This window comes from Ammodytes marinus, assembly GCF_949987685.1.
Source record: "Ammodytes marinus genome assembly, chromosome: 1".
Lineage (NCBI taxonomy): Eukaryota > Metazoa > Chordata > Actinopteri > Uranoscopiformes > Ammodytidae > Ammodytes > Ammodytes marinus.
Window position 1 is genome coordinate 24,860,179 of NC_137230.1, and position 144,179 is coordinate 25,004,357.

The 144,179-nt window shown below is 40.8% G+C and overlaps 10 protein-coding genes across 11 annotated transcripts in view; 4 read left to right on the forward strand and 6 right to left on the reverse strand.

Moving 5' to 3' along the window:
- Positions 1-4,411: 4,411 nt before the first annotated feature.
- On the forward strand, positions 4,412-19,952 carry drc8 (dynein regulatory complex subunit 8; the record flags this gene model as incomplete). Its single annotated transcript, XM_080028642.1, has 15 exons — positions 4,412-4,511; positions 5,425-5,515; positions 5,744-5,818; positions 6,910-6,983; positions 7,105-7,229; positions 7,546-7,650; positions 7,954-8,207; positions 10,455-10,656; positions 17,747-17,855; positions 18,069-18,156; positions 18,337-18,409; positions 18,822-18,898; positions 19,448-19,490; positions 19,673-19,739; positions 19,834-19,952. Exons 1-15 carry the CDS (start codon positions 4,502-4,504, stop codon positions 19,950-19,952), a joined length of 1,512 nt encoding a protein of 503 aa, XP_079884768.1. The 5' UTR covers positions 4,412-4,501.
- A 650-nt stretch (positions 19,953-20,602) lies between these two features.
- On the reverse strand, positions 20,603-28,379 carry adpgk2 (ADP-dependent glucokinase 2; the record flags this gene model as incomplete). The annotated part of the gene is made up of 7 exons (XM_080027143.1): positions 20,603-22,638; positions 23,038-23,174; positions 24,365-24,501; positions 24,594-24,690; positions 24,855-25,045; positions 26,465-26,624; positions 28,184-28,379. The coding sequence occupies 7 exons, from the start codon at positions 28,377-28,379 to the stop codon at positions 22,093-22,095; spliced, it is 1,464 nt and encodes a 487-aa protein (XP_079883269.1). The 3' UTR covers positions 20,603-22,092.
- Positions 28,380-33,705: 5,326 nt separating this feature from the next.
- On the reverse strand, positions 33,706-41,514 carry ctsba (cathepsin Ba). The gene is made up of 11 exons (XM_080032238.1): positions 41,356-41,514; positions 37,975-38,102; positions 37,789-37,874; positions 37,429-37,543; positions 36,999-37,114; positions 36,082-36,167; positions 35,849-35,995; positions 35,229-35,345; positions 34,944-35,072; positions 34,522-34,603; positions 33,706-34,311 (listed from the first exon to the last, which is right to left on the reverse strand). The coding sequence occupies exons 2-10, from the start codon at positions 38,095-38,097 to the stop codon at positions 34,530-34,532; spliced, it is 993 nt and encodes a 330-aa protein (XP_079888364.1). The 5' UTR covers positions 38,098-38,102; positions 41,356-41,514; the 3' UTR covers positions 33,706-34,311; positions 34,522-34,529.
- Positions 41,515-46,976: 5,462 nt separating this feature from the next.
- Positions 46,977-56,418, reverse strand: LOC307252611 (XK-related protein 5-like; the record flags this gene model as incomplete). The annotated part of the gene is made up of 13 exons (XM_080030323.1): positions 46,977-47,686; positions 49,322-49,532; positions 49,732-49,797; positions 50,978-51,168; positions 51,374-51,541; positions 52,116-52,227; positions 52,674-52,843; positions 53,009-53,087; positions 53,237-53,370; positions 54,274-54,440; positions 54,694-54,799; positions 54,891-54,980; positions 56,310-56,418. The coding sequence occupies 13 exons, from the start codon at positions 56,416-56,418 to the stop codon at positions 46,977-46,979; spliced, it is 2,313 nt and encodes a 770-aa protein (XP_079886449.1).
- A 4,337-nt stretch (positions 56,419-60,755) lies between these two features.
- LOC307271379 (protein eva-1 homolog A-like) lies at positions 60,756-62,766 on the reverse strand (the record flags this gene model as incomplete). The annotated part of the gene is made up of 3 exons (XM_080053809.1): positions 60,756-60,868; positions 61,537-61,899; positions 62,664-62,766. The coding sequence occupies 3 exons, from the start codon at positions 62,764-62,766 to the stop codon at positions 60,756-60,758; spliced, it is 579 nt and encodes a 192-aa protein (XP_079909935.1).
- Positions 62,767-80,150: 17,384 nt separating this feature from the next.
- itsn2b (intersectin 2b) lies at positions 80,151-114,599 on the reverse strand. The gene is made up of 40 exons (XM_080030020.1): positions 114,422-114,599; positions 105,825-105,903; positions 104,856-104,948; positions 104,512-104,575; positions 104,207-104,394; positions 103,745-103,990; positions 103,142-103,247; positions 102,889-103,025; positions 101,918-101,981; positions 100,401-100,538; positions 100,144-100,235; positions 99,660-99,922; positions 98,828-98,977; positions 98,525-98,665; positions 98,264-98,351; positions 97,604-97,743; positions 96,663-96,844; positions 94,472-95,256; positions 93,885-94,006; positions 93,412-93,678; positions 93,072-93,268; positions 90,999-91,054; positions 90,640-90,806; positions 90,516-90,546; positions 90,291-90,412; positions 90,061-90,157; positions 89,619-89,813; positions 85,932-86,053; positions 85,585-85,691; positions 85,224-85,407; positions 84,935-85,033; positions 84,579-84,662; positions 84,379-84,462; positions 84,199-84,261; positions 83,890-84,039; positions 83,621-83,739; positions 83,450-83,532; positions 83,255-83,338; positions 82,812-82,985; positions 80,151-82,216 (listed from the first exon to the last, which is right to left on the reverse strand). The coding sequence occupies exons 2-40, from the start codon at positions 105,829-105,831 to the stop codon at positions 82,068-82,070; spliced, it is 5,640 nt and encodes a 1,879-aa protein (XP_079886146.1). The 5' UTR covers positions 105,832-105,903; positions 114,422-114,599; the 3' UTR covers positions 80,151-82,067.
- A 510-nt stretch (positions 114,600-115,109) lies between these two features.
- On the forward strand, positions 115,110-125,632 carry gcfc2 (GC-rich sequence DNA-binding factor 2). The gene is made up of 18 exons (XM_080033113.1): positions 115,110-115,455; positions 115,912-116,013; positions 116,173-116,367; positions 116,655-116,915; positions 117,266-117,366; positions 117,592-117,746; positions 117,960-118,143; positions 118,635-118,758; positions 118,852-118,903; positions 121,910-122,007; positions 122,175-122,374; positions 122,472-122,616; positions 123,031-123,152; positions 123,304-123,380; positions 123,724-123,790; positions 124,212-124,358; positions 124,480-124,616; positions 125,087-125,632. The coding sequence occupies exons 1-18, from the start codon at positions 115,146-115,148 to the stop codon at positions 125,217-125,219; spliced, it is 2,610 nt and encodes an 869-aa protein (XP_079889239.1). The 5' UTR covers positions 115,110-115,145; the 3' UTR covers positions 125,220-125,632.
- Positions 125,633-128,386: 2,754 nt separating this feature from the next.
- LOC307254990 (saccharopine dehydrogenase-like oxidoreductase) lies at positions 128,387-136,176 on the reverse strand. The gene is made up of 12 exons (XM_080033581.1): positions 135,927-136,176; positions 134,538-134,650; positions 133,991-134,071; positions 133,262-133,391; positions 133,063-133,112; positions 132,709-132,839; positions 132,433-132,550; positions 131,673-131,792; positions 131,436-131,492; positions 131,194-131,305; positions 130,716-130,797; positions 128,387-129,761 (listed from the first exon to the last, which is right to left on the reverse strand). Exons 1-12 carry the CDS (start codon positions 136,123-136,125, stop codon positions 129,671-129,673), a joined length of 1,284 nt encoding a protein of 427 aa, XP_079889707.1. The 5' UTR covers positions 136,126-136,176; the 3' UTR covers positions 128,387-129,670.
- A 347-nt stretch (positions 136,177-136,523) lies between these two features.
- Positions 136,524-141,596, forward strand: tfb2m (transcription factor B2, mitochondrial). The gene is made up of 10 exons (XM_080029714.1): positions 136,524-136,654; positions 137,355-137,691; positions 138,266-138,449; positions 138,711-138,802; positions 138,979-139,132; positions 139,415-139,563; positions 139,774-139,863; positions 140,072-140,131; positions 140,234-140,382; positions 140,576-141,596. The coding sequence occupies exons 2-10, from the start codon at positions 137,416-137,418 to the stop codon at positions 140,763-140,765; spliced, it is 1,344 nt and encodes a 447-aa protein (XP_079885840.1). The 5' UTR covers positions 136,524-136,654; positions 137,355-137,415; the 3' UTR covers positions 140,766-141,596.
- Positions 141,597-142,106: 510 nt separating this feature from the next.
- cnsta (consortin, connexin sorting protein a) overlaps positions 142,107-144,179 on the forward strand; it is a 24,616-nt gene continuing 22,543 nt past the window's right edge. For both annotated transcript variants that reach the window (XM_080027079.1, XM_080027080.1), the window contains exon 1: positions 142,107-142,186. The gene's annotated coding sequence lies outside the window, so the exon portion shown is untranslated. The remainder of the gene's footprint in view (positions 142,187-144,179) is intronic.

Consider the following 144,179-nt stretch of genomic DNA (forward strand, 5'->3'; position numbering starts at 1 on the left):
TGTATAGTCTATAGCCTATGTCAGCCTTGTCTGTGGAAAAAAAGATACAGTAGCTGGATAACAGAGTTCTTCTGCTCCGTTCCTCACACTGCATTTAAATGCATTCACTATATTACAGAGAAATATGTCCCGTAAAAGAAAAAGAGCTCCAAGCCCAACCCATAATATTTTATTTTATATTAATATTTTTATGGAAAATCCATGTGTCCTTCTTCAATAGCTTCTAATTCATCTGACCCAGTGTCTCCAAATTATTTGTTCACACAAGATTTCTCAGATTTAGCCTCTTAATTTTCCTCTCAAAGTGCACCAGATTCATGCATTTCACTTTAAAAAGGTTAAAAAAATCTCCCGGGGGGGCATACCCCCGGACCCCCCTAAGAGGGTCTGAATCTCGGCTGTCTAATATTTTCGCACAGCCACACAGTGGAGGCACTAGCGGAAAACACTGGGTGTGTGAATGATATTTAACAAAGATCTATAGTTTCAGCAGCGCTAACATTGTAGAGGGGCCCCCTAATCATATTTTGCTTAGGGCCCCCTGAAGGCTTGGGCCGGCTCTGGCCCTCAGTAACAGCAGAAATTGCAGAGACCAAAAAAAGCACTGAATACTTCAAGGCCGATTAAAACTGACCATGGACTTATTGCCTTGGACAGCAAACTAGCAGTGACTGTAAGCCACATCATCTTTCTTGTTAAATATGTTAACAATGACAGAGTAATCTCCCTTCCTGTAAGTGAGTGTCAGTTGGATGTTGGTGAAACCAACCAGCTGAGAAATAATGAGCCATCACAGTGCTAGGCCACTCAGTCAGTGACACATGATGATCTTTGAGTGTGTTTGTGCGACTGTGACTATAGTACATGTGTTGTTATGGGTTATAGGTATGGGAATCACATTTTCTTGTAGAAGGTGAAATACTTCCCTCCTTAACACTCTATAAATATGTTTGCAACTGTTTTGTACGATTGTCTCTTTGTTTGCGTTCTGTTGTTTCTATCCATCCTAGTGATTGCAGTTAAACTCATTATCGACTGATTTTATGAACTGCTGTGTCTAACATGTTTCAAACGCTTAATGGTTATCAGCACATGTGAGTTTGTCAGTGCAACAATCCCCCTGCAAATCACTGCAACTAGTAGTAGTATTTCCAAAAACAAGGCAAATACTGTACCATGGGAAAACTTACAATTACGATGGATTGGAAAGCCTTTTTAAATTATTTTGTACAGCACTAGTGGTTGATCGATATGGATTTTTTTCAATGGCTGATGCCAATACATGCATTTGAAAAGTTAACAAATGAGAAACAAAATGTAACTTAAATTAAGATTTTTAAGTAAACTGAAGTGTGCTGGACTGAACTGAAACTCCACCGCTGGTATTTCCAGTTGGTATTTCAGTGTGGTTTTGCTCTTCTACATGAATCATTTCTTGTGTCCAGTATTTGAAATACAGCTTTGGAACTCAGGTGCGTTGAACTAATTACTTTGGACAATGAGGTTTCTAACGATGAAGTTTCAAAGTAATGTGAGGTGACAGGAGAACAGTTTAGTTATAAGAGATACTGTCCTTCGACCAAACAGCCTCAAAAACCTCAGAAGATGGACTTCTCCTTTGGGATCAATAAATACCCCCAAATAATGACAAGATCAGTAAATAACTCTATTACACTGGTATGCTGTTTGAACTGACCTTCTGTTGAGCTCGAATCATATTTGGACAGATTGGATGTGGAAAAGAGAGAGAGAGAGAGTGTGTGTGTGTGTGTGTGTGTGTGTGTGTGTGTGTGTGTGTGTGTGTGTGTGTGTGTGTGTGTGTGTGTGCGCATGTGCAGTGCCATGGGTAATAGTCCAATCATCCGGTTGAGTAAAACTACAACTCACACACATCTGTACAAACACACTGCGTACTGTTTACACACTGCATTTAAATTTTTATTCCAAACTATTCCTTCCGCTGTCCTGCCTCAATCTCAATTTCACCTTGCTCCCTTGTTTCCATTCCTCTCAGACTTCTTTGTTCATGCTGTTTCTCTACCCTCTCACTCACCACTGTATGTGTGTGTGTGTGTGTGTGTGTGTGTGTGTGTGTGTGTGTGTGTGTGTGTGTGTGTGTGTGTGTGTGTGTGTGTTCACCATGCTGCTGTGTTGGCATCTCAAGAGATTTAAAAAAAAATGATTTCCCTTTACACATTAAAAACTGAGTCCCCAGGTCACAGAGTTGTGCACCGCATAAAACAAGTTTTACTTTCTTTCTATAATTTAATTATCTACATTATTCCACATATAGTAAAAAGTTCCACAAATATGTTTACATTGAATTTGGCATATGTACAGTTTCTTTTATTACCCACTTGTTTCAACAGTATGGATTATTGAAATATTTCAATAATAGTGTAAAAGTTCCTGAGTTTGAAACATAAAAGAGTCAATAACTTGTCAGAAATGTTGAAATGTTGAGTTTTATGTTGAATCATGCAGCAATTCTCTATCACAGAGAGGTTTTTTTTCCAATTTTTTTTTTTTGGGAGGGGGGATGACTATTCAGTTCCTCAGCTTTTCCTCATGTCAGAGAACCAATAATGTAATCTGCCTAAAATGTCTTTGCAGGGACATTGATGATGCAAAGCACAGTGAGTAGCCTACCGTATGTGAGTGATGATGTTACAAATGTAAACTAGCTCAGATACTCATTCACTCATTGGTGTATAGTCTTTCAACATTCAATCAAGACAAACCTTCCTCCTAGGGACCGATCAAGTTTCCTGAAATGTGCCACGTCAAATAAAAATTCATCAGAATTTGAGCCAGTTGAAGATCAGCACAGTAACTACACCCCCACAGTAACGACATAATGCTGAGCAACTTACCTTGACTTGTGTGTCTGTCACTTTACTACTAATCCATCACGATAAACATTAAAAGTAAAAGCATTTTTATTTAGTTTTGAGTAGCTACTCATAACCCGCTACCAACTAAACATATATCGTAAATCACATTTTGCAGATACAGTCATGATGCAATTACATTATTAGCCTAATCTGCCCTCTTATTATCCTTGGGGTCAATTTGACCCTATTCAATGTCTCTCAGTGCTCAGTGTGTTTCTCTTCATGCTCTCCATTAGGCTAATTCAAAATGACCTCTAAGAAAAGGTTTTTCTACCAACGAGGTTTTGTCACAGATATTTGTCAGGAATGGTTTGAGATACCTGTTGTCTCTCAACCACCAGCAGACATGTTACCTTCCAAAAATGAAAAGTTACTAACTTACTATGGTCCCACTCCACTCACCACTAGCAATTGAACTTTCATTCCAGATGTTGTAAATAACATAAATTGTACCAACAAATATATAAATCTCTTTAAAGACAAGAAAGATCTCTTTTTCCAATTTTAGGTAGCCTAAATTGGTGAGATTGTAAAGTAATTTGCATATGTTTCCATCTTCGCATAATAAAAGGTATTTTAAGGTTATATTTTATTTAAAAGGATATGGTAATCAACAAAGAAACATAGCCTACTACACCAATTAACTATTTTGTTCATATTAATTTTTTGGAAGTTTAAATTGCTTAGGTCAAATTGACCCCGAAGACGTTAGTGAATTTGAGGATAACAGGGTTAAGTAAAATACTTTGCATGCGTGAGAAGAAAGTTCCAATAAAGAGTAGGCTGCGACATCTTGTGGTCAAAAACTAGGAGTGCATCCCTAGCGACACGGCTGCTAAAATCTGGAGATTCAGCCAGTGCGAGTGAGGGAAACGGTTTAGGAAATAGTAAATTTGAGAAAAAAAAATATATAACCTGTCTTCCTGTAGGCATAGGCTATGTGTGAGGCAAATATAGCTTTTATATATTTCATGTAGGCCTAAAACAGCAGACATCACACAAAAACATATCAAACTGTAGTGGTGCATTTAAAAAACCTGAATGCAAGGTAGGCCTATAATCTGTGAAAAGGGACTACAGAATATGTTTTATATGCAGAGATATAGGCCGAGTGTTTGATGTGTGCGCGGTCACTGAAGTCTTCGGCAATCTGACTGTCTGTGTGTATAAACTGCTGCTCAGGTTGGAGTTGGACTTTATTAAAGGCTACTAAATTAGTAAAATCAACTGAAACCACCTCCGGATCTGTCTAATGTTAACCGATAAAATACCAGATAAATCAGCCTGAAACGGCCGTATAGGAAATGCTCACGGTAGACGGTATAACCCTCCACAGCAGTCTGCCTGCGCTGCGGGTGTGGACGTGGCGTGGCGGAAAACCCGGAGAGAGGCGGTGAGCACAAACTCACTCACCCTCCACGTGGACCCTGTCATCGACCAAAACACTTCGGTCTCCGTGGCAGCCGGGGCGCGCGCGTGCCGCCGCCGTTGCGCAGTGCAGACCGAGAGGCGCGCGAGCAGGGCGGTGTGGGGCAGAGGTGTTCTCCGGATATGAGCATGCAAACGCAAACCGGTCGGAATTGAAAAGTCGCACTTACACATCAACTATGCAGACAGGTAGGTACATTTTCGCTCTGACAGAGATATGAACGAATCATAGGAACGAATGTATCCAGCTGTAGAGCTAGGTGAGGCGTTGAGGGTCCATAAGACACTTCACCTCACATAGGCTACATATCTTATTTAATCTATGTTAAAACATTTTAATAGCCAGTACCCAAGGCTACTGTTTTACACTGCCGCTCTAGCCGTCCTGTAATAGCCCATGTTTATTATGTACATGTTTTAATGCGGGTGTGTTCAGTCAAAGCAGTGACACAACATGAGTTAATCAGAAAATTATCAGAGCGAGTGTGTGTGTGTGTGTGTGTGTGTGTGTGTGTGTGTGTGTGTGTGTGTGTGTGTGTGTGTGTGTGTGTGTGTGTGTGTGTGTGTGTGTGTGTGTGCGTGCGTGCGTGCGTGCGTGCGTGCGTGCGTGTGTGTGTGTGTGTGTGTGCAGGCTGGAGTTGTTGGTGTCAGTCATGGGTCATGTGAACAGAGCCTTGGTGTTAGCATCTATTGAGGAAGCTGCTGTAGCTAGTTGATTAATGCACTGTGATGGTACCGTTTGAATCTTGGTTTTGCCATAATGGACCATAAAGTCCACAATTTTTGTAACTAAAGTTAGTTAGCTAACATCACAAATGACCACTAGGTTATGGAGTTGTAATGTATTCAGGATGCTCTGAAGCAGTTGTGGAATTTCCACTTTGTAGGCCTACAGCATGAGTAAACATGTGTATGCCTAGTGTTATCAACACATAGGCTAACATGGACATACATTTCTCTAATAGAAATTCTGAGCTGCAAGAGGCTTTGTGTTCCTCTTCAGTCTGCCATTCTGGCAGTAGAGTTATGACATTTGGTCGATATCTTCATTATGACATCACTGAATGAAATATGAAGTTATAACATGGATGTGTGCTTGTAGGTGTGTTCATGGAGGCTCGTCTGGGCAGGTTTGTCCCATGTGTCCTGTCCCTGCTCATACACCTGTGCCTGGCTGCACCAGGGTCAGAAAGGTAACCCTAACTCCCTTAAGTCTTAACATCAAACATGCTGCAAGGTTGGGTTTTTTTCGTCATTATAACTACGTATATTTTTTATTTTGATGATAAATCAATTTTCTCAATGAATACATTACCAAAGGGCCTCAATATGACAATGGTCTATATTTAAATCTAACACTTGGTATGTAAAGCAGTTAAAAAAAAGTAATATGTCTTTCAACTTCATTGATTTTATCTCAGGGAAGAATCAGTCGATGCCAATGCCTCTTCAGTAACGTTAGCCAATCCCTTTGGCTCCGGAGAAGAGGAGCGCAGGTGAGTAACACAAGGAAAATGTGCTGCTGTTATACACATCTAGCTGGTTTTAATTGTTTTCTTGAAAAGAGAAGGATAAATAAATTCCCTGAGTACAGAGGGTATTCTCACTTTCGCTCTGTAGGAAACTAAGTAGGACTAAACGTCTTACTTAAAATGCAGGTTTACATGATAAAACATGTACAACATAGAATAAAGATATTACTGTTACTGTCATGCATGAGGTAGTGGTCAGTACGAGAATCAGAAACACAACATGCACCCTGACCCTAGGCACAGGAACTGTTTCAGGGAACCGAGCAGCTGCTGTCTTCTCCCTCTGTGGACTTTGGCTGCTGTGTTGTGCTAATGATGTGGCCTGCACCATATACTGATAAGATTACATGAAACATAACACTACTTCATGTATGTTGCAATTATAAAATGTTCCCTTTATGGATGTGGAGAAAAAGATATTGTCCTCCTCACACTTATTGCGAATACAATGGTTCACCCTGTGTACCTCAGCTCAGATCTCTGTTACTGTACAGTGTGAACCGACCCATGATGAATTACAGGTTTCATATGTTCAGGTGACAAAAGGACACAACCACTTTATGGCCTCAGTGCCATAGAGTATGATGTTGGTGACGTGGCCACAGCTTCTTTCCTATGGCTGATAAGACAAATGGATGTGTACACTGCTTTGTCATCGTTTAAGTCTTTTGAACATTTCAAGATTCAAGATTCAAGATGGTTTATTTGTCACATGCACAACAATTACAGCAGCAGACTCCCCTCCTCTCAACAATGCAACACAACACAAAGTAGTGCAAGGACACAGTGCAGATAAAAAGTGTAGAGATAAGGTGCACCATATAAATATAAAGAAGAAAGCAAAATAAAGTTCAATTAAATGTGGACACAATACTGTAAAAGACTGGAAAAAAAATAAAAGAACATATGAATATAGGACCAGACAGATGTTTGTCAGCTGTGTAGATTGTAGAATAGATTATACTATTTAATGTAGCCCCAAATCCTGCCCTCATGAGGCTTAATTTTTTGCTCTAAGTGTTTTGCTTATCTATTCTGTGATGTGTATACCACAGGCTGCTGCAACATTTTATTCAATCCAGTCTGAAGGAAGACCAAGGAGGTTCAGAAATCAACTCATGGGAGCAAGGTAGACATCTCTGTCTACTGTTCAAACACTGACACTGTGTACATTGTGTCCAGTTTTACTTCAACAGTATATCAAAATAGTTTGGTATTAAACATGTCAGTCTTCTCCCGCTTTGTTTCAGAGGTATTCTTCCTATTTCGCCTTTATGACTTTGATCGCAGTGGGCTCCTGGATGGCTTAGAGATGATGAAACTGCTTTCAGACTACAACTCCCATCAAACACCTGAAGAACAGTCCAATGAGAAGGTGGGGATAAATGTTTGAACTGATATTATATTGTTGTCTGCACCTACATATACCCAGACAATGTTTATATTTTTTGATCAGTTTATCTGAACTGGTGTGTGTGTGTGTGTGTGTCTGTGTGTGTGTGTGTGTGTGTGTGTGTGTGTGTGTGTGTGTGTGTGTGTGTGTGTGTGTGTGTGTGTGTGTGTGTGTGTGTGTGTGTGTGTGTGTGTGTGTGTGTGTGTGTGTGTGTGTGTGTGTGTGTGTGTGTGTGTGTGTGTGTGTGTTTGTTTGTTTGTTTGTTTGTTTGTGCATGTGTGATGTTTTCTAAATCCAGGTGGTGGTGTCAATGGTGGATTTTTTACTGCAAACTCAGGACCAAAACCAGGATGGCCTATTGGCCCCATCTGAACTGCTATCACCTTCAATACCTCACACACAGGTACTATACATTTACGCACACGAGCATACAAACGTGCGCGCACACACACACACACACACACACACACACACACATAAAGACACTCTTTCTCATGTATGGTAAACATTCATTTTTATTCTTGCTCTGGAAAAAGGATGTTTGACAAAACAATACCAATTCAAGTCCCACTTGAAATGTTTTCAAATCATTAGACACATGTACAGCTTATGTTTTAATACCAAAAGTAGTTTCATCTTGATTAACTGAGCTGTACTTACTTTTAATTTCAGCTCCAGTAATATCACCTCACTTTTCCTATCACAGGACTCCAGCAGCAACAATGCACCTCACCAAGAGGTGGCAGTGGAAGAGAAACCGGTAGTAGCAGCAGAGCACCGAGGCGAGGCTTTTGAGGTGTTGCAGGCGCAAGACGACCATCAACAGCAACTAAAGCCAGAAGAACAGGAAATCCTAAAGCAAGTAGATGAACAGTATGAACAACACATCCCAGAAGCCCCAGCAGCAGAACAGGAGCAGCACCACGAAGTCCCTGTTCATCAGGGGCAGCCAGAGATGTGAAAACACACACACACGCACACACATTCTGCTCTTGAGTCAAACCAAATGAAGACTGATGATATAATAATGATACCACTCACAACTTAGAGGACTTCTGCTTCAGCCCCACATATCCAATTTTTGCCTGATTCGAATTCTGAAATTCTACCATCTGCTTTATTGTACAGTTAAACGTGCAGACGGTTGGTAAATGAAAAGATGAATCTGTTGATAATATTTCTACAATATGTACCAATTGGTTTTAATTATGAATGCAAAGAATCCTGGAGCTCTAGATCAAAATGCAATATTGTCAATATTAGTAAACAGAAGCCATTATAAATGAAGGTGAGTACTTCATACTTTTTCTTCTCACAACAAGTGAAAGAATTGATCATCTAATTTTAAATTTTTAAAATTGTGATTGAGAATTCATGTTGAATATTTTATTGGCTTTAATTGTATTTATTTACCCTTTTCTGCCATGCCTGATAAAGTTAGCATTTTGTTTTGTTTTTGTTTTTCCATGTCAATACTGTTGTTCCATGTGCACCTTATTGTGTTAAACACAATCTAGGCTTATGATTTGCACCTAGTTATTATGCTCCCGGAGTGTATCTGCATACAGAAAGCTCAGCTGAGCCAGTGTGATGTGATGCCGTAAATTAAATCTGGTCTTCCTTGAGAGTGTCTTCTTTATGAAGTATTGGCCATATTTTTTTATTTATTTAACCACTTTTCCATTTATACAGCTGAAAAAATAAAGTATACATTTCTTTCATTCTGTCTCCTGCTTCAAACCAATTCAAATTAAACACACAAAAACTGCATCTTTCATTAATAAAATAGACATTCATTTTGTGTATTGGGACGTAAAGCTCTTTAGTCATGAAAAGGTGTGGACCAACAAGTTGACAATGTAGTGTCAATTATGTTCTAAAATTGTATACAACTAAAATATTTTGTCATGGAATTGAAATACCAACCTTTAAAAGATGAGAATATAGTCAATTAATACGAGGTGACACAATGTTTAAATACAAAAATAGAACAGATCTTTAATGTTTGCAAACATGAGTCAAGACAACAATCAAGCAATGGGATTGTGTGAAATGACCACCGATAGGCAGTCATACAGAGAGTTTATAGGGAAATCTAATTACGCACGAACATTCCAGCCTACGTACAAGATTCTCCTCAGTCAGAGAATTGTTAGTTATCTTGCAGACACAGAGCTCCGGAGCCATCTCAGTCAAAACATACATTCCCGTACGCCGTTTGAGTATCTCAGAACATAATCAGAACATAACAACCTTCACCATACGGTCAGAACCTTCACCATAAGGTCAGGTCAGAACTTTTGTTGATTAACTTATGCTTATTTAGAGTCAAGATGGCATTAGTCTTATATAAACACATAATTATTATGACTGTAATAAAGAATTCCACAACATTCCCTTCTCTTTAAAATAAATAAATAACAAATATAATTATTCTAAAAAATGGTCTAATAATTAAAGGATAAACAAGTGTATATGGAAAAACGAAAGCGTATTAAAATTCTACATGATGGCCTGTGAGATTGTCTGCCAAGGCCTGAGTGGCCTTTCAGGTGTTTTATCCACTTGACCAGTGTATTCAAAATAGACGGACAGAAATCACAGGTCATCATCACCTATACACATAGAAGCAAACCCACCCCCTCACAATTGGCAAAAGGAGGTCAAAAGAATTCTATGCACTAACTATACTTACTATAACAGAACTTATCATTTGGAAAAAAACCTCATAGGTCGTTAGAGAGGAAAAAAAAAAATTTCAGACAGTTCTGTTTAACAAAAAATTAAACAGCTATGCTTAAAATATTTAAATCAAAAGTAATGTTATATGGCAGTATAATTCTAAACAAAACTAAATAAAATGCTGTAAGAAAGAATTAATGTTAACTATTAAATGTAGATTAATATACCGTAAGGGTAATGTTAAGTTGCAGGATATAATTAAAGGTTAGCATAAATCAAAGGCCTGGTGTTCAGGTGTCATTATTTCATTGTAGCCATTCTCATCGTGGGATGCAGAGGAACACCCACATGGCAGGATGTTTCTTCGGGCTCAGGAGTCAGCATGCCACCTGTGGGTATACGTTCCTGGGTCAGAGGTTCTAGAACATGACCCTTCGTAGGGGCGAACACCTTTACCGTGTGCCCTTGTTGTCATCCTTCCGGGATTTCTTTAGTCCTGTAGTCGTGGGTCTGCCTCAACCCCAGGCTTGAAGCATGCACATTCGGTAGAGTGGAGGCCTACGAGCTTCCTTCGGTCAAGAAGTGCAGCTGCTCAATGTCTGGGAGTGAGTCGGCCACATCCCAGGGATCAAAGGATTCTCGTCTGGGAGAACGGAGGAGAGCATATTGCTCCACCTTTCCTCCAACCACACTGGCTATCCATCTGTGTAGCAAGGCTCTCATGCAGGTAAGGGTACAAGTACAGAGACACAATAAGGCACCAAACATGATTAGGAATGGAAAAAGAACTTGAAGGGCAACTGCTCCCCATGGGCCTAGCCTGTCCTGCAACCATTGTTCCTGAGACAAATTAGGCACTTTAAACAAAAAACTCTGTGAGTAAGTATTGAGGCCTGTTGTGTACCAGTACCTGTTAAAATCAAAAGGGAAAACTAAAACAAAATCATCATATTTTAGATCAAAGTTTTCTAAACAAATGTGTGAACACATTTTAACCAGATAAAAGGTGAAGTGAGCTAAAGAAAAAAAAACAATACAATGGGTATTATTGTGTATCGCTATGGTGGCTTCCAGGTCGCAGGACCCCACCAAATCCAAACACTCCACCAATGTAGATCCTCCCTCCTCCGGCGGTCAGAGGCGCCAAACCCGCAGAAAGAGCGACCACCAATCTCTCCCTCCTCTCACACACATGCATGCAGTCAGTCAGTCACACACACACACACACACACACACACACACACACACACACACACACACACACACATTTTCCCGTTCCTTCTCTCACAAAAACATGCAGGCTGTCAAACGCAATCAGACACACATGCACGTTCATCCTTGCACGCTCTCTCTCGGACACACACACACACACAGGCACTCAATTTTGGTGTCCCATGGTCACTCAACCACACCAGCACACATACTCACTCATACCCACACACTCCCTTTCTCTCTCTCTGTCTCTCTCTCTGAAAGGAATCCAATGTTTAACACTGTTAGGGACACAATACATACTTTAAACAATAGTTTAAAATAGTTTTTTGAAGCCTAGTTAAAACAAATTGGTGCTATTTGTAAATAATTCATTTCTATTCTAGAAATTTAAAGCAACAGCAGAATCTGATGGGGTAACTCAAACTCTGCAGCTAGTCTCTCAATTAAAATATGCGGCTGCATCTTATTAAAGGCAGAAGAAAAGTCTGCAAATAACAGTCTAACATGAGATCCAGGCTTTTCTAAATGTTTATACATTGTATCTATAATAAAGAGCTTTGCATCATCTACACTTTTTCCAGTTTGATAAGCAAACTGTAATGGGTCAAGTTTTCCACTAACCAGAGACTTGATTTCATTCTTAATTTGTTTACCTTAAGCTATAAATGCAAACAGATACTGGCTCTCTGGATGCAAATTAAAAAGACAACACTGTTGAACCTAAACCATGACTTTGTGGTGCATTAATGGCTGGACTCAAGAACTTTCTGAAAATAATCTGAAGTGAACTTGAAAAGGTAGCTTCTTTGATATAAATATATTTTGTGGCGAAATGTGTTTACTCAGATGTAGCTCGTGTGCTTGTCTGTTTGAGAGGCTGCTATGGCTGCTCTCAAGGTCTGCCACCTTATCTATTGTTTTTACTCACTGCCGTCTGTGACTGCATGTAGAAAGAAACCTTAGAATGAGTTACTCTCTCCTGTGTGTGTGTGAGACTATTTAACTGATAAAACACACATTGTAGAATCATAAAGTAAATGTTCCTTGCTTCTTTCACTAATCATGTGCATTTAAATGTCTAATAGTCAATAAGCTAATTATCTGAGTCAAAAGGAAACGTTTATTACAACCAAGTTGAAATGAAGGAAAACAACATTGATAATATCTCAAGATCATGCAACTTACTTAGCAACGTAAATAGTTTTAGGATACTTTCCAGAAGGAGTCCAAGGGTCAATCTCCTCTCATAATTTTAGGCACTGTATTGTATGTAAATGCTTCTCTGTATCTCATAATTTGTTCCTCAGCAACAGCTCTCTCTATAGAATCTCTGTGTCTGAGCCACTGCATAGGCAGCAGGAACAAGAAAATATAATAGATCTCAACATTACAGCTAATTTGCACAACAATTTATTTCGGCAATTTACGTTTTAACTTTTGGATTTACAAAATCAAAAACTATAGTCAACATTCAACAAAGATAATCAATTCTGACTCTGGTGGTAACATCTTGCTAGTCATATCTCACAGTTGTCTTATATTATCACTGCAAATAAGAGTGTTCAATTTCAACATCAAACAGCATATACTCTTTGAAGGGGTACTATCAACCAAAATAGACACTGTGGACCCATTTATTTCTACTGGCATTAGTGGGTCTTCAATAGGGGAAGAAGAAAGTTTAATTGTAGCTGCTTGAATTAAATTTGTATGGTCTGACCATTTTTTCCGCAGAAGTTACACTGTCCTTTTCTCCAATTGTTTCTGAAGTTATTGTTTTGTGAGTAGTGTGGGGAAGTGTGTGCTTTGCTCTGCCGGCTGATGTACTTTGGTTCTATCGCACTCACTCCTCCCTTTTTGATCCCTGACCCTCCTGCTGCATGCAAGTCTATCTCCCTTAGTGCTTGAACTGCAGCTGCTATGAAAAGTAATTCATCCTCTTTATTTCTACTTACATGTTGTATTGTAGCTTCTTCTATCTTCTGAGTTACTTTTGGGTATGAGGATACAATAGGCACATCAATCATGGAAGACGGGAGCGGTAGGCCGGCCTCTATCAGAGTGGCCACCAGACTTTGTGGTGAGGGGGGGGTACTCTGCCGTTTCACCCATTTGAATATCATGGCTTTAGCATTTTGTGTGGGGTTTGATCCATGACACTGTTTTATCTTAACCATTTCCTCAGCTCTAGTTTTCAACATAGTTTCAAGCAGTGGCACATGACGTGCACTTACATAATGCAACACATCTATTAATCAATTATTTAAGTTCTTCAGGAACTCGATCATCCTTTCCTTTGCACACATTTGCACGTTCAGTACATTCATTCCCACTTCCATACAGTTCTGCGGTGTCAAACCATATTGCCACACATCTTCTTATTTTACCAAAATCCCAAGCTGGATCTCCATGTGGGCCATATATAGTTGAACTAGCAAGCGTCATCTTATCTGAGGCAAAGGACCCCTCCATGGGCCACTTTCCACCTGTCTCTCCTTGTGTTCTAAGCGTCTGAAGGACGGTTTATACACTGGCATGAGGTAAACACTGTTGTGATAAGTGGCCTCAAGGGCAGGCATGGGTATGGAACGATAAGCTCCACCTATTGAACCATAGCAGAGATCAATGGTGGTATTTTTCTGTGTTGTGCTGCAAGTTACATATTGTTCGTATGTTCTCAAAGTTTTACCCAGGTCACATTTATTGTGTAAGATAAACTAAATTTGGTCAAAACACGGGTTGCCGTGTTGTCGAGAAACAAACGTTGTTTTGGGAACATCCTCCTGAGCTCTTATCAGCTCTGCTGAGAGGGAGAAAAGACTTATCTATTGCCTTTTTCTGTCTGTAAGGAGAACGCAGTGAATTAGGAAAAGGTTGTAAAATAATTAAACAGTCAGTCTTTGTCAGTCAGTCCATGATCATGTATAAAGTTTGCTCTGCAGAGGCTTAACTAATTTTGAAAATTCTGAAGTCATTTAAAAATGATTATCCCTTTTTGGAAATCTGTGTGGCTTGGGAATAATAACATCCCGTCTTACACACTGTTATTTTTTAGAAAATTCTGCTCACAAACGATGCTATAGCGCGATATTAGAAGTACTTTTCTATCATTAAATAATTGTTTCGTAATTGTGTGTGTATAAAGAAAGCTCTCGTGGTTAAACCAACACTACTTTAGTCACTGCAGTCACTTGCTCGGCCTATAGCCGTGTTTTGGGTAAATGTTTTCACCTGCAAAGATAGGTATGTAAATATAGAGACCTTGGATACAGTACAATACTCAGTTGTCTATCAAAACAAATTAGATATGTTATACCATAATTAGCCAAAAATGTTATCACCTAGCCTAGCGTGACACTAACAATTCTGGTGTAGACAATTCAGATGGGGAAATTAAACATTTAATAATAATAATATTACTGGACAGTGAGAGTCACTGTGTGTTTGGTGCACCTCACCCTCCTGTGGACCCCTCTCTGTCTCTCCCCTCCGTCCAGTCAGTCTCCCACTCTCTCACTGCCTCTCGCCCCTGGAACTGCAACTGCCGTCCATTCTCTGGATGTTGTTCAGGACATTCCCTGCCCAGTGCAAGTTGTCCCAACACAGAATCAGCCATGCTGATGTTCCTGGTGTTTTAGCCATATCTGCTGGCTCTGCCTCTGCCCCGTCTTCCTCGTCCGCCTTTTCCATTTGTCCATAGGCCTTCAGCTGGGCCATACAGAGGTTGTCCTTGTCACAGAGTTCACATTAGTTCTGTCATAAAAGGATCTCTTCTTTAGGCCAGTCATGTTGAACTGGACCCCATTTAAAATGGAATAAGGTAGTTGGAAAATACTCATCTGGCAGATGCAGGGCTGGATTCAGGTGTAGATGTGGATACAGCTTTAGTTCGTTGAGCTGGTTTTGGTCTGCAACCGGAGGTGTGAGAGAGGAGATTCTGCTTGGCCAGAGACGAGAGACCAGGTCTGGGATAATTGTCCTGTGAGGAGCTTAGCACACTTTGGTTAAAGTTATTTTACCTTTAAGCTAATCACTGTCTCTGTTCACTTTGCAACAAAGGCCTGACAAAAATGCTTTTATTTCTCTAAAATTTAAATGATTGCTAACTTAGCTTTTCTATCTTAACGAGACTAAAGCTCACATTTCCTGGAAAGACCATATTCCTCCCATAAATTTACCAATGCATCTGTATAGTGAGTCTCCACCCTTATCACACATTCTTTGCACAACTGTCAAATTCAACTTCCAACTCCTTTTGTTTAAACGGACTGTTCCCTTTTTACAATAATATTGAATTTTAGAGAATGCAGTGGAGGACAGATCCAACAGAAGACACAGAGACCTTAAATAAACCACACACAATTAGTACTTGAAAATATTTTAACTATTTTAGAACGTTCTTAATTTTAGATTTATTTTAGCCAAATATTTTTTATGGATCCTGCGCACTGTCCCTGACAGTAAAGATATCTTTCGTGGTCCCGGACCACCTAGTGCCCGGCACTAGATAGAATAGTTTAACCCGGTTAAATCTATCCTATTCCTCGAGTTTGGTCCCTGACCCTAGTGCCCCTGGCGCTAGATAAAATAGTTTAACTTAGTTAAATCTATCCTATTTCTCGAGCCTGGCCCCTGGCCAGTATAATTTTGGTCCCTGACCCTAGTGCCCCTGGCGCTAGATAAAATAGTCTAACCTAGTTAAATCTATCTTATTTCTCGAGTTTGGTCCCTGACCCTAGTGCCCCTGGCGCTAGATAAAATAGTTTAACCTAGTTAAATCTATCCTATTTCTCGAGTTTGGCCCCTGGCCTGTATAATTTTGGTCCCTGACCCTAGTGCCCGGCACTAGATAAAATAGCTTAACCCGGTTAAATCTATTTTATTTCGTAAAAGCTCGTCAGCTAATGCGAATTAAAGACCCCTGGTCTTTAGTTTTTAGTTCAACTAATCAGCAGCTGTCCTAAACCAACTTGTAACTAAAGCTAGTCGTCCAACATACCCTAAGCTTACTTTTATAGTTTATAGTTTATTGACCCCTGGCCTTTAAAACTTTAATTAAACATTGTGTTCTCACCTTTTTAGTCTCTTTGAGTTCTTGGATGCCGTATCGGGAGATCCCCTGAAGCACATCTGATTTAGGCGCCAACCTGCATCTCCTGAGGTCAGTTACGGTCCTCCGTGGGGAGAGGTTTAGGCTCCGGGACCCAGTCTCCGGCTGTGCACAGTTAACCTGTCAGAGGGTGCTTCAGGAAATCCTCGAGTTAGACATCCCGGACGAGCCCCCAAATTGTCATGGAATTGAAATACCAACCTTTAAAAGATGAGAATATAGTCAATTAATACGAGGTGACACAATGTTTAAATACAAAAATAGAACAGATCTTTAATGTTTGCAAACATGAGTCAAGACAACAATCAAGCAATGGGATTGTGTGAAATGACCACCGATAGGCAGTCATACAGAGAGTTTATAGGGAAATCTAATTACGCACGAACATTCCAGCCTACGTACAAGATTCTCCTCAGTCAGAGAATTGTTAGTTATCTTGCAGACACAGAGCTCCGGAGCCATCTCAGTCAAAACATACATTCCCGTACGCCGTTTGAGTATCTCAGAACATAATCAGAACATAACAACCTTCACCATACGGTCAGAACCTTCACCATAAGGTCAGGTCAGAACTTTTGTTGATTAACTTATGCTTATTTAGAGTCAAGATGGCATTAGTCTTATATAAACACATAATTATTATGACTGTAATAAAGAATTCCACAACAATTTGTAGCAAGCTCTTGCCAAAAAATATGCAGGCTACATTACAGTAATAAGGTAAACTACATCACAGTCTTAGGTATTTCCTACAATGTGGGGCAACCGTGGCTCAGTTGGTAGAGCGGGTCGGCCAATGATCAGAGGGTTGGTGGTTTGACTCCCACCTTGTGTCATGGTTGTTGTGTCCTTGGGCAAGACACTTCACCCACCTTGCTTCGTGTGCACGGAATGACTGCTGTATGTTTGAGGTGGTGGTCGGAGGGGTAATAGGTGCTGAATGACAGCCACGCTTCCGTCAGTCTGCCCCAGGGCAGCTGTGGCTACTATGGTAGTTTACCACCACCGGTATGACTGAATGATACCTGGAACCCTGTAAAGCGCTTTGATTGCGAGAAAAGCGCTATATAAATCCAATCCATTATTATTATTACAATTTACTAAATAAATAGCCTACATTTACAGTACTTTGCCTCATTAGATATATTGTTTTGGTTATTCTATATTGAGGACGAAAAATGTATCAATAAATAAATAAACAGAAATACAGAAATAGGCCAAATAAATTAATAGGCCTAAGGAAATAAACAAAAAAGTAAATAAATGCTGAAATGAATACAGAAATAATAAAATACATGAAAAAAGGACTTGGTAACTAAACAGACATATGCTGCAGAAATAAATAGGCCTAAATGTAGGTGAACAAAATACTTAGGCCTAATTTATGATTTTAATTATTCTCTTTTATTTATTATGCATTAATCAATTGATTCTCAATTAATTAATGCAGACATTAGTATTTACACATTTTTTTAGGCCTTCTTGGGCCTAGGACATTTTAGGTCCTCCCCTCCCAGAGCCCTGTGTCCACCATAAAACCAGTCGGTTGCTAAGCAACGGAAGAACAACCGGAAATATGGCGGAGACCAAGCGAAGTGCAGGTTCGTACGATTTATCTATCTACTAGTTACTATCAACTTTATGTGAGACAACAAAAGAGGGACAGTTTAGCTAATCTAAAACCCCTAGCCGCCGTGATAATTTTGCCTTCAAAGTAAGCCTAGCTTAGTGGAGTTATTTGCTTCAATAACAAGCTCACGGACTCTGGGCTCTGCCCCCATACTACCATGGTGTCCCGTTCTTCTTTCTCACAGAGGCCGTCGTTTCAGATGTCCACAAGAAGATCAAAGCGGCTTTTAACGCGTTTGAGGAGGAGTGTAACAACAACACAGTGGATGTCCGGTGAGCTCATACAGTAGGCCTAGTAGTCCCTAGGGAGGTGCAGATACAATATGGTTTTAATGTTAAAACCAAGTCAAACTCATTGAGTAGTAGTTGTTATACAATAGTATTGTCTTCTAACCTTTCATATAGCTTACTATCTATGGTTCTTCTAACATGAAGTATTGTTTGTTTTCACAGGGAGATTGGCACCATCATCTATTCCTTGGGTTGCTTCCCCACGCAGGCAGACATTCGTGACTTCATAGCTGAGGTCAAAACAGTGTTTTATACTATTTTGCAAATATTTTGGATGAATGAAACAACCAGCCAAAGTTGTCATATAAGGTTTTCCTCACATGTGCAAATTTAGATATGGTTACTTTTCATACATGACATGCAAGAATGTCTATTATACCTGAAAGTGTAATGCCTCTGTATCATGTGCCATGGCCAACATGTTAAAACTAACGGCAACTTACTTTTTAAATCTTGCATTTATTGTTTATTTGCTGTAGCGCAAATGAGGGATTAAGATAAGTATAGGCTACCTGACAGATCTTAGGCACCAAGAAATAAGTTGACTTTACAGCAACTGAATGTAAGGTGATGTTATGTTATATCAGTATGGGAAGAAACTTCTAAACTTCTAGTTAAAGGCACCAACCCCTCTCTTGTTCAACCAGGTGGAAGAGGACCACACAGGATATGTCCATTTGGACAAGTTCCTCCCAGCAATGACCAGAGTGCTGCTGGAGAACAAGTAAGGCAGTTCTGTTATCCCCAGTGCACAGTACTCATGACTGATTCCAGATGAGTTGTTTAGTGTATCTAACTGGATCAATAAAAAAGGAGGCAGCCATGTCATGATGTAAATAGTTTTTCTTAAAGAGGAAAATGATTCGATGATCATACAGCATGTCTTTATAATAGCTGTTAGATGAGGGAGCACATGAATGACCTGTCAGTGGTACGAGCTTTGAGATTGCTTTCATATTAGATGTAATACATATGTAGAATTTCAAAAATAATTCACACCAATGAGGTAGTTTTTGCAGTATTTCACAGAATATATGTGTGGTGTACAGGGCTATTTATGCAAGCACTGTGCACTTCTTTTTCTCATCATTAATCTTTCAGGTTAGGTTTTTTCCAAACCAGAAATGCCAAATGTCAGACTTTGAATAATCCAACTTTCTTTTAAACGTATGCTTTTCTGTGCTTTAACCTGCTAAATGGGTCCTTCATTATACCCAGGACTGTTCTAATGTTGTCCGTGTGTGTGTGTGTGTGTGTGTGTGCACGGTGTCAGGTTCCCTCCCATCCCTGAGGACCGTTTACTTCAGGCCTTTGAGGTGAGACCAGCTGCTGTTTCCTCCCTATTTTCCATTGTTGTAGTGTTAACAGGTGAGCTGGAAACATTTTCTACACCAGCGATTGCACAGGAGCTAAATGAAGTCGGAGTTTGAGCCTCTGACATCACTGTGTTAGTAACTGATATGTTTGCTGACTAAATGTATCCACACTGTGTTTCTAGGTTCTGGATAAAGAACAGAAAGGATACCTGGAGCCTGAGGAGCTGACTAGGTACATGACACATGAAGGTAAATTCAAGGCCTAGTAGTCCGGTGAAGAAAGATTTGACACTATGATATGTAATGGGGACTGGTTTACTAACCATGGCTGTCTTTCAACCAGGTGATCCCTTCACTCAAGAAGAGATGGATGAGATGCTGACAGGCCTCGCTGACCCTGAGAAGAACCTCATCTTTTACAAAGACCTAATCAACAAGCTGACTATTGACCCTGACCTGTAGACTGTGTCACAGTGTGTGTCTGTGTGTGTGTGTCTGTCTGTTTATTTCTTCATGTTGCATGTTTTTAATGTGGGCTGTTGGCTTTTATACTGTTTGTTATAAATAAATATACATTTAGCTCAATCCTGACAGTGTTTTCACAGTTGTCTTTTAAGGTTTAAATACTATTCCATTGAAAACATGGTGGATTTGGGAAATGTATCACTGCAGGAGCAACATGTCTGACATCATTTAAAATTCCATTATTCATGGACTTAATAAATACAATTTAAGTTTTAATCCTGTTTAGGCAATATGAGAATACTGAGCTAAGGGGCTGTAGGTTACATTATAATCACCCTATTACTTTGTGATTACTTTTTGTTATTCCTTCAATTAAGTCTAGTTTGATTTCTAAACAATATGAAAACATCAAACAGCTGCAGATTACTATCAAGCAAGTGAACTAGACTTCCTAAAGAATAATTTATTGTAGAGATTGATTGTTTCTGGGCCCAGCGGTGACATTCCTTTGACAGAGTAGTATGTGCAGCCAATAGATACATAGAACCAAATAAAATAAAGCAGCCATGATGGGCATGAACAGCATCAATAAATGACCAGAAGTATGAGAAGATAAATAAAGCAATGATTGCTCAATTGGCTTTTAATCTTCGGTGATTCTGCATTGAATAGTTAACATGCATGAAACAGTCAAAACACAGCTTTGGAACATGGGTGAGCTTGCCTTAACTGATAAAGAAATTAAACTGTAGGGAAGATTAAAAAGTTGAGGTGGAGTTGTCGGAACATACTTCATTCTGAATGGAGGAAATAACTGAAGCTGGGTCTGAGATGGAATGTTTGATTTGAACATATAGTGAGGAGGAGGAAGTTAAAAGTCCAGCCACTTGGCTAAATACACTTTCAAGTAAGAGAGGCAATTTAGAGGCAGTGCCCCATATTCATTTAGACATGATCTCATAGTTAATATTAAAATTATAAAAAAAAGTAGAAAGAAAGTAGTGGCTTTGACTTGACATCATTGAAAGACATCTGGCTTCTATTCCCACTTCAAGTAAAAACAAAGCCTAAAATATGACGTTTTCTGCATGGTCCAATAATCCACATATTAAGTGGATTGGTTCGGAGTCAGCTTTGAGTCAGTTACAATATCACATTGGTCTTTCTCAGACAAATGTAAAACTAGAGATGAGTTTGTGTTCCAATGTATGAAGCTTTGTTGTGTGAGAACCTGCTGCCAATAACAACTTCTTTGAGGCAATATTATCAGCAGCAGTCTACGCGTAATTTGGTCCTTAAAGCGCAATAAATAGACAGAAGAGAAGGGGGAACAAAAAAAAGCATGGAGGTAGAAAGGAACATTTTGACATCAAATCCAGCTACCAACAGTGGTCTCCTGACGCTTTTGCATTGCACTGCAACTGACATAGATAATGGAAATCTGAACATGATCAAACACACACACACACACACACACACACACACACACACACACACACACACAAACACACCAGTATATGCACATTTTTCACATACGTGAGGAAGAACAGGAGTTGATCACCTCACTAGCGTTCTACTTTAAATCTTCCTTTGCCTTTCAGGATGAGATAAGAGCGGGAAGAAGCAAAATAGTTTCCCTTAAATTAAATTAGCCGTTTCAGCCATTACACAACTTCTCTCTTTATCCCATCCTGGCTTGATGTCATGTCTTGTAAGGCAGAATCAGAGGAAGACAGGAGTCAAACGATGGGCTACGATGACTTGGCCAACATGTCAGGTGTGTTGAACCAAAGTGGGATAGAGCAGTGGTTGCTTCAAAGTGTTGGTTCTAAAACTGGAATGAACTGGATGGGGGAATGGCTTTTGTAAAAACATTACATATTATATGTACTCAATGTTAATTTAGGACAAGGGATGAAGTATCCCATCGTCTGACTCCTTACAAATGATAATCAGTTTTTCCTTATGGTCCATTGGCACCACCAGCTACAAAAGGTGATGGCAATAGCCCCGATACATTTCACAATCAGTATCTGCGTTTGACACAACGGCCACTTTGCATCACAAGATTTCAGAGTCACATTGGTAGCACTAGTACACACAGATAGACCATTCAGTCAGTCAAGTGTTTCCTTCTCTAGATCTGCAGCACCAGACCAGCGGCTGAGATGTTGTCTCCTCCGCCTGCGGTCTGGTAAACCTCGGTGCACACCAGCACAGGAGCCACACAGATCTCGTAGTCCTCCTCGTGCCAACAGCTGACGGGTTTGCTCTCCTGCAGGGGGATGCGCTGGCTGCCCTCCTGCCGGCTGATGGAGAAGGACTCGTCCATGATGAGCCTGGCCTTGCTGGGGTCGATGTTGTTGGAGCCGCAGACATGGCGGTTTGCCGTGAGCGAGGCCTTGGCGACGGCTGACATGGTGTTCTTCCACTGGGAGCCGTGCGTCACTATCATGGCCTGGAACGCCAGCGTGTGGACGTGCAGCCGAGTCAGAGGCTTGTGCTCACGGCCCTCCTCCGCAGCGTCCTCGTAGCGCTGGTTCAAAATGCGATAGACCTCCCTCATCTGGTCCAGGATGGTTGCAACGCGAGGGTTTGGGTCCGACAACACCGTGATGTTGGAGCCTTTGAGTAGACTGAGCAGGTTGGGAAGTTCCTGTTCGTTCATCCCTAAAGAGTCCGCCTAGGGGAAACGCATAAGCAGAAGGTGGTGGTTAGACTCAGGACAGCTGATCTCTAAAAGGAGGCTCTGTGTGTGTATAAATGACGATGTCATAGTGTCATTTGTATTGATAAGCACTCATTAAAGACAGGCCAGAATTAATACATTTACTAATAAATAATTATTTTGTTTAAAATAGTTTTTGGAGTGAATGTATTATATCCATCAAATAGTGTACAGTACATGTAAAAATCCATGTTGTAGTAGCTGATAGAACATAAAGTATTCACATACAAACAGTTTAACTCGTGTTTTCTTGCTTTTTTTTGTTTACAGTTTACTAATATTCTTACATACATAAAGACCCTAGCGAGAAAAATGCCAATGGGTTGGTGGGTTGAAATGTTGCGTCATACATACATGGGGAATGACATAATGTAGTAGGTCTTCCATTATACTCTCTTCTACAAAACTGGCCATCTCAAAATGAACCCCAATCTGTGGAGACGAGGAGGACAGGACGTCGGCCAGTCGGGACAGGAGAGCGGCTCGCTCACCTGTGGTGATGAAAGGAAAAGGTGGAGGGAGAAGAGAGGACAGTCAGACAAAAGGTATCCAGGCAATACAAAGAGGACTAGGTGGAGTAATGTGGACATGATGAACATAAAGGCCAGGACACACCAGTCCGACTCGTTCCGACTACCCAAAAAATGGAGTCGCCGTTTCAAGAAGCTCCAGTCTTCCCGTCGCGGCCAAAAAACACACCGAGACGACTGCTTATTTTCCGTACGCTCTGCGCTTGCGCGGGACGTAATGTCTCCACAACAGCAGGCGGCGCTAATCTGTATTTTGGCCCAAAAAAATACGAAAGCCGGAAATGATGGGACAGCTCTCTAGAGCATAAACATAGATAGAAATACGTATTTATATTTATGGACCATAAGAGCACAATTTTTAGCAGAGAGTGTCGAGCATGGTGTCGAGCAGTCAACAAGGGTTGATGCATGCGAGTACTCTCAAAACGAAACGAACAAACACATTAAAACGATGGCTAGCTGTTGCTACCCACCTCACTTCCGGGCTTCACTGATTCGCTAGCCCTCCACCAATCAAATTACTCCAAATGAAAGACAGTCGGCCGCCGATTGAACACACCAAACAGATTCGTGTCCCGACCCCCTACCGACACTACGACGGCGATTATCTGGCCGGTGTGTCCTGGCCTTAACTCAGAATAGACTGCTTCATTTAACGTAAAGTTAGATTATCACTAATAATTGTCTAACTTGTATAAATTATCAAAAGTTTAGCGGTAACACTTTACAATAAGGGTGCATTAATTTCCGGTTTGAAATACATGCTGAATGCTAAATTAACATTTACTAAGCATTGACTAACTGTTAATAACTAAGCCTGAAGGGTTTGTTCCTGCTTAGCTACTGCCTAATAAGCATTTACTAACCAATATGCTTAGTTAATGCTTAACTAATATTAGTTAAGTAAGCATATGTAATGCTTATCCAAGCATTAACTATTCGTTCATAACTTATCGTTAATGCTAAGTTAATGCTTAATAAGCCGTTACTACACATTGATTAACCCTTAATAGCATAAACTAAGCCTTGATTAACTGTTAATTAATGTTTAGCACATGCCCATTTCAGCGGTGCGACAATGTAGCCAACACTCCTGCTCGATGTTCCAAATGATCAACAAATAAAAGAGGAAGTCGCCAGTTTCCTCTTACCTGACTGGAAGGGGAAGTTATCCATCATTTGCAGCCCACCAACTACCACCAGGTCTGGCCTGAAGTCTTCCAGTTTCATGGCAAACTCCTCCATGGAGTCCAGGTAGGGGTTATGGTCATCGCTGTGGATGATATATCTACAGAGCACAAACACAAGCCAAGTTCAATCAGTTGAATAAATAAATGATTGATTCTCTAAATATCTACCAAATGCTCAAGTGACACATACCTGTTGGCTCTTCGTGAGGTATAGCGCCCCCAGCTGGCACCGGATGGATACTCCATGATCAGATGAATGTCTGGCTCTTCTACAATGTTACCTGCCACTGAAAAGACGGAGGCAGGGGACGGAAATTAGTTAGTAAGTAGAAAATAATAGGAATATGTGTAAAAGGAACGGTATGAAAGGAGTTATTTGTTAAGTAAAAATTACAGGATGGATAGGTCCTGGAGCGTGTGTGTGAGCGTGTGCGCGTGTTTGTTTGTTTACCTGTGATGTGCTGGGAAAGGACATCAGTGAATTCAGGGCTGAAACTTCCCCCTAGCAACACGTCACATCCCTCGGTTGCCATGCGACCAGCCATTACCGGGGCATTGCCACCTATCGCCCATCTGTTTCCGGGTATGTCACGGGACGCTTCAACCAGCTCACTAAACAGGGTATCGTTTAGCATGAAACGCCTGCAAGACAAAGACGAGCAAAAAATGAAATATGAGAAACAATTCTAAAACTGAAGATTTCCTAGACCTCTCCTCAGTTTTGTCTTCTGATGTTTAGTTATTACACAGTGTATGAAAAGCGCTGTGTGCGGCGAAGATGGGAAGTTCAAAGTAAGCATGCGGCCTTAAACAGCCTCACTGTACCAGAACGTTCTAGATGCAGCAGGTATGCTTTCCTAAGGGATTAACCTTGTTCTGGTTCAACCTGTTGTTTAAGGTTAAGTCTCTATCTCCTCCCTTTTACACTTGTCTGTTTATCAGTCAGTGTATTTTCTCTGAAGCTGACGATACCGCGTTCATTTCAAAATATGGGAAAAAATTGGTGGCAAAAATGAAATGTCTGACGAGCAGAAGTTAAAGCAAACCACACTTTGCAAAGAAACATTTTACTAACAATTATGGTCTCCCAAATGTTAAAAGAAGTCAGGGAAGAAAGAGGCGAGACAAATAACTGTAAATGCTCTAAAAGAACTGGTGTCTGTATCAAATTGAGATTTTTTAAAACAAAAACTATTCTCTCTCTCACACACATTCCCTCTCCCTGCCTGTCTGCGACGATGGCCTGTTGACTTTAGGTGTTAGTTCCAGACAATGAACACGGGCATACAGGCGCCACAGCCAGGATGAGAGAGGAGCGATGAGTTAAAGAGTAACACTGTAGGATTGTTGTCCAGCAACTAACTGATTAACATCGACAGCAACAAAGGCACACGAACATACACACGAACACTGAGCAAAGAGAGGGCTTTTCCCTTTGTTAGTTTGTTATGTGTGAGAAATACATGGCCCAATGAAAGAAGGTGTGGTTGTGTTTATTATATGAATGTTCGTTCCTTAAAAAATAAACCCCTTTACATTCATGGTGGAACGTGAACGTGATTGTGAAAGAAGCACATCAGCCTAAGGGCTGCAACAAAGGTAGGGATTTAAATATGCTCTTTGTTTGTCTTTCACCTTACTCACAAACAGTAGATATACCTCCCCCCTTCCTTACACACACACACACACACACACACACACACACACACACACACACACACACACACACACACACACACACACACACACACACACACACACACACACACACACACACACACACACACACACACACACACACACACACACACACACACACACACACACACACACACACACACACACACACACACACACACACACACACACACACACACACACGTGTGTACATTGGAAAACTTGGTTTACCAATCATAGCTCGGTGAACACTAAATAATTCAAATATTTGTGAGAGCAATTGTTTAAGCATGCATGCATTTAAATGAGCATACTGAGTTAGGAATAGAATTATTCCTAAACTCACAGTATAATGTTTAATAGCTACACTCTCACAACACTTACTCTGCAGCAGCTCCAGGTGCAAAGAAGTAGGCGAAGCTCTGAGCCAGCTGAACTTCATTTTCTATGTAGTTGTGATGTAGGGGCTGGTCTGTGTGGGCGAGGCCTAGCTTGTTGAGCAGCGTTACCCCATCCACTATCACGTCAACACAACCTCCAAAACCTGTGGAAGAGGGAGAGGGGCAGAGAGAAGCAAAGACAAAGGGATTAATATTGCCCTGAGGCTAGGTTAATTACTTAAAAGTCCAACATGTAGGAGCCGCAAACAAGTCTGAACAAAGGCTGACATGCTGAGCAACACAGCATCAGTAAGCCAATCTGTGTGGGCAGATCTGTAAGAGAAGCCAAAAGGCAAATGTCTGTGCAACATTTGAATTAATTTAGAATGTTTTACTTAGTCTGACAGAAGCTTGAATTCAAGCTGTTGTGCTTACCATTGCTTTTCACTGCTCTTACTCTCTTACTACTAGCACACCATTTTCTTAAGACAAATTGCAGCAGATAAAAAAAAGCTTGATGTTTATATTACTGGTAGGCTACATATTTGTTGTGCAATTGAGTTGCAAGTCGGCAGCGGAATTTGTCATTGGGTTGTAGTGGGCAACTCCAATTCACCACCTGTCCTGTAGTAGCACCCATAACAATAGATAAGGATTAGATTAATACTATCTTTTTGTGACTAAACTGACATGTTATGTTATGGTGACCAATTACAATGTAACTGGCCTGACTGCGTGGCTGAGCCTGTTGCTGTACTGGGTAAAGGTTGGACAGATATGGAGAGCTCCTCTGTTGTGTGTTTGTGTTGAGGTTCAAAGGCCAAGACTTAAGGATTAGATCACAAGACAAAGGTCAAACATTAATCATGTTGTCTTCAACAGCGTCTTGTCTTTAGGTGAAGAATTCCACTGTATTATGTAAATATATATACGATAATAATTGCCTTGGCATAATGCCCACTGTTAGAAAACAATAAACTGCCATGTCATATTATTCACTCTTGGTCCACAAGCTGTAGCCTCACAGTTCTAACAAGCCTTTGTTAAAAGGTTTGTGTATGAGACTGTGGAGCTGTTAACCATACCCAAGGCCTGACACCATTGTGTATATTATTTTTAACTCCAGCAAACATAGGGTAGCCTAGTGTATGTGTATCCCTAAAAACATGTCCTCCAGAGACTTCCATCATCAGAACAAAATGTTCCAGCTTGTTAGACAAAATGAGGATCTGGTTACTGTGATGATCATAAATGGTGACCCCTATTTAACCAGCCTCTCTGTGGCCCAACAGCAACTTACACTGCACTGGTTCTGGCTTCAAAATACCTCTATCTCTTGATGACTTGACTTCGTCATTTGCTGACACACCTCTTGACACTTTGTGCACTAGCTTTAGTAGCCTATTGAATTGTGTGAATAGCTCAGTTAACTTATTGTCAGATCAGAAAAAAAACACATTTCCCTGTTGCCTACTTTTCATAATTATTGTAGGCTACATCAACGTTACAGCATCAACATGAGATGATATCAGTCGGCAAATATATTGCTAGCAATCAACTTTTATTTATTTATTAAGCTGTGAATATAACGTGAGTTTATCTGGAGCATTTAAATGACTTAAAACCAGCTATTACAAATGTCATTCATAACCCAGAACAGCTCGGAGTCCTCGGACCCCCTCGGGCTAGTTCACGTTATAGAACGTGGACCACTTGCACTCACCGACAGCCACTTTCGGTCTGGCGACGTTGTTCATGCCGACTTTGCTCTCAGCCCGGAGCAGGGAGGACAGGACGTTGTCCAGCCGGTCGTCCAGTTCTGCATCTTGAGGTGAGCGGAACCACAAGGCCAAAATAACTACAAATAGGGATACAACAGGCCCATATTTCATCCACGAGACCCTACCTCCCACTTCCATTGTCGCCGACTACTAGCAATTGCTACAGTGGCTCACGCACCTCTATAATGAGCACCAGCAAAGATTATGTGTGTTTGTTCAGAGAAGCGGTGTGTCCCGGAGGAGCCTGGACTAGACAAATACGGGTGATAATCCTGTATATTGGCCACTGATTCAAAACACCGCCACTCCAAATGTGTTTCAGCCCATGTAAACAACTGTGTTCTATATTTTTGTTAAAGAAAGCTTGTTTCTCCCCGTTTTGTTTTCACCGAAGCACCGCCTGGCAAATTAGCTTATGTGTATGCCGGTGTATAAAACGAGCCTATTTTATTCTTCTGCCGAGGGGGAGAATTTGTTTTTGCTGACATCAAGGCGGAAGTGAGTTTTTAGCACTTGGTCTATGCCTTATCCCTTTCCATGAATTGTCCAGATATTTTTTAAACAATTTTAACTCAAGTGTTTTAACTAAGCATAACAAGTAAGGGAATTTATGTTTGATCGATCATACACCGTAGGGTCATTCTTCAACTTGAGGCAATTTTGGTGTCGAAAGTTTTAGAAATCTAACATTATTTTTTAGAAATGTAGTGATATGTTGTAGTTCTCCATCTTGTGTAGAAACATTTCCTGATAGTGGCTGTGATTAAATTATTTAAATATTATATAATTTTAGCCATCTTGTTCCAACAATCAGAGGAAATCGTCATTTCGATCACACTGCAAAAATGTCCTTTTTAAACAAAACTATGAACTGAGCCTGTATTTTCAAAATATCTAATGTAGTTGTACAACCAGATGTGTACGGTGGCGCTGAGCATTCACCAAATAAAAAAAAGTTTCACTGCAGGATCTCGTAATTACGAGATAATATCTCGTAATTACGAGATAATTATCTCGTAATTACGAGATAAGGATCTCGTAATTACGAGATAAGGATCTCGTAATTACGAGATAAAGATCTCGTAATTACGAGATAAGGATCTCGTAATTACGAGATAAGGATCGCCCTCTCATTCATCAATGATGTCTGTGTGTGTGTATTTGTGTGCAGACGAGGTGAACCTAGCCATAGGAAAACGTAGGCAATAGCCTTGGTTTCCGGACTACAATGGGCCCCATAATCAATAAACTTATTTTAAATATTTGTTTAGGCTACTGTTCATTCATTAATCAGCGATCGCATCGGGTAGGCTACTGAGGGACACACTTTCGGCTTTACGCCCGTGATCAGCTGCTGAGGTCCGACTGGGCTTTTCTCCTGAATAGTCCCAGTGACTGCATATCTGCACAAAGTTGACATGGCTATCATTGTCATGCCCTCCTTGTAGAAAGTTCTTATGTGTTTGTATGAGTCATGGATTACACCGAGTTTAACGACTGCATTTAATCAAAGCATTCAATAAAACTGCGTTCCGATACAGTAACAAACAGGAGGTAAAAGTGAACTAGCCCACCGGGCATTCTGATTGGATGAGGCAACACAGTACGGTGGCTCCGGTGGCTCATAATGAACAAACTGCATATACAAAGTGAAAGTGTGTCCCTCATTTCCCAATGCGATCGCTGATTAATGAATGAACAGTAAACAAATATTTAAAATAATTGTATTGATTATGGGGCCCATTGTAGTCCGGAAACCAAGGCTATTGCCTACGTTTTCCTATGGCTAGGTTCACCTCGTCTGCACACAAACACACACACACACACACACACACACACACACACACACACACACACACACACACACACACACACACACACACACACACACACACACACACACACACACACACACACACACACACACACACACACATCGTTATTGATGAATGAGAGGGTGATCCTTATCTCGTAATTACGAGATCCTTATCTCGTAATTACGAGATCCTTATCTCGTAATTACGAGATCTTTATCTCGTAATTACGAGATACTTATCTCGTAATTACGAGATACTTATCTCGTAATTACGAGATATTATCTCGTAATTACGAGATCCTGCTCTGAAACTTTTTTTTATTTGGTGAATGCTCAGCGCCACCGTAGATGTGACCAAATGTTTTAAATTAATTTATTTTCTGGGTTTTAAAGATAATATTTTTCCATTGTAAAGATGAAAACCTGCATAAAGCTATTCCACTTAAGTATTTAAATCAATTTCTTAGATGGCACAATCATGATTTTTCTAAACCAGTAGTTTAATTGTATCAATAGCTGAACAATTTCAAAGAATAAATAAAAACATAATATTATTGTGTTTATTATTTGTGATTTTTCTTTCAAAATATGTGCTGTGATGGTAATGACTGTGTGATGGAAATGACAGAATGTGACGGAAATTACATGTGACAAAAAGTAATGTTGAATAATGTGTATATGAATGAGCTAATAACTTGTTTTTGTAACAGTTGTAGTTCATATGCATATGTTTCAGTGATATACGCCAAACGAAAAGCATTTATAACAATGCCATTGTCATTTCCATCACAGTCATTTCCATCACAGTCCCTTCAAAACATGAAAAAGGTGATGGAAATGACTGTTGTGGAAATGACATTGTCACATTTCTTAAATTATCTGCTTTTATACTGGCTTGTAAATGTCCTTTTTAGAGTTAGCATTAAATACACTCAAAATACACATCATAAAATGTTTATTTTCTCATAAATTAATCATTTAAAGGAAATATGAGTTGTTTGGAAATGACAACCAATAAACATATTCTTGATTTAAGCAACCTTTACATTGACTTCTACGGTTGTCTGTTCCCTCCATGGAACTGAATGTCTCCTCTAGCCATTGGCTCTGCTGTCACATGGCTATGCTGTGATAGTACACAAACCCTAAAGAAACCTCCCAGAATTCACATTTTGTTCAGTGTGATGGAAATGACGGTGAACCTAAGGGACAGGTGTTCGTTTAATAAAATACATAAAATACTAATATCTCTTAAAATCCATCATACATTTTTTTTTCCAACATTGTATTTATTGATTTTTAACATTTTGCACATACAAAGTCTTACACATTAATCAGCAGGTTTGTACCCTATATTAGCACCAAGGTGTAGGACATAACAAAAAAGATATAAGAGAAAAAAAAAATATATATATATATATATATCACAAGTACAACAAGATTTAAATAACGAAAATAAAAATAACGTGAGACCCCTCAATTCAGGCGTCTAACAAACAAAACCAAAAGTATATAACAGACAAACAATAAGTCCTGTAGTATTTCTAATGTTGCAGTCGGGGAATACAAGTAAAATCACATTACAAACTAGTATTCATCATATAGTCATGTGAGCGTTGCAGAGGGCAATTTATTCATCCCTAGGTTCTTCTATCATATGTGCTATGTCTCTCCTCTCCAGAAAACTTATAAACGGACCCCATGTGTTATTAAAGAGTAACTCCTTGCCCTTAATAATGTATGTAATTTTTTCTAAGGGCAGAGTTGTAGATAACTCAGTAATCCATTTATTTAAACTAGGCATGCCCACTTTTTTCCATGACAGAGCGATTATTCTTTTAGCCAACAATATACCAATTTCAAAAAATATGCGGTGTCCTTTCCTAATATTATACTTTTCTGGATATAGGCCGAGTAAGAAAAGTTTGGCATCTAAAGGTATTTGTATTGGAATAATATCCTGGATACACCTCCTCACAGCCTCCCAAAACTTATTAACTTCTTCACATTGCCAAAGACAATGAAAAAGAGTACCCTTTTCCTTCTCACACTTGATACAGATATCTGGAACGTCACTGTTGTATTTATTGAGTTTTTCTGGGGTGATATAAGTTCTCATGAGCCAATTGTACTGCAGTAATTTAAGACGAGTGTTAATTGTTTGTGATTGTGCTTTGGTACATGCTCTCTCCCAGTCCACAATGGTTATGTTGTCATGTAGGTCTTCCCTCCAAGCCTCCAGCCTCTTTACCGATGACTCTGAGGACTCGGCTACTAGAAGGTTATAGAATTTGGCCCGCCCCAAATTGTCCGTACACATTATCTTTTCTACTTTTGATAGGGGTGGGATAGACAATGATTGGCCCTGTTGTGATCGGATAAAATTCCGCAATTGTAAAAATTTAAAAAATTGATTATGGGGGATATTATAGTCAGCAGTTAGTTCTTCAAATGATTTCAGATATTTCGTGACTGGGTTAAATAAATCTCCAATTTTTTGTATTCCATTGTCAGCCCAGACTTTGAATCCCGCATCGGATTTACCTGGAGGGAAAAAATTGTTTCCCCAGATTGGACTGAAGAGTGAGAGAGAGACATGCTCCCCAAGATGTTTGTTAACTTGTTGTAACACAGTAATCATATTTTTAACCATGGGGTTCTTTATGATTTTTTTTAAGCCTTTTGACATTATCTGAGTACAGGAAAAGGTGAAGAGGGAGGCCCATCCATCATACATTTAATAAAAATACACCTTATTGTATTATTAAATGTTTAAAGTAATACTATAACAGTATTACAATTAAGCAAGGTTGAATGTCCAAAACTGGACCCGGGGACAAAGGATATATAGCCAAAACCACATAAAATACAACTTTTTGTATAATAAAAATATTGACTGGTGTACCATTTATTTTTCCAAGAGTCATTTTAGTGTAAATTAAGTGTGACAAACTTTAAAAATAAGAAATTTTCATTATATCTGCCAGGGACACAACATTGCCTCAAGTTGAAGAATGCCACGGGTTCTCTTTAAATGGAGCCACAATTGTAAAGAAAATGCATTTGTGGGAAGAGCAACAGAGTTGAGTATGATGAATAAGTTGTTGCCAGTCTTGTCTCTTTATAATTTAAGCATCCAATCTAATTAACAACACCAAAAAAGGGAAATAAACAGGATTAACAGTATAAGATGTATTGCCAAGAAGCATTACATCAAATACTCGACCAAACACACATTTCCTTACTTTTTATGCCATGTTTAGTTAAGCCTTATTTGTAATTATGTGGCGGAAACATTAGTATAACAACCTTTTTAAATGTGTATGCGTGTTGTATTTTAAATGGACCTTGAGTTCTTTCAATAAAAGTTGACATCAGAACAGTTTCTCAAGCAGATAGAATTGTTTCCTGCTAACAAAGCCCATTTACTTAGAATCAGTCTTTGTTTAATGCCATGTCTGGATTAAATTCTATATGCAGCAGAATCTAAAAACCACCATCAGAATAGTTGCCTCACATCTACATATCCAATACATCTTGATACACATTTTTTTGTTGAGTCATCAGGCATGTACAGCTTCAAATCAGACAAAATGTAACAAATGGATGAATAAAATGTCAGCATGCATATTCACCAGTGACACTGTATTAAGAACCAAATCGGTTTATTTCAAAATTCAAGACAATTTTTTGATCAATATAGGCAGACAATAAAAACATTTAAATTGTAATCCGATTTTACAAAGTTTAAAACATTAACAGGTGCAAATTATGATGAGTACATCTCAACATGTATGTGGCATTTGATGCACAGAAACAATGTTCGACAATGATCATTTAAAAATTACTCATTCAAACAAACAGACCTCCTCTGCGCCATTAAGCAGAGTTTTAATTAATTTCACTCATGGCCTGTATTGCTGGCCCAAACCATCCACCAGTGCAGAGAAAAATCAACAGGGAACAAGCTCAAATCTTAGAAGCAGTGACAGTGTATTTCAAATGACCCAAGATAAAAACATTTTCCTCCTTTGTAACTTTTTGATTTGCTTTCTGGAGGTAAAGTCCACCTAGCTAGTCAGCTAGTCCACCTAAAACGAAGTGAAGGTTGCAGGTGAATCTTCTGTCAGAAAGGAAACCTTATGCCCTGGGTGCACAGTGGTTAGTGGGCTTTGACTATACAACTAAAAGCAGCTGAACTTGGTCAGAGTTCTAGAGCAGGCATGAGGACTGTGTTGACACGCAGCACAAAACCTGCAAGAGAAAAATACATTACATTAAGACTTGACATGGGAGCTGGAGGGGCTATAAGGGTCAGTCATTTTAGATCTGTGAAGCCTCCACACAAATTTAAGTCAATATGAGTTTGTCTTGTCTATGACATTAGAAAGGTTGCTTAACAGACACAGCTTTATTTGAGGCAAATACTTCATACAGCAATTATGTGTAATTTTGTTGTCCTACCTTTGTAATTATTTGGGGATCCCCGCCACAATCTCAGACTCCATACCACAGTGATCAGATCCACGCAGGAATTTGAAGAATCCTGAGCACCAGAAACAGACCAGAAGATAGTTTATATTTATGAAATATATTAATACATACAGTTTAGAAGTTTAGAAATGCGTAAAATCTTGTTAGTCAGCAAATTTTTTCTGGGAAGTATGACGTGCCCCAACTTTCAAACACCAGCAGAACCCATGCAGTCTTATACAGTATCCCTGGAAAAAGATATGTCTTTATAAAAAGGTTGTAATGTTAAGTTGTGTGAAACCGTCAGCATTGTTGGTCAAATACAGGTCTTTGTAAATGTGGGACTTTGTATCAGTGACAATCAGTGTATGAATGAATGTTAGTTTAGGTAGTAAACTGTTCCATCTGCTCACCGTTATCACCCCAGTCAGTGTTCCAGGAGTTGGCACAGAGCCAGTAGGGAACACCATCCTCCTCCCCCCAGCCCAGGATCTTGATGGCGTGGCCGCCCAAAGCAGACCCCGTCTCATGCTTATACACACCTGATAAATAAAAAACAATACACAAGAGGGGAAGGGTCCAGAGTTTAAGGGAACATACAGAGTGAAATCTGTAAGAAGCATTTACCCTGTGCTCACAGATCATAACATGTATTCAGTCTGTGTGTAAATTACATTTGTCTGTGCACATGTTCTTACCAGACTTGTACAGCACAAAGTCTTCATAGACAGTAAAGGCTCCCTCTACTGGGCCGTTCTTGTAAATTTCCGTCTGGATCTGCTCCGCATCAGACAGCACGCTGTAAGACGTTTTACCTGCAACACACTTGGAGTTAGTATCCTGTGCTGCATGTGTACAAATGTGTGATTAGGGTTAGGCTCATCTTAAGAAAAACATACCTCTAGTGGCATATACAAAATGGATTAATGGGTCTATCACGCGACGGATATTTAAAAACAACTTTTCTAGTCAGAGATTCAATAAAGCCAGTCAGTGTAAATGCATTTCTGTAAGTTATTACATTTGGCATCTGTAGTTAAAATGTTATTACATTTGCCAAGTAACCTGAATTTCAAAATGAAAATATGATTTTTGCCATCTTGGTCTCACAATTAATTGAACATAAATTACACAAAAACAAAACTGAAGTGAGGAACATGTTTCCTAGAAAGTCACAGAACAAAAACAGTTCAAATGTTAAACTTTATTCCTTCTTTCATAAAGTAAATACAAACAGAGCTAATTAGCATTCTAAAACCTGATACCCCATTTATATATATATAAAGAAAAGGGGAAACTTGCTTCTTCTGCCTCTTACCAATGTGCTTGTCCTCCTTGTAGCCCGGTGTGTATCCAGCTTCACACTTCATGACGCACTGGGGTGTGTCTCCACCCTCCCCAGAGCATGAGGGCCTGCTGCCGTTCACATGGTGCTCACAAGGGGCGATAGTGTAGGGACGACAGCCTGTAGACAAAGACAGTACCAGAATTGTAGATGCTACACACATACAGAAGGACCACTGTTTAGGTCTCTTGAACACTAAAACTCACCAATGTGGGAGTCATAGAGGCCTCCAGAGACAAGTCCTTCGTTGGTCCAGAAAGACCAGGCGGCTGAAGGGTAACCACCATTGCATCTAGATAGAGAAAAAAAAATAAAGTTCAAGGTTTTTCCCACTTTCATAGTAAACCAATATGCACAACCTCCTTCAAACTATTAAAATAGCTCCACACCAGCAACTTTGTCTCTTTAAACATTCCTTCCTCTTAGTGGTGAATCTGCTGATACCAAGAACAGGTTCATCAACAGTTCTGGCTTTTTCCAAAAGTAAAATCTGTACACTTAATTTTATGAAACTCTGAGGCCAGGGATTGTTGTAGAGTTGACAGCCCACTGAATCAATGAAGTAAACTACATTTTATAGTTTAATTGAGAGGGAAAAAAAACAGTATTTCCTGTGGATCAATTATGAAGTGCCCATTACCAAATTCTTCTTAATAAACTCAGTTTTGGCACAGAAACCTATTCTGAGAATTTATCTGTGCATTCCTATACGATATCCGACCATTTTCATATAAGATCATTCATTGCCAAGGTTTTATAAAGTTAATTCATCCTCTCATTAAAATAAACAACACACACACACACACACACACACACACACACACACACACACACACACACACACACACACACACACACACACACACACACACACACACACACACACACACACACACACACACACACACACACACACACACACACACACACACACACACACACACACACACACACACACACACACACACACACACACACACACACACACACACACACACACACACACACACACACACACACACACACACACACACACACACACACACACACACACACACACACACACACACACACACACACACACACACACAGTGAAAACATTGAATACATGACTGCCTCTCACCCCATGCCACAGCTGTCGCAACAGGTCAGCAGGTCCTCCGATGAGATCTCTACACTGACCTTGGCATTGCTATGGATACACACACGGTCGGAGATTGCCTCTGCCGCACCAAATGCCTGTGGGAAGAAGAACCAAATCATTTCAGACACAAATACAATTTGTACATCTGAACTGAAAGTGCAAGGCTATAGGCGTTGTTTGCTGTTCAGATTTGTGCTCTGGGGCTGTATACAGTATAAAAAGAGAGCTTTTACTAAAGAGACTTACTTGACCATCGCTTGTACTAATAAGTGCCAAATCTTAGCATGGGACTTTTTGTGATTCTTTAACACATTACAATCCACAATATAAAACATTGATAATCTGTTCTTTAAAAAGACATTTAAAAAAAACATGGTTAGATCTTCTGAGAATCAGGTTTTTATTTTACCCAGCAGGATCCACAGGAGCCCTGGTCTCTGATCTCCTTCAGGGTGGGACAGTTAGGCCACTGCTCTCTGGAGTCAAATTGTGTGGGCAGCTTAATATCTCCAGCATACTGAACCCTGCAGAAGAACACCGTGTTATTGAGTCATCAACAATCAGTATTACAGTGGGCCAACTTACTACTGCAATGCAAGCAGATTTTATATATACACAGTACACACCTTTCCATGTTATAATGAGCAGGTGGGGTAAAGAGTTTTGCTACACCACACTGAAAAATCTTCTTTATGTACTTACAAATGTACACTGGTTGACACGTACTCACTCTCCACAATATTAAGACATTATGTGTGAGACAACTCACATGATTGGCAGTTTAGGTCCGTTCAGCAAAGTACCGCAGAGTCTCTGGACATAACTGTAGTCGACATTATGGAAGTTGTGACCAGCCTGTGGATGAGGAGGGAGATTAAGGTCAATATAACCACTAATTCCCACCGGCAAAGATCGAACGCAAGATTAAAAAAAATTCATTCACACAAAAACTCACCTTCCAGGTAGAGTTGAGCTTATTGATGTAGTTGACCATCTCACTGGACAGTGGCTTAAGGCGGGGCATGGCCAGGCTCACAGATGAGCTGGCAGCCAATAACAGGATGGCCAAACGCCACATTTTGACTGAAAATTACAAAATGGAGACAAGTTTATTTGTTATTCACATTAAAAATGTTAATTGATCTATGAGAAGCTCTATGCATAAATGATTCAAGTCACTAAACATTCCATTAAGTGCAAAGAAACCTGGGCCCATTTTAATTCCAGACAATGTGTATTTTAGTTTAGTAGTCCCCATTAGCTTCCGTCTGTCTGTCTTAGATCATAGCTATTATTCCTGGGGTCTTAAATATTTCATAACTAACATACAAATATTTAGATTTTCCTCAAATTGCAGACAATGTGTACAACGAACGCTACAAAAAAACAAACATGCTGTAGTGAAAACCAAGTGCCTGAATAAACAGTAGTGTAGCTTGGAAGAAGAAAACACTAGAAACAAGGGAAAGTTCACAGCTGACTAGACAACATCATCGTGGTTGCATCTACAAGTTGAACATGCTTACACAGTCAGTGTACAGAGCAGAGAGAAACTCTTATCCTCATTATTCAGTCAAGCCAGTCAGAACCATTGAGTGGTTCAATCACTGCATCAACAGGCAGCTATCTTAAACAAACACTCCAGCGATTAGCAAATTCCTTAGATTCAAAGACATTTATTTCAGACCTCAATCAATTTGCAGAAGATGTGTGAAATGGTGTTTTATAAGCTAATGAGACTGGGTTTCAGTTCCCACTTAGACAGCACAAATATTAATGTCCTTTTAGCTCTTCATGCAATTGCCACCCACAAGTTAACTGTATGCACTTAGTTTACGATGAAGCAAAGCTACAAGTTCCCTCTCAAAGGGTATAAAAGGAGACCGTATTATCAGCTGGAATGCCCTGCTGAGAGTTGCCTACAGACAAAGACCCATTAGAGATCATAATGTAGTAGCCTTTCAAATAGAAAGGATGCTCTGAGAGTCCAGCAAAAATCAATACCAGTGCATCAGACACTGCTTATATGAACAAACATGGAGCTTCAAACACTGACAACCTTGATAAAGGACACAGATGGTGTGAGTCAATCTGAAGGCCTGAACAGCATGCAGGAGTGAAGAACAAAAGCCTTGCGACAAAGTGTTACAGGGGGAAACATTTTCACCCAATTGTGTTCCAAGCAAGGTTATCAAACTATAGAATTTGAATCAGTCATGGACTTCTGGAAACGTAAGACTTATGGGCCCCTAGTGTTTACAATGGCACACTGCCTGCCATACATTTCTCTCTTGGAACAAGAGCAGGTCTTATTAAGCACCTGTAAAATCAGCATACTTGTTTAGGCATGCCCCTATTTCTAGGGCAGAAAAAGCAGAAGAGAATCCAATAGATTATCATTTTTTTAACATCTTGGGACTGCGAAATTTCCAGTGAAACTGGTGTGATATCACATGACTGAGGCCAATGAATCATCATGAGCAAGAACTACAGAGCGAGGAAAAAGAGAAGAGATTTCCTCTTTTCAGACTGACATCTGTTCACGGAAATGATACCGCAGGACCTCATGACACTTCAGTAACTTGCCTTCATTTGTCTAAAATCTAAACCAGCTTCTTCTACGTGTTCAGATTTTTTTAATACAACAAGCGCCTGTTACAGTACTCAAAAAGGGAAATTAGTGGCTTCCTTGGTTTGGCATTTGAAGTGTAAATTCCACCACAATCTTATGTTTACAGCTTGATTGTAGATATACTTTAATGGGCATTGCAGCTGTTTGTGAATAATTTAAACTAACCGTTTGCAAAATGATTATTGTGGGGAGGAAGAGACAAATAATATTAAATAAAAATCACATTTGGTCCATAAGAAAATAAAAATGACTACAGGTTTTTTTCTTTATCTATTAGAGAAGTGGTGGAACCAAACACACACTAAGCAGCTGAGCCATGATTTGGATGAGATTTGGGGAAGTGAACCATCAACGTGCTGACCTGCATCTGCCACACAGGAATCATACTTTAACCAAAGTTGTCATAGCAAGCGAGACTTAAAGGCTACACTAAACTTTCAGAGTCATAGTGGGGGCTGTGAGGCCCCTTTTTGGCGGTCCTTTAGTGATGCAACTCCAAAATGTCAACAGCCCTGCATCTGTCTTCCATTCAGCTTATAACCAACAGCTTTTTAAGGCCAACAACATTGACATTTGTTCCCCCCTATGTGGGAGGTATAAGTCAGAAATGGCTGAGTCAGCGCTAAAAACACATACATAAGGTCCTCCAACACTGGACTGAGTTCAGCAGGAGTAAACCTGATCAGCTGATCAGTATTGATTGGGATCCTCATAGACAACATTTTTGAACGTCAAAACTGCAGGAATAAGGTTTAAAAAAGTAATATTCTGCAACGTTCCTTCTCATGTTATACAAGTCATCCGCATACACAGATCAAGAAGGAAACATAGGCTACACAGATCAAGAAGGAAACAGATAGGCTACAGGCTACAGTCTTAAATGGAATTTCCACAATCTTAATCTGGCTGGTTTGATTCCTGTTTGTCCACTGACAGATTCAACTAAGTTCCTCATTCGTTGGCCTGATTTGCTCAAGAGTTACAAGAGGCTTCAGGTTGGGTTCCAAATAATAATAATAAAAAGGTGTGCTTATCATGCTCTGTCATTAAAGAGGGAGCAGTTCAATTCCAGTTCATTCAGCTTGTGCAGCTGATGTTATCGGCTGCTCTGCTATCTGTCACCGGCGTGTCTAAACAAGTCTCGGACCTTTCCTTTGTCTAGTTACAGCAGAGTGCACCCAGCTCGCTCCCATAAATACCAACTTTCACTTTCCATTTCCCTGCTGCAAAGCGCGTGGTGGTTCAGAAGCTATATCATGTTTCATATTATTTTTAACTTCAGGTTTTAGGTTAAGCTTCTGCCGACACAGATCAAACGTGGACGTGTCCTCATAATTAATTAATGATACAGGTGTGGTTTGCTCGAAATGCTAATAAACCTTTATCTTTTCTCCTCTGACCGTTAAGCCTAAAGTGGGTCGATCAGGCAGTCACAGAGCAATTTGAGCTGTGAAAAATAAAAGGTAGGCTACTACAGTGAAGACTTAAAAATAGGCATACTCATTACCTATCAGTTTAAAATAAGAATGAAATAACTAAACGTGTTTACCATAGAACTAGTTTATGCAAAGAGTACAGATTTGACAAGCCGCTAACTCACCGTGTAAACAAACTACAATCAGATAACCGGAAGTTACTTCACATGTTGAGAACAAAGCCACACAAGTAAAGCAGTTAAAAAGATTATTTTAACAAAGAAGTTACCTATCCCCTTGTGTCTTCTCTTGGTGTAAACTTGGACTATCTCTTCAGCTCCAGGTTCCCCTCTCAAACTGGCCAAAACATTGAAGTGTGGGTTGTACACACTGTCCTCCGCTTATTTATCCATAGAACCACGTGATTCCGGGTCACATGAATGCAGCTCATGTGATCAGGCTACCGACAACAATCACATTTACCAGCACTCTTGCTTTTTTGTTCCGCTCCGTGGGTGTCTTGGTTTGTAAGATCAGCGATGTTCTCTTACAAAAAAATTAAATAGATAAATTGAAAATAAAATAGAGAGCTCTGGGTCTGAATTTAGCTGTCACAACTCAACGACTAGGGGTTGGCCAATATTTGCAGTCATTTGAATTCTGACCGCTATGTGGTGCTGAAACTACCTCGTCTGTCACCACTTTACCCTCAACTCTCAGACACAACCTATAGCCTACCCTACATTGTTGTGGAAATCTCTATCCTTTTTAACCTATCGGTTACATTTTAGTGGATAGGCCTGTATAAAGGTGTAGGCTATTTAATGTAGTATCGCCATTGTATGTAAGCCTCCTGTAGAAGGCCTATAGCCCAATCCTGAGAACAATTATATCAAGTTAAAGCTCTCCTATCAAAGGAGCAGCAACATTTACAGTATAAGCAACAACATGTGGGTGGGTTTTATTAGACAACAAACCTCAGATAGGCTACAGATGAACAAAAGGTTGGGCCTACCCTCTTTTACCAGATAATGTGTTTGTAGGACAAACAACATAATATGTAGGCTAAGCAAAATAAATCAGCGATGAAGGTGGGAGCAAAAAAACTAAACAAAAAACAAGGTCAGGCTTTTTGACCTTTGACTTTCCAATGAGAAATGCTAACAGTCGATCCATAGAAACACTGGCTTATGGGACCCACCAGGGCCCTGGGTTGTGCCCATTGGGCCTGTTTGGTATAACAGTCCATGATTTTGAGAAATCTGTACATCTATCACTATCACTGACTTACTTGTTATGGTTTGCTATTGTCTAGACTGCTTCATATTTGTTTCTAGGCTATAATGTCTCTCAAATTCTAATAATAAAGAACAAAATAAATTGTCTTCTGACATAATTTAACAAGTTGACAGACAAGAAAGTTATTGTATTTCATATTAATGGAGGAGTATTTTAAGAAGAGTGAACAGCAGTGTATTTGACTGATGTTGATGATCTTAGTTTGGCATTTAGGCCTATTCTGTAGCCTGATGTGATGTGGATCACTGACCACAGAGAACATGCTGATAATCCAGCTGCTTTCTCTTCCCTTTATTAGGCAGTCATCTGACTTTCAAAATGATGAGATAGGACAATTAGGTGAAAGCGCTGCACACAAACTTCAATCATTCTTTAACCAACCATGTTGCACAAGAGCAGATCCTCATTTTAAAGTACAGTGTACGTGACTCAAATCGTTCTTACTTAAGTTGGTAGACTAACCAAAGTCACATTCTCCTTTGATTTCATTGAACTAGTATACAACTATAAGTGTAGTGAATATAGACATGTATTTCATTCATTGACCTTTTGGATTTTAAATACTGATATTTGACACAGTAACACAGAGTGTTTTGTAAAAAAAAAAACGCAGACATTCTTCTGTACCCACTGGTTTGGTATGTGTAACAAGATTGAGCTCTGTTTAATCAAGAGCCCACATGAACCCTCTTCCTGCCTGCCTGAAACCAAGGCATTGGCTGTGTTCGGAATTTAATTAAATTAACCTTCGGTATTAGTGGTCATATTATCAGATTTATAAGCTCAATAATAATTGATTTATTATTAGATGTTATAGAGTGATAATTCGACTAGGTTTGATTAATATTTATTTATTTAACTGATCACTAGACTAATCATTAAAGACAAACCATTGATAAAACGAGGCAAACTTACTATTATTTTTCCATTCTTAAGAGAATGGTGGCGTCCCCACATAACTTTAGCAAATTATTAATGTATTGTCATTTTCAGATTTATTTCTAATAGCCAAATTAATCTGAATGAGCCTGTAACCACTACCTAAGTTAGCCTGATGAAGGTCGTTTGACCGAAACAGTGCTTTCTTTTAAATAAATTATTATCAGCGGAAAAAGAAAAACAAGACGAGGGTTTATGAAATCCAAATCTCGATAGTGGAGAGCTTTGAGATGAAGATCAGCAGGTTCCTCCAAAGGGATTGGGACTGAATCAAGGATCATATATAAAATACACCACAGTACTCTGAGCTCTGATCATGAATAATGACTTTATTTTGTCACATCAATAGCACAGTTAATGACCCACTATCACCAACCACAGTTGCTCTGTGGCAATCCTTGCAGAATGAGGTGATGCATGTTGACACACAGTGGCAGTCCAGTGAATAAGTATTGGTACGCTTAATCTGCAAACTAATTCCAGTCCGTCAATAGAAACTGTGTCTAAACAATTTCACAAGTGAAACTTTTGCACAATACCCTAAAATACTGCACCGTAGCTGTCCACACATTTTATAACAGTTAATGTGACCAAATATAAAAGAAGGGATTAAAAAAAATACAAAATGGTCAAATAAGAAATACAAGCACAGGTTATCATTCACATCTGGTGTGCAAAGCAAAGCATTTTCTTTCTTATAAGATACAGCACCATAGACGCGAGACAAGCATGGGAGCTGAGGCTGTCTTTCTACAAAGAAAAACGCTGATTCATGATGATCGAGCCAAGGCATTGCTGCAGTCTAAAGCGTGTGCATGGATTTTTTAAAATTTGTGCACTAAGATACATTTCATAGGCTGGCTTATTGCTGTTGCGTACACATACATTCTAGCGTGTGTGTTAACTACTGTAAATGTGTTAGCGTGTGTCTAGTTATTATGGTAAGTGCTTTCTTTCTTAAAAGGAATAAATACAATTCTCTGGATGCCAATATAAACTAGGAACATGCAGTGACACATTTATCTTTACAGCAGGCTGCAGTATATGAACAACAGTTTGAGTTTCATAAAGCATGTTTTTCTACGTACTTTGTTTCATAAACCCTAGTTTATATTCTTAAAGTGCTACCCATGTTTTATCAGCAAACATAAGCATCAAAACCATTTAACTGCTCATTTCAGATACAGACCTTACCTTATCGTTATCGTATTTGTTTAGAAACACAGAAATAAAGGAAAATTAAATAGCGTAATTAAAAAATAAGAAAAATAAAAGACAACTATGCATGGAAGACTGATATTGCTAAATACCACATTCTATGATTACAATCCCATTTCTCATATTGGAATAAATAATATTCATAACATAACGTAATATTGGCATTGACCAAACTGGAAACTCATAGCAGCATATTCATTCCAGAATTAACCACATTGCTTCTGTATTACTTACTTTCCCCCCTTGTTGGAGCTACATTATCAGAAATGTTTTATATTTGTTTCTGTATTTTCAGTCATACCCTGAGCAATTACATGTTCTCAAGTTAATTAAATCAGTGTTGTCACATGGAAATTGAAGTTTAACTGAGGTAGGAGGTTCATTTAACAGCTGAAGGACAACAGATATTTGTTAGTCGTGGGCTTTACAGGTGAATGCTACAGGTATTTAGAGTTATAGCTTGCACACTAGTGTACATGTTGTACTGTGTGTCATTTTAAAATACATACATATTTGTTCTCTTGTGGACATTTCTATTTACTTAACATGGGGCGTAATTACTGCAACAGATTATCACTTTTGTAACTCAAAACTGAACTGGCTACTTTTCCCTCTTGAGAGCATCCCAAAAGTAAAAGAGCAGCTGGTGAGGTAAAACTTCACATATGATGCCATTGTATTTCTAATATACATGTTAAACTTTCTTCACAGAGCTGGTATGCTGTGTGCTCTTCAATAAAACAAAGGAGAGTAAATGAATGCTATCTGCAAATAAAATAGAGGAGCAGGCACCCAATAAAACCTTTTAACAATAAATAATTAGGTGGTGAAGTAGAAGGCCAAATTTCAATTAAAAAATGTTAAACACTGAGCTAGCGCAAATTATAATTTAACTATAACTACTGCTACTGCAGTTTGTTATCATGTATCTTACATGTAACTGTATCTTACTATCATTCGTATACTTCTTTGCTTAAATTGCATAAAAAAAAAGAAACAAAATGTGATTGTCTGAGATGTTCATAAATGTAACGTCTTTTTTATAGGACAGGAACACATCCTCATTCATTTTTCCCTGCAGATAATTTTTGTAATTTTTCTGAGAGCCAAAGAATATATTTTTTAATGTCAAAAAAGTATGTTTGTGTATGGGAATCTTGTCTAAATTCTGAAGGCTTTGTTATTGTACTTTTTCTTTTTTATAAGGTCAAATTTCGTTTTTTTTAAGCATTGTAAACACATAAGACACTTTTTGATCAACAAATAAAATAAATATCAAATTAACATTATCTGATATTCCTGTTAATATGAAATTTTTCTTAATTTCCCTTTGATGAATTCAATCATAGGAGATTTTGCTACAGCCACTCGAGTTGCGAACGATAAAACTTTAGCTGTACCTTTTCTGCTTTAAAGTGCTGACCGACTGAAATCATGGCAGTTGCATTTGGCAAAGGAAAGCACAGCATATACATATTTCTCCATTAAAACCCTTTCCTTTAGTCATTTGCTTATCTGATAGTTTCAATAAAATAAAGACAGACACATTAATTAACAGGTATGACTAATTCTGTTACTCTGTATATATTTCTTTGTCAGTAATGTGTGTAAACGCCAACCATGTACTGTATACAAAGTGAGTAACTGACTGATTGGATGAATGAGAGGCTTCCTGGTAACTGGACGAGATGTTCAACATCATCTAAAGCGTTAACAAGCGCAAATACGTCATTTATTTTAAAGATATGCTTGAATTTGCATTAAGTACGCATTATTTATATTTTTCATAACACTTCAGTGTGTTAGACTGATCTCACCAGTTTTAAAAAAAGAGACTGGCATTGTGCGAGTGGAGTTGGAGGAGACTCTGCCGACAGCATGTGTGGTTATTGTAAACAAGTTAATTCACCTGGTTCTTTCAGAATATTCTTGTTTATCAATATCCAACTTGATGCACAAGATCCACATGCTCGTTTATGCTTTGTGATTTCAATTGTCATCTTAAAAATTTGTTTAGCTTCATAATTTCACCTGTGTTAACCTCATGTGACTGCACTGCGTGAAGAAGACAGAAAATCGTCTGCATCTGGGTTTTCTGTGGTTAATTTTGTAATGATTGTGAAGTGTTAGGGGTTTATTTATATGACTGAAAGTGAGACCCCACATCCATTAGCACCTGTGAGTGTAATTCATCTCTGTAATTAGTTAACCAGTCTTCTGTAAATATAAAAAATAAGTTGAAAGAATACACCAACCCTAAAACTATATATTCTGTATATCCTTCCATGACTGATTCAAATTAATTGCTAATAATTTCTAATAATAACTCCCAACCAAGCCTTGCTCAAGGTAGTTAATGCATGAATTCATGTATATCCCTAACTGACGAACTAACAAAAAGACGTCATTCCCCGACCCAGTTGTTCCCGTTCCCTTCACCACCCCCCATCCTCCTTACACCAATTTTTCTCTGCTGTCCACAAACTGGACAATCTGTCTGCGAGCGTGGGAGATGGTTGGAGTGAGTGGAGTGATTTGAGTGAGTGGAATAATTTGAGTACCGGGCGTAGTAGCACCGGGCGTGAGAGCCCCGGGAGTTGAGAGAGCGGGAGTGGAAGCCCCAGGAGTTGAAGCAACAGATGAAGAAGCAACAGGCGTAGAAGCAACGGGTGACGAAGCAGCGGGTGTTGATGCACTAGGGGTTCCACCCGGGGTTGGGCCTGGTGTTGTACCGGGAGTGGCTGGGATGATGACAACAGGGCCCAGGCTCGGACTTTCAGCTCCAGGTCGAGGCTCCAGCCGCGGGGTGGACGTGATAAAACGAGCCTCCCTGATCCTGTAGGGACTCCTGTAGCTGGAGATGGGCGACAGCTCGGAACCCCAGCCGAGATAGCTTCCACTGGAGGGAGAGGGAGCTTCGGCGCTGAAGTACAGCGTGTTGCTGGACTCTCCGGGCATGCCTGCTTTTCTCTCTGGGGAGGTGAGCAGCAGAGGGGAACGCCTCTCAGGGGACCACGCGGGAGTCTTGATGTCCAGGGATGCCACGGAGGAGGAGGCCTCGCTAGGGGTGGCCGCGTTGCTGTCGATGTGGCGGAGGCTTCCATGTTGCAGCGGAGACGAAGGTGTCGGCGAGCCGTAAACAGCACTCTGAAACTCCTCATCACCTTTGAAATTGAAAGCACAATGATTTGAAGTGTAAAGTGTTTTTAAAACTCTATATATTGAAATATTCAAAAAATAATGAGGTAAGAACATAGAATACATTTGCTTGAATGCTTCAATGTTTCCTTTAGGACAGAATAAATTAGCATCTAAACCAGTTTTAAGTATTAGCATTTCAGAGTTAAGATGAAAAGATTAGAGCAACCAGCAAAGGTGTGTCTCATGTGTATGTACTTGTGTACTCTATAAACACTGATACTGCAAAGAAGGTGCATAACTGCTGAATGAAAATCGTTGTGCAACAGCAACACTACTTCCCCACTCACTATTTTATCTGAAAAAATACAAAGAACCAAACTCAAAGCAATTAGTAAAATCAATCACGACTACTGGTTTGTGACAGGAGTCACTCACAATTCTGAAACCCACAGAAAATTCTCCCCGCACTGCCGTTCCTCTACAGAACTTTACAATTCTTTCAGCTCACTGTTTTTCTTTCTGTCCTGCAACTTGCAACAAAACCCTTAAAACCCCTTAAAACTATTTGGAGCACTATCGGAGTTAAAAGAGATTGGATATCGGACTTAAATTTGTCAGGTGGGCAGTAACCAACTCTCAATGATAATAATAATAATAATAATAATAATAATAATAATAATAATAATAATAATAATAATAATAATAATAATAATAATAAGGTAATTTTTTTTCTTTTTGTGAAGTCATTAAACATTTAAACATAAATTTAGTTTATTGTATTTTTATGCTTTTCATTTTGTTTTTGTATTGTTTTTGATATGTCTGAAATAAAATAAAAATAATAATATAATGATTATATTGCTCAGTGTGACTGTTGGATGTTTAAAAAGGCAACTGTTCGCCTACAACACCATATCAACTTTATAAAGTAGGCCTAATGCTTCATTTCACTGCCCCCAAGTGGCAACAAAAAATCTGTCATTTCAAATTTTAAGGGTATTTTTTGAGACAGTTACAACTGGCAGCATTGGAGAACACACAATGGTTGCGTTCCGAATCGCATACTCTTTCTTTTTTCTATTCTACATACTACATCTGACGATAAAAAGAATCTAGTTAGGATGCAGTAGGCATACTATTGGGACATACTTTTCTCTCTTATTTCATCATAACATTGCGCCTTGATCTTGCCTCTTGATTTCATATCCGTCGCATCCCCGTTTGTTTTCATAACAAGGACCTATAGGCTTCGTCGATGTTACGTCACTTCACGTGCGCACTGGATTGTGGGTCAGAATCGCCCAAATAGGATGCACTTTTCAACACTAACAATCTTGGCCGCATGAAGTAGACCATCCGGGTATTCTAACCATCCTAAATCTGGCCACAAGAATCGGGACATCCTAAATCTTTTTTCTACATACTATATAGTAGAAAGTATGCGATTCGGAACGCAACCAATGTGTCTTATTAACAGTGCGACAACGAACCAGGTGGATCCATTCATGTCATCATGTGCGCCCAGATGGATGGCCACTTTGGACATAATAATTTTCACTGCAATGACTCACAGTAATTTGTATTGGGATATGGATGATTTAGTGCAGTAGTTTTTTAAATGTATGCAGTACTGAGTGTGTGTTGATCAGTCATCCAACCTTTTTCCTCCGACAGTGGAGCACTGAACTCTTCCTCTGCGGTCTCTTCAGGAATGACCTCCTGGACTGGGATGATCTCTGGAAACCTTCTCACATCGTGGATGGTTGTGGGCGGAGCTCTTCTCACTGGTCTTGCTATTGCACTGGTGGGGACTGGCTTTGGCGGCTGGACCACCTCTTTCACCTGGGGAGAAGATAGACAGCTGACAGCCTCAGACAAAATGAAAATTCTAAAGTTCTATACAGACCCTGTAAACATGGGGCAGTCTATGTGCTTTCATCTCCATTTTCAAACACCACAAAAAGTGTCTTTAGTAAGTACAAATTCAATGCATTTGTATTTGGAATTATGTGTTATGTTATGTGAGTGATCAATTAAACAAAGCTCTTTCCTGTGGAGCCTGGGTCACCTGTGGTGGAGATGGTTGAGGATCTGGTAGAATGATCTGAGGAACTTGCGGTTGAACAGGTGGAATCTGACAAATCACAGCACAAATACGAATAAGAAATCATTTTAAAGTAATCTTAAAAGACATCACACAGGTTTAGCAAGCATACCTCCTATTACAGTTTTTCTCAGTTGCTTTGGTGCTTTTCTCAGATCAGAATGAAAATTCTCATAACTATTAGTTCAACCTCCGCAACATTTAGTCATTTGAGCACATCATAGTAGCAATTGTAATTATAACATTGTCATTTGCTTATGTCATGTCAGTCAAAATGAACTATACTTATGGATGCTGAATAGTCGTTCCCAATAAAACTAATAGTCTTCATTTCATTGCTTGAGTCTGTTCAAGCAAATTCTGTCAAGCAAATTGTATACCTTTCTTATAATTTTTTCCTGGAAATGTCTCCTAAATTGAACAATTGCTCTCAGGTGGACTTCAGCTTTCACTCAAGAGGATAATAGATGTAGATGAAAATATGTGGCCAGACAGACAGGAACGTCTGGATGTGCCAGAATGATTTACCTATATATGTTCAGTTACAATATGTCCTGTTATATTGTTCACATTTGTGCACAGCTCTACCAAAAGGGTGTTTTTTTATGTTTGTTCTAAATAAGTGACTGAAGTGTATTTTTCTTTTGCACAATGCTGTAGAATTGTAAAGAGCATATACAGTAAAAATGTGAAACATACATATTCAGTGTCTTGTACTCACTTACTCCCTTAACTACAGCAATGTGTAACTTTACTGTAGTTTTCAAATGGCTGTACAAGTAGTGTGTAGTGCTGTCTTGAGCATTTTCAGGTAGTGCCACCGAGTTCTGACCTTTTTTTTGCATTGGAAAACACTGAGAGAATAAACTGTCATAATGAAAACATGACAAAGCCATTTGACTATCTTGTTCATAAACGATGGTGTCAAGACTTCTCATTTTGATGACACTGGCAGTTTCATTGACATGAATACTTGCTTTTGAGGAATAGACTATCCATTTTGAGCAAGTGACGTACTTTTGCAGGTTATCCACTAGGTTTTGCAGTTTGCACTAATTGTTTTGAGAAATGCACTAACTGCTGTGCAAATGTTAATAGTGATGTGAAAAAAGCACCAAAGCGACTGAGAAAAACTGTAATTGAATTAATTTTAAGGATCAAGGTGCAGAAACTTTTAAAAAGAACATTCAACAACAGGAACACAACACACCTGAGGGACATAAATATCATCAGGGGAGTGAACCTCTTCAGACAGACCCATTAGTCCGGCTAGTCCACCCTCGCCATATGCAGACCAGATCATGGCTACATTTCCTGTCTTCAGGGCCAAGCGAATCAGTAGCCAGTGGTGATGTTTCCAGCCCTCCCATTGGATAGGGAGTTCCATAATGGTCCCACCTCCTAATTAACAAAAATAGTCGCAAGGTTAGATATACAGATAGATAGATAGATAGATAGATAGATAGATAGATAGATAGATAGATAGATAGATAGATAGATAGATAGATAGATAGATAGATAGATAGATAGATAGATAGATAGATAGATAGATAGATAGATAGATAGATAGATAGATAGATAGATAGATAGATCGTCTTTGACAGACCAGACAGTGTTGTATGGCGATGGAAATTGGGTGAGCCTTTCTCCTCCAATGACAGTGTAGATCCCCGCTCCATGCAGGCTCCACCTATCCCCCTGTGGCGAATACTCTGGAAAATCTCAAAAGATTTGGGGTGCAGGAAACGATAGTACAGCACCAAAGCTATCACTCCTGGAGAGAGAGAGAGAGAGAGAGAGAGAGAGAGAGAGAGAGAGAGAGAGAGAGAGAGAGGAACAGGTAAATAGAGGACCAACTGGGAGGACTTTGGAAACGTGGCATTAAGTCACACTCCTAACATACAACTGTGGAAAATTAGACTTGATTAAAAGAGAACGTGTTTGTATTTGTACAAATATTTATAATGTTTAGTCAGATGGCTGGTGGTTGGTCCACACTGAAGTATCTAACCAACTATTAAATGGATTTCCCTTAGGTTTTGTACTGACATTAATGGTTCCCTGACACTGTACTGACTGGGACATTTCCTGTAGTGTTCACATTTGAGGTTCACATTTTCCGTTTCCAAAAATACCTCTTCAATTGGAGGAATTGCCATGAAATTCGGTACACACATACAAGCCCATGTCAGGATGAACTGCGCCAACTAGTGAATGTACACATGCTAAACGTAGATGGCAAACATGATAAACATTTTAACTGATTAACATAGAGTGACCATGTGAGCATGCCCACATGAGCATTTAACATAGCTGTAGACTGTACTGTGTGTGGCTGTGTGTCTCACCAATGAGGAAGCTACAGAACACTGCAGCTGGGATTCCCACAGTATCCCAGGACACCATGGTAAACAACCACGAGGAGGCCAGAAGAAGAAAAGTGTTCTCCAAGAACATGGCCTGAAGAATACACAGGCACAGAAGAAGATGCTTACCTTTCCCCACATTTTAAATTAATCATCGTCTCACATTGAACTATTCAATTTAAGTCTTATAGTGTTTTACTGTGTTGCATATCCAACTGTTATTCCACTTTTGTCTTACAGATGCCATTGATCCTCTGTTACATTATCAATACCTCAGATATGCCAATAAGGGGACACATTTCTAGAACATTTCATTATCCCCATTGTACATTTTGGCATGGGGTGAGACCTGCAGGACCGAGAATGATCAGAATCTTCAATTTTCATATAATGTAACCAACCATGTTTTAATTGCTTGTACTGGCTCATACTTACCTCATGTCTGTAATGTGACTAGAAGTTTCTATAATTTACATTTTCTGGATTCAATTGAAAACACTACAGCACACAAGCATACACTGACCACAAACACACACATACCAGGTAGAACCCAGCCATTCGGCATCTGGATTGACCGTACTTTACGTTGAGGAAAAGGAATATGTGAATGGCTCCCAGAACAAGGTTGAAGAGTCTCCATCGATTAGTTGAACGTATGATGTCAGTCTGCTGAGAAACCATCCAGAAAGTTGCACCCAGCCAGTGCACACCTGACACACAAACACACACAACTAGTATAATATTTAACTTTTAATATGTCCACAACAGCACAGATTAAGACGAGTCAGGATTAAAAAAACACACCAGTCACTTCCTTGCATAGCAGACAATGGAATGTTAAGCTTTAAAGGTGAATCTTCGGCATCCAAACTTACCAATGACTCCCAGGATCCACTGTTTGAAGATACGTGTGAAGAGCATGAGAACAGCAAAACGTGATCCCAACATACCGACCTGAGGACACAGAGAACACCTGTTATACAAACAAAGCCAAAATGCCACTCATGACGTTTGAAACCCATACATACGTATATAAATATTCCACTCCTTATATTGATAGTGGGTACATAATGGCTGTTGGAAGGTTGTTTAAATATGCCCACCCTCCATAGCAGTCGACAGAGAATGGCAGCGGGGGTCATTTGCAGGTGTCCTGGTCTGATTAGCGAACAGGCTCTGGCATAGAGGACCAAGGCCCAGGCAAGAGAAAACAAACACAGCACAAAACATATTGAGGCTGGAGGGGAGAGAAGAAAAGACACATGATTACTTCAATACATTTGAATGCTACACAGTATACATACTGTTCATCAGATTCAAGGGTGCAACAGATGCACACTGGGGGGTAGTGAAATTGGTTTGATTTAAAGGTGTATTAATTCTAGGCCACTAGGGAGCAGCAGAGCAAACAGCAGAACAAGGTGAAAACAAAACATCTCACATATTGTCACCGTCTATGTTGAAAAGACAGCTTGCAATATACAGTAAGGTACTAGACATGATAAATGACATCCACACTCATTTGACTTGAATAATTGAGCTGTTCTGAAGTGAGATAATTGGACCATCAAAGGAGCCTGCTCTCCCAGGACAACCAAATGAAATGGTCACACTACTGTGTAATAAATATAGGATGTCTAATAAAATTAAGTCTCTGTAACTTTAAACCCGATGGGAATATTTGAGCTCTTTACCATATCTGTATATGACCCTTTCATACAACACCTTTGATGAACATATGAAGAAACAGCTGGATATGGGTATGATTACACAGTATAATGTCAGTAAATTGGATTATTAAAGTTGATATTGCAAACTAGTTACCAAACTTTAGCTTATTTACACAGGAGTTATAAATGAACATAGCCTGTGACAATGAATTTGTATCATGATGTTATGCAGGTCTATCATGGGGTTGTCTGGCACTATGTTCTACTGGGCCATAGTTAATATTGCACTTATATCACTGATCTGGTTGAGAGTACTTAACATTAACATATTTGGTAACATCCTCTCTTGAAAGTTGTTGGTTCATGGACTTCTGATTAATGTACTGTCAGACAATCGATACTGTACATGATTTTACTACCACACACACCCAAACAATGATAGGCGCTAACCCGACATCATTGCCCTGTACCTGGAGATTTGATTCCTATATCAGTACAGATGAGCACATAGGTCTGCAGCAGGGTCGAAGGGAGGGTGACCATTAAGGCCTCAAGCAGACGGAGGGCTGATACATCAGCCTGCTGCATGATCTCACCATACACATCCTCATCTGGCAAACAGATACACTCTGCCAACCTGTGAAAGGCCGGAGATGGAGATGAATACAGAGAGAGAGAGAGAGAGAGAGAGATGTACACCATTACATTATCACGTCAGTAAACATTCCAATGACTTGTTTTATAATTGTCCCACTCTAACCAGCATAAACATCACTGATTGTATTGATCATTGACCAATGAAAGCAATTCTGGGCATTCCCTCATGCCAATATTTCCATGACACACACAAACATAAACATATCCACATATATAGTAAAAAGTGAGCCCACCTTTTGAAGATGCCCAGGTGCAGTACGTGTGTCCAGGTGAGAGACTTCCTGCGGATTCGTCCATCACGCAGGTACCACCGATAACTGAGCCACTGAGGAACCCAACCTGAGAAACACAGAGGGATGAAAATCAAGATCAATCTATTTATCTAAGATCCATCCTATCTGTTTGGTTTCTGCCTTTGATGTCTTCTCACCTGGCAGCAGGAGCAGTGCAGTGAAGCCGGCAAGATGGGCGTAGCAGTAGTTGTGACCCGACCACAGATAGTACACAAAGCAGTAGATCACTAGGGAAAGAGGGAAAACAAACACAAACACACACATGCACACATTTAGAAACAAATTTAAGACACAGCAGAAACTGTCACTATTTCTTATGGGTGAGCCTGTATATTATACTATTATTGAACAACTTTAAAAAAGCCTGAATAATTAAAACAAAGAAATCCGATGTAACTGAATAGATTTGCTGAACTTTAAGGGTGGAGTCTGATTCGGGAGAAGGCTTGGTGTTAAAAAAACACTTTCTGGTAAAATCAGTAAATATCTCCTCATGATCTGCTATCTGTTAGTAGGCCTACAATGTGCACGCACCTTGTTGTTACTGTAATGCATATGTCTCAAATATTACTGCCAGTCTGACAAACAGTCTGGCAGAACTGTATAGTGTTTACATCAGGAGTAGGCTAACATCCAGCAGTTGGTCAGTGGATGGTTGCCAGATGTGTGTGTGTGTGTGTGTGTGTGTGTGTGTGTGTGTGTGTGTGTGTGTGTGTGTGTGTGTGTGTGTGTGTGCGTGTGTATATATTTTGTGAGCATCCACACTTTTTCATATGACCTCTGTTCGACACTCCGCCCCATACAACACAACAAGGCTGCTGATGCCTCCTCTCCATTTCTGTTTTTCACTCACACCCTCCACATCACACACTGCAGCTCTGCCTCCCTCCATCCATGTAATCTGAACCATTTCAGATGCTAAACGGGCGGTCTGTTCGGGCAGACTAGGCCCCCGTCCTGGGGTACGCCCATCCCCTTATCCATTCATGCACCCCAAAGAAGAAAAAAAGCGCGCTGAAATATTGACAACATGGCTTCGTTTTGTTTTTATTCAGGAAACATCACAAATAAGCTGACGAGATGCAGTCTAAGAGATTTAAAAAAAACTCTGGCATGACTCTGCAGTTTAGCTGCATACAATTTTTCATAGCATGCAGCGTTTAAAAATAGGAAAGCGCGCAATAGTGCTGACTGCAGACTCAGGTCTGACTCTATTATTCATTATAACCAAACAGCAGACAGCCGCAATATAACTTTATTTTGGATTATAGCAGATGTTTAAATTGGCTACATCACAGCCAAAGCAGTCTGTCTCATCTACCGTGGATTATGTGTCTCTTCCCACCGCAGCTCCGAACATCCTTACACTGTAGCCAAAAAAAGGCACGCGCCCACGTACACGCGCATATAAAGTCAAATAACACACAACAGAAACCATCACATAATAATCAACTGTCATTCGCTGGTAAAGTGACACAACTCGGGTATATTATCTGTGTGCAGGGTGTGTACGAGCGCGAGAGTGTGTGTGCGTGTGTGTCCCAGGTAGGACTCACGTGCCGTCCTCTCCGCAACGAGGAGAAATGCGGTAAAGATGAAGACGCAAACTTGGCAGCACGGCATACAGGCGCCTCCGTTGCTCGGGGCCGCTGAGTAGTCCCTCATGGCGGATTGATAACCTAAAGAGTCGGCCCCAGGTTGACAGCGGTAGCAGTGTGTGTTAGTCGGCGGTCCGGTGGTTGTTCTGGTCCCGGTCGGGAATCGGTCGAGCTGCAGCAGCCTTCTCCCTCTGCTCCCCGTCCCAACGTCACCGCCCGTCCCGTTAAAGCGATAGCCCTGGTAGAGAAGGAGACGGTATTCGAATCAAATGTAGGTTTTAATTCAACATTATCGACACATGCTGCACACTGTGTGTACTATATAGACATGTACACATTTATATAGCCTGCTGTAGTCCTACATAACCACATGCTTCATGGAGGCTGTATAAAGTAGACTTTATTTAATAACTAACCCATTAAATATGTATTTCTTAAAGCTATGGTGTGTAACCTTTTCATATGAATGTCGGCAAGGCCTACATTTCAAGCCATCGCCAAATGAGCATGACACAAAGTTGACGAAGCCTATCAGCTCCAGAAAAATCCCAAGAGCCAAATAAATGTTTCAGTTGTTGATCTACTAAGAAGAAAGCTAAATGCACGATCACCGAATACTTACCTTGTGTAGATGCACCGGCGACAGTCTTGTTGTACTTATTCAGAATTACTCATGGGGGCAACAGAAGTTACGCACTATCTTTAAAGTTTGCACTGTTTGTCTCTGTGTTCAATCTGCAGGAAATCGGACTTGTTTAGCCTGTTGCTTGCCCATTGACACTGTTGTTCTTTATAGGCTATTTATATGAACACCTATTTGTCACCTATCATAATAATGATTGTTTAGTAGGCTACCTTGTACCTATCTTTGTCCAGGTGAATGTTTGTTTCAATCTTCTTATAAATTGATAGCACTGCAAGAAACTTACATAAACTGGAGTCAAACACTTCGTATGTTTTTCTCAACAGAACTGATTCTGATTCAGATTTTGAACCAAAAAAGAAAATTGCATGTTTGATGTTGCATTTAGTAATCAACTGCATTACATGTGTGACTTGTGAACATTACATTTGTATGCCCTCTGCAAAACAATGTCCTTGACCTATGGATACAAAAACATTTAATAATAAGACTTATTTTAGAGGAAATATAGGAGTTCATAAACAAAGCACTGCACTTTAAGTGTCTTTAGTCTTAAAATGATAATATTAATGATTACAACATGGATAATGTTAATGATGATTAATGTTGGGCTTTAATTAAAGGTGAAGTAAGCGGTTTATTTATGTTAATATAAGTGTTAAATTGCTCTTTATTCATACAGTGATCACTTACATAATGTGCGAGTTTCATAAAGCCGATCTCTCAGTCAGTTGCTTTGTACGGTGGCGCTGAGCATTCACCAAATAAAAAAAAGTTTCACAGCTAATGTAGCCGTTAGCACACTCAGGATCTCGTAATTACGAGATCTTTTCTCTTAGCACACTCAGGATCTCGTAATTACGAGATCTTTTCTCTTAGCACACTCAGGATCTCGTAATTACGAGAAAAGATCTCGTAATTACGAGATCCTGAGTGTGCTAACGGCTACATTAGCTGTGAAACTTTTTTTTATTTGGTGAATGCTCAGCGCCACTGTAGCTTTGCATGTAATCGGCAAATAAACTCATTGGAGGATCCCAACATTTTTATCCAATCACAAGAGAGAACGCTACAAACCGACACCCGTCTCACTCATGGTCTCACTGCCGGTGCACGCCAGAGCAACAGATGGGTGAATGTTTATGCGCCTACAATGGAGGAGCAGGTAAAAATCCTTCCCAATGGCTGTTTTGATGTTTTATATCATGTTTTATCACACTTATGGATCTGAGATGATGCTAGATAACTTGCTGCTTGAAGACCGCAGTGCATTAGGGACGAGCGAGGGGACTGCTAACTGCAGTAACTGACAGGAAGCAGGAAGAAACCATTCCGCTTACAGCACCTTTAAAGCTACAGTGCAGAACTTTTTTCATTTAAATGCATGTTGGTTACATTTATGCCATTAAATGAGTTGTCACCTCAACAAAACTCTCTCTGTATTTCTCAGTATTGCAGAGTTTACAAACTGGTGCCGCCCCGACACTGGCGGAGGAGCTCCCAAGAAGTGTTTCAGTTGTTGATTCTACCACTAAGGAATAGCCTGGATGGGGGCGCATATGAATCCGTCCCATGGTCGTTCTCTGCATGTCATTCCCCTCTCTACCCCATTTCCTCTCTGTCTCTCCAAATTGTCCAATAAAGCTTAAAAATCTAAAAAAAAATTATCTTAAAAAATAAATAATGTGCAGCATAAGAAATAAAATCCATGTGCAATTCCCGACGACTTACCTCATGTAAATGCGCCGACAGCATTGTTGTAACTACTCATGGGAGCAACAGAAGTTAAGCACTATGGGCCAGTTTCACAGACATGGATTAAGCCTAGTCCTGGACAAAATGGAATTTTGAATGGAGATTGTCCATTGAAAGTACAATTTAGTCCAGAACTAGGCTTAATCCATGTCTGCGAAACCGGCCCTATAACTTTTATGACAGGGTCAGAAGAGACAGAGATATTTTAATAATACACTTTTCTATTTATCTTCATTCAAGTGTTCTGATTAACAGCTTTCTTGTTCTTTATTTTCCTTACTTTCTCTTGCCTTTGCTCCTTATTTGGAGGGACCGGGAGCAGGGGCACCTTATGGACACCAGGGGGAGTCTGACTCCATTCATTTCTGCGTTGTATTTGTCACATAATATAAATGATAGAGAGCACAGTTATCATGAACTTTTCTCCATCACCACAGAAACCCAGCTGGCTTTGTTCCAACACATACCCTCTATGTTCATGATGGTGTGTTAATGTGGGCACTGGTCACTAGTTGGAAGGGGCATCTACGTAGAGGTTACATTCGGGGCAAATAATTTGGCATAATTCCTTAATTATTTCTGATATGCTTCAAGGTGCACTATGTAACTTTGAGTGAGTCAGAGAAATAAAAATGTCTAAGGTATATTCTCGTAACTGAATTAAAAAACTTTCCTCAGGAGAATTGGTTTCTTGGAACACTGAAGTTAGAAAGCTACCTGAAAATGTACTGTTTCTGTTTCACTGTTGTTGTTTTTACTTTAGCAGGGCCCACAGTGTTGTTCGCAAACATATTCTAGTCTTGAGTTTGGTCCTATGTGCATCAAAATAATTATGTTTGGATTTATGATGATAGAATTATTTAATACCAAGAATTACATGTACAGAAAATAGGTTTTGTAAACTAACTACCGGCTTGCTTAGCAAATGTAAACAAATACCAGTCCCCTGAAACTGCATAGTGCACCTTTAATAAATATGTCCCTTAATATAACAGCCAAACAAGCAAGGCCCAGCCCAACTTCCAGCCCTAAGATGGTCAGTATTATAAAACATTCAGTATTTTGCTTGTGTCTCTGTGCATTATCAGCTGTGGGTCATTGGTGTAGCCGCTATTACTGGAACTCCTCATGATGTTCCCAAGTGATGTTTTGTGCTCCTACTACCACAGTCCACATTCTCTCCTCACAGCGGATGTGATGCATGCTCATTCACACAAAGACACTGAAAGATAGTTCAAGAAATCTGAATCAATGTATTTCAATTTAAAAGGGACTTTACTCAACACTATGTACAGAAAACAAAACAAGTTGATACATTTCCCCCCCAGCTCATTAGCACATGAGCCAAATAAAGACAGGCAGCTTGATCGTCTCAAACATGATGACCTGCTGTACTAATGTGCAACAACACCTACAGCTGATGATCTTCTCGCCAACAAACTTGTCGGTTTATACCTTGCATATTTTATCAACCACCACAGCCATTTTGTGCCATTCCTATAAGTGTGCATTCAGCCTATCTGTGGGGATGCAGAATTACCACAGTAAAAGCACCAGTATATTGTGTAAAATCCATCATTGGCACAGGGCTAATGACTCTCCCCATTTTATTTTTTCCCTATGATTTTTGTTTCCTTTAGTTCAAGGTCCAATTCTCGCCACCTGATTGTTTCAGTCTTACAAGCTCCCAAGAAGTTGAGTAAATAGCAACAACAGTGTCACCAATGCACTCCTTTGCCGGCTCCACAATCCCTCCGCTTCCTCCTCTGTATCAGCTCTGTGGTTCTGGAAAACACCAGTAAAACATTTTGAAATGTCATCCAGTATAGAAGGACTGAGCCATCACAACTCGTGTCTTTCTTGATGTTTACACAGTGAAGGGGAACTGCTCCAGGCAGCACTGTTGGTGACAGTTTGTTCTGTTCTTTGGTGAGGTGCAGACGGCTTTCTTTTATCCATCCATCTATCTTAATGTCCTTCCAACTATCTGCCTGTTTGACTGTGTGTCAGTAATATCTGTTGAGGCTTTGAGTGACTGTGCTGATGTCTGGTTGTCCGTTCATCCAGATCTCTCTGAGAATCCTTTCACGCTCTTCTAGCCGCTGGGACCGGTCCAAATCTGACGATGCACATAAAAAAGGCACATTGATAAAAAGATTAAAGCATTCGTATGCTATAGGCCTACACTGTTCGTTCATATAACCATCACATATTTACATTCCTATTCCTATTCCTATAAATAAGAGCCTGTGTTTGTGTCTGACTGTATTGCTCAGAGGGATAAACGTGTAGGCTACTGACACAATATTGAGGCAAACCCCCAAAACATGGGAGCTGGATTATCCTGGCCAACTAGACCAACTTAAACTTTGTGGCCGCCATGTTTAAAAACAGTGCTCTGAGACATCATTGTAACATAATCGGCATCTGTAATGATCACTAAGCGCAGCACAAATACGCTGGACCTGTCCGCAATAATGATCCGAACAAACATGGAGCCCGATTGGGGTTGGGAGGCCCGCGAGTGCTGTCACACAAACAAACAAACACACACACACACCACTCAAATGCCGCTCTGTTGTCCTGAACTGATCAGAAAGGGCAGGGACCCCCCTGCACCCCCTTGTGTAGGCCTATGCCACTCTATAGCTATCCTTCTTTATTATGGATGGTGGCTGAATGCTGTCAATTTAACTGTCAAATAAATGTAACAGAGTAAAAAGTTTGCCTTAAAAAATGTAGCCTAAGTAAAAAATTGTAAAGTGTGTTTGTCTGTTTGAGAGATACCCTCAGCTGATGTAAACATGTTAGCGTGCAGCAGGGCTCTCTCGAATCGCCGGTGTCTCCGTGACGACGGGTCAGTCGTATCATCCCAGTCCTCTGATTCGTTGTCCCCAACGGGCCTGCTCCTTCCCGCAGCAACGAGAGCGGTGCTGTTGGGATTACTGTCAACGGGCTGATGGTGGATGGGACAGGTGCTGTGAAGGCGGTGGTGATGATGCTTGTGTCTATGGCGATGGTGAGGGCGTTTACTGTTGCCGCAGTGACAGTCGGCTCGACAGTGGATCTGGAAGACGATGGCGCAGAGCGTGACGAGAAGACCAATGCTGACGCCGCCAAGAAACACCAAGGCTGTCCTCTCGGGCTGGTCTGAGAAAGAAACAAGAACAAAACACAATCAAGTTAATCTTTACCGCTTTCACCTGTCCACTAGTCTCCCCTTTTGAGTTTTTGTCTTTACGGATAACAAAATTGTTATTTGAATTTCTAACATGAACTGTTTTCATGGTGTAGTGCCAAAAATCATTTATATTTCTCACAATGCCATTGCTGAATCTCCTCTTTTCAACCTATGTCTGAAATACTCAGTTTAATTGCCTGTTCGCTTTCCATAAAGCCCAGTCTTCTCTGACTGGCCAGACCGATGTTGGGGCACAGGCACCACCTGCCAGCTCAATATGGTGGACAGTGTGTTGGATTCAGAGGTAATATGGGGTGTGCTTATCACAGGTGGTAGTGTTAAGTTATAGGCTTGTAATGATAATGAAGGGGGGGGGGGGGGGGGGGCGTGGCTTATCCCCTGACATCACAAGGGGAAGAACATTTGACTTGAGTTTTGTATCACAGGTTTCACTGGGGACCCATATTAATAGTGAAAACTCATGAAAAAGTGTATTTTGCATAATAGTTGACCTTTAGGAAAGTAAGTGTTATGAAAAATGTGTCAGGGATCAATATGAGATACATTGAAGGTTCTCATTATTAATGTGTGGTCCAGAGCCCCAAAATGGGTCCTTTCGGAAATTGATGCGGTCCCCAGAATGGCCTTCATGTTATAGGACTCAAAAAAAGTAAAATGGTGACTGCAGTGTGCAAAACATAGTCTTAGGTGCAGTTTCTCTGAGTGAACCTACCTGCAATAAAAGTGTAAGCTGCCAGTATGTTGCTTAGCAATGCCATCTCCTGGGAAACCACTGTCACCTCCATATTTGGGATCCCTGCTGCCGGAGAGCTCATGGTTTAACAGGGAGTTGAGCTTACTGTATTCTCCTGCAGAAGTCAGTGGAGCTCACACTTCATGACTCCCTCCTGGGTTGTAGGATTGAGGGGTGGGGGAGAGGACAGAAGTAACACATAGGGTTAGAAACAAGAAAAATCTCACTCCTTTTTGTCCTCACATGTAGATTACCATCCATAATTTAAAAGCATACTGTATATCCTTAATGAAAAGATAGTCATGACAATATTATTTATGGCAACCAACGGTGCTCAAAATTATACAAATTCCAGGTGGTGAAGGTGTAAAAAATGTGACACCAATAATTTCCATTTATCCACAGCTGAAACATGTCTTGCATGGAGACAAAACAAGTTAATTATAGAGTACTTTGGAAACCCCAATGCTTCAACCCCTTAATCTATGCTCCCCTTCTGCCTGAGCTGTAGGCTTGTAGGGTTTAGCATCAAGAGGAATTCTTTCCTATAGGCATAGGGGCTTCTTCGCCTCATTTTCATGCAAATATTTGAATTAAATACAACACACATACGTAAAGAGACAAAGTATTCACACACATATTGTCATTAACTCATGCATGATACTATTCTTGATCAACTTGAGGAAGGCATCTGGAAATGAAAACCCGGAAATAAACCATGAATGTAAAATGAGCTCTATAGGCTACAGTACTTTTGTGACAAATATGAAGATATTCATATACATACATACTTGTTAAGCACTTTAGTGTTCTGTCATCTTTTTAAAGAGGATAAATAACTGTGAAAAAAGTAAAGAAAAATAGGTCACCAGTTTGTCTCTGGATAGTCTAACTCAACCACTAGGTGGCAACAAAAAGCCATCAACCAACTCACTCTGAGTAGGTTGAAAATGGAAACACTGGGATCAAGATGAACCTGACAATTCTAGTGGACACACACACACACACAAACAAACAAACACGTTGTCTTTGGTAGTTTTTTTCATAGACTTACACTAATTTCTACCCTAATGTCAAGCATAACCAGTATTTGCCTCTATATCTCTATCCCTAACTCAAAAATGTGTGTTTCACCAATTTGGAAACTCTACTGTTACTGTCACAGACAAGCTGGTGTCATAGGCATTGAATGGACTGCCAAAGACTAAAAGGCCAAGATAATGTCCTACTGGAGGTTTTTGACAAAGCAACATGCTGTTAAAGCCCTGTTGCCTTTACCCACTTTCAAATGTCTTTATGCTTAGCTGAGATCAGAATGATTAGTCCATGAGCTGAAAAAGTTTTGAAAGTGTTCAATTTCAGCTTTAACTGCAAGATTTCTAAAGGGTTTTCTCTATAGAGATATTAAACAAAAAGGGCTTCCATCTCTACAGGGTTCATTAGATGTGGATGTAAACATAGTCAGTATCAAGAGAGTGTTTGCATCCATTATTATTCTGTTGAGAAAAATCATTATGGAAAAAGTCATCACCACGATAGCCATCTTTTCCCTATTTCTTGTTCTGGGCTTGTTTCAGAGACAATAACACCAGCCAGCAGGGCCGACGGACTGGGGGTGTAAGTTAGACAGACTTAGGGGTGCCCGATGCAGAGGGGGGGCCTTAAAACATTTTTTTTTTTTTTTTACTGGCTCATGATAGGCCCCTGATCTTTGTTTTTTGTTATTTTTTAAATGACATTGTTTAGGGCTTGAAGATCAGGGGCCTATATTGAGCTATTAAAAACAAATAAACAAAGACTTCAAAGAGAGAAGGAGGAAAAGGGATTGTTTAAAATGTTTTATTTATTTATTTTACAACATGTACATTTTTCTTTCTGCTCTTTGGTTATTCTGTGTCTCCAAATTATTCCAGAAAATAGTACTAAATTGCTCACATAGGACACAGTTGATTTAACTTTAGTTTTCTTCTCATAGTGCATCAGATTGATGAATTTTACTTTAAAAGGTTCAAAGGTTTCATATTTAAACCCCTAGAAGGTCCAGGGTCCCCACCACAGTCTCCCAAATTCCTGTGAAAAACACTGTATGTCTGTATGGTTATTAAAAGTCATTAGACCAGGGGTTGTGTTAATGTACAAGTAGCGATTTGGTTATTCATCAATATAAATATTGTGGTGTTATCTGGCTCAGAGAGGGACCAGTCACTAATAGGTTTTGGACTCTAGACAAACATAGCTTTTACACATTTGTGTTGAAAACGCATCTAAGGCAGGGGCAGATCTAGAAAAATATTCATGGGGTGGCAAGAGGGTGGCAGGACATTTTAAGGGGTGGTAATTAGTACAGCTATTATTTTTCATTACTGACAATATTAGTTTGTTGTCCAGACCTGTTTTCTGACTTATGATTTTTTTAAATCAGTAACCCAAGATTTGTATTTAGTTGTTTAAAATCAATTGTCTTTGTATTCAACTCTTAGTTTAGAGATACTTTTTTAATGTATTTCACACTGTCACAGAAGTGGAGATCTGTAGGCTTTAGATAAGAATATAAACATATCACACATTGTGTTATATGATTTCGACTGCTGACTGTCAACACCTGCTGACCAGGACTGGAACAGACCCCGTCCAACTTTGTTGGGCATGATCAGCTGTCTCACCCAAATCATATTTTTATTAAAAGGCTCAACATTCACATTGTGTGTTAACACACATAACCATAAACACATAGCATAAGCTCTAAACACAAAACAACTTAAACCTTTACAACTACTTCAAAATACAGCTATAATTCAGGATTTTCTTTAATGGCTTTTTATTTTTTTAATGTAACATCCCTCTAGTCCATTGGCAGATTATTTTTGCCGTAACAATATTGGCTTGTCGTGCTATGGCAAGTCAAAATGTCTGCTGTGAAAAGGATTTAATGACTTGAATTGGCTGATGGAGGGAAAGTCAGCTCAAGGGCCTCTGCTGGATGTGGACAACTTCTACCTCTTCCACTTCTGTGGTTTCCGCAACCTCAGAAAGTGGCGTAATCTTTTCCAAAATGAGGCTTTCTTTGTCGTCTCTGGGAGCTTCTCCTCAGGGACTTCAGCCTCAAGAAGTTCCAAGGGTAGTTTGGTTAGGAGGGACTCCTCCTGTTTGAAGCGCTTCTGTTTAGCTACTGTGGCTTTCTCCAGAATATCCAGGGCTTTAGCATTGAGGAGGGACTCTTCTAGCCTACACGGCTTCTCCTCAGATGCTTTTGCCTCTTCCAGACATTCTAGGGCTTGTTCTTTGTGTAGGGAATCTTTCAGCCTGCACGGCTTCTCCTCACATACTTTGGCCGCCTCCAGAAGATCCAGGGGCTTCTCCTCAGTAACTTCCACCTCAACCAGAAGTTTATGAGGTGGTTCGTGCGGGAGGAACGTTTTCAGTAGGCATGGCTCTTCCACAGAGACCTTTGCCTCTTCCACGAGTTCAATTGACGATCCATTTAGGAGGAACTCTACCTGCTTGCAGGGCGTCTCCTCCGATACGTCTTTCCCCTCCAGAAGAGCTAGGAATGGCTCAATGAGGAGGGACTCTTCCTGCTTGCATGGCTTCTCCTCCAGAATTTTAAGGGCTGTTTCTTTGGGTTGGGGCTCTTCCTGAATGCAGGGCTTCTCTTCCAATTCCTCCAGAAGTGTAAGAGCTGGTTCGTGCGGGAGGGAAATGTTCAGTGGGCATGGCTCTTCCTCAGAGACCTTTGCCTCTTCCATAAGTTTAATTGCTGGTCTATTTAGGAGGGACTCTACCTGCTTGCAGGGCTTCTCCTCCGATACGTCTTTCTCCTCCAGAAGTGCTAGGAATGGCTCAATGGGGAGGGACTCTTCCTGCCTGGAGGGCTTCTCCTCAGATACTTCAACCCCCTCCAGAGTTTGTAGGGCTGTTTCAATGGGTTGGGGCTCTTTCTGAATGCAGGGTTTCTCTTCCACCTCCTCCAGAAGTTTAAGAGCTGGTTCTTGTGGGAGGGAAATGTTCAGTGGGCATGGCTCTTCCTCAGAGACCTTTGCCTCTTCCATAAGTTTAATTGAGGATCCATTCAGGAGGGACTCTTCATGCTTGCAGGGCTTCTCCTCCAATACTTCCGCCTCCTCCAGAATTTTAAGGGCTGGGCCATTGGGTTGGGGCTCTTTCTGAATGCAGGGCTTCTCTTCCACCTCCTCCAGAAGTTTAAGAGCTGGTTCGTGCGGGAGGAACATTTTCAGAAGGCATGGCTCTTCCACAGAGACCTTTGCCTCTTCCACAAGTTCAATTGAGGATCCATTTAGGAGGGACTCTACCTGCTTGCAGGGCGTCTCCTCCAATACGTCTTTCCCCTCCAGAAGAGCTAGGAATGGCTCAATGAGGAGGGACTCTTCCTGCTTGCAGGGCTTCTCCTCCAGAATTTTAAGGGCTGTTTCTTTGGGTTGGGGCTCTTCCTGAATGCAGGGCTTCTCTTCCAATTCCTCCAGAAGTGTAAGAGCTGGTTTGTGCGGGAGGGAAATGTTCAGTGGGCATGGCTCTTCCTCAGAGACCTTTGCCTCTTCCATAAGTTTAATTGAGGATCCATTCAGGAGGGACTCTTCCTGCTTGCAGGGCTTCTCCTCTGATACTTCCGTCTCCTCCAGAATTTTAAGGGCTGGGCCATTGGGTTGGGGCTCTTCCTGAATGCAGGGCTTCTCTTCCACCTCCTCCAGAAGTTTAAGAGCTGGTTTGTGCGGGAGGAACATTTTCAGAAGGCATGGCTCTTCCACAGAGATCTTTGCCTCTTCCACGAGTTCAATTGAGGATCCATTTAGGAGGAACTCTACCTGCTTGCAGGGCATCTCCTCCGATACGTCTTTCCCCTCCAGAAGAGCTAGGAATGGCTCAATGCGGAGGCACTCTTCCTGCTTGCAGGGCTTCTCCTCCAACTCCTCCAGAAGTGTAAGAGGTGGTTCGTGTGGGAGGGAAATGTTCAGTGGGCATGGCTCTTCCTCAGAGACCTTTGCCTCTTCCATAAGTTTAATTGCTGGTCTATTTAGGAGGGACTCTACCTGCTCGCAGGGCTTCTCCTCCGATACTTCTTTCCCCTCCAGAAGTGCTAGGAATGGCTCAATCCGGAGGGACTCTTCCTGCTTGCAGGGCTTCTCCTCTGATACTTCCGCCTCCTTTAGAATTGTAAGGGCTGGGCCATTGGGTTGGGGCTCTTTCTGAATGCAGGGCTTCTCTTCCACCTCCTCCAGAAGTTTAAGAGGTGGTTCGTGCGGGAGGGAAATGTTCAGTGGGCATGGCTCTTCCTCAGAGACCTTTGCCTCTTCCATAAGTTTAATTGAGGATCCATTCAGGAGGGACTCTTCCTGCTTGAAGGGCTTCTCCTCCGATACGTCTTTCTCCTCCAGAAGTGCTAGGAATGGCTCAATGGGGAGGGACTCTTCCTGCCTGGAGGGCTTCTCCTCAGATACTTCAACCCCCTCCAGAAATTCAAGAGATGGTTTGTTGGGGAGGGAATCTTTTTGTAAGCACGGATTTTTCTCAGAGACCTTAGCCTCTTCCACAAGTTCAATCGCTCGTCCATCAGGGAGGGACTCTTCCTGCTTGCAGGGCTTCTCCTCCATTACCTCTGCCTCCTCCAGAAGTTTCAGGGCTGGTTTATTGGGGAGGGGCTCGTCCTGAATCGAGGGCTTCTCCTCCGTTACTTCCACCTCCTCCAGAAGTACAAGAGCTGGTTCCTTGTTGAGGGACTCTTTCTGCCAGCATGGCTCTTCCTCTGAGACCTCAGCCTCTTCCAGGAGTTTGTTTTCTGGTCCATGTGAGAGAGACTCTTCTTGCTTGCAAGAGTAATCATCATACTTCTCCTGCCACTTTCTGATCTTTCTTCGGAAGATATCCTTCGCCATCTTATGACGGAGGGCTTCCTGCTCAACCTGCAAGTCAACCTTGATCATCGTTTCTGCGTGAGAGTTGATTTCTTCCTCACCTTCACACTGAAGGTTTTCAGCCTGCGGTCTGGCAGCAAGGATATCAGTTTCACACCTTTGGCTGATCTCATGTTGTGAAACCCTGATGGTTTTCAGTTCTTCTTTAAGGAGCCTTAACTTCTCCCTCTCCCCCTGGAGCTCAGCTGTAAATTTATCTTGGGTTGTTATATAAGCCACTTTCAGCTCCTCGTAGTCATTCTGAAGGTCTTTCTTCTTCCTTCTCTTTATCGTGTCCCTCACCTGATTGGAAATCGTGGCAGTGTTGAGAGTGTCTGCATCACTGTACTTGTGCAGCCTCTCGAGCTCTCTTCTTGCGTATTTTTCCTTGTTGATGAAGACCTCTTTAAGGTATTTCTGCCTATCCAACTGTATTGTGGTTTCCTTCAGCTGGTCATTAAGCTGTCTAACTTCATGACGAAGTTCATCACATTCCCTCAAGTAATTCTGTTGAGGTCTAGTTGTGCCCTGTTGTCTATGGGACCTAATATATGCTCTTCCTTGCTGCATTTTCTTTGGCTATTCAAGTCTCAAAGTAATAGTAATTGCTGTTTGTCTTTGATGAACAGATGTAGTCTATCAGTGGTCTGGTCTTTTATCTTTGTAATATTTTGCTTTCTGTCAGTATTGTCAGTCACCTGTTGAAAGGTTTGAAATCATCTGACTCGCTTAATAGCTATGTCCTACTTGTAAACTTTGTTGATGATGTCATAGAACTCGTAGCATGTCATTGCTCCTTTGATGTTACTTCGAAGTCAGATTCAACTTTTCCTTTGATCTCTACATTTAAAAAATCGCAATCTGTTATTCAAATGTAAACACAATGGCGGCCCCACTAATAGCATTCCAAACAACCCTTTATTCTCAGGGGCGCTAATGTAGAAATGATTATGGGTCCAACTCTTTTTTTAACTTTTGTCACATCCCGGCTCAAGGGAATGACAATGAGGAAACCACACAAGAGATTAAGTTTACCCAAATAATAATTTATTTAAACAAAGTTTAAAGTAAGTCACTAAGTGGTGCATGAATGTCAGTAATCAATAATAGGTGCTGTGTTTGTGTGAGTGAAGAGTGTAATGTATGTGCAAAACCAAACTAACTAAGCTAAGCAAATCCAAACCAAACCAACCCAACCCAACCCAAACCAAAGCAAAACAAACCATACATCAAGGAAGGGAGCCCTAAGTGGCTGATTCCTGCAGTTTATATAGCTGAGGAGAGCAGCCAGCATGGGTGTTTGTGATTAAAAATCATCTCCTGGAAGCCCACCAATCAGGAGGTGCCAGGAACTGTCACACCCCCCTCCATAGAAACGAGGTTCACCACGTAACCTGCAAGACAATAGTTAATACGTTTTGCATTGCCAATCATTTGCACTGAAGAGACCTCGACTCTTCTCGGCCAGAGCTTTCCCGATTTCGGTTCCTCCAGCTTTCATCATCTTTGCCTCTGTGGTGTTGTCCCTGTTAAATCTGTTACAACTTGTTCTTCTGGCAAAGTTCACGTTTCCGCACTTTTTATCAGGACAAATCCAGTCCCCGTCGCTGACTAGAAAACTCTTCCCCTACATGTTTATCTTGCTTTACAATACTAAACCACAAAAGAGCTTCCAAAACATACTAACTAGTGCACAAATTAACTGATTTAACAAAGACTAACTGGCCTCCCCAAAAACCAGTACTGCGCACCTTTAATCCCAAGACTAATAAGTCCCTTCAATTATTGCCCAGACTGATTTCCTCCATTATGCAAGGTTAAACCCTAACTCCTTCACCATAATATAGAGTAAGCTAGATGAAGCAAGTACCAGTTTAACTACCAAAAGTTTTACACGTCACTGAAAAACTTACCAAATTAGTTTGACGTAGCTCTCATTAAAAGAAGCTGCTCCCAAACAAACTACCAACCTGTCCTGTGTGATTCCTCCAAACTGTTCAATTACTCAATCCAACCACTTATTGACGAGCCCCCATGTCACAGCCCGGCTCAAGGGAATGACAATGAGGAAACCACACAAGAGATTAAGTTTACCCAAATAATAATTTATTTAAACAAAGTTTAAAGTAAGTCACTAAGTGGTGCATGAATGTCAGTAATCAGTAATGGGTGCTGTGTTTGTGTGAGTGAAGAGTGTAATGTATGTGCAAAACCAAACTAACTGCAAAGCAAATCCAAACCAAACCAACCCAAACCAAACCAAACCAAAGCACCGCAAAACAAAGCAAAACAAACCATACATCAAGGAAGGGAGCCTTAAGTGGCTGATTCCTGCAGTTTATATAGCTGAGGAGAGCAGCCAGCATGGGTGTTTGTGATTAACAATCATCTCCTGGAAGCCCACCAATCAGGAGGTGCCAGGAGCTGTCACACTTTCTTTATAGGTCCATGGTCTAACTCATGGACCTATTATCTGATTTGTTATAGGATATCAGGGGGCCCATCAGGACTTCTTGTATAGGGGCCCAGAGTTTGGTGCTACGCCCCTGCCAGCCAGTGCCACATACCACACCATGTATTGCCAACACTGGTTTACAACACCAGGATAAACTATAGACAGAGACAAATTGCTCTGTACACAGTATTGTGTCTAGACATGCAGCCCGACATATTAGAGACAAACTGTTACTTCTTCTGGAACTCCCCAACACTCACTAGATTGAACCTTTTGTGTGTGTTGTGTTTTTCTGACTTGAGTCACTTTCAGGGATACACACTTGACTTTAAAACTAATTGATTGGGGGATGGCTTGTGCAATAGGCAACAAAAGCTGTGTTCCCAATTGGTAAACTGATTATTGTGATTAGGGTTGGGTTTAGGCATGTACTGGTTATGGTCAGTGTTAGAGCCATATTCTATGTTAGTTTACAACCTATTTTATTTCAATTATTATATTAATGAATGTTTATGTTTCATTCTTATTTATTTAAGGTATAGCCTAATTAGAGGCAGCCGGCAGAGAGTGGTTGGGGTTGCCAGGCCAGGTTAAGAGCAAGGAAATGAGCCATTGACAGGGTGGAACAGGGGGAATCGAGACTGCTTTAGACCTCACGCTCACGCTCACGCTCACACTCACTTAGCTCATGCTCAACAAAGCTGAATGAAATGTTCTGTGATAAGAAAGAAAATAAATCATCTGAAAGGAAGAAGCAAGACTCAAGAGTATAATTGAACAGAGACGTGCGAGTCCAGCGTCCCCTGTACGGTGAAAAGTTTAAAACTAAGGTTAAGAACTGGCCACGATAGTCAGGGTAGATCTGCTTGAAATAAAAGTAAGTCGATGTAAATACCCCAAAAGTGCCATAAGTGTGTGTGTGTGTGTGTGTGTGTGTGTGTGTGTGTGTGTGTGTGTGTGTGTGTGTGTGTGTGTGTGTGTGTGTAACTTATTGATGGCTCTGATATTAAATGTGCAGTGTCTTTGATTTCTCATGTCCAGTATAAAGAGCTAAGATGAGGGTTTGAAAGGAAACAAGATGAGACTCCACTGCTTTTCTTACATATGATAAAAACCTGATCTGTTCAGCTTTAGGGCTCCACAGTACTGCACTTTAATGGACAAGGTCTGCTCATGTTTTTATACAGAATGCCCTGAGCATTTCTTTATGCTGTGACTTAAAACGGCACCATATTTTTGAGGGGTTTAGCCTCGATGGTCAGCTGTTATCTTATACATGATACTGATACAACAAATGTGTTTTTTTGTTTGAACCCTCTAAACAATTGATACACAATTAGACAGAGTTGTTACATTTAATTTACAGATTTAAATGAATTTCTCACATTTGAAATTAATTGTTTTTCATTCTATTTAAAAAGAAATTATTAAATATATTATCTCAAAAGTGAGTAAGCTAAATGTATGATACAATCTTATATTTTTAAGCACTGCGACTGCATGCTTATTATAATAAATAATGATGCTCTGTAAGTATTCAAACATGGACGCGTGATGTGGTTTGATGGACTGAGTTGCGCTGCTCCAGAAATAAACCTGTCCACATCAACTACGGTCCAGCAGATTAGAAGCTCACTCCTCTTCTAGTGTACAAAGCAAACTATAGCAGCTCACAGTCTAGTAGTATAATGATGTAAGATAAGAGCTGACAGAGCACATTTATATTATCATTAACGCGCTAACCCTTTCAAACACTTACAATCCCCTGCAAGCATTTTCAAGGACAAATGAGAATCTGCACATAATGTATGACTGACATTTTCAATCCTGTTAACTGGGCTAGACGCCTTAAACTATAATTACATGGGAAAATGTGTGAAGCCCCTCAGCAAGTATTACTGCTATTATTCATTCTTATGTTGTATAATGTTCTCGTCCAAAGCTTTTGAATCTCTTCCTCCAAAAAAAATGAATCTTTGCAGATGTGAGTGCTAATCCTGTTATGAACGTGTATTATGCAGAGTGGAGCAGTGTTGAAAGGACAGAGCCATTGATTTCCTTTTTTTCTTTCACGGTTTTTAATTTCATGAATATGTTGTGATTTCCCCAGCTGACAGCTTTGAACACATCTCATTACATGTGATTGTGTTTTGGCTGGCTGTTGATGAGCTTCCCCCGCATTAAGCCCTTTAATAATGATTGCAATAATTTAATAAACAAAAAAAAAAAATTCTAGATGAACTGCGAATGTGTCTATGGAAGACTAGAACAGCCATGCTTGCAATTATTTTATAATGCCATTATACCAGATTAATTCACCCGCTATCTTGAGTAAACAAAAGGCCGTTTTCCCGATCACAAGATAATTCATTCGTCATCACAATAAAACAGCTTTGTTTTCAGAAGCTTACGAAATAACTATGAAGCACTTTAATGATATAAATAATAAGAGGAAAATATTTAGTTTTCTTGTTATTACGTGAAAACCAATTTAACAAATATAAAAAATAAAAAAAATATAAAAAATCTTTAACTGTGCACCAAAACCTGCATGTTGTACTCTCTCATTGTGAAGCTGCAAAGGAATGTCAGAAGAATAAACTTGGACAAATAAAAAATGTATGATGCTCTTAGAAAAGATCAAACTGGCCTAATTTTGAGGACGTCTTCTGCTGCAGAAGCTCTGAAACAGAAGGTGCAGCACAATTGACCTGTTTGTTAAAACTGAGATCACACTGGAGAACAAATCTTGCATTTCCCAGTCACATTTGCTGCATTTCACATTGCAATAAAATGCAGCCTTGTCTCATTCTCCCATGCTCATTAGCATAAAGACACACCCCGGGCCTTTTTATTATGTTAGGAAACTAACAAACAGCAAAAGAGCAATGCATCAACAGTGCATGAGGAAACAACATTAAAACAGATTGCATGACATTGCAGTACAACATAACATAACACAACCAAACACAACCCAACCTCCAAGCAATTCTAAATCCACTGCCTGTCAGGGTCATTTTGGGATGTTGTGTGTTAATGCTGCAGGACATGACTGCCCTTCTCTCCCCCATTCTCTCCTTTACTCTCTCTTTCTGTCTTTCAGATTTGACTATATGGATTACTGCTCACAGAGCACATAGTCATGCCATCGCAAATAATTAATAGTTTCCATCTTATAGACAAAGCAATAGCATGCCTAAGCAGAGCGGTGTCACGACCGCTCCATGCAGCGAAGAATCCTGGCATGATTTTACTATCAGGCAGCTGAACATCACAGTTATGTAAAGACATTAGCAGCCTGCCAGCTCATTACTGCCATTCACTTCACCAGTCTAGACAACAGGAGCTGTTTACACTAACAACATTTCTTTCTTTCTTTCTTTCTTTCTTTCTTTCTTTCTTTCTTTCTTTCTTTCTTTCTTTCTTTCTTTCTTTCTTTCTTTCTTTCTTTCTTTCTTTCTTTCTTTCTTTCTTTCTTTCTTTCTTTCTTTCTTTCTTTCTTTCTTTCTTTCTTTTTCCCTAATTACACCTCAGGAAGCACCTGTCTTGAATCACATCGTACACTGTGCTCAAGGCACTTTAAGCGTATTTCTACCTGTGTGTGAGTGTGTGACGCTAATGCAACGTGACACTGGCCTTTCCCTACATTGCTGCATTCTTCCTTTCTAACATCACCTGCCGAGAGAGTGCAGACTAAAATAGGTGACAGAGAAACACAGCACGGACATAGAATTAGAAATAAAAATTAAATGAAAACAGAATAATTAAAAGCAAGAGAAAAGTAAAGACAGTGGAGAAGGAGAAAGAGTAAAGTGTGGAGGAACAGAAAGTAACCGCACAGTGAAGACTCCCTACTACACATAACACAGTCATTATCACTGGAGGAGACGGCACACACATACGCATAATCACCAAGTGCAACTGTCACCACATGCAAACACACTGTTTACACTCACATTAAACTGATGCCAAGAAGATCCCACCTGGAGCGTGTGTTTACTCCTCTCCTCTTCTCCTTCGCACCTTTCCTCCTCCCTTCTTCCCCTCTCCTTCCTCCTCCTCTCTTCCCTCCCTTCTGCTCTGGTCCTCTGTGTCCTCTCTCTGCGCTCTGCACTCCTTTACTCCACTGCTCTCTACTCTCTCCTCCCCTTTCCACTCATCTCTTCTCGTCCTGTATTATCTCCACTCCGCTGTCTGCATTTCCCTCAAAAACAGAAAGAAAAAACAGAAACACTAACAGTGTAATCATATAGATATAAATCTTCGGTGTCCTCCCCCCTCTGTACGCACGCCATCCTCCCCTCTTCTCTTTCTCAAGTGAGTGGAAACAAATGATGAAGAAATATCAGCCATTCTTCCCTTCAGTCACTCTTCTTTCTTTCATGCAGGAGTATCAGGACTGGAGGGATGTCGCTCCAACTGTTTTACAGGGTGGAGTTTTCCGATATTCCATTCCAGTTTTTCCAGGCCGAAAGACACAGAGGTCAGGCCCTTGGGGCAGAGATGTGACATGGATGACCCAGACAGGTCGGCTGGATCTTTTTCTTCTGAGTCTCTCCAAACGTCTGCATCCCTTTTTTACTCTCACTGCTACTCACTGATTCACTCACTCACTCACTCACTCACTCCAGTGCTTTTACACACAAAATATTATTAAGCATATACAGTATGTGACAGTGAATGAGAAAAAAATAAGATTTTTGCCTGTGTGTGTGTGTGTGTGTGTGTGTGTGTGTGTGTGTGTGTGTGTGTGTGTGTGTGTGTGTGTGTGTGTGTGTTTTACCTGCTTGGGGTGCTGGTGTGGACTTGCCACGGTTGGATCCCTATTTTGACATTTGAGGCAGGGAACCAGCCCTTCTGACGCTTTTTACCAGGGCCTACAATCAAAAACCACACACACATTAACTCACATACGAGTGTGTGTGTGTGTGTGTGTGTGTGTGTGTGTGTGTGTGTGTGTGTGTGTGTGTGTGTGTGTGTTTGTGTGTGTGTGTGCGCGTGGTACCCTTAACCACATGGAAAGAAAACAAGTAGCTATTGTGCCACATAAGAATTTGGACAGACTTTTGAGAGGAAAAGTGAGAGGAAGGTTAGAGTCAATGAGAAATGGAGGAAAGATTTACTGCCAGATGTGTGTGTGTGTGTGTGTGTGTGTGTGTGTGTGTGTGTGTGTGTGTGTGTGTGTGTGTGTGTGTGTGTTAGGCAGGTTATTTTAGCGTTGATGTTACGCAATAGTAAAAGCATGAATATTGCCTCCGCTTCTTTCTGCTTGTGGGGCTGACAGAGTTATCGAGGTCAACAGCTCTCAACATGTAGGCCTATATGGCAAAAACTGAATACTAAAACATTGCTTTTTGGTAGAATATGTATGACTACTTTTTAGCTCTGTTAGCTTTGAGAAAAAAATCTTACTGGGTTCTGCTGTTTTTAAGTCAGGCTCTACTTGTAAAGGAGTTATTACATTACCAATAACTAGAAACCCACAACACTTTCCGACTTGTACAACCAACTACATTCTGATACATGTGCTTTATAAGCTTAGGAGTATTTCCTCAATGCTTGTTAAAGTATTTGCTATGCCCTTGACATAAAGAAAGGTAGAAAAATACACACCACCACAAACTGGTAACTCCTTCCTATTCTTATGTCTATGGAAGGGAAGGAGTTTTTTTAGGGGCCACAGTCACACTTGTGGCTGTTTGAAGCCTTACTTTAGCAGTGCCGTGCCATGAGATAAATGCTCATTCTCACATGACAATATGACAACATACTGATATACATTTTTACCATGTTCACCAACCTAGTTTAGAATGCTACCATTTGCTTAACCAAAGTATTGGACCAGGTTAACTGATGACCTGATGGTGACGCTAGAGGGAAAAGCTGAACGTTATTACGACTCATCCTGAAGGGGACATGGATCTCTGCAACACATAGCAATCCATCCAATAGGCCTAGTTGTTTAGTCATTTCCCCGATCATCACAAATGTCAACTCTATGTTGATGCAAGGGGAAAAGGAATCACTAGGAGTCATCTCCTGGGGGCCATGAAAGTCTGCAGACAATTTCATGATAATATTTCAGATAGTTGTTGAGATATTTCATTCTGGACTGAACTGGTCGACTGACCGACCGACCATTGTGTACTAAGAAGATTATAATATGGATGATTATATCTTATACATAAAAATAAATCTAAACTTTGTTCTACACAAAGAACACACAATGCATGTACCACTTACTATCCATTTCTGCACCTCCTGCTCAGTGTGATGAAATATTAAAACTGTGCAGTGCGAGTATTTTGTGAGGAATTGTTGTCAGTCATCTCTGAAATAGCAAGGGACAGGAATTGTGAGTGTTCGATGTTGGGCGGCGACGTTGTGCTTACATAACAAATACGGCCTTTGCTCCACTGGTTATACAGTTCATTATTCATGACTGAACGGTAAACGCTCGGTGTGGCCTTGTTTCAATTCAAGTCCATCAGTATAATAAAACAGGGTTAGCTTTATAATGGATGAAGGTATATAATATAATGGACTCCATCTATTTAGCTACAGATATGGAGAGTTTCAGCTCATTGTGCACCTGTCCGGCCCACAACTTTACTGTTTTTGTTCACCCACCACCACTCTCATAGTGTCGTTTTTTAGACAACTCTAAAAACCCACTGCACATCACAATGCACAGCACCTTAAGGCAACAGCAGACAGATACAGCTAGTGATGGTACTGGAGCATTTAGCAGCTAAGGAGCCAGATATTTACCTCAGGAGATGGTAGAGAGCTAAGTCAGGGCTGAAAACAGAATTCATTTTGGACTAATATTCATCTGGTGGTTAGAGAACAGAACTTCTATTGAATGAACATTTTTTTTTATCTCTAACTGTTGGATGGGTAATAAAAAGCATGTCTTTGTTAACAAGTTTGTCTCAGCAACCTAAAAAACGTAAGCACGTTCACAACTTGTTTCTGTTGCACACAATGGCAGGTTCACAGACAGGTCACAAATATATAATTCATTTAAAAATAAGGGTTTAGTCATTTCCTAAACCCACTGGGCACTATCATTTCTTGCTCTCAAACAAAAGTAGACAGTGCATTTGTTGGGGAATATTTTAGTCAGTGAGTCACTAGGGAGCAATGTTTTGACGACTGGGCACCCTCACACATGCAGACACGAAACACAGTCTGCTGGTTGACACTCTGTGGTGTTAGGAAAGAGCAAACATGTGCAGCTTTAAGGATGAACATTTCTCCCACTGCTGCTCAAATTATAATGTGGCGCCAATGAAACCATTGTATTTTACAAATCCTGAATATTTGTTAGGAGATGAAGATACCTGACTGACCCTGTGTCTGCGAGTTTACTCTGGAATGGACTCTCTTTTGCTCTCTGTCTGTCTGTTGCTACAGGCCACCTTTACTCAGTGTAGGTTTTTTGGCCGTAACACAGATTCCCTCATTATTTTTGAGTTCTCTTTGTGTGTGTTTGTGTGTTATATAAGACAGCTGTTCATGTGGTGATAATCAAATCATTCCCATGACTGAGTCAAGTGGAACTGAGGGCCTCTTAGACTCATCCTGAATGCACATGTCACTCTCTCTCTCTTTCCCCACTCTCTCTTTCTCTGTCTCCATCTGTGTTTTTCCCCTTCTGTCTGCGTTTTCCTCTTCTCCTGCTTCTTAACTACTCTCTTCTTCAGCTTTATCTGGAACTATTCCTGTCATCTGCCTCTATGCTTTCTGTAGGCTACATTTATTAATATAGGATGAGTATGGTTTACGGTCAACGGTTTTGTGTGTGTGTGTGTGTGACCGTGACTCAAATCATCAATGAGTTTTTATTTATATAAAATGCTACCGGGTGACAGCACATCAGAACATTTTTCACTCAGCAGATGACAGGGTTTGATAACAAATCAACAATATGCATTTGCTGTGGAGTGCAGATTTCGGACGCGACGTCTGTTTTACAGTCTTGACTCGTCAAAATAGTCTGAATCAGGTTGACATATCTGGCTGGACATGAGGATTTTTTCTAAACCTTGATTAAAATTTGAGCTAGCTTTAACACGTTCTTCTCAAGCATGTACATACTGTATAGGGGGCGCCCTTAGCTCAGTTGGTAGGGCGTCCCCCCCATGGGCCTCGGCCAGCAGCGGACCCGGGTTCGATTCCAGCCCGCGGTCATTCTCTGCATGTCACTCCCCTCTCTGCCCCATTTCAACTGTGTCTCTACACTATCAATAAAGGATTAAAAAAAAATGCCAAAAAAAAGTATGTACATATACATTCTCAAATATATAGTTTTCTTCTATTCGTCGGTTGCAAGTATTTGGTCCTGAGAACTTTGGCATGTTTAAAGCATTTTTCAGTAATATAATTTTAAAAAACTTTAAGGTTTTCTTAGGGTGGCAGCACTATTATATCCATGTCACATGCATCCAGCCTAAAATAAATGTGTTACCATCAGTGAGCACCATTTATATCACCACAGTCCCACTACATTAAACACAGCACTACCACTGTAGCACTCAAGAGTTCAGCTGACTCGGTCTACTCAGTTACTCAGCAGTGTGCATTGCTGTGAGCCCATTGCAGAGCCACTCAGGGTGGTTACATAATGAAGTGTGGAACCAGAGTCATTGGAAGGTGAAGAAGGACTTAATGAGGTCTATTGGTGCGCACGGTGTTGGTGTTCACTCACTCTGTGGCTGGACACCAACAGAAACCAGTGGAAAGTAAAAATCCTTTTAGACTAACATGCTTCCTTTGTTTCCAAAACATATGAAGTAGGCCTACCTTGAAATTGGTTGTGGCTGTATGATAGAGAAGAAAAACAGTGCAGTGAGTGAACACACAAGACACTATGTATGCTTGTTATGCAGTTGAATTAAGCCTTTGTTCTCCTTACACTGACCATTAGCTACAAAACATGCAACTTCGCCTCACTCTACGTTTAATCTTAATACTAATACTTGAAAGTACTTGAAACTACCAGCACACGTATGTCTTATGTTGCAACTGGTACTGATGGAGTGGTGTTGTAATTGTGTGCAAAGGTTTGTAGCTGTGTGTTTGGAGCCAATCATTTGACAGTTTGTTCACTTTTTAATGTCTTTAATTTGACTTAAGAAACCCTGATTCAGAAGAGTGCCACATGGAGGCCATAGTGAGTATAAACAGCAGGTTACAGACTCCAGGCTGATCAGACAGACAATCTGGGTTAGAGACGCCATTAACTCAGTTAGCACAGCAGCAGTCACTGCCGCGAAAAGAAAGAAAAAAAGGTTAAAAGAAACAAAAACTTTTAACCCCCTACACATAAAAGTAAGGTAGTTCACTCTATTTGCACATTTTTCCACAAATTTAAAAATAAACATCTAAGTTAATACAGGAATTTAAATGGAGTTTTGTTGCTTGAATAAAAAGAAATTAAGAATAGTATTAATGCAAGAGCACAAAACAGCAGGCCCAACAACATGACCAGTGAACTATAGTCTACTTACAGTAAAAGCAAACCGCAGAGAATCATCTCAGATGTTACGTAACATTTCCAAACAGTATCAACATGTGTCTGTTTTTTGAGTATTTGACATCACACAAAACAAACCCAGTGGATACCGACGGACTATCCAAGATGACACAGCAAGCAAAGCTGCTCCAAACCTTTGGTAAGTCACACACGCATAAATTAACAAATAAATACACACTCATCTGCTCAGAGTTTGAAAAGAAACTGGCTGCATAGGACAGAAGAGTAAAAACATGGAATACACCAAGATGGTCAGGACAGGACAACATTAATAAAAGAGACCGGGGAATCTCTCTGTCAAGGCGAAAACGCAGGCGAAAAAAACAGGTGTTTTATTATTGCTGACAAACTGCCAATCTGTGTTGCCTCAAATGATTGACATCCTCAAAGAATCATCAACACCGTTAGATAAAAGCTGATTAACCTACTGAGACCACCATCAATGTGTCATCCAAATGAGCTGTAACAATTGTAGAATCTGACAGATTTTAAAAAGACTAGAAAAGATGACCTGCATTAAGGCAAGAAGATATGAGCTAACTTCAAAAGTTGCAGCATCAGGAGCCCTCAGCTGTAGACATTTATATGCTACTGTATCCTAACTTTACATTAAGTATGTGTACACCTCTACACTCTGAACACGACATGAACTCACACACACACCATTGAAAAGAGCTACTGACCAAGTCCTCTTTACCAGACAGATTCTGTGTTGTCGTCCATTATGTCTACCTTTTTGTGATGCTTTCAATGTCGCTGCGAGAGGATGACGCCGGTTCAGACAGCCATGAAGCCACCTCAAGTACACAGATCTTGTTAGTTAGAAGAAAACACTTGCTGCCTCAACTTCCACTTATTAAATGGCCTTGGTCGACCAGACTTTGCAAAGTGCGTCTCCATTGCTTAATAGAGCTGTTGGAGTCTAGACTGCAGAGAAGCTGAGAACCTTTATGTTTAGTTTTATTGCTTTACTAGTAGTATTATGATGGTTTGCTTCTAAACAGTCATTGTCCAGTTTCCTTCCTCTGAAGGTTAGACATTATTATTATTATTAGTGTAGCAGAGGATTCAGCATCAGACATCCTGTCCTTTAGAGCTACTACAGTAAATATTTCCCAGGTGCAAACAGCTGCATAAGGCATGCTAAACTTTCTCTCTGAAACCATAACCCAGAAAAAAAGGTGGGGGATGATGTCACCGAGAACCTAATCCCTACCAGAAGTCTCTGGTGATTCTGGTATTAATTCAATTATATAAATTCTAAATGCTTGATGTGTCAAACACAGTTCAGAGGTGTGAGGTTCATTAATAATGCGTATCTTAGTCCATATATCAGGCTTGTGAGGGGGAACCGTTCGGAGTTGGTTTAGGTGACGAAAAGCAGCTTTTTTCTTATTTGGTTACTGTGCAGGAGGAGAGATATCCTTGTTTGGTTGCCTCTGGGAAAGGACATCATTATCACGTCAGTTCATCCTATATGGCTATTTCCCTGCAAAGAGCTGCAGGTCTAGGCGGACCCACACTTCCCCTGTAGGAACCTCGTGTAGCAGGAGCCGACGTGTCACTGATCCCTTGTTCTCCAACTCTTTCTTTATGGTTGCCACGGGAACCTCTGTCCTACCCAGGAAGTCTGATTGAAGAAAAGGAATGGAAAGGACAATCTTTATAAGTGGGGGTTTAAAAAGAGCTCATAATAACAATAATGTGATAATTGAACAGATTATTTCAAAACAAGTTTACTGGTTCCTAGGATCTTTCTGTAGGTTTTATGTAAAAGAAGAGAGGATAAACATAACCATAGTTAAACTGAACAAACATTTATATTTTTAAAGATTGTAATTTATTAGAAGCATTGTTTTTACATTTCCTTATATACATTGGTTTAAAGTGTCAATGCAGCAAGTTTAGGTTGCACTTTATATAATTGTAATAGGCTAAATTTGATGTTGTTATTTGATGTTTTTAAAGTTGAAATAATGATATTATGGGAAAAATAATAAGGCAGAGCAAATGCATTTCAGAGAGAATACAGATGAACTGATCCCATCCTTTAGAGGTAGTCGGATGTGTGTGTGTGTGTGTGTGTGTGTTTGTGTGGAGCTCCTGTGACACAAAGGTGAGAATTAGGGACCTTTTTATGGTGTCACAATAAAAAACACATTACAGCATGAAGATTTTCATCACGTTAAGGTTTGTTTTTTTCCACAATTTAGCAGGTAACTGACCGTCAGGTGAAAACTGGTCCCTTTCAAAGATGGTGATGCAGAGGACGTCCTGGTAAAGGTCTTTGATGTGAAACTGACAGTTGAAGTTCCATTTGGGGTTCAGAGTGTCGTTGAGCGTCCTGGAAGTGAAGATCTGAGCTCCCATTGTCACCTCGCAGTAAGGGTTACTTTTACCTGGAGGGGAAGACAGGTGAGCAGAGGGACGGAAGTTCATTTAAGAGAAGGCCAGATTTTATGAAAAATTTTAAAAATGGGAAAGACCAGAAGAGATGGATAGAATCAACAAAAAAGAAGGAAATTGTTAATGGTCAAAAGTATAAATGTCTGGAGATTAGTTATCCATTCAGTGGTAGAGCTAGCATAACATATTTGGCATTTTGCCTGGTTAAATAAAGGAGTTTGATTGATTGATTGATTGATTGATTGAGTGTGTCCATGCTCACCATTGGGTTTGCCCGCCTTGAGTTCAGTGGCTTCCAAGATGGTGACAAGGAGTCGGCCGATACCACTAGCCTTCACAGATCGTGCTGCAAACACACACACACACACACAGAAACAAATAAACACATATGTGTTAATCAAGAGATCTTCACATTGGTCACAATCAGTCTGGCTGTGTGAGCGCAGACTAGACAAACCTTGATAGGCCTTTTCCCTTTTTTTCTTTTCCGTCTCGATAAACTCTTCAGACGCAGCCTTGATCTTCTGAACCCACGCTGTCCTGAAAAACAGAAACGCACATAGTGAGGGGGGCTGCTGAACGAAGCACATCTGTCTGTGTGTACATGTGTGTCTATGTGTTCATCTACCGTTCATTGATGTTGTCGGTCCTGAGTATATAGACTCTATCGATGTGTGAGATGTGGAAGACAGGCTCGTCGCTTGAAGGATCCGGAAGCTTCACCAGAACTTCATTCAGCAGCACAGGCTACAGAGAACAAAAGATTACACGCCGTCCAACACTGATAAGTCACTACTGACATTTTCAAGAACATTTAATTAGGAAAAAGTGTCATGCTGCCTTATCAAAAATAAGACATTTTAAATGAAAACAAGTGATTGTGTGTGTGTCTCTTACTGGCTTATACATCTTGAGCTGCACATTGTTCTTGTTGCTGAACAGTTTATCGATCCCAGACGAGGTGAATTGTTTGACCGCATGAGTCAAAAGCAGGAAGTCACTGAAGAGGAAAGCCCACAGTTCCTTGTTGCTCTTTACCTTGTACATCTAAAAAGGGAACAAGTGATTCTATTATTTAAAAAATTAATCTACGACATTTAGGCAGGCTGTACGGGGGACATGTTCATTTTCCTAGAATAAGATCTACCAGAGGGATTCATTCACTCCAGTTTTCCACAGTTTGGGAAACAGAGCAGTTATACTTACTTTACCGCTGTGGAGCAGTTTCCTTGGACCCAGACAGTTGGTAAGAGAGTTAAACACCATGTTCTGTTAGGAGAGGGAACATAAGCATGTTTGAAATGTAGGTTCTCAAACTAAAACTAACTGAGTTTATTGAATTTTTAAAGAATGTACTAGATTGCAAGAAACTAGTGAGCCTAATACCTCTGCAGCGCCATCACACTGTACGCGGTTCTGAATCCATTCCAGTCTGTCAGAGTTCTCCTTTTCTCTCACTCCCTCGTTCACCTGATTAACACAACCATTCAGTGCAGAAATAATCATTTAATTCCAAGGATGAGACATTTTTCCACACAAAATTCTTGAGTGTGGTTATAAATGCGAGAATCAGTGCAGAAACAAACCTGCTGACAGAGTTCCTCTGCCCTCTCCAGAGCCTCTTTCAGGGGAACCCGGTCAGAGTGGCCCTCTGCTGTGCTCTCCAGGATCTACACACACACACACACACACACACACACACACACACACACACACACACACACACACACACACACACACACACACACACACACACACACACACACACACACACACACACACACACACACACACACACACACACACACACACACACACACACACACACACAAGTTAATAACACACACGAATGAGGGAAAAAAATTGCACAGCAAGGCCAGTATTTGAACCACATAATTAAAAGTTCAAAAAACATATGCGCTCATTAACATGATGGACCTACGTTTTTGATGTGCAGCGGGTAGCGTGTTATCCTCTGCATGGGCTTCAGCAGGAAGCTGGACAGCGGCATCCCTTTACACCTGTAGTCTGTGGCAATTTTCTAATGGGGATAAAAAGACAATAAACACATTAAAAAAGTTCAAACTTGATTCCACTTTCATAAAAAGGGGACTGCATGGTATCTTTAAAATAGAAATAAAAAAACAGCATGAAAATTTAAACACACCCACTGCCTTTCTATCTACACCACTTCTCTACTTAAGTTTTTTTTTTTTACTCTCCTAGCCTACCTTGAGGAAGTTCTTGAAGTCTGGTTCGTTGTCAATGCGAGTCTGTAGCAGTGTGGCTCCGTTGATCTGGCAGGAGCAGAAGCGGATGTATGGCTGCATGTGGGACAGCTCAGCCGCCAGGATGTCTCCAACCATCTGCACCGGCATGTTCTCCCCACCCATCTTCTTTCGGACACGTAGCGCCCTTTCACACAAAGAAATTCAAATATATATCAACCCAATTAGCTCTGTATTTTTGTACAAACGGAATCCACATAGACAATACATAAAAAAAACAGCTGCTCTTGTTTGTACACTCTACGGATCTCTCCATCAGAATGAGCCTCATTCACGCATGGCATGATGCTCATGTGATACTTACTTCACTAATTTAGTGTTGCAGGCCAGCAGTTCTTTCCAGTTGACAAAGACCATGGCCATCTCTGCATCCTTTACACGGCCAGACTCTAACATAGGCTTATGGAAAACCTACACACACACACACACACACACACACACACACACACACACACACACACACACACACACACACACACACACACACACACACACACACACACACACACACACACACACACACACACACACACACACACACACACACACACACACACACACACACACACACACACACACACACACTTGGTTGAGTCACTGTATGCTGCACATATTTACATATAGTTGTTCCATCATGACATGTGGATTTACCTCCAGGACTATCTGCAGGTCTTCCACGTATCTCTCCTCAGTCTGTAACAGCTCATGGATGTATCCCTGTCTCTTCTTCTCCTGGGGGCTCAGTGTGTCCAGGCTGTTCAGGTCTGCACACCCTGCAGAAGAGACAAGAGGACGGTATTGAATCACTTGTACTTTTCAAAGTGCTGCATTTACTGCCTCCTACTGGATGTATGGAGGAAAAACAAACATGGTGCTCAGCTGTTGACCCTTTCCTCAAGTCTATGCACACATTAGCTACACTTTCAGAGAGGAGCAGCAAGGCCACAAAGGGGAGAAGGAGGAGGAGAAAGGGGAAAGGGACAAATTAAAAGACAAAATCGGAATATACACACAGTCACACAAACTTACCTGATACAGGGTGCCCATAAGCCTGTTGTAAGGGTGCCATACAAGCTGACTGCTGCTCCCTCACTGAGCCTCGTCTTTCCTTTCCCTCATCGTCAGTCTCATCCCAAAGCTTTAGAAAGGTGAATTGGCTGTGTAAAGTCATGGCTATGTACTTCAGTTAGCTCTCCTCTGTTGCTCAAAGAGCGACGCTACTCCGTCTCTCCTGTCTTGTTTGCCCTCTCCCTCTGTGTCGTTATCTTCTCGTGGCTGGTATCAGACTAAAGCTTCTCCAAGACCAAATCTGTTTGTACCATAACAGGAAGGGAGGATTCTTTCACTCTCTCTTTCTTTCCCTTTTCTTTGTTATTTTCTCTCTCTTTCATCCTTTGAAGCATGTTCAGAGAGGAATTGATATTTTATTTTATTAGATTTCAATGATTTCAGCCTGAAATAAACTTTGAATATAAACTCAAGATCAGAGTGGTATATATGTAGTACCATTAACTAAAAATGTTAGTTAGTGCCATCAACTAAAAATGTTGAAAAGGTTGTTCATATGCTCTATATCTTAATCTTAATCATGTGTATTATGTTGACAACACAAACGCACACACACCCTGCTGAGGTGAAGAATGATATTTCTTTAAACAACAATAAACACTTCTCTCATCTCAAACCAATCTTTATTTTTTTTTGTTTTACTTCAGAATCAAAAAATATATTAGACACCTCTACAAAAATAGTTACAGCATCTTGTACCACAAAGGCTGGCTGTGTGTGTGTATATATATATATATATATATATATATATATATATATATATATATATATATATATATATATATATATACACACATGTATATATATATTTTCAATCAGCCAGCCTTTATTAAATTAATCAAATTAAATAAGTTTAGAAAAAGGCCAGCATTTTTAGCAGCAAATCCCATTCATGGTTACAGTGAATTTGATGGTGGTGCACTAAAGGCATCTGAACTATTGCCTCTGTCACTTCACTCCTGGGTGTACAGTACCTCAGTATTCATCAGGCTGGGCACAGGAATCACACTACCTCAGGTTGAGCTTGCATAGATCACTTTCACTGTGTACCACTATGACATGCATTTAACACTTCTACACTAACAAACATTCAGAGCAGCAGCCAAACAGAATTCAGTTAATATAAGAAGCAGCAGCAGTTTGTAAAATCTGCCCTGCAGGCAAAAAGTTTATGTCTGTCAATTTGCTTTGAAGCACTTAGCCATATGGTGAAAAGTCGCTTCTTCTCAATTTAAGACTACCTACGTATGTTCCTTATGTTAGTGATAAAAGCTGACCCAATTATGTCTTTAATAGAGGGCAAACTGCTCTACAATCTGGGTCCAAATTAAGTTAAACAGATGGTTTATCAAAAAGCATTAACTGAAGTCCGAATGCCATCTGCAAAACGGTTCTAGTAAATAAAGATTGAATACAGTGAAAGCAAAAGATGAGGGGAGATCTATACTGCAGCATCTTCAAACGTTGTTTCTAACTCATTTCTGTCGAACATACAGTATACACTCACCGGCCACTTTATTAGGTACAGCAGTTCAATTTCTTTTTAACACATAACTTATAAGCCAATCACATGGCAGCAACTCAATGCATTTAGGCATGTACTGTAGACAGGACAACTTGTTGAAGTTAAAACCAAGCAACAGAATGGGGAAGAAAGGGGGTTTAAGTGACTTTAAACATGGCAATGTTGATGGTGCCAGAAGGGCTGGTCTGAGTATTTCAGAAACTGCTGATCTACTGGGATCACAACCATCTCTAGGGTTTAAAGAGAATGGTCAGAAAAAGGAAAAATATCTAGTGAGCAGCATTTGTGTGGACGACAATGCCTTGTTGATGTAAGAGGTCAAAGGAGGATGGGCATACTGGTTCGAGATGATAGAAAGGCAACAGTAACTCAAATACCCACTCGTTACAACCAGGGTATGCAGATTACCATCTGTGAACGCAAAACACGACCAACCTTGAAGCAGATGGGCTACAGCAGCAGAAGACCCCACCGGGTGCCACTCGTGTCAGTTAAGAACAGGAAACTGAGGCTACAATTCGCACAGGCTCACCAAAATTGGACAATAGAAGATTGGAAAAATCTTGCCTGGTCTGATGAGTCTCGATTTCAGTTGCGAAGTTCAGATGGTAGGGTCACAATTTGGCGTAAACAACATGAAAGCATGGATACATCCTGCCATGCACCATCAACCATGCCATGTTCAAAGTCACCTAAACCCCCTTTCTTCCCCATTCTGATGCTCGGTTTCACGTTGTCTTGACCATGTCAACATGCTTAAATGCATTGATTTTCTGCCATGTTATTGGCTGATTAGATATTTGTTTTTACAAGCAATTGAACAGGTGTACCTAATAAAGTGGCCGGTGAGTGTATATTACTTCAAATGCTTCCTGAACACATTTGTATAAAAAGAACACTAAGAAAGTGTCGGTTAAACTTGCAAATCATGTGTGATCATAGACACAACTTTGATGAGCGACAAATAGTGGGCTCTGTGTGAGCTGAGCTCTCAAATGAGGAAAGGAAAAAAAAGGAAAATGAAAAAAGGCAAAAGGGAGGAAAGGGGAGGAAGAGGGAGCCACAGAGAGACCCACTATCCCTCTGCTGTAAATGCATTTTCCTATCAATCAGATGACTTAGCATCATCAGTTCAAAAATCAAAACAGAGACAGAAAATCACAAAAAGGCACAAAGGCTTGAACAATTCACAGAATCAGCATTGAGAGAAAGTTGTTTTAAAGGGTCCTGATTCACATACACACAAGAGCAGTACAATTTGCTCAGATGGAAGAAGTTAGTAGATAGGGACAGCAGAAACTCAGCGCCTTCAGAGAAGTGTGTAATAGTGGGTCTCTCTGAAGTCAGGAGGAGAGCAAGAGGAGGAGGAGGAGAGGAAGAGGACATTCTACCAACCTAGAAGGAAAAAAAACAGAAGACAAAGGGATGGAGAGAGAAAGAGAAGGAGAAATACAATTTTGGAAGGGAGGAAGGAAGGAAGGAAGGAAGGAAGAGAGGAAGAGAGGGAGAGAGGGAAAAAGGTACAATAGTCAGGCAGAAGAAAGAATACACGGATGAAAAGATGGGCGGATGAAAAAACATCAAAGATGGTAGATGGGGGTGATGATCCTAGATCAAGATTAGTATTGGTTTGTCACAGTGGCTTTGAGCCATCTGGAAGAGTAGCGCCTTTGGGTTTTAATTGAATATGCAGATTTTCCATGGATGAATAGTCATAAAATGATGCTTTAGTGCCTTGTACTCACATTGCTGGCTGGGGTCGCATTCCGCCGTGGTCACCTTGACATAGTTGGTGGGGAAGAGGCCTGTGGTCCCGTTGATCTCTCCTTTCCACCAATCAGGATTGTTCTTGTCGAAAACGTTGATCAGCTGGCCTTTGGAGAAGCTCATCTCATCCCCGTTGGCGGCCGTGTAGTCGTATATGGCGATCACCTGACACACTGAGAGAGAGGAAAACAAAGGGTGTACAGTATGTGTGAGTTACTTTTATCTTCACATTCATTTTGTACTGTACCAATATTTTGTAAATAGTAAATACATATGTCAACTTTGAATTATGTGTGCTTGTGCGTGTGTCTATATGTGTGTGTGTGTGTGTGTGTGTGTGTGTGTGTGTGTGTGTGTGTGTGTGTGTGTGTGTGTGTGTGTGTGTGTGTGTGTGTGTGTGTGTGTGTGTGTGTGTTTTACCTGTTTGGGGTGCTGGTGTGGACTTGCCGCTGTTGGATCCCAATATTTTCACATTTGAGGCAGGGAACCAGCCCTTCTGACGCTTTTTACCACGTGCCTATAATCAGAAAACGCACACACTTTTACTCACATACAAGTGTCTTCTTGGGAGGTTTTTCATCAGAAAGTCGAGAGGGTGCTGGCCGACACTGAACAACAAAAACACACAATTGCAGCGGTTGAACACTGACCTGCAGTTCTCCGAGCCACCAGCCAGAGGCGTGCCTGCTGAGGATGAGAATGAGCTGGCCACTTTCCAGATTGAGCTTTTCGGGGCCGGTAGAGGACTGGGCCCGCATCACCTGGGCAATCTCTGTTCAAAGGAAAATACACAAATTCCGGCAAAATGCAAGAACAAATGCAATGATATTCTCATTTGAGACTGAGAAAGAAAAAAGACAAAGTGGTAACCTTACCGGGCTTCTTCTTTGCAGATATGCTTGATGTCTGAAAGAAATCCAATGAAATCATCATTACATAGCTCTAAAAGAACCACAAAAGCATATACAGTGTATGTCAGTGCGTGTTGAGTGTTCTTACATCTGTCTCTTTAGGCTTGACGTAGTTGCTGGGGAAGAGGCCAGTAGAGTCGCCCAAAGAGCCGTGCCACCACTCTCCCTCTTTCTTGCTCACCAAAATCACATCTCCCTCTCCAAACGTCAGATCCCCTGGCTCCGGAGACTCGTAGGTGTACAATGCCACGTATTCTGGAGAGGAAATATATATATAAGAACATAAATATAAATAAATAATATAAGAACATAAATAAACATCAATGAAGCAGAGGGCCCAGCCTGTACAAAGCCTGTTGCTAAAGTTAGGATGAATAACTAGATAGATAGAAACATGTTAAAATATTCATATTTGGTTCCACAACCAAAGAGGAATTTGTACTGCACCTTCCAGCTGCAAGCTGTCACCAGACTCTGAAGCATCGGGAGGAGAGCTCTTCACGCTGCAAACACAGAAAGGACCATTACAACCATATGTTACATTGATGTTTATCCTTCCATTCATCTTTCAAGGCATCTATGGTTCACAGTGCCAAGCAGCAAACTACATTAAAAGGTGCTGTAAGCGGAATGGTTCTTTTAGCTAACTTCCTGTCAGTTACTGCAGTTAGCGGTCCCCTCGCTCGTCCCTACGTCACCACATTAATGCACTGCGGTCTTCAAGCAGCAAGTTATCTAGCCTCATCTCAGATCCATAAGTGTGATAAAACCTGATAAAAACCATCAAAACAGACATTGGGAAGGATTTTTACCTGCTCCGCCATTGTAGGCGCATACACATTCACCCATCTGTTGCTCTGGCGTGCACCGGCAGTGAGACCATGGAGTGTATATACTATATATGAGTGAGACGAGAGTCGGTTTGTAGCGTTCTCTCTTCTGATTGGATAAAAATGTCGGGATACTCCAATAAGTTTATTTGCCGATTACATGCAAAGCAGCTGACTGAGAGATCGGCTTTATGAAACGTGCACATTATGTAAGTGATCACTGTATGAATAAAGAGCGATTTTACACTTATATTAACATAAATAAACCGCTTACTTCACCTTTAAAGAGGACCTATTATACTACTTTTCTGGTCTTAATTTCTTGTTTTACACTGCTATAGAGCAACCTGACACGAATCACATCACAAAAAACTATGTAGATTTTCGGGAAGCTCTTTCTCTTATTTTGGCGATCCAGCACGTCCTGTCAACACTTGAGTGTGTGTGCTTCGGCAATCTCCGCTCCCTCCGCCTGTGCATCGGCCATCTCCGCTACCCTCCCCCCCCCTCCTGCAAACCCCACTCCGTTGTGATTGGTTACCTTCCTTCCGGAACACTTTCAGTGGCGGGAAGCGCGAGCATGGACCTATAAGGGCGCGAGGCAGACGCGAGGCAGACGCGAACAGGGAAGTGACAGCATTACCATACATGGAAACATCCGCGTGGTGACTTCACAAAGTTACATGCGACGTCACAAAGTTACAAAGGGTAGACCGCTTTGAAGACGCGACTTCTCGACTGGCTAGAATAGTGTTTAGTGCTCTGCACAGACACCCCAGACGGTCAGCAGGGAATACGTCGAAATGCATGTAAGTCATTATTTGATAATTTAGTATGGTTAAGCATGACTATGAATCATCATAACAACGTTTATAGGTCATAAAAGTCAAAAAGCATCATAGGTCCTCTTTAAGCAAAGTGGGACCAAAACTTGTTTCCTTAGCCATGTCTTCCACCTCCCTATTGGGGAGGAAAGGCATTCTTAAGGCAGATGGGGGTATCAATTCAAGCTGCATAGCCTTGGTCTGCCTGAGGGGCTATAAGTTAAAAGTGATAGTTTTTGCAGCATAAATACCTCACATGTTGGAATAGTCACCACACATTTAGACTCAGGAACACTCACTGACACATGGAGGTTATCATGTGGCTTTTGCATGTTTACACAGATTTACTCAGAGATAGAAAAGCATGGAAACGGCTACAGAATATGTAGGTATGCGCTTCAGGGTTCTGAGTTCATGAACTTCATGTGTTCATGTTTACACATGAAATATGACAGTCACAGTTCATGATGTTGCCACAGAGTCCATGAGTTCGTTAGACGTGGGCTTACAATTTGAGGCCTCTCCTTTTAATTTACATTTGAGACAATTGGCACCATCAAAAGTAAGCAGAACTAGCTATTAGTAATTCCTGTTTGCAATGTACCCATGGATGTACAGACAACTGAAGAAAACCTACAAACAGTGATGATTCTCAGTCAAGATCGGAAATATAAGGAGCTTTTTTCCCCAGTGATTTCTAAACTGCTTTATTCAAGTTAACTCGCGATGGACAGCAGATATAATAAAATAATATAATTAGTCAGACGGAATTTCAAATTTTAAGGTGGATTTTCTTTTTAAACAAAAAGACACAGCCACTTTTCTCCTACCTTTTTGATTCTGCGTTTTTGTAATATGTGACTTACTCTGAACTCTCTTCTTCTCCCAGCAGGGTCACATATGTCTTGGGGAACCAGCCCTGTTCACCATTCAGCTCTCCCAGCCACCAGTTCTCCTGCTTCTCCATCACTTGAATGACATCGTCCTTATTGAAGTTCAGATGGCTGTCTGTCTTTGCTGTCCAGGAGCACAGCGCCTGGGCCAAAAGGTTCCCCACCACCCGCTGACAAAAGCCCACGGAGAAAGACGGCACAGTGAGTATATATGTTTTGCCAGAAGTCCAGAGAATGACCATGCTGTGCTATTCAAAGGGTATAAGATAGTACAATGTTAAATGAGGTGTTAGATTCTGTAAACAGATCTCACCTGTCCTTGTGTCTCAGAGGGTGCAGGGTTGGGAGAGTGTGTTGGCGTGAAGGCAGACTTTGTCCCTGCTGCCTTGGCAGCTTCGAGGGCATTGGAAAGTTGGGATTGAAGTGGCACTTTAACAGCAGCAGAAGCATCGACAGCAGCGCTGTTATTAGCTGTGTCTGATGAGGCAACTCTCTCAACGTAACTCTGTGGGAACCAGCCCATCTTTCCCTGGCTGCTGCCACACAGCCAACCTTCCTCCCGCTCCGTTGTCTCATCAACCTGACAGGAGGAGACCAAGGGTACACAAGTCAAAGTGTGTGAAAGAGAAGACTGAAGAGACTTATTATTTATTTATTTTTTACTTTGGTCAGGTACATTCCGAAAGAGATTTTATTTATTTTTTCATACATGAATTGGTGTTCTATCTTTTCCATTGCAGCTGCACCATTTGTCAGGACCTCATAAGACATGTTTTTCAATCTTACCTCGACGATATCGTCTGCATTCAGGCTGAGCTCCTCGTTGTTTCGAGCAGTGAATGGATAGAGCACTTTGAAGGATGTGAGGGCTGCCGACTTCCTGTGTTGTGTGGCCCGTGGCTGTCCACCTAAAGCAACACATCGGGGATCAGAATGTGATTTAAAACACAATGAAGTAAGAATACGTATGTGTGTTGATCTTACGACAAACCTACATTTGTTTATTTTGTTTTTCAATCAGGGTCCGTGTTCTGACAGCTTTTCCGTTCCTTAGTGGAATGCAGCCCCTGATTGGTTCATGTAGTCATTGACGTCAACATGGATTGACAAATGTGAAGCTTGTGACTATTTGAACCAATCAGTAGCTGCCTTCCACTAGGGGATGAACGTTAGGTCTGAACGAGGGCCCTGATTAACAGATTTTTCGACTGGCTTCTCCCCACAGAGATTGGAGGAAGTCCCAACTGATAGGCGGGAGAGAAACTAATGTGAAGCTTGCGAGATCAGGCAAGTCTCACCAGACTATATGTGTGTGTGTGTGTGTGTGTGTGTGTGTGTGTGTGTGTGTGTGTGTGTGTGTGTGTGTTTCTTACCCTTCCTCTCCTCCAGTCCTCTCAGCAGAGCCTGAATATCCAATCTCCCTACTGCTCCACTTGGCGGCTGCTGCTGATGACGAGGCGACGAATCCTGCTTCCTCTTCCTCTCCTCCTCGGCTTTCCTCCTCTCCTGTTCTTCCTCCTTTCTCTTCCTTTCCTCCTCGCGCTTCTTCCTCTCCTCTTCCTGCTGCTGCTGGAGCTTCTTCCTGTCCTCCTCCCTCTTCCTCTTCTCCTCCTCCTCTTTCTTCTTCTCCTCCTCTCTCTTCCTCCTGTCTTCCTCGTCTCTCACAGCAGCCACGGCGGCCCTCTGCCTCCTGCGGTCCTCCTCCTCCCTCTCTCTCCTGCGCTCCTCCTCTCTCCTCTCCTCCTCCACTCTCTTCCTCTCCTCCTCCTTCCTGCGCCGCTCCTCCTCTTCCTTGCGTCTGGTCTCCTCTTTCCTCCTCTCCTCCTCCAGTTTCCTCCTCTCTTCTTCCAGCTGCTTCCTGTCCTCCTCCAGCTTCCTCCTCTCTTCCTCCTGCCTCTGTCTCTCGGCTTGCCTCTGTCGCTCCTCCGCTTCCCTCCTCTTGCGGTCCTCTTCCTCTCTCTTCTTGCACTCTGCGGCCTCCTTGGCTCTGAGCTGGCGTTCTGCCTGCTCCTTAGCGGACTGTAGGAGAGCCTGTCTCTCTCTCTCCTCCTCCTCCCTCTGTTTGGCCTCTCTCTCTTCCTGTAGCTGCTGCTGACGCTCCTCTTCCTCCCTCCTCAGCTTCTCCTGCCACTGACGCTCCTTTTCCACTTTAATACGCCTGTGAGGGGGAAAGCAAACAGTGATGTTAGTCTAAAAGTTTGTATATCAAGATAAAAAAAAAGTAGAAAATAGATAGAGTACAGTTTGTGAATACATCGTATTTCTTGCTTTAAGAGGCAGGAGGACATATCATATGAATTTTGAAGTCTTTGTTTTTGATGTTAGACCGATTGACCGCACAGTAATCTCTGTAGAACTTTTGGGAATCAGCCTCTGTCTTTGGTGCACTTTCAGTGTTCTCTTTTTAATTTTTTTGGCATTTTTTATGCTTTATTGATAGTGTAGTGATAGTGAGAGAGTTGAAATGGGGCAGAGAGGGGAGTGACATGCAGAGAATGGCCGCGGGCTGGAATCTAACCCGGGTCCGCTGCTGGCCGAGGCCCATGGGGGGGACGCCCTACCAACTGAGCTAAGGGCGCCCCCTTTCAGTGTTCTCTTAAAGCGGTCTGTGTCGCATCCTGCTCCTCCTTGCCCCCCTCCCGCCCAGCCCACTCCATTGTGATTTTCACCTTCCAGAAGACTTACAAAGATCGGCAGAGCACCACAGCTTGATTGAAAACATTTGCTCGGTGTATTACCTGACACTCTACTCAGACCTTTTTTTCTGATTTACGATTAATGACAGAGAATGGGCACTGGTATGTCACTGATAACATGTTACTTATGCCTCATTTCCACCGAGTAGAGCGGGTCGGATCGGAGCGGCTCAGAGCGGGACAGCTCACTTTTAAGAATCTCGGTGTTGTTTCCACCGCGGACCCTACCTTTACTGGTAGGGCGGGGTTAATGACCCTACCCTTACTACGGCTCGGTGCAACTCAGTGAGCAAACAGTGCTGGCTGCGGCAGCTACGTAGCAGTGGGACACGTAACTAAACCAACTGATTATTAATGACGAGGAAAAACACCAAACAATAAACAGTGCTGTGCTCACATTTTCACCAAAACACAGACTCTCTTCACTCTTGCCGAGATGAATACACATGGCGGAAATGATTCTTTCGACCAACCAATCAAATGACGGCAGCGTGTAGCTCCGCATTTTCGGTCCGCTTTCAGGTGGCTAGTACCCCTACGGAGGAGTACTGAGATCTGGAGCAGCTCAGAGCGGTTAGGTGCGCTTAAACCGTACCCTACCCAACTTTTTACAAATGAAAAGCCAAACTACCCGGACCGAACCGCTCCGATCCGAACCGCTCTACTCGGTGGAAATGAGGCATTAGAGCTTGCGTTTCTGACTCTATGAATAAAGTTTGAAAAAACAAACAGACAGCGTCTATAGCAGAGTCTTTTTTATAGGCCAGAAAAGACAGAAAGGCATAATAGGTCTCCTTCAACATGACATTTAAAGCAGATTTTTATTTTTAAAATCTAAAAAAAAAAATCGGCATTAAAAGGGATATACCTCTGAGCTTCCTCCTCCTCCTGTCGTTTCCTCTCCTCTTCTCTCTTCTTCCTCTCCTCTTCTCTTTTCTTCCTCTCCTCTTCCTGCTCCTTCTTCAGACTCAGCTCACGCCGTTTGTCCTCTTTGACGCTCCGTAGTTTCTCTAGCGCTGCCTGCTGTTTCCTCTGGCTGTCTCTCAGTTCCTGACACAAACACACAAAAAAACCTTCGCTAGTAGAGTGAAAGATGCACGACTTAATTGAAGAATGAACTCACTAGATAAAGGACTAAACACACACAGCGTTCACACACACACACACACACACACACACACACACACACACACACACACACACACACACACACACACACACACACACACACACACACACACACACACACACACACACACACACACACACACACACACACACACACACACACACACACACACACACACACACACACACACACAGAAAAAGGTTTACGAGTTAAAAAGACGGGAACAACAAAGAGAGCTAAAGTGAAAACCTTTAGTAGGTAGAAGAGGTTACGGAGGCAGGCCAGCAGAGAAAAGGCAGCCTGGAGCATAGAGTCCTCAGATCCCACTGACTGCACAGTTGAGGGGTAAGAAATGAATGAGAGAGAAGAGAGAGGAAGGAGGAATAGAGGAGAGAAAATGATAACAGACGGATGAAAGAAAGAAGGTTATGATGGAAAGAAAGGAATGATTGGAAAAGGAGGAGAGAGAAGAGGCATCACATGCAAAGCTGCAGAAGTTAGTATATTTAGTAGTAGTTATACTGGCGACTTGTGAGAATTACAAACAGGCACTGCACACTCCAAAGATAATTTTTAAAAATGTACAATATGTGATAAGTTTAAATCATGAGGATCCAGCAAAGCCCGCTACATGTTCAGCAGCATTGTTAAGACAATACTTACTAGTGTTTCATTCTTACCTGCATATCTTTGTTATACCGCTCCATCTCGGCCAGTTTGGCAACAGTCTCTTTCTCCAGAGTTCCCATCTGCTCTCTGAGTTTCACACACGTCCCCCTTTTCTCTGTAAGGCCCGACTTCAGGCTGGACATGGTCGACGCTGCAAACAGATGAAAAACAGTTAAACAAGTCCTCCCAGTCAAAACAAAGAGAGCTATGACACCAAGAGGTACAGTGAATCTCTATAATGACATCCTTATTCATACATTATATATTTGTTCTTGCACACTCTGCATATGTCAAATATAGAAATTTTTTAGATTTCCACTTGTTTAGTATAATACAGCTCTAGAAAAAATGAAGAGACCAGTCTGGATTTTTCTAAAATCTTCATCTCTACATTACTTAATGGAAATCCTCTTGACAATATTTTCGGGGGGAATTTGGTGATTTGTTGTCAGTAGTTTATAGAATAAAACCAAAATGTTAATTTTACTCAAACATATACTTAAAATAGTAAAACAAGAGACACTGAATATTTGGAGTAGTCTCTTAATTTTTTGCAGAGCTGTATATATTGTAGTGGTTCTGTATGAATATATATATATTCTGAATTTGATGTGTCTGAATGTGTTTTATATTGCTGAGCTTTTGTCGATTCATCCAGCAATACTACTAACCAGGCATGTTGTTCAGAGCCATGCTTTTCAGTTTCTCAGTCAGTCTCCTCTGCTCCGGAGTCAGTTGGGACAACTTCCTCTGGAAGTCCTGGACGAGAGGAAATGCATCAAAAGCAACAAGAAATGCGTCACTGCAGGAAAAAATATTTAGGGAAACATTGATGCAAACTTCAGGGAACGAAATACCGTTTGGGGCTCTGCATAAATCACAAAATAACAAGGCACTGTTACAACCATAGGCACACACACACACACACACACCTCCAGCTGTTTCTGCAGGTTGTACATGTCCTGTTGGCGCGTCTCTATCCTTTGATTGGTCAGATCCAGCTCTGTCTTGTGCAGCTTCTTCTTGTTCTGAAAGTCACGCAGCCGATCTGAGATCTGACGATGCTTGTTACCCTGAGGCAGAGAAACACAGAGACGCACAGAGGGAGAGAGAGAAAGAGAGGGGATGACTTGACAAAGTGCATAATGCGTTAGAGACAGCTTGACAACAGCTAGAGGTAAACATGTGATATGTTGCACTGAAATAAAGCTCTACAATGTTTCTGGGCCACTCACCACAGCCTCCAGCTCCATCTCCAGACTCCTCTTCTTAGCTTTCAGCTTGATGATGTCATCCTTGTCCTGCTCCCTCTTTATCTGGAGTTCACCTCTCCGCCTCCTCTCCCACTCCTCCTTCCTCTGACGCTCCAGCTCCCGCTGTGCAGCCTGCAACCCAGCCACACAGGAATCACAGCTTTGACCAAACCACTCTCTGCCAAGACCATGCAGGAAAATGTACTTGTACTTGTGCATTGGGATGTGCTGTGATATGTGATATTGACAAAAAACAATATCTCGATACTTTATGGGAATTTGCTGATAACGATAATTGATGATATTTTGCATCCCCTCGAAAATATGTTTGTAAATACCCTGTATTTTACAAGCTTGCTCCTGTTAATAGTAGATTAGATGTTATCGATATATTAAAGATTTTTGTTTGACTTGACCTTATTGGAAATGAGGGTCACCCCTCAATGATCTCTCGAGTATAAATTAAGGTTAAATGAAATGGATTAAAGCAGAAGTAAGTGGTTGGATAATTTTAGCTAAACTCCTGTCAGTGACTGCAGTTAGGAGTACCCTCCCTCGTCCTTTCGTCATCACATCAATACACAGCAGTCTTCGAAGAGTAATTTATCTAGCATCACCTCAGATCCATAAGTAACATAAAACATGATACAAAATTATAGCTTATCCTTAGCCCTTGAATCACCGATAGTCGTGTTTTGATTGTTTTTTGCTTAATGAGTGACATACTCGATGTTGTCATTTCAGACAATAGATGATATACATTATTATATCGCACAGCCCTACTTGTGCACACAGCTGTAGCGTGCTGCCTCACCTCCTTTCTCTCTATCTCCTTAAGTCGTTCTTCTTCCTTCTGCCTCTCCAGCTCCCTCTGTCGCTCCAGCCTCCTCTCCTCCTCTTTCCTCCTCCTCTCCTCTGCCTCGCGGGCCTCCTTCTCTCTCCTCTCTCGCGCCTCTCTCTCCTTCTGAGCGCGCCGCTCCTGTTCCCTTCTCTCCGCTTCCAGTAGGGCCACTCGTCTTTTCTCCAGTTCTGCATTCCCTCGCTCCAGGTTAGCTTTGAATTTATCCTCGAACGAGACTGAATACAGACGAATAAAAGGTTTTTCAAACGACATGACAGGTGCACATCTGTGATCGACAGAACATTGATTTTTCCGAGTGAGGTTTGGTTACTAGGCATAGTTCCAGCCTTCTGTTATCTTAGTAGTGGAGAAATGTAGAGCAGGACTTGATATATTAATATCATCATAAATCAGTTAAACAAGGGGACAGTGTGTTAAGGGTTGACATTGTACTGACAATTGTTTTTGGCTTTCTGAGGAGGCTCTATGTCCAGGTCATCTGTCAGTGCAGCATAGGGAGAGGAAGAGCTGGAACCGTTTACTGAAGCCCTGGAACACAGATTTTAAACAGCTTGTCTTAATACACAATTAATATATTAAATAAGCATACAAACAAGCACTATAATCAAATGTTTAAAAATCACCAACAACCGCTGTTCAGATTATTGTGAAATGTTTTTTTTTGCTAAAACTGAGTCATAAGTTTCCACATACCGCCGTGAGGGTGGAACCAGCTCAGTTGGCAGTGTCAGCGGCAGTGCTTGTCCGATCTTTGCCATGTCCACGAGATGCATTGCCAGAATAAACTCCTCAGCTTTTAGCTTGCCGTCCTTATCCACATCAGCCAAAGTCCTGCGGGAAGGTTAAGATTTGGAGGTGTGAGGTTTTAACATGATGTTAAACTGAAATATATGGCCTCTTCAGAGAAACAAGCTCTTCAATAAGTTACAACTTTTTGTTGATCAGCTACTCTCAATACAGTTATGAAATAAAGAGTTAAATTTGATTAAAAACTTGCACAAATCCTCACTTCTGTTGATGGTTTCCCTTGCACATGTTTTTTTGTGTGTGTGTGTGTGTGTGTGTGTGTTTTGAGACTTATAAAATGCCATTGAAAGACTTTTTAAGGTTGGTCACCAAAATGTTTAGCTGCTTATGGATTTTGATCTACATTGACATGTCTAGTTATAAGGACAATATTATTTCTACACCATTATTCGCTAAGAGCAATCATTAAGTGGCCTATACTGTATAACTATAACTGGAAATGCAGACATATTCTTTTTCAGATTTTTTACTTATTTACAATATTTTTAAATTCCATTTATTTATTATTATTATTATGGCGGAATTATTCTTTGTCTTTTTTTTATAAATGTTTTCAAGCACTTAGGCCTAGCTGTGCAAGAAAAGTGCTATTAAAATATGTTCGATTGACTGACATATTGGATGTTATAATAAACAACTTTACCAGTAATAGATACTAAGATTAGCCTTCATTTGGAAACAAAGAAAGTTAAATGAAGTTTCTCACTTCCGGCTGCCAAACTAGACTTGACTCTTAAAGAGGACCTATGATGCTTTTTGACTTTTATGACCTATAAACGTTGTTATGATGATTCATAGTCATGCTTAACCATACTAAATTATCAAATAATGACTTGCATGCATTTCGACGTATTCCCTGCTGACCGTCTGGGGTGTCTGTGCAGAGCACTAAACACTATTCTAGCCAGTCGAGAAGTCACGTCTTCAAAGCGGTCTACCCTTTCATAATTCGTGACGTCGCATAAAAATTTGTGACGTGACCACGCGGATGTTTCCATGTATGGTAATGCTGTCACTTCCCTGTTCGCGTCTGCCTCGCGCCCTTATAGGTCCATGCTCGCGCTTCCCGCCACTGAAAGTGTTCCGGAAGGAAGGTAACCAATCACAACGGAGTGGGGTTTGCAAGAGGATGGGGAGGGTAGCGGAGATGGCCGATGCACAGGCGGAGGGAGCGGAGATTGCCGAAGTACACACACTCAAGTCTTGACAGGAAGTGCTGGATCGCCAAAATAAGAGAAAGAGCTTCCCGAAAATCTACATAGTTTTTTGTGATGTGATTCGTGTCAGGTTGCTCTATAGCAGTGTAAAACAAGAAATTAAGACCAGAAAAGTAGTATAATAGGTCCTCTTTAACAACAACTATAGCAATCATAGGACATGTACAGACACATATATATTCTCACCAGATGGAAGCCAGCTGTGTCTGAGTCAGCATGGTGGTTGCCATGGCACCCCTCACCTGCTGACCTGGGAACAAAGAGCGACAAATGTCAGAACATCTGTAAAGCACAGATGTGTGGGTGTTTTGATTTTGACAAACGTTTACTTAATTTGACAGACAGCTCTTGTCCATCTTGTGTACTGTGTAGGGAGCAGTGATCTATAATCTACTAAGAGACTGGATCAATGTTAAAGTAAAATAAGATGCAATTTTTGTCACATGCTGTATGTATTGTTCTAGCTAGACCACAGATTATGTGCAAAGTCTTCTGCAAGTCTGGCATGTGTCCGTGTGTGTGTGTGTGTGTGTGTGTGTGTGTGTGTGTGTGTGTGTGTGTGTGTGTGTGTGTGTGTGTGTGTGTGTGTGTGTGTGTGTGTGTGTGTGTGTGTGTGTGTGTGTGTGTGTGTGTGTGTGTGTGTGTGTGTGTGTGTGTGTGTGTGTGTGTGTGTGTGTGTGTGTGTGTGTGTGTGTGTGTGTGTGTGTGTGTGTGTGTGTGTGTGTGTGTGTGTGTGTGTGTGTGTGTGTGTGTGTGTGTGTGTGTGTGTGTGTGTGTGTGTGTGTGTGTGTGTGTGTGTGTGTGTGTGTGTGTGTGTGTGTGTGTGTGTGTACACACATACATGTGGAATTGTTGTTTAACAGCATCATGGCTATTTCAAGAGAACAGGTCCAGCAGGACTTGCAGAAACAGAATGAAAAAGCAAATGAATACTTGGCTGAGTGTGTGTGTGTTGAGAAACTGCCATGGTGTCTGAACACACCCTAAGCAACCACTTCCTTAGAGTGAGCTAAGGCATGACACACGTAGAAAAAGAAAATGGGGAGGCAACCGTCATCAGGGACTGTTGTTCATGAACATCCACGCCTGCATTCCAGGCATAGTTTGGTTTTGCAGGACCAGCTCACTGTTCACATACACGTAGACACACATCATACCAGTGAGGTATCCAGTCATCTGTTTATCCAGGCCATTGAACTGTTGTCTGTATTTAAGTCTGGAGGCGTGTGGCACAGCCCAGTCACTAGGACCAGTTACCATGGGGGACATCATGGAGGGGGATGAGGAAGCCGAGCTGAAAGACAAACAAAAAATAAAAGCTCAACACACTAAACTTTATTCAAAGACAAATGAGGCCCTTATTGTGCAAAAGAAGGAAATTACATAATGCCTCCAACTGTATTGTGTTACCTGCTAGATCCTAGGTCCAGCAGCATTGATGTCTTGTTTACAGCAGCAGCAGCACCAGAGGACAGTCCTTGTGGAGAGGAGTAGGGCGATGCAGAGTAAGGTAGGCCTGACAACACAAAGCACAAACACATATCCATTACACACTCTTCTATATTTATCTGCATCCATCCATCCACTGGCCAAAACCATAAAATGTTAAGGGGCGGGGATCCCGTGAGTGGGTCAGTAATACACTTCCTTCAACCCATTGCGGTGACATTAATGAAGGGCATAGAGGCTACGTTTATGGAGATGAGACAAAGAGACCTGACTCTGCAGGATTAATTTAATTTCCCTTCTTTTCCCCTTAAACTACAGACATATTTCATAATCTGCACTGTGCTGCAAACAAGTATAAGATTAGTTCTCAGAGCAGTTTAACTATAAATACAACAAACAAAAAATAAGTATTTTGTGATAATCAAAGGACAGATGAATACATTCAACCACACATACAGTAGTAACTTCCTGATGACTCTTACCCAAAGCAGTGACAGATACACAATAGTACAGCAAAGGGAAGGAGAGTGATACATTATAGATAGAAATTAAAGTGGTCTATACCTGCTGACATTGGATGGAGAATTCCCATGGTGCCGTTTGGCAGGGTGGCGCTTCCCATGGTGGGCATCATGGGTCTGTTAGGGGCGGAGGCTATTAGAGGGCTCATACCCATTGCACCAGGAACCAAAGGGCTGAGGCCTGCCATTGGTGTCATAGTTGAAAATCCAGGGCTTGCCATTGAGAGAGGGGTCAACATGGAGAGATTTGCCCCAGGCACCATGGACAAGTTAGGCAGAGAACCCATACCTAGGCCAAATGCACACGCACAGTTAGTCTGACCCAATGGTCAAAATACAGGTGCACAAAGGTGTACAGAGACTATCACTCAAACACATGAAAGATTAGTTGGTCAACAGTTGTTAAAAATCAATAAATAAGGCTTTTCCCTCTTGTTGTTTCCTTAAAAAAATCAGTTCGTAACTAACTGGGATCCACTTACAGCATACAACAATAATACTGTACCATAAGCGGAGTTGGTCAAGGATGAAGTGTGCTTATTGAGGGTTGGAGCAGAGACTGGAGGCTGCTTCATGATGATTGGCAGGGCCGAGGGAAGGGAGGTACCCTGGAGTTTCAGCTTTACGAGCTTCATAGCGATGGAAAACTCCAACCTGTCCATCTTCCCGTCTTTATTCATATCAGCCAGAGTCCTGAGAGACAGAGGAGCACATATTAAAGTCAAGGTTTCAGTGATTAAGTTCTAGAGAACCCATTGCTCCAGAGAGCACAGGTGAGTGTGAGTCTGAGAGTGTGTGCATTATTCTCACCATATCTCAGCCAAAATTGAAGCAGGCAGCCCAGATTGAAGGAAGAACTTCCTTGCCTGCTCCCCTGCAGAAAAAAGAAACAGAGAAACACAAGAAAATTGAAAATTATTCTGCAGGCAAATCTGAATAATGTGTGTGCTTACAAATGCCAGTGTACACATCACTGTATGGTATGCTTGTGCCAGCAGGTGCATGTATATTTGTCTTATCGCCTGATAAAACATTTGTGTGTATATGACAAATAAGTATATGTGCCCGTCTAGTATTGTGGTATTGGGAAATAATTTTTGGTTCTTGGATGCGTCGCAGTGAATTTGCATATGTGTGTGTGTGAGTGTCTGTACCTGAGACATAGCCCATCGACGGGGAGAGTGTCTCAAACTTCTGGTCATGTTTGAACCTCTCCTCTGGAGAGATTGCCCACACACTCAGACCACCTGGAGAGAAAAAGAAGAATTCACAGGGACAGAAGAATGTAAGACAGTGTGAAACATTGGACATAGCCATTAGCATTAGGTGTATATCAAGCCAATCAGCAGTGGTCTGGTCTAAAGCAGAGTTACCTCACCCTGCCAAATACAAATTACATATTTTTATATCACTGTTTAAATAAATGACAAGTGTAAATTAAAAACACAGATAACACCTAAATCTGAGCAGAGCAAACAAGCATCCACGATGCATGATTTGAAAAAAGTCAGGAATCATTTTATGAATTGCAATGAAACAGGAAGTAAGAAGGACACACACAAACACAGACACAGATGACATGAGAAGAGAGATGATCTCAAGGCCGTCCTCAGTATCACTCAGGAGTTGGGAACGTACAGATATTGACAAAGTGATAATAAAGCGTGCAGTGTTCCCAGTGTTACTTAGTTAAGACAAGGAGGACCATATACAGATTTTCATTACCATTAAACCAGTCAAGGCTCACTACACAACAGTGTTTAGCAGAGGCAGCAAATGGGCACTTAATAAAACAGTCACCATTCCTGTTATTTATGTGACTGGTGCTATAAAAAAAAGCTGGTGTCAAAATATGGAAAGTTATGGAAAGGAAAAGTCATCACAAAGCATAACAACTGTATCAAAGTAGGACTAAAAGTAGGCTGGACCAGAGAAGGACCTCACTCACATGATAAATAGGAAATAAGAGATAAACGAGTAAAACAGTATGCACGTGCAGCACTGTTTTGGCCTCAACAGATGTGCAGAAACAAAAAAACACCTCGTCTTTTTTCACACAGACACACACGGTCCCAACACTATTTTACACACCCACTCCCACACACAAACTGCAGTGCTCTTACCATTCATATTTGCAGGTGGCAGAGACAGAGAGGGGGGAACTCCCGATGGACGGTGTCCTCAGCTACTGCTCGCAGCCATCTGTAAAACAAACAGTCACAGTCCAGTCATGTTGTCAGTACTGCAGCTAAAACAGGACACTGGAGTCACTACTGAAAGGAGGGGGAGAAGAAGAAAGGAGGCAGAGAGAGAGAGAGAGAGAGATAGAGAGAGAGAGAGAGAGATTCTGATCAGTCAGCAGAGTCAAACAGGGCTCCTCCTGTTCGCTTCAGTCAGCAGCACTCTGGCCACGTCCCAAAGCCTTTTAACTACTGTCTGGGACATGTTCCAATACTATCCACACACTGACTCTGTAGTGGCCAGTCACCAGTACTACACAAGCACGACTGATAAACCTTCATAAGAAGACATGTACTTTCTTCGTCCAGTAAAATATAAACCCCTGCTCAGTACTCGTATGTTGGACCAGATTTAGGCTGTGATGGCAGCGAACAAAGGGTGTGTCAGTCACTGGACAAACGACTTGTTGTTTCACTGTGTGAGAAGACATCAGTTAGTTATTCATGCTACTGCCCAAGTTTGATGGGTAAATGGGACTTCTCTACAGATGCTGCATTCACGCTCATCCTTTTAGATGCTGCAAAAGCTATAAATGGACTGGAAGATACAGTGTGTGTTAGCAAGCTAGCATATGCTGATTAGCACTATACACAAACTACGGCTGAGGGTGATGGAAATGTCCTTAGTCTAGCAGGTATCTGGTCATAAACCAAAGTACCTGACGTAGTTATATTTTGTCCTCATGATAGTGGTAGATTTAAAGTCTGAGGATCACTAAAGTCAGTGGGATTTAGCCTCTTGAGACTACGAAAGTCTTTACAAAATATTGTCCCAAACCATCCAATAGATGATTGGTGTTTTCCTAAGGTAGGTAAAAATAAAGTTTATGCAGCTGGTGGCACTAGAAGAAAGGTGAGGGGATCCCCAAACTCGGTAGGATCATTCCTAGGGGACTGTGACAATCAGTGCAAAAATATTTGGCAATCTTTCAAGTTATCGTTGACATATTTCAGTCTCACCCAGGTGGTGGACAAAACAAACTAAATGGTTTCCAACCTACCTCCCTGTCACCTATGGCATTTCTCACACTCAGTTACATCAATCTTTAAAACTCTTTCTTGTCAGATCATGCACACGCAAAGCAAGTGTGGAAAGAATTGGCGTTGCTGTTGCATAAACCTGTTTGATTGGTTTAGTCAGTGCAAGGGTGGAGGTGTCTTTGTCTCCACGTCTCTCCATGTTTTGTGATAGATTTAGTCACATCTCTACAATATACATTTCTAAAAAATTGTCTTGCAGCAGTGACAGAGCCAGAACGTTGGTGATTTATAATCTGTTCCATTTGTCAAATATTTTAAAGACATTTTTTGTTGATTTTTTCAGTAACTTTTTTTTCTTCAAATAAATATTGCTTGGGACATATGGGAGGAAGTTTGTGGAGGGTCACATCATGGTAAATCATGTGTTAGATGAAAATATGTCATATTGATTATAAGACTGTATGTGCATGGACTAAATGTACCACACTGCCATACGGGATCTGTGCTGTCAAAACCAGACCAGTAACTTGTGTCATGCTGGGTTTGCCAGCATATTTATAGGTCTCTGAGTGCAACACAGTTCCACCTGTTGAAATACAGCCAACACAAAACCAAGTTGTTTAGATGTACAACAGTTTGTCAATGTGGGAAGAACAATGTGCACTTTTGCCCTGGAAGGTCGTACTACAGGACAGACTCACAGAATACGGTTTCTACGGATCATTTTAAACAACTGACGTGAATATAGGCAATCTGACATTAAATACAAAACTAGTTTCAATTCTCTTCCATGCGTATTTTTTTTTTTGGGACGATGTGAATCCAGACCATCACGTTGTTTCTGTAGCTTTCATAGTCACTTCATCACACGTGGACTGAACACCTGCTTCCTCTGTGATTATCTCTGTCCCATCAGCCCCGTCAGACTCGCATGATGTAGTCGGAGGCAGAAAGAGGAGGAGAGAAATTCCAATCTTTTTGCTCAACACTTCCTGCTTGGTTCTCAAGCATTTCCTTGTCCAGTGTGAATTCGACGGGAAGTGATGGTGGATTTTGGCTAAGGAACGGCTTTGATGTCCAGACAAAATTGGAATCAAGGGTCTCAGAAAAGGCTGCAAGGTTGGGTACAGTGCAGGAAATACAGATTGATGAAGGGGTGTTTTTTTAGGAGTCAAAGTGGTAGACTCAGCTTTGCAAACCTTATGTAAATGCTTTGAGGGCTCCACCTTTCCTTTGAAAAACAAAATACATTTTATACTTCACCTCTGTTGCAGGACCTGATTAAAACCCAGTAATAGACAAAAACAAACGACACTGGGCTGTTTTGACAGCGTTACAGTCGTTGCCATAGAGATGGAAGCATGAATAATAGAAAGCAAAGCAGCACAAAGTCGTTTTTTTTTTATTTACATAAAAGGTTTACATGGGCGTCAAATGGGCTGGGCAATTTACCTAAGATTAGGAATCCCTTTCAAAAGAGACTGTAAAGCCCAATGATGGATTCATGTAATGAACAGAGACTGACAAGAGGAAGGCCTGTGTTCAAGGCAAGCCTGTGTGTGACTACCTAAAAATGTGGAGTGTCTGAACATTGGAATACAGTCGGAGGCAAAAACTGAAATGATACCTTGATATTTTGTTAAATTTTCCTTCAACCCCCGTAAGTCTGTAGCCTGGTCCTACCAGACCACCATACTTCATTTCATTTGTACAGAAGTCTGGAATCTCTCAATTGACAAACGTCAACTCACTTGAAGGCGGGTGTCTGTTGAAGTTTAAAACTATTTGATCTGCCCAGTGCCACTCTGGATCTGCTAACCAATTGCATAACGTTTGGTTGTGACATATGTTATGCGCCGGCTTCTGAGCCACTCCCTCTATTCACTGAATGGACCTGCAAAAATCTGACTGGAGAAAAGTAGGTAGGCAGGCAGTGCCAGGCTAGTAAGTCTGATGGATCCAGGAGTAAATTGAGTCTTGATCAGACTGAGTGATGAGTGTGTTTGTATCTGTTATTGATAGATAACCAGTCTGACTGTTCTGTGGCGTTTCCTAAACAATGCCTCACTTACCAGGTGTAAATATACCCAACTGTCAAGTTGGACAGAGCAGGCAGGAGGAGATACTGTACATAGAGGTAGCCCACAGACTATTCATAGCGAGAACAGTTTTACACAACCCATTGCAAGTGTTTGGTCATTTTTCTATTAGGGTTGCATGTATCCAAGTTAGCATACAAACAAGAGCCTGTTTCACATAATTCTCGAAACTGGTAAGGTTTCCCCTGATCCAGGACTGGTCGATGAGACAGCATTCACAGTGGTATGGCTCTGAAATAAGTAATGTTAAATGGAGTGCACCTTAATCACACCTGTGCTTTTCCTGCTGTCAAGTCTTTTGCGGAAAAAAAGGCCTGTTGTACAAAGCAACATGGGGCAGTCCCTTTTTATTAGCCTGAGTGAAAATTTGCATCTTTCTGTGCATGTTGTCTTTGGGCTAAAATATTGTTACATTTAAACTTGTTTTTTAAGGTCACAAAACCACCTGACCTGATGCTGTATCGATGGAGAGTTGTGGTAAAAGGAGGACCACACTGCCTCAGAGTTTGGTCTCTCTTTTAATATTATGGCTTCTTGGCTATGTCGGTTATAACCTCACCTGCTTTGGTTCTGCTGAAAGACTGGGACATTTCCGTCTCACCGTTAGTACACAGGAAGCTGTTTGATAAATAACCTGGCTGTCTCTGACCTTAGCTGCTTCAGTAAAAGCTTTGCACATTGCGGGTCGTACTCTCTTTCCCTCACTCAGAGAGCATTTGTGAGTGTCTGTTAAGTGCACTCTCTACACTGCACCTTGCTGCCATGTCAACTTTGTTTTCCACAGAAAGAAAGAAAGAACACAATGAAAACCAAGAAGGATATGGACGAAACTGGGGAAACGAGTCGCTAATGTTTTTGATGAACCGTGTCTCTTTTCCTAATTCCTTCTACTTCCTCATTCCCTGACTATCTTTTGGACAGCACTTTATTCTTCTGTGTCGCACACTGTCCCTCCATGAGTCATTGTATATCTTAGTGCATCTAAATCTCACCCCTGACTCTGACCTGTCCTCATCACTGCTATGTGTAACAAGCACTGCCTGTTTGTCCTGCGAAATTATTGATTTCCAGCCGCCTCGCTAGCTGACCTCACACCAATGACATCAACTCCATTCACGACTATCTCTCGCTCTCTCTGTCTGTCTCTCCCTGTGCCGATTAGTTTCTATAAACAGCTAAATGTATCCATGCTCCTCCTTTGATATTCCCCTCTTTCTGAGTTATTCCCCCCCACCTTGTCTTTCCAATGGTGTCCCACCATACAGTCAACTCTTCAGTGGCCTTGTTAAAGTCAGTGACATTTCAGTGCAACGCATCATCCACCCAACCATATAAACACTCCATCCACACCAGTGGCGTTAACACAACTTTATGGAGTGTATCAGATTGTGTTTGATTAATGCTGTGTTGTATGCAGTGCTATGTTTTCATAAGAGGCAAGGCATGCCTCTCCCTCCCGTTAATCTTTTTCGAACCACCCCGATATGTCCATATGAAAGATTTGACATGGCTGGAGAAAGTACTTTGATTAATAGTTGTTTTAGTTTGAACAAGAGTTCAAACAGGATATTTCTGGTATATTGTGTGTGTGTGTGTGTGTGTGTGTGTGTATATTTATAAATAGTAGTTAAAATGTAGGTTAAAATCCTTAAATCGGCTGAATGAATTCCCCCAAAACCCAAACTCAATGTAGGGTTGCTTCCAGGTGATGATCTCAAGGAACATGAAAGTGATAAAGAAATATTCAGGGATTCAGCTTCTGATAGCCATGCTGACAATGTTAACAACACTGTGATAATAATGCAAAAGGCAGCCCCATCCTTCCACTCTGCAGAGAAGTCTGCGGTGACGATATGCTACACAGTAACACTGCTGCAAATGACAGCAGCATTGATTGTGGAAACCCCAGAGCTCAAAAACAAAATTGATCAGTTGAAACTATTCTGCCAACCCCAAACATAATAACATAATCACAGTAAGGTGAAGGACAACTGAGAAAGTCTGTGTTTGGCATTCAATTTACACAAAGTTAAAGAAAGCTGCTGCTGGAGAGACCAAACGGTGTGTTACATTTCCAGCAGTGACAGAGACACTATATTAAAAGCAGCTTGCCCTGCCTTTAAGCTATGTTTTGAACACCACCGGGGCCCACTGAAGTCTCTGCATCGCTCAAACAAGGAAATACTCTAATGCGATGGATCTATAGTCACAGGAATATTGAAAATGCTCTGTGACCCAAAGCTTCACTGTCTGTCAAGGTGCAGCATTTCACTTTGTTTATCAGAGTCGGGCAATGAATGCTTAACCACACACCTCGGATTAGAAAGGAAGGTTGTGTTAATGATGCATTTATTTTGTGGTACTGCCCTTGAGAGGATAGCTTTATAAGCATCAGGCCTGTTGAATTATGAATGATTTAAAAGAGATGTTATGCTAAAATCAAAATGATGCATTCACATGGTTTCTTTGCTCACGTTCTTAACCCTTATGCCCCGTTGGTGGAGATTTGTGTATCTGGGGTTGCATTTTTTAGATAATTTTGGCTGTGATTGTCCCCTAGCCATAACATTTGGTAAGGAGGTGTGTTTTACAATGAAGTTGGGATATTCTGAGTTTCATCCATATCTACTTCATTTTGACTGTGTGAGATGTTTTTGTTACACTGGGACCGTTAACTACACGATTTGTACCATTGACTTCCATTATAACGACATTTTTTGACCCCCCCCCTTAAAATTAAAGTGAAAAATAATTTTGACTGTAATTTCCCCTTTCTCTGTAGTAAACTTGATAAACTTACGTAAAAACAAGGTCAATAAAAAAAATGCCCCATTTTAGCCCCCCCCCCCCCCCACTAACCTCTATGGTGACCCTTTACAACAAATTGGCATCCTTGTATAATTCATGGCTGCAAACCAATAAAAAAAATAAAAAAATACAATAAAATGGTTTTGATGTGTAGTTAGTGAACACATCTTTTAGTCAGAATGGTTGAAGTGAAAAAATATTTTCCAGGAGTCAGTCTGTGTGAACTCAAATCACATAAACTGAAATCCTTGTGTAAAAAGATGCCATTTCGTAAACTCATAAAAAGCCATAAAACCAGTATTTTTGATTCCTTGGCAATGGCAAGATAAAATCAGAATTTATAAAAAATGTTCCATTAATTTTGAAGGTAAGGCATCACATTTTAGGTTTTAACTAATTTCTAGTTGATTTATTCATTTCATATGGTCTCAAACCGAGGAACAAACTTTGGTCTCAAAACTGTACTTCAGGATTACTAGCCACTGTGACAAAAAATCTAAAGAAAAATGGCAAAGGTGTTCTGATATGGATAGTATGGACTAATGTCTGCATGTCCATGACAAAATAAGATTGTGTGTGTATGTGTGTGTGTGGGGGGGGGGTGTGTGTTTGCATGTGTCATACGATATTAGGGCTGCAAATCTGTACCCCTTGTAATTTCTCTCCTCTCATACACACACACAAGCACACTTTCACACACACACATGCACTTACACATGCACACACACACACACAGACACATACACACACACTCACACACTAAAAAAAAAAAAAAAAAAAGCTGTTATTTTGTAGTTTTAGTGAATGGTTTTCATCATAAAAATTCATATTTTGATGATAAAAGAGGTGATAAAATGGGTAAATTTTACTATTCTCTTTCATTTTACCCAATTGCATTGTGTTTTCTGCAGTAATATGGGAAATCAGAGGCAAAAAAAATTTTTCACTTTAATTTAAGGGCGGGTTGCCAAAAAGTTTTGTTATAATGTAAGTCAATGGTAGAAATCTAACTTTTTTTATTCAATTTGACATTATACAAAAAGTAATAATGCCCCAAATTCAATTTTCTCACCTATTGTTCAGATGGGTGAGCCGGTGATACTAATGATAATCAAAGTTAAAAAAAAATATTTGAATATTGAATTTTAGTGTATTTTTCAAAAAAGCGGTTGGTGGTATATGATCGAAATTGGCATCTAAAGGGTTAATTTTTAATTGCGATTAATTAAATCATGACATAGATTGAACAACAACCCCTTCATGAAAAATATGGAAAAAGAAATTGTGAAAAAATATTGATCTTTCATAATTTTAATGCAATTTAAAGGTCAAAATACACAAAATGTACTTAACGGTCCCAGTGTAACTTTTTTATTCAATCTGACATTAAACAAAAAGTAATAATGCACCAAATTCAATTTTCTCACCTATTGTTCAGATGGGTGAGCCGGTGATACTAATAATAATCAAAGTTAAAAAAAATATTTGATTATTGAATTTTTGTGTATTTTTCATTAAAGCGGTTGGTGGTATATGATCAAAACTGGCATCTAAAGGGTTAATTTTTAATTGTGATTAATGAAATAATGACATAGATTGAACAACAACCCCTTCATGAAAAATATGAAAAAAAAAAATATGGAAAAAATATTGATCTTTCATATAATGCAATTTAAAGGTCAAAATACACAAAATGTACTTAACGGTCCCAGTGTAACTTTTTTATTCAATCTGACATTAAACAAAAAGTAATAATGCACCAAATATAATTTTCTCACCTATCATTCAGATGGGTGAGCCGGTGATACTAATAATAATCAAAGTTTAATAAAAAAGTTGAATATTGAATTTTAGTGTATTTTTCAAAAAAGCGGTTGGTGGTATATGATCGAAATTGGCATCTAAAGGGTTAATTTTTATTTGTGATTTATTAAATCACAACATAAATTGAATAACAACCCCTTCATGAAAAAAATGGAGAAAAAAAATTGTGAACAAAATATTGATCTTTCATAATTTTAATGCAGTTTAAAGGTCAAAATACACAAAATGTACTTAACGGTCCCAGTGTAACTTTTTTTTAATAGGGCATAAGGGTTAAACTAAACTGACTCTTAACTCTGTCTGGCGTTAAGATAACCTGAAAGAGTAACATTCCCTGATCACTTGTCACCAGCTGGTCTGGGACCTGCCTGTAACCTGCTGGACTAGTTTGAACCGAGAGGAATTCAGGACACTTTCATGCATCTGCTTTTACAATTAAAGCCTACTTTCCTCCAATACGCTCTCAATAAATAGACCTAAGCCTTATATAGGTATCGATTACACCTCACATCTAATATAAGCAGCACGGTTCAGCTAGCTAACCCAGCTCCCATCCCAGGTTGATCCCCACACCTTCACATATAGATTGTAGGCTACTGTAGCCTAATTATATGTTTCGGTATCAAAGAGACACAAATAATAACATGAGACATGTATACACAGTCCAGAAGCTTAAGAGTGGAATAAAAGCCATCTACAGAGACATTAACGTAACAATATCAAACTTGCACTCATGCTTAGATAAGCAGTTTCGCCTGCGTAGCCTACCTCTCTCGCCACGGCCACAAAAACATCAACTTCCAACTTCCAAAGGCGCCTGAAGTTATCACCCACCACTTCTGGACGGCTTCGCAGACACACGGCGGAGGATTATTATCCTAGAAGAGCACTGTTTGTCGGAGAAAATGACAAAGTTTGTTACTCCGAGGACCTGTTGCTGACAGCTCGGTGTGTCACACCAACAACATGGCTGACGACGAGTGAGCGGAGGCTGTTACCGTCCCATCCGCTGGGTGGGAGGAGAGAGGGAGAGAGGAAAGTTGGACAGATGGAGGAGGACAATTGATAGAAGAGAAATAAGCGAGGAGAAATTAAACTACACACATTAATTTTTTCCTATTTGAAGTCCTACAATTAGCCTACTGTAGGCCTAACCGACCAACCGTTGTTTACGTACTTATTTTTGCTGACATGCATTTTTAACCACACATTATCTCCTGTGCCAAAAGACATGCATTATTGAGCTCTACTGAATATTAGGTGGTCCGGACCATTATAGGCCCGCCGCCCGACAACAAGTTGCCCAATTCTTTTTTACAGATTGGTTCGGTCCTACATTCTCACTACACTGACCGTGGTGCATTGCGGCGGCTTTACGTTACATTTTGCGACTTGTTTGAGCGATTTGTGACGTGACGTACCACGGTTTACGTTTACTTTACAACCAACACAGTCGTTTGCTCCGTGTAGGTGTAGGTATTCAGGCTAAACAATGTTCAATAAAAAACCCCGGAGGAACTTTCGACAGAGAAAAGCAAACTCCAGTGACGAGGAGGACGAGCACAAGGACATCAGAGTTGCAGAGGAAAATGAAAAAGCTCCAGCTATGGTAAATAAGGCGTCCAAACTGGCCCCGGGCCGCGGTATCTCATGCAGCTCCAAACTTGAAACGACTTCCCCCAAGCCGGATAGCAGTGAGGGAGAAGACGGGGACACATTGGAAGAGACGGAAGGAATAAAAGACAAAGATGAGATTAAGAAGAAAACAGACTGCATCCTCAGTTTCTCTAACGAAAAAGAAGGTAACTAAGTGTTCACATGGCGCTTTGAGGTCAATATTTTCAAAGAGGAACCAAGTGTGACATTTACAGAGACAGCTATTGTAACCAACCAAGAAATGAGGAAAATAATTAAAGTCTGGGGCTCTCGGAAATTCGAGAGCCACAGACTTCCAACTGGGAACAGTTTTTAATTTTGACTAATTGCACATTTCCAACGGAATATGCACTACGAATGCACTTTGTTAAAATAAAGGAATACAATCTTAATAAAAGAAAAAATGTTTTAGAGTAGGCTACTATGGTACACTTGTGTACAGTAGTGTTAGACTGCTAAATGCACGGTACAAGGTGACAGGATTTTTATTAACAAACACTGCACTAGTGGTGAAGAGGTTGACAGTTGAGGGTGGGGGGTCAACAGGGGCCCAACAGCAAGGGTTTGCTCATGTGTCTCTGGTTTTCTTTTTAACATCATAGCTGAAGAACCAACGTTTAAACTGAAGAAGTCCTCTGAGAGAGCTGTGCTGTTCCAAATTAAGAAGAAGGAGGCTCCACCTGCCAAGACCACCCACAGCTCAGGTAGGTAACTCTTGTACAAGCACAGACAGGTTACAATGGCAGATATTGCATAAATGTTAGGAAGTATTCATAGAATAACCTGTACATTTTTTTTAGGAGTTTCAGCTTACTAAGTAATTTAGGTAATGTTTTTTGAATTTTCTCACTCCTCTCTCTTAGACCTGGGTGGTGGCTGTGCCCCTCTGAGGCAGGATTTCAACAGTGAAGCTTCACCACGCACTCTTCACCATAATGATGATGATGACGAGAAAGATGTTGATAATGATGATGCAGACAGTGACAGTGACAAAGGTGGGGCCATGTCACCCTCAGCTAGCTCAGCCTCAGACTCCAGCCGCTCTGCTTCTAGACCAAGTAAGTGTAAGTGTGTGTGTGTGTGTGTGTGTGTGTGTGTGTGTGTGTGTGTGTGTGTGTGTGTGTGTGTGTGTGTGTGTGTGTGTGTGTGTGTGTGTGTGTGTGTGTGTGTGTGTGTGTGTGTGTGTGTGTGTGTGTGTGTGTGTGTGTGTGTGTGTGTGTGTGTGTGTGTGTGTGTGTGTGTGTGTGTGTGTTTGTTTGTTTGTTTCAACAGCTGAATCTGTGTTTGTCTGCATGTGTTCCATGTGTATACATGTATTAATGTGTCTGTTGATTTGTCTTCGCAGTACTCATCCCTAGTGCTGCAGAGATCAAGGCAGCTAGGAGGCGGCGTTGTGCCACTCGCGCCAAGAAAGAGTTCATTTCCCTGGGAAGAGACGGCCACAGCTCCGCCGGCAGCACCCCGGATCACTGTAGCAGGGATGATGATGACGAGGACAGAGTTGTTATTGACGATGGTGATGATGATGAGCCAGATGATCATGAGAGAAGAATTGAGTTTGCTCCGCGGTTGAAGAGCATCAGGGAGAGGATTACTGAGAAACTTGGTAAGAGAGGATGGGATATGGGGTGAGTGAGGGAAGAAAGAGAGGGATGCCAGGAAATGAGATGTGTAGAGAATGAGGGTGAACACAGAGAGAGAGAGAGAGAGAGAGGGGGGGGGGGTGGGAATAAAGAAGGGCAGAGGCTAGAAGGCTAGAGAGAAGACTGAGTAAAAGAAGATGTGAAAGTAAAACATATTGTAATGTATAGGGATGCTTAAATAGGATATCCAGCATTTTATGACCCCTTTTTTTAATACATCCATGTCAAACTGTTTAACCAAATTTATCCAGAATGGGCTTTCTATAAAGCTGTGCTTGTTATGTGAAATGCTCTATTTTGTATTTGTTTCTAGGGGGAAGTGATGGAAGTCGCTCAGGGACTGATGGAGAGGAGCAGGAACTCTGGGAGGAGACACAGATTGAAAAGGGAATCAAGAGACGTCCAGGAGAACAGGTAGGGCACGATATTGAGTCAGCCTTCTTGCTATTTTCCCTGTATTTTCTTGATTTTTTCTTTAAAAAAATGGCCTTTCTCTTTCTGTATTCATCTCTTGTCCCAATTAATGTAAAACTGGGCTCTCAAATGGACAAATAGTCTCATATTTTCCGCAGACTCAGGCCTTCTGTCTGTGTACTGCAGCTTTGACATCCTTTATCCTCCTTATTTTCTTTCCCTCAGAGTCCATCTGGCAGTGAATCCAGCAGCTACAGCAGAAGCAGCAGCAGAAGCAGCAGGCGAGACAGACGGAGACAAAAGAGATCAACAGGGGTCAGGTTCCCTAAGACTCTTCCTCCTATTAGTATCTCAATGGTCAAGAAGAGGATCACTGGAAAGCAAGTTTCTTCTAGTTTTATTCACCCTTATGTCGCACTACATCGTCAATGTAACAGCGATAAATATAAATCAAACACTGATCTGATATGCTTTCATATCGTCATGACAACACTTCCTAATACATTTGCCCAAGCAGTACATGAGTGGCAGGCAAACTTATACAAAACCTGTGTGTTCCTCATTTAACACTTTCTGATTTTTGTTCTCTGCAGACTAGACTCCCTAAAGGAAGTACACAGAGCTCGACAGGCGGAGCTGAGGAGGATGGAGGGCGATGTGGAGAATGCCAAAACATCGGCGGAGATTTTGGAGGAGAGTTCCTCAGAGAGCCAGCTCAAGTTTTACAGGAACATGACGCTCTATGTCCACAACCTGGTGGAGTGTCTCCGGGAGAAGGTCAGACTGGTTCAGTTCGCCTCAACTGTTAAATATCTAAACAAATAAATATGTCAAATAATGAATACAGTTAATAATAGAACCTTAAATTATACCTTTCAAAGATGGTGTCAGTATCTGAAATAGTAGAGTGTCTGTCAAAGACGGTTGCATCATGGTCCACCAGTAAGATATTTTTTGTAGAACTGAGTGACAGACTTCAGGTTTTGGTAGCCAAATTTGATTAATTGTTAATCATTTTGACTCGGATCATGGAGGTATGTATTCACACCATATTTTATGGTAAGAATAGCTCAACACAGTTTACATGATAAACAAGGTTTTTCTTTTTTCATGACAGTTATTTTTAGAGAGAGAGCAGAAAGTGTTGTCTAAAAACAGCTTGTATGGAGCAATGTACGCTCCACTTCTGGGAAAAGATATAAAAACTATTGGAATCTGTGAAAACACACCCCATATCTTTTGCCGACTGACTTGTTGACTGTTGACAGGTTGTTGAGGTCAACTCAGTGGAACTGGAGTTGCACGCTCTGCTGGCTGACCACATGGAGGCGCTGTTGGCACAGAGACGGCAAGAGATCAGGGAGCAGGGAGGCCGGCTGCAGCAGCTCAGCTGTGAGTAACATCTGTGTGTGGCCAAGTGTCTGTACTTGAGCTATACAGAAGAAGTATTAACATGTGCTGTGTTTTTTCACCCACCTTTTTCAGATGGCCCAGATGAGCAGAGTAAAGACTCAAGCAATGGATCAGAAACTCAAAGGTGAGAGTGATTTAAAAAATATATATACAGTATAGGGGAAGGTGGGGTGATTTGTGCATTTTGGAAGTTGCAAAACCCATTGTTTCTAGAAAACCGTGGAAGAAATTGGAAATGTGACCACATATTTAAGAAGAGCCATCCATTTGACTCATCCTGTAAAGAAGGGAGACACAAGGAATAAGATATAAGCACATTTAAGCTCAAAAAACTGTGTTTTGCCTTTCAAAGTAAAATTTCCATGATCAAGGTTTTTTGATTATTGTGTCTGAACAATTATAGACACGTTTGAAAACATTTGACACATGTTTTAGTGCTTTGGTATGCTACACTTTGAGTCTATATAATTAGCACAATGTCAACCCTAAATTGCTGCATCATGCCTATTATCCAAAATTCTGGGGATGGGGTGATTTGTGCGCAAGGGCCTGGGTGAGTTATAAGTAAGTAAGTAAGTAAAATGTATTTATAAAAGCACATTTATGACAGTTTGCACTGTCCAAAGTGCTGTACATAGTGCATTCAGTAGGTAAACAATGAAGGTAAAATAACAATAACCAAAATAAAAGACGTAAAGCCCATACATCCACATAAACACAGATAGTAGTGCAGAGGTAAGTAAGTAGTGCAGAGGTTAATGGGGAGGAAACACCAGGGTGTACATATGGGTTTTGAGCCTTGATTTAAAGGCAGAAATGTAGGGGGAATCACATTTGTCAGGTGGCAGTTGGTTCCACAAGCACGGAGCAACTAGTGCAAAGTACATTTCTGAGAGTTGTGCCAGTGGCATGGCTGTATACGCTGGTCACCAAAAGAAAGTGATTGTCTACAGTAGCTCAGAAGAGAGTGACATCTCAATTCCACTTAACGACACCACTGATGAGAGTTCAGATGGCCAGAAAGATGATGATGGTGACTTTGTCATTGTGACACAATGACGCACAAATCACCCCACGTAGTGGGGTGATTTGTGCGACAAGACAACTTTTTTTCCGAAAGCTATATTTCTTAAACAGTTTATTCCAGATCCAAAGTTTTTATTGCCAGGGATGCACAACATCCTGAAATATATGTACATATTTGAGTTGGAGACATAACTGTCAAGGCCTCACTTTAAAATCACTTTGAGTAAAAAGTTGCACAAATCACCCCACCTTCCCCTATATACAGTATCTCACAAAAGTGAGTACACCCCTCACATTTCTTCAAATATTTCATTATATCTTTCCATGCGACAACACTGAATAAATGACACTTTGATACAATGTCAAGTAGTCAGTGTACAGCTTGTATAACAGTGTAAATTTACTGTCCCCTCAAAATAACTCGATACACAGCCATTAATGTCTAAACTGCTGGCAACAAAAGTGAGTACACCCCTAAGAAAAAATGTCCAAATTGGGCCCAAAGTGTCAATATTTTGTTTTGCCATCATTATTTTCCAGCACTGCCTTAACCCTCTTGGGCATGGTGTTCACTAGAGCTTCACAGGTTGCAACTGGAACCCTCTTCTACCCATTCATGACGACATCAAGGAGCCGGTGGATATTAGAGTCCTTGCGCTCCTCCATCTCCCGTTTTAGGATGCCCCAAAGATGCTCAATAGGGTTTAAGACTGGAGACATGCTTGACCAGTCCATAACCTTTACCCTCAGCTTCTTTAGCAAGCCATTGGTCGTTCGGAGGGGTGTTTGGGGTCGTTATCATGTTGCAGTACTGCCCTGCGGCCCAGTTTATGAAGGGAGGGGATCATGCTCTGCTTCAGTATGTCACAGTACATGTTAGAATTCAATGAACTGTAGATCCCCAGTGCTGGCAGCACTCATGCAGCCCCAGACCATGACACTCCAACCACCATGCTTGACTCTAGGCAAGACACACTTGTCTTTGTACTCCTCACCTGGTTGCCGCTCCACACTCTTAACACCATCTGAACCAAATAAATGTATTTTGGTCTCATCAGACCACAGGACATGGTTGCAGTAATCCATGTCCGTAGTCTGTTTGTCTTCAGCAAACTTTTTGTGGGGTTTCTTGTGCATCATCTTTAGAATAGGCTTCCTTCTGGGATGACAGCCATGCAGACCAGTATGATGCAGAGTGCGGCGTATGGTCTGAGCACTGACAGGTTGACCCCCCACCCCTTCAAGCCCTTCAGCAATGCTGGCAGCACTCATACGTCTATTTTCCAAAGGCAACCTCTGTGTACGACGCTGACCATGTGCACTCAACCTTCGTAAACTGGGCCGCAGGGTGGTATTGCAACATGATAACGACCCCAAACACACCTCCAAGACGACCAGTGGCTTGCTAAAAAAGCTGAGGGTAAAGGTTATGGCCTGGCCAAGCATGTTTCCAGACCTAAACCCTATTGAGCATCTTTGGGGCATCCTCAAACGGAAGGTGGAGGAGCGCAAGGTCTTTAATATCCACCAGCTCTGTGATGCTGTCATAAATGGGTGGAAGAGGGTTCCAGTTGCAACCTGTGAAGCTCTAGTGAACTACATGCCCAAGAGGGTTAAGGCAGTGCTGGAAAATAATGGTGGCCACACAAAATATTTACACTTTGGGCCCAATTTGTAAATTTTTTCTAAGGGGTGTACTCACTTTTGTTGCCAGCAGTTTAGACATTAATGGCTGTGTGTCGAGTTATTTTGAGGGGACAGTAAATTTACACTGTTATACAAGCTGTACACTGACTACTTTACATTGTATCAAAGTGTCATTTATTCAGTGTTGTCCCATGGAAAGATATAAAGAAAAATGTGAAGAAATGTGAGGGGTGTACTCACTTTTGTGAGATACTGTATATATCTGTCAAGAAAACATTTTCTAATACTTTGGTTTCTTACCATTTTTAAATATTATAATAAATCATTGTTTTATTAAAGCAAACTACAATGTTGCTGTTATAGTTTATTATACATACTTACAAAATGAATGTTATGTATGTACAAGGTCTGTGATACTCTACTCTAACACATATAGTATTTGTCTGACATGTTGCAGTGAGGCAGACACTGGTCTTAAAGCTGAGGAAGATTTTGATTTACCTGAAGACACACAACCTTCAGCAGAAGAGGAGGAGCAGCTGCAAAAGAAGACAGGTGAGGTGGAATGCAATCTGTACAACTGAAAGCTTCAAACTACAGAACAGGGTTAGACATTTACAGTATAACTTCATCACGATAAAGTGTGATCATTTTGCAAGTCTGAGTCCTTTTGTTTGTTTTTGTCTTGACTCTCTTCCCTCCCCTCTCTGCTCCCTCTCCAGCTGATATCCTGTTGAGGTCCCGGCCAGTGTTTTCTGACGTCCAGGATGACTTCTGTGACGTTAAGAAAATTCTGTCTCGCTTTGAAGAATGGAGAGAATCTTACCCTGACTCTTACCACAATGCCTACATCTCTCTCTGTCTGCCTAAGGTGTTGAACCCAATCATAAGACATCAGCTACTAGCGTGGAACCCGTTGAAGGTACATATGGTGATACACATTTAACTACTCGTCTCGTACATATGCCATGACACAACACAAAACATCATGTGTTCAATGTAATTTGTGTGTGTTTCAGAATGATAGTGGAGACTTTGAAAACCTCCCCTGGTTCCCAGCAGTAGAGACCTTTTGTCATGGCCATGGCCATGAGGAGCTAGAGAACACAGACAGACAGACTATGTCTAATGTCATAGAAAAGACCGTCATACCCAAGATAACAGGTAACACACATGCATGCTATGTATACTTGTACCTATTCACTACTTGTAATATGAGCCATATTTTCAATACATTGAATATATGACAATGAAAGATAATACGCACCAATAGTGAATGGTTAAGCGTGTTGAAGGCTCAACATCAAGGTGAACCTGGAGATATAAAATAATCATACAATTAGCTGCACCTTTTTTTCCTTATTTCTCTATTTTATCCGAGAGACAAAATATTCCTTGTCTCCCTCATTCTCTCTGCTCCCTGCATTTTTTCTCCTGCCTTTTTATAGTTGCAAGGTGCTTCTCCACAATGGAAAACAGACTAACATCCATTTGTTCTTTGATATATACCCCCATTTTTGGATAATCCTTCAACATACTTTCTTACCTCATCCGTCTGTATTTGCTGTCTTTGTTTAGCCTATGTGGAGCTGGTGTGGGATCCCATGTCACGCAGTCAGTCAGGCTGTCTAACTGACGTTTGTCACCGACTGAAGGAGGACTATTCCATTTTTGAAGGAGAGCCGAGCAAACCAGTCAAGGTAAAGCCGATGCGCTTAAGCTTTAAGCTTGTCAACACAGAAAAAATCACTGGAAAGTTAGACTCAAGCGGTAAACCCCAAGGTGTTTTGATTTTAAAATGCTAAAAACTGTGACATAGAAAAAATATAGACATGTTTATGTCCTATGCAGGCTTTCAGAGAAGCTGTGATAGGGCGACTGAGGAGCTGTGTGGAGGAAGACGTCTTCATCCCTCTGTACCCCAAAAAGTCAGTTTCTTTCTTTAATACTTTCAGTTTAAACAATAAGTGATTACCGTATATGAAGCACAAAGCAGCATGATTTCACATCAGTGTTATCCTAGTCACGGGCAGCGCAACACAGTTATTTCTCTAACCACTGGGCCCTAAGTTTATACAAGTCTATTCTCTTCTTTTCCTTTCCCGTCATACATGACATGTGTCTGCTCTATCATTAGATACAACTGTCAACCAATGACTTTAGAACTCATATTGTATAATGATCAGGTCAGTCTAAATGGGGTCAAATCACTTTTTGGCATTTTGCAGTGTCCTCAATCTCAATAATCAAACTTTTGGTTTCTCTATCTAGGTTCCTAGAAGACAAGTCGTGTCCTCAGCGTGTCTTCAGGGATCAACAGTTCTGGACAGCCATTAAGGTATTGCTCTCTAAATGCTTTTTTTAAATGTATTTTTTTCAAACACTTACAGGCCTTATCTCAGTTTTTTCAAGTACCGTAATTTAATAATTTTTACAAGCCGCGACTTTTTCCCCATTTTTCGACCCTGTTATTACACAGCACAGTATATGTTCTGTAGCTAGTCTACTATTGCACTAAATGTTAACACTTGAATACGTTATGCAAATATGCAACTTGTTTGTTGAAATGTTAATAAATGTGAGCTTCCTCAAGCAGCCATCTCTTTCCCGACAATCCCCTCTGTGCACAAACTCTTACATATGGTAATTACACATTATAACACCTGCGGCTTATAGTCCAGTGCGGCTTATAGTGCGGAAAATACGGTAGTTATTTTCCCCAGGCTGCTGTTAATCACTGGTTTTGGTGTTTGTGGTAGCTTCTAGGTAACATGGGAAAATGGGACTTGCTGCTTCCTGAGTCTGTATTGAAGGAACTGATGTTGGACAAACTGCTGAATCGATACTTGATGATCACCATGTGCAGTCAGACGCTGTACACCAATGCCGTCCATGCATCCAGAAAGGTGTTTATATTTATTATATTTAATGTGAAATGTGTGTATTTTTTGTGTCTGTGCTGTTGATCCTGATAATGGTCTGGTTGTTTGTCATCTGTCCCTCATGAGCTCTTTCTACTGTCTACAGATAGCAGACAGTCTGCCACTCTCTTGGCTCAAAGGAGAGGATGCGTGTTTGCCTCAGCTCCAGAATTTCAGGAACCACCTAGTTCAGAAAGCTCACACCATCTGCAAACAGCAGCCTCCTCAAGATCCAAACACTAGGTAATGATAACATTACGTATTTCCATCAAGGAAGTAAAAAGAACCGTAAGGTTGATTTATTCGCACTGAAATTAAAAATACACATGTCTTTTATTTATCAAGTCTTTTAAATAAAAATTCTTACTTTTGATACATTTATTTATTGAGAAGGCTGCATGTTTATGGTTACGTGATGTATTTCATTTTGTTTCTTTATTTATACTCGAGAGATCAATTGAATGGTGACCCTCTTTAACAATGATGTCTAGTCAAACAACAACATAAGTAGCCTCCCTATTCCCCCATCAAATAACATCTGCAGATTCAACTTTGTAGATCTTTCCGAGTAGCAAACTGTAACGGAAAGGTTTAGTTTATTTAGTGGTGATCTTTATTAATCCCTCTAGATATAATATTCATATACACTATTTAGTATAACAAAATAACTAGAATTCTCTAATGCACACCTGCTTTGTCCTCGTCTGCTGTAGGTCCGCTGTGGTTGAAGTGCTGCAGATTCTGAGTAGAATCAGGTGCAATGACTCCATCATGGCCATAGCAGAGAAATACCACTATGAAGATGCCATCTACTCTCACCAGCTACTGAACCAAGACACAGTATGAACAACAAACATGATGGAATAGAAGGGGGATCAACTAGCAAGCATAGAGCACTGTCATTTTGAATGCAATTGTTTAAAACATCATACAGCAGGAGAAAGGACTGAGTGGGCTCTGCCTTGTATTAAAAGATAGGTGTTTTTGCTTGTTTTACTTTTTTTTTTAGTTTAACTAGATCACATATGGGAGGGAAATACCCGGAGCCATGAGACATTTTATTATGGTGGAAAGCCACTGTTACTCAGACCAGCACTTTGGCAAAAATACAAAATTAAAACAGTGAATACATGTTTAATCGTGCATGTGAGGTGGCATTCAGGTATAGAGCAACAAATAATAAAACAATGGTTTTAACAAGTGGGGGAAATAATGAACCTTCTTGCAATTTTTAAGTCATGAACAATTTACTTTCTGTACTGAAGATAACTGTATTTTTATGAATAAATATGTGAATTTGTTATATATAACTGGAGTGTTATTGTCATGTTAAAGGTTATTTCTGTGACTTGCTACTTGCTAGTACCCATTATCTCACTTTTTGGCATAGCCAATTTTTAAGATGAATTCACAAGTCAGTGTTTATAGTGCAGTCAGTTTTATTTAAATAACACAACATCAAAACTAACACAATCTCCTCAAGGGCCGTACAAATCTATTCAACATATAAAACGCTCTGTACTTCGACCTTTTATTCTGAACACCTTTGACAAACTAAATCAGGTTAATATTCTGGTACATACACAATTGAGACAAACCATATGTAAAGTCTACAAACTTCTCACCTTAGCAACTCATCTTTGCTTTTCATAAATCATTTGATTAATGAATTATGCAAATCATTTGATTGATATATACACACATATGCCATAAATCTGACTATACAGTGACACATGATGGAAAAATCATTTTACTACACATCATTAAGGCAAATTATGACCAGGGACACCTGTGTATGTCTTGGCTACACACACACACTTGCTTACATACAAATAAAAAAAATTCACTTACATGGACTGAAGATTGTGGTGAAAGTGAAATTATTTTAATTATTATTATTACTATGTATTTCCATCAACATATACAAAGTTAGGTGGAAGTCTAACAGAGGATTTCCTAAATCAATGTCTGGTAAGGGGAATTATGGTTTTACGATACTTCTACCATACGTTTAGAAGAAGTAATTTCTGTCAACTTAACGTTCAGGTCAGTGCTCTCTTGAGACAGGAGAACTTCCCCGCCCTGTGCAGGTAAAGCAAGGGTTGGAGGTGCCCACAGAACATTCCAAGATTCACAATTAGACTTGTTACAAAATCTGGAATATAAATGTGGGCTAAATCTGTTGTAACGTGCACAATCAACATTGGTAAAAAGTTAATTAGATAACATGCCAGGTGCACCAAGATGAGGTTAAATGCTTTTCTTTTCACCTTGTCACCTGTTTTCCTCTCTCCCCCCTCCCTCTCTCCTGGACCGGGCTGCTTAAGAGAAAACAGCACTGCGAAGGAGCAATACAAAAATGTGCACAAGATAAGAACAAACCAGATAAATCCAAAGGTCTTTTCTTCTTCAAGGGTAATCGAGAGCAACATGTTGAAATGTATACAACACCAGGCCAGAGCACACATGGCCACCCTGTACTTCAGGGGCTTTGACCTGGGAATGAAAACATAGCACAGTTTTGTTAAGTTAATATTACATTCAGTCACAGGTCTGACTTTAAGACTGTAGAGAAATCAGTTTCAACATTTACCTGACGTAGATCAAAGGGTGGATCACTGCCATGTAACGGTCCACACAGATACAGCCCTGGAACAATGCCCCACCAAGCCACAACAGAGTCCACTGTACCATCATCAGGAAGTTAAGGCCATCACCGATAGCTTCAAAGCTGTACATGCAGAACATTTGTGCTGGCAGTCCTATACAGAAAAGTATCCCACAAACAGCCAGGCTTAGGAGGTAGATGTCTAAAGCCAGCAGCTCTCTTGGTCCACGACAGATGAGCCAAACCACCCAAACATTAACTGGAAAGCCAAATATAAAGTTACTGATCAGGAGGATGGTTTGAACATAAAGGTTAAGAGGAGTGCCTTTTGGCAGCATAGCACAGTGTGTGAGAGAGCCGTTGGAAAAAGAGTCGTTCAGCTTAATTGTGGACATCTTCTCAGTGGTTCTTTTGGGTTGTTGTAGAATATCTTCAATGGGTCCAAGATTTTAGAAGCAGCTGCAAAGACTTCACCTTTTGAATCTTGTGAGATAATTTTTTTGAAGTGTCTTGACAATTTTCTGTTTTCAAAATCTCCCTCTATGGCAGGGCCAGTGTCTGTGCTTCTCCTTCCAGCTGAACAACCGTGACAATAACAGCTCTGACATTTTAAACACTCATCATGCAAATAGCTTTATTTGAATGCTTCAATGAAAGGTTGTGTAAAAACAAACAGGCCCCTCTAATGGACTTTTAATTCAAATAAAAATGACATGTCATTTTTTATAACTTTGTAATAAAGCTTTGTCATGTATACTGTTTTCAAAATCAAAAGGCACAACTTACCGACAAAGAAATGGATGACAAACATTATTCTGCCAGCCATTCAGTGAAGACACCGACATACTTTGATGAAATGATCTTAAATTTGAGGACTTTTATCACAGTGCTGTAGATTTCAAGGTACTGTGCACAGCAAGTATTGCAATGACAACATGCAACAAAGTTCGACTTGAATGAATCAGGAGCATTGTGGTTCAAGGTGGACACCTTAAGCTTTCAGAGAGCCCAACTACATTACTATAGCAATTGTGAAACCAAACCATTGTGGAGTACGCTGAAAACCTCCAGTGTCTTTTCTATTGGGCCTTTGAACAAGATGTAAGGTTTTTGGGGAAAAGTTCATAAAACATGAAGCTTAAGCTTATAGATTGTCTTGCATGGAACATGGTGAGTATACCACTTGTGTATGACATGACCAAGTTGTCTAATGGATGATGGACTAACCTTGTAATCTTGCATGACAACTTCTCAGTGTAGAATATTTCGAGTGAAGTAATTCCACAATGCATCTTTGTAAATATGAACCAGTGATCTTGACAACCCGAGTACCTCTTTCAAGTGACAGAAAATGCATAATGTGCCCATTAAGCTGTGTTAAAAAAAGTCCCAAGACATATTTCTATTAGCAGAGTTGGCTTTATTTATGAGTCACATACAAAGCAAAGCACACCAAAGCAAATCCCAAAAACACAACTTTTCACGTGCAATGCTCATACACTCAATAACAAGTCTGGAGTGACATCAACAACATCACTTTGTGGATAAAACTATTTCCGATCCATGTAAGCATCCAAACGTCGGAAAAACAAACAAATAACTAACTTTTCACACAGTTGTTAACAAAACAGCACAGGTTCACATTCAGTGAGTGGCTCATGCCGTTTTTGTGCATCTTTGTGCATATTTTTTTTTGCCAAGGTTCAAAAGTAAAACGTTTGGATTGGTGAATTGTTGCAACATTCAGTTACAAAAAGAGATTGAAGAAAGTAGGATTTAGTGATAGTCCAACAAATAACTGTCAAAAACAAAGCAATTAGGATTTTTTTTTCAGCCAACAGGGCAGGAAACATAACATGTTCGTATGCACACACACACACAAACACACACAGAGCAAGTTTCTATTGTCTGTTGACAGCTTTACTCCACTGGACCAGAATACTTACAGCTACCATGTTAGTGCTACATGTGAGTGAGTGTCGAAGTTTAATACAGTTCACTACTTCAACCTACCTTACCAATCCTCACTCCTGCCACAGGATATATTGTCCAGGATCATTACATTTAATACTAAGGAGCCATCAGCCTGCTATTTAAAACACTGGTCATCAAGGGGACATTTGATCAAATCATCTACTCCTGTATAGGTCAGTACCATCTGGACTGTATCAGTAAGGTGAGGCAATTTAGGAAAGTTTATTTCTATCCGGATGATGTGGATATTGTTTAATTTGATGAGCACGCAGTAAGATCATGATATAATTTCTGTCTGTACAAAATGTCCCTTACCAATCTTTGGTATGATAATATGAGCCACCTGTTTGTTTTTTATTTAATCACCTGATTCTTCAGACTGTGAATAAACTGTTTTCTATCCAATTAGGTACTAATATGATTTTGAATATAACCATGTCAACTTTTTGCCTTTAATGTTTGAGACTATTTGTGCCATTTGTTTTTCAAGCAGTGTGTTAGTAGTGCATTCAAGCCAAAGAGACAGTGGAAAGTTTCAAAGAAAATGAAAAGGAAATATGCCCAAATCACCATCTTAAATGGTGATAGAACTCAGGGCTCTTGTGATGAAATAGCTCTCTTTCTATTATCGAAACTTCCCAGTTGTCATTAGGCATATTAGTAAGTGCTGAGAGAAACCTGGATTAATGCGTCAGGGATGGGGGGGGGGCAAACTTTAGATGACAGAGAACTGGATGCCGTGTTTGTTGAGGCGGTCGATCAGTGTGGTTTTTGCAAAAGCCGCTCCTGGAGTATATACTCCGCCCCTGGGAATGAGAATAAAACTGTAATTAAAACTTTGAAAGAGTTTTATCAATTGAATTTCTTGAAAAGTATGGATTTTAAACCACTATATTGTAAAAATATGAAGTAAATAGTTTCACATTACACGAGTCTAGTCTATCCGTAACAACACTGTAGAATTGTGAAATCACTTTCATTTCTAAGTAGAACTTTTAAATATTTCTGACACTGTCAAATTTTTCCTCTGATGTTCATAAATGACATGTAACAGCAAACGAGACCATCAGTGCAAAAAATGCTATTTTTATATAATTTTTCGTAATGCCTTTGTCATGGGTACGCTCTCCCAGGAACTACAGCTGGCGTAGTAAAAACACTAATCACTTTTGTCCAAAGGGTGTGCAAGAATTTGGGGCGACTGTGGCTCAGTTGGTAGAGCGGGTCGGCCGATGATCAAAGGGTTGGAGGTTCGATCCCCGCCCTGCCACCTGTGTCATAGTTGTTGTGTCCTTGGGCAAGACACTTCACCCACCTTGCCTCGTGTGAATGTTGATAGTTAGCCTGCTATCGGTGTATGAATGTGTGTGTGAATGGTAACGTGTAAATGGGAACAGGTCTCCCTTGCAAAAGAGTCTTCGGACTCAATGGGATACACCTGTATAAATAAAGGTAAAAAAAAAAAAAAAAAAAAAAAAAAAAGAATGAACACAAACTGAAAGCATAGATTATCAATCACCCAATTCCTTTGGAACAAAAAAGTTAAGCGCCCATTTTACGTGGACTGGCCCGATGGATTGAAAAATGTAATTCTCATAAAACTTAAAACAAAAACAGCTGGAAACCAAATTGCATGAATAAGTAGAAATTAACTTGGCAAAAGCAACAATATTGTGCAAAATGACAAGCTGATGTAATAGCGCATGTTGTGTGGTGTATTTGTATTTGGCAGGCAGTAGATTTGGGGTGTGGCAACTCACGTCTTGGGCAAGTCTTTGGCTTCGTTGAGGATTGTTAAAGCAGCCTGTACCATGGCAATGGGCGTGGCCACGTATCCACACTCTGAGTGATAACAGAGTTACACAATTAAACAACCATGAGACACATCATTGAACGTGTTGAACAGGCCAGACTGGGTATGTGAGCCATTAAGTGTCATTCCCCAGCATGGACAGAATGTTAACAAGGGAGCATTTAACACAGCAAACAAAGCTGATCATTAGTTCATCTTACGCTGCAGCTTTGTCTTCAAGCATTAATGGAGGATTTTATTAAATATTTTACAAATATGCTGCACGCTGTTAACAAAAAAAAAAATCAGCTACCCTCCTAATGCCACAATAATTTGCAAATAACAATATGCCTAACTGCATCATGAGGGAAAGTATCTTTGTTTTCACTCTCTGAAACATCAATACAAAACCATGTATTATACTAGGAATATTAACACTCAGTTACCTGGTCCCTGAACCAGTGTGCGGATCTTGCTGTTAGGTTTTCCCTTGGTGGGGTCCTGCCCCTCTGTGTAGCCCTCTCCATAGAGGGCAAACTGGAAGGATGAAGCCTCCATCTTAAACACAAATTGACACACATGTTAAGAAAACAGAGCATCATTCTTTACTAACCGACCTAAATGGCTTTGCATATACATGAAAAGAACAATGAACTGAGTGTACATACTGTATAAACCTCTTATTTACCTGCTTTCTACTGGGTCCAGCCTTGGTGAAGAGTCCAAAGGAGAAGAACTCTGGGTTCTGAGAAGGTGGGCGCAAACAACAGACAAAAATAAGCAACAAAACATTTCCCAGCACCCAGTATATGCACTACGATATCCTTGTTTCAGTTAGAGGTCAGATATCTCATTACAGCCAGCTTTGAAATTAAAATTGCATGAAATCTTCTGTATTGTTTTTATGCATGTAGTGTTTGTTTACCTTCATGAGCAGGTTGCGTCCAAAATTGAACTTGACCAAGAACCAGAACATCATGCCAGCAAACATCAGCTTGACAATGTTCCCAATACCTCCTATTCCTGCATAGGCTCCATACTGAACCTAAAAGCAACAACACAGATTATTTAATGATCTACAAACATGGTAAGGGAAGTTAATATTATATTATATAAACTGAAAACAAGACTATTGAGGGAGTGTTCCTTCACACCGATTACTGATCATGATTAAGTTACTTCACTCAAAAACTTTCAACAGTCAGAATAATGAAAAAAGATGAGCAGGGGATGATTTGCTTGACTACAAGTTAGATCATCAAAAGCCACATGTCTCTTAAAAAAACAAAAACAAAAACAAAAAATGTTTGCACTGCTAACATCAATAGTAATAATAAGCAGTCCAAACAAAGTGGAGGAGTGAAGATACTATCTACGATCAACATGCTGTTAGTCATGCCCAAAAATGTAAAAAGTGTGGGCATCATTGTGCAGACATTTTTCATAGTTTGTCACCACCAAACCTAATTTTTCCCATAGAAGTAGTGGAAAATCTTAAACTACCACAGCCAAGATCAAAACCAGCTTTGCTTAAAAAGCCTGACATACTAGTCATACCGACACACTAGTCTCCATGATGCTTTTTCTACAAATTCATTTTACAGGCGAGTCCTTGGACAAAGAAAGTGTGTGTAAAGACAACACAGGGTGTGAAGAAACAGCAAAAGAAAGATTTGAAGACTGACAGGTGTGGCCTGATGATCCTCCACCAGGAAGCGCTGAGATCTCTTCACAACGGAGGGATCAGAGCCCATGAAGGGCACCGTATACTGCTGGATCTCATTACTGTAGAACAGATTTCCTCTACAAATGCACACACAAAGACACACATGCTGACAAGAAGCACAACATTTTCTATAACGTGAGAATGTGTGGGTCAAACTGTAGTGCAGGCTGTTATGTGTACGTGCCACTGAGGAAAAGTAAAGGATTGCAGTTATTTTGAAAAAAAGCATGACTACCTGCGTTTCAGCTTAGAGCCAACAGTAGGGAGAGGTTTGAGATTCATCTTCCTTCTAAGACTCTGGAGCTTGTGGCCGTCTGCAAAACCGTAGATAGCTGACTGCCACGTGCCATCATGGATTGATGCACCCTGATGGAGAGACACAGAGAGACGCACACATAGGAAGGGAGAAATGGCGTAGGGAGGGAATTAAATAAAGGACAAAATATAAAAACACACACATTCTAGATAGGGTGAAAAAACATGGTACCACATTAACATAAGACTTGAGTGTAGAAATCATAGATAGTATATAAAATAGAAATGGGGAGGAAAGTGGATGATTAAAGATCAACAACAAGTAGTTACACACTTCAGGTCCTGCGCCGACTGTCAGGAAGCTCTCCACTGCAGTCAGTGTACCTGTGCACACACACACACACACACGTTTTGGCAAAGGCAAAATAAAATGAATAAATGATTAACAGCAACAAAAAGCAAGAGTGAATGGATTCAGGATTTTATTTGTAATGCTTGTGCGTTTGTGTTTGTGTGTGTGTGTGTCTACATACCTTTGAACTGGTCCCTGGTGTAAATGACTCCCATGTCTGCGGGTATTGAGTCGAATCCACAGCTCCCTATGATGTACAAACCTTTGGCAGCTGCCTCGCTGCTGTATTTCAAATCCATGCCCTCCAAAAACTGCATGCATGAAAGAAAGACAAAAAAGGGCAAGATTGCTTTTTTAGATAAGTTCTGTCCTGATGTGATAAAGGTGGTGGGGTGTTTTCTGTAGCTTTTAAAGAACCTTTGGAAAGAAAGGAACTTCAAGAACACACGTAACCCTCATGTTAGTGAGTGAGACATGCTGCATGACACAGACTGCCAGGGTCTGCTGTCATGATGCCAAGAGAGAGATCAAATTGTCTAACAGGTTACAGCATGAAACTCAGCATGTCTCTCATTTAATCCAAAAGACAAACAACACATGACAACATGACACACTGACAACCTGCAGGTACAGAGCAAATGTTTGAATTTTTACAAACCTATTTGATTAAAGAGAGGTCAGTAACACATTGCTAAATATTGAACATTTAGACAATTAAATATATACTATATGTTTTAGGGTTAGGGTTAGGGTTAAAAGGAGAGGAGGGAAAATGTAGTTGAATTATCACCTAGTCATTTAGCTGCAAGATGTAGGTATTTGATTGACAATATATGTAATGCTTAATGGTGATGGGAGGACTAACTGTATGTTCCCACTATAGTAAAGCATTGCAGCAATATGCACAAACCTGAGGCTCTCCACAAATGTCCATATGGTGGGCTCCGTTCTCAACACAGGCTTTGACCACTGGCTCACCATAGAACCTGTACTGTACACAGACAGACAGACACAAAACAGTTGGGGTTACTGTAGTGGAATAATTTATCTTGAAACAAGAACCTAAATGATGCACAGGACACAAACTAGCAGCGTTGGAAACCTAGCCTACTGTCCATTCAGACTTCAACACAATGTTATGTTTTGTGCAATGTAGTTCAGTGGCCCTCATTGTGTAAATGAAGGCTGCTCTCTTTGTGTGTGTGTGTGTGTGTGTGTAAGAAAAAGAAAAGAGAGCGCTATAAGAGAAAGATGGAGGGGGAAAGTGAACAATGGGGATAAGTTGAGCTGCACTGAAGCCCAAAGGGGGACGCCAACATCCTAATGTTGTGAGATGATGTGGGGAAATAGTACCGGTAGTTTGTGTCATCAGATAGAGCGAGTCCTCTTTTAAGTGTTTCTGTTTATGGTAAAGAAAAATGAACAGAGGTACAAACATTTCCATGGAGACTACTTACAGGCCCCACACAGTTGAGAACGATCACAGCCTGTTTGCACATGGCTGCCAGGGTGTCTGGTGCTCCTACATCTGCCACGATGATGTCCACTTCTGTCCTCAGCTCAGGCTTACCTGCACACACACAGACACATGTACTGATAAGTGCTACAGTACATTTTTATCCAAATGTTTGCTAAACAATTCTTTGACAGCAGTCTTCATACTTATGATAGATAAATAAATAAACTGATGTTTTCAGTGTTTACTGAATGACTGGACTGGCCGACTGTTTGTGCTGTCATAGTTGAGGATTGCAGTGAGTAGGTCTGGAAACAGAATAACTAGCTAATCTTTTGGAAGCTCACATTAGTGTCATGACAGCAGAATAGCTCCCTTGTTCATTTTCCATGATTACACTAGTGTTGCATGGATACAAATATATGACTTTTTGGTTGTTGGCTAGGGGTGGGTATCAAGACCCGGTACTAAATTGGTGCTGGTAGCTGACTGGTCAGTATCAAAATATTGATAAGCTCTTTGACCAACGGTGACAAACGCTGTGAGGCACAAGTATTTCCTTATCGCTAAACCCGAATGTAAAGTATAATTTGATTCGGTCTTCCACTGCAGGCAATACACTGCATCTGTGGTTTGATGAAGTTGATCCAAGAACTTCTCATTTATGTATCCAAAGACAGTCCTGCATTGGTCAGTCAAGAAGCATTGCAATATAACTTATTTCTGCCAAAAAGTCATCATAAATTAATAATTGAATATTTTCCCATCTTTTCATGTTATATCTTTATTTTTTTGCACCAAATTATGGAGAGTAGTATCAACTAGAAAATCCCCAGTTTATATGTCCATGGTGGGGACGCACGTTCTGTGAAATTTTTGCATGTCTGCGTGTAACGGTGTGGGAGGAGTAGCAGCTAGAAAAATGGAAGGTAGAAGAAGTAAGAAGAAACAGAAGAATAAGTATGGTGGAGAGTGAGGGCCCGTACTTAATAAGCATACTCATTATAGATAGGCCTAAGTACTAAACTTAGTTATAGAGGCATTTTTGTGTATGTGCATAGGCCCAAAATTGCGTTGTTGCCTGCTCACTTGTACTTTAGAATTCAACCAGAGTTAAGGGTCAAACTCAAACTAATCACTATCAGCAAGGCTAACTTATAGTGGTCATCATCTCGAGTCAGAGATAAGTGTGCCCTTTGCGTAAGAAAAAGTAATCTTCGAAAATCATATAACAAGCTCTGCTCACCAGTCACAAGTAACAATATCCTTTCATCACTTTACTTTGACTTAGTTTTAAGTTGACATCTGATGAAAATGCTAGACATGCATACATGGCGGAGGGCTGTCAGTTCTACAAACAATCTAATAATGCCATAGTTCAGATACATACCTAGGACTCCGGCGGCCTGCTCCAGGATTGTCTCCAGCTTCTGCTTGCTCCTGCCCGCCACGGCCCATTTCAGGTTCCCATTCGGACCCTCGGACACGGTCCGTGCCACCTCCTCCACCACGAACTGCCCCGTGAACCCAGAGGCTCCGAAGATGACCAGGTGGTACGGCCTGCTGGATGAAGTTTCTACACGCGCCATAGTTAAAGCGAACAGGCTGGAGGAGATCAGTGATACACCTTCCTTTCTCCGTCAGAGTGACAGCAGAGTGCGGGGCTGCGTCTGCGTGCAGCTTTGACAGCGCTTTTTTGTCTACTTCCGTAGCAACATTATGCTAATATGCTAACGCGATATTAACAGTATCGGTTGTTATTTACTACCTAGACCATTGAATGCAAATGTGTGTTTCATATCTGCATATTTGGGGCTATTTTTGTGTTTATTTAAATGCTAAACGTATACAATATATAGTTTATTTATTGTTTTTGTAACATTCGCACTTTAGCAAGGCAACTTCCTGGAGTTTCTGATTGGTCCTCGCAGCAGGCGCTAGTCAGTGACGATATTCAGAGGCGACAGCATCACCACGAGAGTTACTCAAACAAGCTGCGGGTGATACGGACACCGAGGGCTCAATGTCACGGAGCTTTACCAGCGGACAGAAGGACAAAAGACATCTCCAAACCACTGATGTCGTTACATTTGGATAAATAGGATATTCTGCAATAAGGTGTGTCTGTGTTTCTACCAATGCAACGACATTAATAGCGTTTGTTTAGCTGGAAGTGACATTAGCGTACGGCTAGCCAGTACGACTAACATTGATGTAATTCACGTCAAACTGTTATTCGTCGTTTAGTAACAGATTGCATGGCTGGGATGCTAATTTGTCCCTGTCTGGCCAGCCGATAACCAATGTCTGCGATTTTACAGGGTGAAAGACGATGAATAATCTCCAGTGATGCCGATAGATTTTCATTTCATTTTTCCTTTATTTATCCTCGAAAGATCAATTGAGGGGTGACCCTCATTTACTATGATGTCGAGTAAACTAAAAATACACACAAAACACAATGCAAATATACACCAAAGTTGTCTTCTAACCACAGCTGGCAAAGTCATCAAACGTTAAGGAGAAGTTAACCTCCCCATGTGCAAGATCATGTTGTGCTCTCTGCTCTGGCACACGCGTGGTTTTATTTAAGGATATCAACTTAATCATATAGAACACTTAAAACCCTGTGTATCTACTGTACCGACCATGTGTATACGATAGCTTGGCACCAATTTAGCCTACACGAATGTTTTAGCAAGTAATCTTGGACTTTAGCAAATGGTCTAGCATGATAGTATGTGTCTCAATGTCAGTTAATGTCACTTAAATGTCTGTTATTCATCCTAACATCCCATGTCCCTTTTCCTCCCTCTAGGCAGTGACCTCTTGAAGAGGTCCCCCATCCCCTCTGCCTCCTTCTTCCTCTGTAGTCCACCATGTCGGCCCACATATGTCGGGTGGTGGAGCTGATGATGCGCTCTGCCTGCTGCCACACTGTTAGAAGTAGAACCTGTTTGCACAAGTCAGGGTTTGCTCCTGTCGTTCCCGCTGCCCTCTGTGCCCCTGGGGCTCCCAGGCTTCACAGACGGGCCTTCAGCCTGGGCTCTCTCTCTTCGGGTCCTGGTCGGCCCACACTCGGCCCAAGCGCCCAACAGCCCCTTGCAGAGAGAACATCCCCCTTACACAGGAAGCTTTCTGCTGTGGCTGTACAGGTAGGCAGTTATCCTTTGTCTCCCATGGATTCCACTGCAGCTTGCAGTAAGTTAAGTCCTAATCAAAATGTCTGCACTTATTAATGTGGTGTAAAATAATGGGAACATTTCCACTTTTATAGAATTGTGTGACAATGTCAAATGTTTTCTGGAATTTCCACAAATATATATATATATGTACTATTCACCGTTTTTCATGTAATTTAAGCTAATGTGACTTGGCCCAAACAGCTGTGGTTAGAACACAACTTTGTGTGTTCTTGTCCATTGTGTATTTTAGTTATGTATGTTTTTGTTACAGACAACTGCTGCAATGCTCCAACTTTGCCATTATATTTTTACTGTTTGTTTATGGATAAAATATGGAATGAAAATAGTGTATTTCAATCCCAAGATTTTCTTGGCTACCTGAACCACTTTGTACGAGGGGAAAAATGTATGCATTGATTAGAAATGTATGTGCTTGTGCACCTATCTGGCAAATGTACAGGGAAAAAGATAGACCCTGGTTCTTGATATGCTTTAAACCTTTTTCACACATTTTGCTGATTGTTTTCCTTTTTGTCTTGTCCAGGGCCAGTATCGTCCTCTGTGTCGATATGACTACCTGGACCTTGGGGAGGTAGAGGATAATGTACGCCGTGCTCAAGCCTGTAAAAATAGCCGATTTTTCATAGTGGACCCCGACCTGGCTACACTGATAACACAGACTCTCACACCCGATGATGCTAAAACTGTAATCTTTGACTGTAACCCAGGTATGTTTTAGTTCAGTGCTTAAGTTAGAGGGGAATGCAAATGTGGGCTTAATGTGAATTTTTGTTCTTCTGAAAGTTTTTTGGTGTGTAACTAATTGGGCTGGAACAAACGTTTGCAGACTAAACATTAAAAAAAATTGTCTGGGGAGTGATAGAGAAATAAGTGTGTAGGTGTCTGTATGATTACTAAGTTTTCACAAAATATATATTTCTTGTCAGTGAAACAATAGTATTGACTTTATTTGTGTCTGTCATTTTAAGGTCCTGGGGTGTTGACTAGGACACTGCTTAATGCTGGAGCGCAGAGAGTCGTGGCTCTTGAAGGGGATAAGTTATTTATACCTGATCTACAGGTAACGCACACATCTCTAAGCACCCAAAGACCTTTTGTATTCTTACATGGAGATTAACCAATCCTTAGTTCTTATCCAATTAATTTGAATTACTTGATTTAATTACTACAGTGAACATTCTTTTTACTGTTATGTTAGTTACACAAATAAATTATTATTATTTAATTTTTTTGCAGGATTTGGAAGGCCGCCTCGATGGTCAGCTGGAAGTGGTACACTGTGACTACTTCAAACTTGACCCCATCGGCAGCGGATATGTTAAACCCCCTGCCATGTTCACGGACAAACTCTTTACGGACCTGGGAATATCAGAAGCTAGCTGGACTGATGGTGAGAAAAACAAAACCTGCATTCTAACCTCAAACATAAGTATACCTCAAACTTTTGATTGGTTGAACTTTTTCAGCAAATCTGAAGTTTCAAACATTCAGATACAAGTTTTCTAAGCATCAATAATAATGTAATAAGAAATGATAATCGCATTGCATCAGTGTAATGGCTTGGTGTGTTGCTTTAACTCCTCAGTATACTTAACTGAATGAACAATGTGCATTGTACAGAGTACTATCCCTCTAAAGTATGTGTGTGTACTGTGTTGATGTGTGTCACCAGATATCCCAGTGAAGGTGGTGGGAATCCTGCCCCTGCGTAATGACCGTGGCACACTGCTGAAGATGGTTTACGCTTTGTTTGAGCGGCTCTCTGTCTTCAGATACGGAAGAATTGAGCTCAACCTGTTCATCAGTGAGAAGGAATACCTGGTAAAATATAACTTAACCTACTCAGAGTACCAGTTTATTTTATGCACACTGTTCTTTTTTTATACAAGGAAGCTATAAAAAAACATCTATATTAAGTTACTGCTGCGCCTGGCAATCTTCCATGGAAATTTCCATACTGACAACACATTGCTAGTCGTTGCTGAGGTAGACTTGATTTTCTGTAAAATAATCGTCTTCTTTCTCCATCAGAAACTGGTGGCACGTCCAGGGGAAATGATGCACTACAGAGCCTTTGGTGTCCTCTGGCAAATGGCCTGTGATATCGAATTACTGCACAAGGTAACAGTACGAGCCATCGTGGCAAAAAGGAACGTTTTGGGGATTTATGCAACTGTGTTAAAGCTATAATGGTTGACAGCAAAAACACACAATTCTTTAAGATAAAAGCAGAAGCATGGACCATAGCGTTTTGTTTAACGATAATTTCTCAAAGCTACTGCCTGTGAACCATAATAAAACTTCCATGTTTCTACACACTTTTGTGCAGGAGCCCTGGGAGTCATTTACGAAGTCTTCTAGACAGCATGTACCTGGTCCTAAGGGCAAGGTAAGGAAGAGAGAAGACTGAATAACAACTATACCAATTGGATTGATATAGTCTGTTTAACATCGGCCCTCTCTTTTTACCTCTGCCTCTTTCTCCCCTCAGCTTCCTAATGACCACATGTGCCTGGTGCGCCTCCGTCCACGGGCCGATCTGTTCTCTGCAGGCCTCACTCCCTCTAACGCTTCCACTCTGCTGATGATGGTCAAACAGTTATTGGCAAAGAGGAAAGTCAAACTCATTGACAGGCTCAAGTAAGCAACGTTGCTCTGAGGGAAAGTTCACAGCCACACAAGTGAATAAAAATTATGGCAGAATCACAGGTTGTCCCTGTCCAAACATCTTCTGACCTTATTTTCCCTCTTGCTTCTCCCCCTCTTTTGTTTGTTTGTGTGTGTGTGTGTGTGTGTGTGTGTGTGTGCGTGCGTGTGTGTGTTTCCTTCCCAGTCTGTGGTCTCCGGATAGCGGGAGTAAGCTGTTATCGGAGATGGGCTTGTCGGAGGACATACTGACGGGCCATGTATATCCAGAGGAGTATCTTCGACTGTTCCAGCTGATGGACAAAAGTCAGGAGTTCACACAGAGCTGGCTTTATGAAGAAATTCTGGAGAACACACAGAGGGAGGGTTGGGGCTAATATATAGACATGCTAGTCATTTGTATAGGTTTTTTTTAAGAAAATAAATCATAAAATAAAAACATATTTATAATATTAAGATAATTTAATCTTAATGAGAATCATACAATGTGTGATGTAATGAAGAAGGGGCATAGAATATGCCTACATGTGTAACAGAAAATAGCAATAATATAAAATGTTTATGCAGAATATTTGACCGCATAAATATTTCTGTTACCTGACACGATGCCCTTTTGTTGGGAGTTACTGAAATGCTGAACATGTTTGTGACTGACTGTATTTTAAGATAATGGAGGAATTACTTCAAATGACACTATGTGTGTTATTCTGAACTTTGATTCCCATGAGTTGATATGAGACAAAAATACATTGTTCTTTTTGGGCCCTCACTTGAGATTTTTTTTGAGTGCCAGCATGAAAAAAGGGGCGTTCTTAAAGATTCTTGCAGAAGAACGGTCTTATGATGACGAGTTAAATTGTGTAATAGAAAAACCCCTCTGTTAAGATATCAGTGGCATAACCAAGTTACTTTGTGGCTGCACCAGGTCATGCTAATTCAATAAAAAGTCAGAAATGTTCATGAACTTGGATGATTGACACAAGTGCATTTTGTTGATTCCGAGTGCTGTGACAGCAGTTTCACAAAACTAAACCCTGCATTTATCATGTATTGAATTACTTTCCTTTAAGGGGGAGTAGCTGTGCAGGAAGAAGTATTTCCACTGTATTGCTTCTGTTTTATTTTTGTTTAACCATTGTGAGTGCATAAGCTTGCCTGAAATGTGTGTAAGCTGCATGTATAAATCTGCTTTTCAAACAAATAATTAAATCCTGTTTTTGATAAGTAGTGTGGGGGAGAAATTGATTGCCAGCCTTGTTTAGGAAGAACCTGCTCCTGCAATGGTTGCATACAGTAACAAAATGGGTATTTATTAGATGGGTCATTGTTTAAAATGTTTTTTTTATTTATGGAAAAGTGTGTGCCCACGTGTCACAGAAGTTTGGCTTATCTGTTTTCATGCCATAAATCATGCAATGCAATAATACATACAGTGTAATGCGGCCTGATGCTTCAAGTAACGTGGCCAGTAGATATCACCAAAGTACCCTAAATACGGGTTTGCCCCAAGTGGAAATTGGTCTGTTTTGAGAAAAGGCAGTGAATTAAACTGTTGCCATAACTGTTAAGAACGCCACTACCTTAAAAACACACGCACTGACAAGGTTGAAACTGAAGGTGGCGACCGTGCGTCGTCCCGCGCCCACAGCCTCTCAGTAGTTCAGGCCTGATGACAGCGGAGGCGGCTCCGCTTTTATATCCAGTCTGCCTGTCGGTTACACCTACAGTTATCACAACAACATCCCCAGCAAAGTGTCTGATGCCCGGACCTTTTACCATCCAGCCAGCCGTCTCAGCCGTAAGTACCGTCCGACTCTTAAGTGTAGCATGAGTTGTAAAGGTATTACCATCTGAAAGCTGGCGTATTTATGTAGCGTTAAAACATATGGAGGTGTTCAAATCATTTGAAAGGTTTTTCTCTGCGGCGGCATGCGTGGTGGTGGCCAGATGTGTCTTCTACACTCGGCTAGCTCTCGTTAGCTAGCAGCAGCAACAGCAGCATACATTAACGAGAACTAATTGGTCGCCGTCATATTTGGTATCGCTGTTTAGCTAGTTACTGATGGATAGTCATGATGAAACAGAACAATTCTTTCAAAGGGCGTAACTTCAACGTTAAATCAACACAGCGTTTGAAGACAGCGAAGCTAGTCTCCTGTTTTGGTATGTTTACTGAAATGTATCCTAGCTTTTATAACACCTGGCTAGGCTAATTAGCCAACTAGCTCCTACCTTGTTAACGTTAACAGAATCAGTGTCAACTATAGTAAGGTGGAAATGACAGCCACTGTTTGCTGTCACTTGCCTGTGTTTTGACTTTGGCTTGTTAACGTTCAGTAAACATAACGCTAGGTCAAACTCTTGCACTATAACTGGGTAGGTCACTGCACATTTTTTAAAACTATTGTATAACCTCTAGCACCGGCTCGATACTTGCTTGCCCCATGTCTTTGAATAACCTGGGTGTAATTGCTTTAACTGTCATACGTCTCCTTTGCCAACTTGCTAATGTATACTGATCTGTAGCCTATGTAAACATAACCTGCTGACAGACCTTGTGTTTTCGTTTCAATTTGTTTTCAAGCTGTGATCCTGTCTGTAGCTGTTAAGCTCTACTGTTTGTTATAGCCTATTATACTCCCATTGGCCTCTCACAGGACAAGGTCTGTCTCTTCCACCTTTGTGTCCTTTTGGCTCCATTGCCCCCCTGCGTCTTGTCTCTTCTTCTGTCTTTCATTATTCATGGTCCCCTGTGGAGTTCGGGCACAGACAGAAAAACAGGAGGAGAGGATAGATGGTTTTATGGACGGATTGCTCGTACACTAGAAGATTACAAAGGCACACTTCATGTACAATTACACCTGTGTGTGTGTAATCTGGAGCTGGAGGTCAATGTTGCATAAACCTGTGTCACAGTTGTTTGTCATGGTCTGTGTCTTATCTTCCAGGACATTTAGAGATTGGCGTAATTAGACTCTCTCGTCCCATAGTTGATTCTGTTTGCATCTCAAAGTCGTGTTAACAACATGGGAAGCGAGCTCAGCTTCCCATCGGGGACACAGAACGTATCCAGAGAGCGTTGTCTCTTCTGCCACCTGAAAGCAAGATGGTTATTGTCATCCCAGAGGTTTTTCAGTACTTTTGGAGACAGCAATCCTCTGTGCCTACAGGTTCATGTACTCGTCATCATCTCCCAAGGTATTTCTCTGTCACACTTGTATATGTTAGTTATTGTTGGCTTATCCATAGAGGTTTAATAAGAACATGGACATGGGTGTGTTTGTCCTGGCTCTGGTTTTTCTTCCGATACGGGCAATACAGGGTTACAGGAAAAACAATTAGCTTGGTGCTGCCGGAAACCAGGACAGCCTGATTCCTCTGAGATAGGCTTTCATTAGCTGCCGCCGAGGAGTGAGTGTTTGTACAGGCTCTGGAATCAAAATGTCACCAAAATGAAGAAAAACAGTTTGCATGTTAATATGACTGTTGGACCTAGGATACAGTCGGGCATATTGTAGAGACAGGAATGGGGAACATTGGACTGAATAGGGAAGTTCTGCGCATTGTTTTTGTGAGGCACTTTACATAGAAGTTTAACAGAGAAAATAAAATAATGGAGTGTGCGTTCCATGTATTTGTACTTTTGACTTGCCGTCTAATAATTAAAATTATATTTTAAGTGAATAAGTGCTGTGTCATAGACTTGAATGCAGACTACATGTGTTTGCATTGGGTAGTCCAACACGTCCTAATCAACCTTTTGTTAAATTTTTTGCTAAGTCAACCATTAA

Bases quoted from the DNA above. Each gene is read 5' to 3' on its own strand.
- ctsba (XM_080032238.1), bottom strand. From the start codon at position 38,097: ATGTGGCGTTTGGCCATCCTGTTATTGGCTGCCAGCTCATCTGTGAGC. The intron at 36,168-36,998 runs GTGAGAGGCAGT...TTCTCTATCTAG, and splicing joins TGCGACAGCTGTGGCATGGG to ATGCAATGGTGGTTACCCTT. The intron at 35,073-35,228 runs GTAAGAACATGT...TTTATTTATCAG, and splicing joins CTTTGTGCTGTACAAGTCTG to GTGTGTATAAGCATGAGACG.
- itsn2b (XM_080030020.1), bottom strand. The intron at 103,248-103,744 runs GTATAGACCACT...TTGTGTTGTCAG, and splicing joins TCTCCATCCAATGTCAGCAG to GCCTACCTTACTCTGCATCG. The intron at 91,055-93,071 runs GTAAGTCACATA...CTGTGTTTGCAG, and splicing joins GGAGAAGAAGAGAGTTCAGA to CGTGAAGAGCTCTCCTCCCG.
- gcfc2 (XM_080033113.1), top strand. From the start codon at position 115,146: ATGTTCAATAAAAAACCCCGGAGGAACTTTCGACAGAGAAAAGCAAAC. The intron at 116,014-116,172 runs GTAGGTAACTCT...CCTCTCTCTTAG, and splicing joins CAAGACCACCCACAGCTCAG to ACCTGGGTGGTGGCTGTGCC. The intron at 124,617-125,086 runs GTAATGATAACA...CGTCTGCTGTAG, and splicing joins CCTCAAGATCCAAACACTAG to GTCCGCTGTGGTTGAAGTGC.
- LOC307254990 (XM_080033581.1), bottom strand. From the start codon at position 136,125: ATGGCGCGTGTAGAAACTTCATCCAGCAGGCCGTACCACCTGGTCATC. The intron at 134,072-134,537 runs GTAAGTAGTCTC...GTCTGTGTACAG, and splicing joins TTCTCAACTGTGTGGGGCCT to TACAGGTTCTATGGTGAGCC. The intron at 130,798-131,193 runs GTAACTGAGTGT...GTTATCACTCAG, and splicing joins CACACTGGTTCAGGGACCAG to AGTGTGGATACGTGGCCACG.
- tfb2m (XM_080029714.1), top strand. From the start codon at position 137,416: ATGTCGGCCCACATATGTCGGGTGGTGGAGCTGATGATGCGCTCTGCC. The intron at 139,133-139,414 runs GTGAGAAAAACA...GTGTGTCACCAG, and splicing joins AGAAGCTAGCTGGACTGATG to ATATCCCAGTGAAGGTGGTG. The intron at 139,564-139,773 runs GTAAAATATAAC...TTTCTCCATCAG, and splicing joins TCAGTGAGAAGGAATACCTG to AAACTGGTGGCACGTCCAGG.